Genomic DNA, 142,974 nt, shown 5'->3' on the forward strand with positions numbered 1-142,974 from the left:
TCAACAAAAGTTATTTTACCATTTTATACCATTAACTAATTAAAATATTAATAGAAATCATTCATTCAATCAGTAATCATAAAGGTTATTATGGAAAAAGTAATTATTTACATTTATAAATTTAGAAACCTTGCAAATATTTTGGACATCCAAAAAAGAAATAACATGTAAATAAAATGAAATGGAAAAAATATGTGTTAATTATAATTTATATATTTTAATTGTACAAATTGTAAAATATACTAACATTGAGTAACTAGTTGCGTTCTTTATCTAGTTAAATTAGTAATTTGAAAGCAAGTAGTTTTATTTAAACTTTAAAACTTTATGGAACTTTTTGATACATTATAAAATTATGAAAAAGCCAAACAATGACATCATTGTATCTAAGACAACAAGCCTTGGGAGTCGCTCACCCAAACACAAGCATATTGGGCAAACCAGATGTCACAACCCGTTTTCATGGGTCAGATCGGCACTAGAATCTAGATAAACTTAAGACCCTCAAGGCCCATAATAAATCTAAACTATAAAATTCAACTATATCAATGTCAATTTTAAACATTCAGACCATATTGTCATGCACCATAAATCTCATAATTATTTTATACTTGGCCCAAATTTAACATCTTAAACATTTTATAGTTCGGACCCATCTTGTAATTCACTACATTCATAATATGGGCTATCGGTTACATGCACTTAGAAAAATAATTAAAACATTTATGGGTTCATAAATCATTATACCTATTTTAATACATGGCTAGAGGTACATAAATCCTACAACTGCAGAATTCACTAACAGATTAATATAAATAAGTTTGAGTACATATAACTACATAATTTAAATAACTACTGATTTTAAAAGTTATTTTTTTCTAGCTCTGCATGGAACGAGATAGACGTTTAATCGGGACAAGAAGTATTTACTTCCTTAAAAAAAAATTAAACAAAAGAAATGTGATTTTAATAATGTATAATAATTATTGCATAACACAAGCATTTACAGCAAATGCTTCCTAAAATACTAAAATAAGCATTCATCCGATCAAACACATGATATATCATCAGCACTCACAAATAATTACACTTTCAAGTAATCAAACACGTGAAAATTGGTCTGTGGCGTCACCAAAACCCTCGATGAGCCGTCCTCACACGTGGCTCGTCCTCTCATAACGTGTGCACTAAAGAGCTGATCCCCCATACATGGCCGACCGATCTAATCCTCACTTGACCAGCCCTCTCATTTTTCTTATACTCTATTTTCATTTCCACACCAATAAGCGGTCATCTTGTGGTTTTCCATATAATCCATATCATCAGATGCACACAGGGACACCAATCTTCTATACATGGCTGACGGTGTCAAAGACCATCCTCACAAATCAAGGTGACCCACTTCATCCCAATTCCACACAAATAAGGCATAGCAATATCACAATACAAATATTCAAACATCGCATTTAAATGCAACACATTAACAACAAAAAAATTATGCAAATGTACAAATAGATGTTCATATATAAATACAAATAAACATAAGAGTATTAAACACTAATAATATAATAATTGATATTTAAAAAATAAATAAACAAGTAAATAAATAAACAAATAAAGAAGAAGCATATTATATAATAATGAGTTTATGTATGATGCATATGGTATATATTCTACCTATTATTGCTTACATTGCTAAATGGAAAAAACACCCTAATTTCAGGTCTTAACTTATTGAAGCAGTGAACAACTAGAGCGATCTAAACGAATTATTCCAAATAAATATATTAACTTAACCATTAAATATAACTAGCGTAGATCCTAGCGAAATTTCGACAGAACCTCCCCTAAAATTAGATTAAAACCACTTGCTTAAGACTACAATTCAACAATAAATTCTTAAAGCTCATCCATCGAGCAATTCATCTAAACATTTACTCAATTCACACAGCCCATCCAACCTAGACAATATTTATTAACCGTTAAGCACACATATATGCATTTAATAATTCTAAGATTCTAAACCAATTAATTAATCACAATCAGCTACTATAAATACTGTAAACCAATCAAAATTAATTTATTTATAACATACTAAAATATTCTATTTATATATAAAACTATTCAAATAATCTAATTTCTTGTTATTTAATTATATCTACTTCAATAATCAACTAATCTAACATAAAGACTAAAATATCTACTTCCTAGCAAAAATTAAATCTACTACTTCAAGTATTCCAATTTATCTTTCATGTTTCCATTTATAACATTTATTCTAAATGACTAGTATTCTTAATTTATCAGAATTAAGTGAGTTTATCTATCGAGGTTTTCCGCGGGAATCACATTCAATTAACTATTTATTCGGAATCCACTAAATCAACAAATAATCTTAAATTTGAAATTTATATAAAAAATTAGGAATTGATCTAAGAGCGTACCAACCGAAAATGGGATACAATTTCGCGAGGAAAAGTTGATTCTGCCTCTTAGGGCCCACCGGGGACTCGCCAGTCGGTCGCCGAACCGAAGGCGGCGGCCCATAAATCCCAAACAACCCAGAATTTTGTAACACTTACACCAAAATGCTCGAAACCACTCGTAGAAGCTAAATAATTTGGTGTCGTTTTGAGGAGATAGTGGCTCGTTTGGCCGGATCGACCGCCGTAGCCATCTCCACGCCGCCGTTCATGGTGGTTTCAGTTCCCTCCACAAAATCCGTCGATTCTTGGATGGAAAATGTTCACACAAGAGGGAGGAACTGATCAGAACTCACCTTGAGGCCTTCAGCCGCTTGAATCGAGCTAATCGTCGAAAATCAAAAATTAGAAGTTGTCGGAGGTGACAGTCTCATTTCGCGCCATTAGGGACTCTTTCTGCGTGAAAGGAAGCTGAAAACGTGATCAGCGGTTCTTTGGGAACCGGTCGCCACTCGCTCTCGTCGTGCGATGGTCGGAAAACGGGAAAGGAGGGAGAGGGAGGAACGGCGCCGCTCGAGACCCAGTAAGAAGAAGAAGAAACAAGTGAAAAAAAGGAAGAAAAGAAAAGGCTGGTTTCTAGACTATTCCGGTCCGATCCGAACCGGTTTGCTTCAATTCAGTGATTTGGCTCAGTCTTTGCTTGTTTAAGGGTTTTTCACCTGATTTTCGAAAAATTTAAACTGATTTACAGGTATGATTTAGTAATAAAAAAACATTTTTGCTAAATCTCATCGTTTAAAATTTAAAATTAAAATTTTAAATGCAAAATCCGGATCGTTTCACCATACCTATTTGAAAGAGACAGAGAGAGACTACTTTTTATTTAAAACTAAAATAAATAAATAAATGAATAGTTCTTAAGCATTGCAATTTCTAACTAATTATTTAATGACCATGGCACCCTTTTTTATTTCTTACTTTTTATCACTATTTTTGGGAAAAAATATAGTTTTTATTTATGTTGTTTTCCTTTGAAAATTTGCTTTCATTTCCTTATTCTGTTCTTCTCACTTACTACTATGTTATTAATTATATTATCTTTCCATGTCCTTGCTTTTGCTTCTGCTGCTATTCAAACTCAAGCAAATGCCTTTCTAAAGTGGAAAGCTAGTCTTGAAACAAAAAGCTAGTGATGTAAACGAGGTAATCCGCTTATGAACTGTTTGAGATTCGGCTAGGTAAAAGCTCGCTTGAACTCGTTCAATAAAATTATCGAGCTAAGTTCGAGCTTGGGTCATTAGCTCACGAGTCAGCTTTATCGAGCCGAGCTCTCGAGTTAACTTGTGAGCCAAAATCAATTAAAACCTACATTAAAACGACGTCATTTTGATTAATATATTTCGAGCTCTAGCTCTGCTCATTTATGGTTATCAAGCTAAGCCCGAATCAAGCTCGAGCTTGGCTATTTTTAAACGAGCCCAGCTCGAGCTTAGATTTTCGAGTTTGAAACGAATCAAGCTCGAGCTTGACTCGGCTCGTTTACAGCCCTATTTAGAGTCAATTTATCTTATCTTCTTTGTCTCCAACCGATGCTACTCCTTGTAATTGGAAACTTGACAAAAAGTATCAAGTTTACAAATATATTACAATAGATTGGGAGGTCACCTACCATATGGCATATGCCTTAGTGGATCACTTAAATATTTCGCTGCATATCGAAATGATTTTAGGGGTGGCATCCCAAAAGGCCTTCAAAATTGCAACTCCTTGTTAAGACTCCATCTTGAGAGAATCCAAAGCATAGGAAATATATCTCAAGATTTTGGGATACATATATATATATGAACTATTTAATTTATGCCGTAACAAGTTCTACAGTGAGTTTTCATGAAAATGGGAAGGTTTTCATAATTTGTCAACTTTAACAATAATATATTTAGCTTAAATCCTGAACGCTGTTTTTGACCGATCAAAACGCTAAACGCTGTTTTTTATAGTATTTGATAACATAACATTTGAACTAACTTTTAGAGATTGAAGTAGCGTTTTATAAAAAGTTAACTTATGTGACGTTTAATGTTTTAACGTTTCATGAAAAGCTACTCAAAAAATTAACAACTACAAAAACAACTAATTTGCTGTACACGCACTAAAGCATTTCTTGTGGCTCCATTTGAAGCAGTAAAAAGCAACAAAGGTTTACGCGGTAACAATACCAACTTAAAAACTTGTGGTTCCTTCGTAATAAAAAAACAAAAAAATCAATCTTATTGTTCTCCAATCTTGTCTACCAGTCAATCAAATAATATTTTTCAAAATAAATTACTTTTCAAGCACAAATGGAATCTCCATTAAGCAAATTTAAGTGATAATATTCCAGTTAGTTGTGTTACTTTCTTTTGCAGGTATACTGCATCTAGCTTAGTAAATAAGGGATCCATTCACCCATCTTTGAAAGGAAAAAAAAGTTATTTGCTAATCCTAAGAAAAAAATTTTATGGACTCAACATTGTTTGCAAGGACATGATGAAAGTAAAGAATGAGCATTCAGTTCAATTGAATCGCCCCAATTGAAAAAAATCAAAATTTAAATATAGAATTCGAATCAAATTGAGTAAATATGAAAAAACTAATTAAATTGAATTGAAAAGATTTAATTTTATTCATAAAAATAGAACTAAAGTGAAATAATCAAGTCAATTTTTATTTTTTAAAAGAAAATAATTTAGTTAAAAAAATCAAATCAAATTGATTGAAATCATGTTGGTTTAGTTCGATTTTCTAATTTGAATTGATTAACCTCTTATTTTGTGGTTATTTTGGTCTATTCAATTTATAGAATACTGAGTCAAAATTGAAAATTAAAATTTACATTTGTAATTAATCAAATCGAATTAATCTTGTTGATAAATCAAATTCAATCAAACTAAATAGCATCGGCTTGGTTTGATTATTCAATTAAAATCGAAACTTACTTACTCATAGGTCAAAGTGATAACTCGAACCATATCAATCAGCTTGAGAGGCAAAATATGGTTAAATTTAGAGATAACATCTGCAAATTAAAAGGTTTGATTCGTGAAAAAAACACTTCTAAACCGGTAGGGTAGTCATGAACTCCAAACTCATGTTTGAACGACACGTGAGAAAAAAAGTGATATAATTCGAGGGAGAATTATTATAAGCAGAGATAATGAACGACGAACCGTTCGTGAAACGCCTAATAGTTTTAGGAACAGAACATCGATAACACCCAGTAATGATTAGGAAATTACTACCCAGAAACAGCTATAATACCCTATTTTTAAATCCTCTTCGTTCCAAAATCTCCTCTGTCTCTCCCTCTCTATCAAAACCCCGCTGTTTGAGTTAGCTATGCCAACCTTTCCGGCGATGATCATCACTGCCCACCCGTAATTTCCGGTAATTTACTCTTATCATTCCCAATAATCTTCCTCTTAATGTGTTGGGTTATAGATGCTATTTGATCAAATTGTATGGTTTATCAGTTGAGTTTCATTCTCTACTTTTTGTTGGAAGACTGTATTTTTTTATATATTCCTACTGCCCTCTTTTATGTTAAGTTTTGTTATGTGATTGCCTTTTGTGTTCTTTTATGTTATACAATATAATGGACGCATAAAGGGGGAAATGTTATTTTCAAGGAAAAAAGAAAGAAGAGTTTTGAGTCAGCTCGTATGGATTGATGATTTTGATTTTCATGTATGTATGTATGCATGCATGTGGTACTGATGAGGCCAGCTGCATAAAGTGACTGAAGAGAATGCAAATTAGACCAACTATTTTATGACTCTATTTTGATTGTTATGTTGTGGTTTTAAATTTTTAACTAGAAGACAGATTCTGAGAATTTATATGTTTTAAATATTTCAATTTTCAAAAAAACAAATTCTTGTGCACAGAGAAATTCTTCCACTTTCAAAATTATTAAAAAGTTTATTTCTTTCATTTAGCCTAAAGCTGTTCTTGTGCAGGTTAAAATTGTTGACCTGAACTTGGAATTTGTATCTTGTTCTCTAAGCGGGTTCTACTCAATTTTCTTGAGTGTAATACATATTTATAATGGATTTAATATCTAAAGGTATAGCCTGGGTTGGGAACATTTATCAGAGGTTTGAAACAATGACCCAGGAAGTGGATAGCATTGTGAACCAGGTATCGATTCTTCTCTTTTATTTATTTTTTTTTTTTTCTTTTTTTCATTCTTTTATCTCCTGGATACAAGCATTTTCCACGTGTTTTAGCTGTTCTTCTTGAGAAGTATCTGCTCATGTTTACTTGAACGAGTGTAACACACACACACACACACACACAAACACACACACACACACACACATACATCAATATCCTTGCATCACAGTTGTAGATTATGTTCTTGGTAACTGCATTCCTGCATATATCAGATCCTCAAACTTGATTTTGCAATTCCCCTGTGCTTGAACTGCTTCTTTTACAGAATACTGTTAGATATGTTGAAAACCAGGTGCATACTGTGGGTGAGAGCATGAAAAAGTTTTGCGATGTTGTTCAAGATATTATTCCTCCTATAGTTGATCCTGTAAGATGTGAGGCTCAAGCAGTGGCTATAAAAGGAAATGCTGTTGTTGGTACCTATATTAAATCTATGATTGGTATTGAGGAAGATCATGGACGTATGGATCCCATAAAGCAGTCATTTGCAGAGCCCAGTGATTTTTGATGTGGGGAATCAGCCCAGTAATACGTTCAGTGGACACCACTTTGTAAATCAATCAACTACTGCAACTCCCATGGATTCCCTTGAGGTGACAGCATTTGACTCTGATCCAGGAAACATAAACGATGTTTTGACAAATGATTTGGGCACACCAGGTCCAGGAGAAATTGATGATATTTCAACAAATAAAATCTCTGATTTGAGCACAGAAGAAAATACAGTATTGGAGAAGTCCAATATACCTGAGGCTTTGGAGTTAATTGCTCCTGAAGAGAAAGAACCACTCCATGCATCAATACCTAGTGAATTCATTGATTCCACTCACGAAAGTGCTCGTGTTTCTCCTGAGGAGAAAAGGTCATTACATGTATCGCTATCCAATGAATTCGTTCATTCTAATGGTGAAAATGCTTTTGTTTCTATGGGTGAGGTGTCACCTGCAACTTCAGTTCATGGAGAGGAGCATCGGTCCGCCCAAAAGATGGAAACAGCTTGTTACAGCCTTGCAGATGATTCTTATTCTGTGTCTGATTCTTTAAGTGTTGCTTCTGTGTCTGAAATGGCTTTTTCAGCTGCCTCCTCCTGTGGTTCAAAATATACAGAACCTCGTACTCTGCATGAGAATTCATTTAATGACATCCTCACAGTAGTGTCTTGTAGTAACCCTATTAGTGTGGCTGGCCATGATTCTCATGGTTCGAATGCCCTCTCCTCATCTATTTCTGCTCCAGTTGCATCTAGAGACAGGAAGTAGCAGAGACTGGGTCCACTTGCTCCAACAATGTCCTGTCATTGGAATCTGCCGGTTGGTTTTCCCAATTTTATATTCTAGCATTCCTTCTGTATTTGGTAGAAGAAGAACCTGTAGAATGTGCTTATGAAGTTAATTATCTCATCATGTGTCTTGTACTATCTCACTAGGTAACAAACAGAGTAAGCGTTTGGGGATATAGAGACTTGACCAGCATTTGCACATTTAGACATCTTGGGAGACAATATAAATCTTATTAGGAAGATAGTCTTAGCATTGTAAATGACCTTATCAATTGACAAACTGACAAGTATGTAAGATTTATGTATTCATAACTAGGAAGAATCAGTTTTATGTAGTTGTTTGCTTATGTAGGGTGTGCATGTGAGCCTAGTAATTTCTGTGCATCTTTTAGAAAATGGGCACAACAATTTCTTTTGAAAAATATATCAGATGATATAGTCTAATTGAAGAAAAGGAAAATAGATGCAATGTACACATATTATACCTGGAGCTTCCATGCATGTGTATTTAATGCACATGACGAGCATAATTTACTTGCTTTTCCGTCTGGTCACTTATCAAGGTCATTCTTTTTGAGGTGAAGTGTGTTGATACTATTTTACTGTACACCGTAGTGCTTAGATGGCAGCATAATATAATTGGTTTTTATCTTTTATAAAAATTGACATGCATTTGTCTTATTGGAGGTAAAGATAGTTTTGACCTTCACTTCCTGTGATATATTTTCTTATTTTTGGCTGGTAAGCGAAATCTTCACTTGTTGAAATGTTATCGTCTTATTTTCTTATTTAAAATTCATCTATGATCATTTTTCTGTTTGTACTTTTTCCTAATTTTTCGTTTTATTTAGATTTCGTTTTTCATTTTTCATTTTATTACTTTATTACTTCATTTTTGGTTTTGTTACTTCATCTTCTATTGGTTTTTTTTTTTTTTTTTTTTTTAACCAAAATTAGGTTATCTTCATTCCTAACATATGATGTTTTGTTTAGTTTGAAACTTCATTTTTGACATTTATTAAGGACTTTTTATTAATGTACAGATTGCAACATTTCTAAATTGATATAGTGTTTTACAATTGATACTTATCTAGTAATTTAGGAGCTCTATTAAAATAAGATAAAATTTGAATCTAAGGTGAAATTGTAATTGACTGTGACCCCTTATTAGAACCATATATTTGCTATAATTTGAATTCAAGGTGCAGTTGTGATAAAAAGTTAAAAGTGAGTGTTTGAGTAATTAAGGTTATTTAGGGGTGAAATTGTTATAATCGCCAAAGTCTGGGGTATTTTATAGTATAATTTAGCCGATTCATTCTTTGGGTTAAGTTAATTCAAGTATAAGTTATAGGACCCATATTTAATATATATTATTCATTAATTTTGACCAATTTCGAATTGGGGTGTAATTGTGACAAAAAAATTTAGTTGGAGTGCTTGAGGGGTTAAATTGAATTTATGGTGAAATTATTACACGACGCAAAGTTTAAAGGTATTTAATAGTTTACCCAAATTTTCAATAGACAATTGAAATCATCTTTATTCATTATTTAATAAAAAGTCTCTTACGAATTTTCAAACAAATTAATGTACGAATTTTCAAACAAATTAATGTATTTTGTCATTTTAAAATCATAAAAATGGGATTGACTTGTTTAGACCCGGTTTATGGACTCACTATAAATCAAACCAATGTAAAATTATTTTTATTTATTGAATTCAAGGTATTTCTAATTATACACTAAAAAAAAGAATAAAATGGAAACAATTTTTAAAATGTTCATAGTCGTAGACCTCGTCTAGGCAAGTCTAATCTTAAAAATGCACTATCAAGTTAGCAAATTTGAAAAGTGAACAATTATATTTGAAATTTTTTGATATATTATAAAATTATGAAAAAACCAAACCATGACAACATTATTTCATTTAAAACTAAATAGTTCCTAAGCTTTGGAATGTCTAATTAGTTATTTAATCATCGTGGCACCATTATTTTGGAAAAAAAAATATTGGCCGGTGTCGAATCCGCCAAAATTAATAATCTCACTACCAATTTAAAGAACTTGAAGAAAATGGTGAGTAAGGTCGAAATCCACAGAGACTAGAGATTAAAAATATTATTTTTAAAACCAGAAAATAAAAATGAATTATGAATGGGAGGATTGGAAAAATTATTGAACCTAGCAAAAATAGTAATTTAAAAATGGGAAATTCAATTGGAGAAATATTTCCAGCCAAGGTCAATCTTGTTCTAGTTTTTCGTGTTGATCACTGAATTCAAATTGACTCATTAACATAATCAATAAATTGGTTATGGTTACCAAAAATGCTTTAAACAACCTAGTCTTTCCGTAGTAACAGAATAAGCAAGACAACGCGCTTTGATTAATCTCTTACCAATAACTAATTTTGACACGCGCCTAAAATTAAAATATATTGGTAGCATTAAGAATAAGAAAGACCCAATTCAATCTAATAAACAACATGTGTAGTCTATTCAAGAAGATTGTTTATCCCTTTAATATAACTTGAAAATCTGGCTCTAAACAAGCAATATTAATTGTTACAAATTGTTAACTTAATCAAACAATTACGGATTTGATTATATTAACTAGCACATGTCACTCTAAATTAATCAAATAACTGGCCATTTAGTTAATTAAATAGAACAACAATATCCATCTAAACCATTAATTGCAAGAGATAAACAAATATTGAAGAGTTAAATGAGTAAAAAGAAGAATAATTCTCACAACACTTCGGTAGAACTAGCACTTGATTAAACCTTAAGCTGGAATTGAAAGAATTCAGCCACGTATGGCCATTTCCAAGCTTACAAACTAAAGAAAAGAATTATTAACTCAAAACTCCGATATCCCAACTAATAGCCCATCTCTCCCTTTTATAGAAGAGAAGAGAAGACTATTTCAAAGGAAACTGAGAAAAATATATTTACAATCAAATCAAATCCAACAAAATAAAATCCCATGATCCTCTCTATTCTTCAAAACCTTTCAATAAATCTTCCAAAAAGAATCCAGCAGCTCCTCATCCTCTGACTTAGTGATTTTATCCCAAAAAGGCAAATAAATAGAGTCAAACTAATACCTGCATCTATTTAATCACATAGACCAACAAACCCATCAAAAATACCAAATTATATGACTAAAATAGTCACATTTTCATAGGTTATTCGGCACAAATAATAAACCCATCAAATTCCCCCACACTTAATATTTGCTTGTCCTCAAGGAAAAACTCAATCTACACAAAAGGAAATTCACCCAACTCTTCACAACTCTTATAAGAATATCTTTAGAAAAGCAACCTTAATTACAAAAGTAAAGCTGAGTTGAATATTCAAATCTGAAATCTATGGAGAATAAAGAATTGAATTTACATTCTTTCAAACATAATAGACTAGGCTTGAACTTTGTAATTTTAAACATGCAATTTAAATTCCATATCAATTAAACCATTGCTTAAAGAATTATTTGTTAAACAGCTTGGTCACAGAAAATCATTGCAATCGCACACAAAACAAATAATGCTGAACTTTTATTTCTTTATTTATTTTTATTTATTTTTATTATTTTTTTTGTGTGCTTGAACATTTATCAATTGCCTGAGTGTGTCATCATTAGTAACCCGCTTGCGGGTACTTGGAGTCACAAACTCAAGTGGCTACTAACACTACTCTTTGCCCAAACTCGGACAGCGGAGTACCTCGACTGCTCAAGTCTTAATTTAATTACTTGCTGTTTTTTTTTTTTTTTTTTTCAATTTAGTAACCTTAAATTCAAAAGTAAACACACACATACTCATCTCCATACCCAAGCTGTTTATACAATAATTGGAAAAGCAATGGATGTGAATTATGATCAAGCAATTCAGAAATTTAACCATGATTCATTCAAGCCTCATATATTATGTCAAAAAGAATAACTACATTCAATAATTTATTCTAAATTCACAAGAGATAATAGCTACCAAATTAACTTTACTTAAGTAATTAAGAGGGTTTTTCTATTGAATTCCAAGGGCTGTTCTAAGTTAAGATAAAATTCCCTAATCATCAGAATTTCAGCTACCCAAAATCAATATCAAATTCAAGCAAATATTAGAACAAATTACTCACATTTTAACAAGACCCAACAAAATTGCTGCTGATTATTACAATACCCAGCAAAATTTAACCAAAACAATTAGCAATTGAACCCAAATTTCATATTAATGATTTTTCTAGCTCAAAATTCCCTCCCCCACACTTAAATTACATTGTCCCAATGTAATACCCAACACAAATCCAAGCAAAAAAAAAAAAAAAACAGAAATTGAAATTTATGTCCAAGAAAACTTACCTGAACTGCTGGACTTGTGATCTAAAACCAAAACAGGGGACGCATCTATTGGGTACAAAACCTTCGAACACTGCTACTAGAAGAAGAGGGAATGGCTCCGAAGCTACTGATTGGGCTCTATTTTTGCTGGCGTTGGGCGATCTGAACAGAGACTGAACGATCTCTGCTTCGCGTGGGGGAGAGAGTCTGGGAATGTCGGCTGAATGAAATTCACTTCTCCTTTTCATTTCTTTTGTTCTCACCTTACTCACGTGCTGTATATATGAGTCAAAAACAAAATAGGAGAACATAATATAATAAGAAAAAGCCCACACTTGACGCTTATAAGGCCTATTAAAATTTCATATTCCATTAAACTCTCCCAAGGAAAGATCACGGCTTCTGCATCCAAAAACAATCAAATTGGATCATTTTATTAAAGAAGATGACTAAAAATAAATAAATAAATAAATAAAATTAAAATAAAACAAAAAGAAACTTTATTACATTTTTTATTCATCTACTCTTTTATTTTCAAACTTCCTACTTTCAAACCTGAACTTTAGGAATTTCCAATGATATTTCCTCTGTTGCTGCTCGAAATCCCTCATAGAATGGTTTCAATCGGTGCCCATTAACCTTAAAAATTTTATTAGTCTCTAAACTCTGAATTTCCACTGCACCATGAGGAAAAATATTGATAACCACAAAAGGTCCAATCCATCTAGACCTTAACTTTCCTGGAAACAATTTCAGTCTTGAATGATAGAGTAAAACTTTCTGGCCAATTAAAAATTGCTTTCTTGAAATTGAATTATCATGAAAGGCCTTAGTTTTCTCCTTGTAAATCCGAGAACTCTAATAAGCATCATTTCTAATCTCTTCCAGCTCCTGTAATTGCAACTTCCTATGTTCTCCAACAGCATCCACGTCCATATTGCACTTCTTTACAGCCCAATAAGCTCGATGTTCTAATTCCACCGGTAAATGGCATGGTTTCCCAAAAACCATTCGGTAAGGAGACATTCCTATAGGTGTTTTATAGGCTGTGCGATACGCCCACAGAGCATCATCTAAACGCAAACTCCAATCCTTTCGATTTGGACTCACTGTTTTCTCCAGAATTGACTTAATTTCCCTATTCGATACTTCCGCTTGCCCGCTTGTCTGAGGATGGTAGGCAGTAGAAGTTCGATGAGTAACCCCATATTTCTTGAAGAGAGTTTCCATTGTCTTATTACAAAAATGTGTCCCTCGATCGCTAATGATAGCTCTTGGAGTTCCAAACCTGGCAAAAATATTAGACTTCACAAAATCCACAACAGTTTTAGCATTATCATTTCGACAAGCCTTAGCTTCTACCCACTTAGAAACATAATCAACAGCAAGCAATATGTAAGTGTAACCAAAAGAAGCAGGAAAAGGACCCATGAAGTCTATACCCCACACATAAAAAATTTCACAAATCAAAATAGGATTAGGGGGCATTTGATCTCTATGTCCTAAATTTCCAGTTCTTTGACAATTAGCACAAGCTTTACAAAAAATATATGAATCATGGAATAATGTTGGCCAATAAAATCCACATTCAAGAACCTTACGAGCTATTCTCTTAGGTCCAAAATGACCACCACAAGCATAAGAATGACAAAATGTAAGAATGGACTCAACCTCATCATTAGTGACACACCTTCTAATTATTTGATCTGAACAATATTTCCACAAATAAGGGTCATCCCAAGCATAGTATTTGGCATCAATTTTAATTTTATCTTTTTCATGCTTAGTTAAATCATCAGGCAATGATCTAGTAACTAAGTAATTGACAATGTCAGCAAAACCAAGGAGTACTATTACTTAAAGAGAAAAGATACTCATCTGGAAATGCATCATTTAAAGGTAGAGTTTCCTCTGTCAAAGGTACCCGGCTAAGATGGTCTGCCACCAAATTTTCAGACCCCCTCTTATCTCTAATTTCTACATCAAATTCTTGCAGTAACAAGATCCATCTTATTAGCCTAGGTTTAGCTTCTTTCTTCTTCAACAAATACCGCAGAGCTGCATGATCAGAAAACACAATAACCTTAGTGCAAAGCAAATAAGAACGGAATTTTTCTAAAGCAAATACAATAGCTAACAGTTCTTTTTCCATTATGGAGTAGTTGCTTTGAGCACTATCAAGTGTTCTTGAGGCATAATAAATAACATGAGGTTCCTTGCCAATTCTCTGCCCAAGAACAGCCCCTACAGCATGATTGCTAGCGTCACACATTATCTCGAATGGAAAATTCCAGTTTGGAGCTTGAACAATAGGGGCTGTGATCAACTTCTCTTTCAATATGTCAAATGCTTGCTTACAGGCTTCATCAAACTGAAAATCAACATCCTTTTGCAAGAGTTTACATAAAGGTTGAGCAATATTTGAGAAGTCCTTGATAAATCGTCGATAAAAGCCTGTATGTCCAAGAAAAGAGCGAACTTCCCGTACACTTACGGGGTAAGGTAAAGATTTTATAACATCGACTTTTGCCTTATCTACCTCTATACCCCTAGAAGAAACAATATGACCCAAAATAAGCCCTTGATCAACCATAAAATGACATTTTTCATAATTAAGAACAAGGTTAGATTCTAAGCATCTTCCCAAAACTTTTTCAAGATTTATTAAACATTCATCAAAAGAATTTCCATAAACAGTAAAATCGTCCATAAAAACTTCTATAATGTTCTCTACAAAATCAGAAAAGATACTTACCATTCACCGTTGAAACGTTGCTGGGGCATTGCAAAGCCCAAACGGCATTCGTCGGTAAGCAAAAGTTTCAAATGTACATATGAATGTTGTATTTTCTTGATCTTCGGGTGCAACTGGAATTTGATAAAATCCTGAATATCCATCTACACAACAATAATGAGTTCTACTCGCTAACCTTTCAAGCATATGGTCAATAAATGGCAGCGAAAAGTGGTCTTTCCTCGTTGCTGCATTTAGTTTCCTGTAATCTATACAAACACGCCATCCATTTTGAACTCGAGTAGGAACTAACTCACCATCGGGATTTTCTACCACATTAATGCCCGTTTTCTTAGGTACTACATGAACGGGGCTTACCCACTTGCTATTTGAAATTGGATAAATCACACCAGAATCCAAAAGCTTTACGATTTCTTTCTTGACAAGCTCCATCATAGGTGGGTTAAGACGCCTCTGTGCTTCTCTCCTTGGCCTGCTATCTTCTTCAAGCAAAATTTTATGCATGCATATGGATGGACTTATGCCTTTGATGTCAGCAATAGTCCACCCTATAGCATTCTTATACTTCATAAGAACCTGAATGAACTTCTTCTCCTCCTCCTTCTTGAGTTTATTTGAAATAATCACTGGAATGGTTTCTTCTTCACCCAGAAACACATACTTCAATTGTTGAGGCAGTGGCTTAAGCTCCAATTTTGGTGGCTGCAAAACAGAAGGCAAAAGAGCGAGGTGACATTTAGGTAAATTAATTATAGGTCCATCACTTACCTTAGGGTCTTGTGCTTTTAATGCAAGCACCACTTCATGTAATTCTTCTTCAATCACAAACTTTTCTTCAAGCTTTCCAAGGCTTTCTGAATTTAAGTCATTGCAAAGCACAACCTTAAGCTTATCTTCTTCATTCAAATGAAGCACTTTTTCAGTCAATGGTTCAATAACATCTATGCCACAAACAGAAGAAACATCATTGGGAAATTTCATGGCATCATAAACATTAAATTTAATCACCTCACCATCAAATTCCATAGTTAATGTCCCCTCATACACATTTATCTTAGTTCTAGCGGTACTAAGAAAGGGTCTTCCAAGCAGTAAATTACAGGAATTAGAAGATTTATCATCCTCCATATCAATAACATAAAAATCTGTTGGAAATATTAAGTTATTCACCTGAACTAACACATCTTCCAACACTCCCTTGGGGTAAACTATAGATCTATCGGCAAGAACAATAAGTATCCCAGTTTCTTTTAAAGGGCCAGCATTTAGTTGCAAATAAATAGAATAAGACATTACATTTATTGATGCTCCTAAATCACACATAGCCCTATCAATCCCGAAATTACCAATTTGACAAGGTATGGCAAACATACCTTTGTCTTTGCATTTTTGGGGTAATTTTCTTTGAAGCACAGCAGAAACATTTTCTCCCACATCAATATACCCAGATAATTTCTTTTTATTAGTGCACAACTCTTTAAGAAACTTTGCGTACCTGGGTATTTTCTTGATAGCATCGAGTATTGGAATATTGATTTCCACTTTCCGGAATATGTCAAGAATTTCTTTCTCTTCTTCTTCCCTCTTAGACTTGGCAAATCTTTGAGGAAAAGGGGGCTGAATCTTCAGAATTTTAGATTTCTCCAACTCCGCACCATCGGTTGGCTTGACCATCTCTACTTCTTCCTCCGGTACCAAGTCACGTACACAATTTTTTGCTGCTGGAATTTCCAGCTCCTTGCCACTCCTCAAAGTAATTGCATTTGCATTCTGTTTCGGATTCAAAATAGTTTGAGAAGGTAACTTACCTTGAGACTCTAACTTACCCAATGAAGTGGCTAATTGGCTAACTTGGTTCTCCAAATTTTGGATGCTAGTTCGTGTCTCTTGCTGAAATTGCATAGTGTTAGTAGCAAGTGATTTAACAATGTCTTCAAGAGACATACCTGAACTAGAAGATCCATGATCAGGTGCTGGCTGCCTATTCTGAAATTTTAGAAAATTTGACGGCTTTGTTCCGTAGCTCAAATTTGGATGGTCTCGCCAGCCCGGATTATAGGTATTTGAATACGGATCATATTTCCGTTGAGGACGCAAAAAATTTCCCATTGCATTGGCTTGTTCTTGACTTTCATCTTGCAAAGTTGGACACATGTCTGTAGGATGTCCAGTATAGGCGCAAATTCCACAAGCTTTAACTTGCTGCCCTTTCCCTACAGCTAAATTCTGAACCAAAGATGTTAAATCATTAATTTTATTTTCAAGAGAAGAAATACTTACCTCATTAATATTTCTCGAAGGTTCATGGCGAGACCCTAATTGTTGAGAATTTACAGCCATCGTGGAAATCAATTCCCTTGCGGCTTGGGGAGTTTTATTATCGATTGCTCCACCACTTGCTGCATCTATCATTTGCCTCTCCATAGGTAATAAACCTTCATAAAAATATTGTATTAAGGCTTGATCAGAAAACCCATGTTGCGGACAGCTTGCGCACATTTTCTTAAATCTCTCCCAATACTCATGTAGAGTTTCATTATTCTTTTGTCGACTCCCACAAATATCTCTTCTAATGCTGGCAGCCCTTGAAGCAGGAAAGAATTTATCTAAGAAAGTTCTTACCATTTCTGTCCATGACGTAATAGATCCGGATGGCAAATAAAATAACCACTCTTTGGCAGAATCGGCTAAAGAGAAAGGAAAAGCTCTTAATTTTATTTGTTCCTCAGAAATTCCATGGGGTTTCATGGTAGAGCATACAACATGAAATTCCTTTAAATGTTTGTGAGGATCTTCATCCAACAAACCTCTAAAAGTGGGCAATAATTGGATCAAACCTAATTTAAGCTCAAATGCAGCCTCCGAGGCTGGGTATGTGATGCAAAGAGGAGTTTGATTAATTGGAGGTGTTGCCAACTGCCTTAATGTTCTCTGATCAGCCATCTCCTCTTCCGGTTCAAACTCACCTGAACTTTCAGAAAGTTCAAGAACAACAGTTTCTTCTGGGTGTGAAGTAGTTGTAGGAACTTCAGGATCAATTGTTTGCTCTAGAGTCACTGTAGCAGCTGTAGACAATTGTTTCTTCTGCTTTGCCTCTTTTCTCAATCGTCTAGCAGTTTTCTCGATTTCAGAATCGTATTGGAGATCACCTGTACTATCTAATCTGGTCATAAAAAAAAATATAATTAATTAACTCTAGTCCCCGGCAACGGCGCCAAAATTTGGTCGGTGTCGAATCCGCCAAAATTAATAATCTCACTACCAATTTAAAGAACTTGAAGAAAATGGTGAGTAAGGTCGAAATCTACAGAGACTAGAGATTAAAAATATTATTTTTAAAACCAGAAAATAAAAATGAATTATGAATGGGAGGATTGGAAAAATTATTGAATCTAGCAAAAATAGTAATTTAAAAATGGGAAATTCAATTGGAGAAATATTTCCAGCCAAGGTCAATCTTGTACTAGTTCTTCGTGTTGATCACTGAATTCAAATTGACTCATTAACATAATCAATAAATTGGTTATGGTTACCAAAAATGCTTTAAACAACCTAGTCTTTCCGTAGTAACAAAATAAGCAAGACAACGCGCTTTGATTAATCCCTTACCAATAACTAATTTTGACACGCGCCTAAAATTAAAATATATTGGTAGCATTAAGAATAAGAAAGACCCAATTCAATCTAATAAACAACATGTGTAGGCTATTCAAGAAGATTGTTTATCCCTTTAATATAACTTGAAAATCTGGCTCTAAACAAGCTATATTAATTGCTACAAATTGTTAACTCAATCAAACAATTACGGATTTGATTATATTAACTAGCACCTGTCACTCTAAATTAATCAAATAACTGGCCATTTACTTAATTAAATAGAACAACAATATCCATCTAAACCATTAATTGCAAGAGATAAACAAATATTGAAGAGTTAAATGAGTAAAAAGAAGAACAATTCTCACAACACTTCGGTAGAACTAGCACTTGATTAAACCTTAAGCTGGAATTGAAAGAATTCAGCCACGTATGGCCATTTCCAAGCTTACAAACTAAAGAAAAGAATTATTAACTCAAAACTCCGATATCCCAACTAATAGCCCATCTCTCCCTTTTATAGAAGAGAAGAGAAGACTATTTCAAAGGAACCTGAGAAAAATATATTTACAATCAAATCAAATCCAACAAAATAAAATCTCATGATCCTCTCTATTCTTCAAAACCTTTGAATAAATCTTCCAAAAAGAATCCAGCAGCTCCTCATCCTCTGACTTAGTGATTTTATCCCAAAAAGGCAAATAAATAGAGTCAAACTAATACCTACATCTATTTAATCACATAGACCAACAAACCCATCAAAAATACCAAATTATATGACTAAAATAGTCACATTTTCATAGCTTATTCGGCACAAATAATAAACCCATCAAATATTTTTTAATTATGTTGTTTTCTTTTGAAATTTCCTTTTGTATTCATCTCCCTATCCTGGCATATTAAAATATTGCGAGGTGTTAATTTATTGATAAAAAAATAGAAAAAAAAGAGAATGTTGTCTTGTCTAGGGCATATGTTTGGGTCAACAACAAAGTAAACTGAAAAGTGGAATTAATTTGCTACATTTGATTACATGTGTTTGTCTTTAAATGCAATTGTTGGTTGTTATCTATGTGTTTTGTAATAAATTTCTGAAAACACATACATGTCACTTGATTACATTTTTTTGTCTTTAAACTCACCGATTTGTTGTCATCTCAATTGTCCCTAAATTTCCACAAAAACACATAAGAGTTAGTTGGGTATTTTTGACCATGCACTTATAAAAAAGAAAAGATAAAGTTAGAACTGTTAGAGTTTTGGGCAAAGAAGTGAATGAGAAATAACATTATCTGCAGAACTTTTAGAAACAAATTTTGCAGTAAAGAAAGGAACAAATTCTGCAGATTTTAGGCTTCAAAGGAGAAGGATTATGAAAAACATTATGAAATAGGAGTTTTCACAGTGGGCATAATTCATTGATCAAGTTTCATACTTAAATACAGAAAGATTAAAGTATCACAAGTACGGTTTACTATCAATCTCACACTTGCCCATACTTTTATCTTTACTTCGTAACTTATCTCATAGTTAACTATCTAAGCCATACTTCTAAAACTAAAAAGGCTGCAACATAATACAATAGTAATAAACAAAATGTTTTCATAATGTGACAACAAGAATGCCATAACCTTCAACATGAACACTGTTTAAAAATCTTTAGTTTCATTGATTCGGTTCATAAATGGAGTAGTAAAATTTAATGGGAATTTCATAAAGAAATTAGAGTAGTAATAATTGAATTATTGTTGTCCTTTAAGAGACCAAAAGGGTCCTATATATATTAGTACAACTTTTAGAATAATTATTTTCTTATTTTTTTTAATTATGATTGATAGTGATTTTCGCAAGTGTACGAAATCGCTACAAGTAATATAGAATGAGTAGAGTATCGTATCCACAGGGATTGTATACCACGTACCAAAATTATGTTAACCTATTATTATTTAAACGATAAATGAGCAAATTGTTTATATAAATTAAATTCAACAAGTAAAAATAAGAAGTTAAGCAAGCAATTATTGATTAAAGAAATCAAGGATTTAAAACTACTAGGGAGTTTGATTTCACTTAATTCTATCCAATTTATTTCATTAGTTTATTAATCAATTTTAATTGTTCAAGTAGGGGAAACAACTCTAAATTCGCTAACAAGCTCTCCCGATTTATTGTTAGCTGTTTTAATTCGATTTAACTACCTATCTTCCAATAGTATATTCAAACTATATAGCTTCCGCATCAAGTTCTTATTCTCATGTAATTCATTAACTTTTTCATATTAAAAATCCTTCTTCCAACAGTGATTAGTAAAATAAATCAATCCAGGGGATAACCTCTGCCTGGAAGCATTAAGTTTATCAATGAATCATAACTTAAACAATGAAAAATAAATCTAATATTATAAATTGGAAAAGAAGTTAAACTACATAAAATCCCTAGTATAAGAGTTTAGTTAGACATAGTACTTAAATAAAACTCAACAATACTTGATAAATATTTCATAATCAATAAGAATAATGAAAGAAATAAACAAGATTAAGAGTTTAGAAATAAGAACTAGTTAACAATTGGCTTTGGATGGCTTCCTTGAACCTTTGCACAACTCTTGAATACTTAACTTCTATAGAAATAAAACCATGTACAAGACTAAGAGAATGAGAGATATATGAGATGGGATATGAGATGGTTGAATTGGGATCCTTCCTCTCTTTATATAGACTTCTTGGGAGAGAACTTCTACATTGTTTAGGGAATAAATTCCACCTTGTTTAGGAAATAAAGTTCTCATTAGGCCTTAAATTTCTCTCGATCATGTCTCTTCCATGTACATAGATTAGAACTTGATTTGCATGTCAAGAAAGTATCCAAGGTGAGCTCATGAAAATGATAAGGAATGGTTGGAAATTTTGACTTAAATCAGCACTTGGTATTTAGCACGGGCGTGCTAGGAAGCACAGTCTGGACGTGCCAGGTTTTGGCTTTGTGGAGGACTCAGCACGGGCCATGCTGTCTAGCACGCTTGAATAGGGTCTTGTAGCACGGGCGGGGCGTGCTAGGCTCTGGAAGTCTAGCGCATGTGCAGCATGGGCGTGCTGTTTAGCACGGCTAGGGCGTGCCAGGGTCTGACTCTTTGCTTGATTTTCCTTGGTTTTAGCACGGTCGTGCTGATTGGCACGGGCTGTGTGTGCTAAAATATTTTTGCTTCATTTTGTCCTTTTCTGTGCAAAAACCCTACAAATTCCTTAAGATCAAGTTAATTATGATTCAAGGAAGCTTTTATATGAAAACACAAATAAAATTAAGATAAAAACTAAATAAAGTAATTAAAAATACTAAAAAAACTTTAATAAAAATTACATTAAAAAAACTATAAAAATAACACTATCAATGATTTAATTTCACAAGTTGGAGCATTTTAATGTGTACAATTTTATAAATTATGGTATTCACTCAGTCAAAGTTAAATTAAAGGTATCACAAGATTTACAAAAAAAATAAAATAGTAAATTTATACATTAAACTTTTTTTTTAAATGGTTCCTACACTTGGGGAAGGTAGTACCTTTTTTACTTATTTCTAATAAGGATATTGTAGTATATGTCAAATTTTGAAACTTTAGTTTTAAAATCTCATTTTGACCTAAATTATTAAAACGATATCAGTTTCGATAGTGATTTACTTATTTACCTTTTCACGTAATGAGGTTTTTATTTTCTATTTGGATACTATTGTTTGTCACTTTGAAACTAATGTTTCTTCTTTTACTACTTATTTTAATGGCAGACGTGAACTGCCTTTGGCAGCAAGACCCACATGAGAGTCATCGTCACAGTCACGACTGATGTGAGAGTCCTCATCAAAAAATCAATTTTTATTCTACGATTTCATTTTCGTTTTCATTTCTATTCTTCAGGAAAATTAATATCTATTCTACAATTTCATTTTTATTTTTATTTTTGTTCTTATCAGAAAATCGATTTTTATTCTACGATTTCGCTTTCATTTTGTTTTTTTCATCTTCTTCTTTCTGCATTTTATTCCTCATAAATTTCATTCTTCTTGAGATATTTTACAGTCGATTTGATTCCATATTTTGTATTCTGCTCTATCGGTGTTGGTTGCGATTCCATATTTTTTTTTTCTAGGTGTCAGGTGAGTTATTTTATTGATTACTATATATATATATATATATATATATATATATATATATATATATATATATATATATATATATATATATACACCTTATTTACCGTTGAATCGGAAACCTAGTTTTCGACTGTTTATTTTTCCATTTATGGAACCGAAACCACAATTTATTTCGTATATATACCTAGTTTTTCTGTTTGTACTTTTTCCTAATTTTTCGCTTTATTTAGATTTTGTTTTTCATTTTTCATTTTATTATTTTATTCCTTCTTTTTATCGGTTTATTTTTCTTTGTTGTAGAATACATCTTTTGTTTGATACTATTTGTATGTATGAGGGTGTGATGTGGATTCATTAAGGTTAGGTTGTGAATTAATTTATTTTTTTACCAAAAATTAGGTTATCTTCATTTCTAATAATTGGGTATAATTTAAAAAGTGAATAATTATATTTGAAACTTTTTTGATAAATTATAAATTATGAAAAAACCGAACCATGACAACATTATTTCATTTAAAACTAAATAGTTCTTAAGCATTGAAATGTCTAATTAGTTATTTAATCATCACGGCACGATGCATTATTTTGGGAAAAAAAAATTTTTTTAGTTATGTCGTTTTCTTTTGAAATTTCCTTAGATTTCCTTTTGTATTCATCTCCTTATCCTGGCATATCAAAGAATTGCGAGGTGTTAATTTATTATAAAAAAAAAGAAAAAAAAAAGAAAATATTATCTTGTCTAGGGCATATGCTTGGGTCAACAACAAAGTAAACTCAAAAGTGGAATTAATTTGCTACATTTGGTTACATGTGTTTGTCTTTATAAACTCACTTGTTTGTTGACCTATGTGTTTTGTAATAAATTTCTGAAAACACATATATGTCAATTGATTACATCTTTTTGTCTTTAAACTCACCTATTTGTTGTCACCTCAATGTTATGTTTTATTTCTAAATTTTCACAAAACACGTAATAGTTAGTTGGATATTTTGGACCATATATTTACAAAAAAGAAAGGATAAAATCGAAACTGTCAGAGTTTTGGGCAAAAAAGTGATTTAGAAATAACATTATTTGCAGAACTTTTACAAAACAAATTCTGCAGTAAAGAAAGGAACAAATTTTGTAGATTTTAGGCTTTAAAGGAGAAGGATTGTGAAAAACATTATAAAATAGGAGGTTTCATAGTGGGCATAATTCATTGATCAAGTTTCACACTTAAATACAAAAAGATTAAAGCACCACAAGTACGGTTTGCTGTCAATTTCATACTTGCCCATACTTTTACCCTTACTTCATAACTTATCTCATAGTTAACCTATCTAAGCCATACTTCTAAAACTAAAAAGGCTGCAACATAATACAATAGTAATAAACAAAATGTTTTCATAATGTGACGGTAATAATGCCATAACTTTCAATAGAAATACTATTTAAAAATCCTTAGTTTCATTGATTCGGTTCATAAGTGGAGTGAAAAATTTTATGGGAATTTCATACAGAAATTAGAGTAGTAATAATTGAATTATTGTTGTCCTTTAAGAGACCAAAAGGGTCCTATATATATTTAGTACAACTTTTAGAATAACTATTTTCTTATTTTTTAATTATGATTTAATTTCATAAGTTGGAGCATTTTAATGGGTACAATTTTATAAATTATGGTATTCACTCAGTCAAAGTGAAATTAGAGGTATCATAAGATTTTTTATAAAAAAATAAAATGGTAAATTTATACATTAAACTTTTTTTTAAATGGTTCTCACATTTCGGGGGGAAGGTAGTACCTTTTTTACTTATTTCTAATAAGCATATTATAGTATATGTCAGATTTTGAAACTTTAGTTTAAAAATCTCATTTTGACCTAAATTATTAAAACAATATCATTTTTGTTAGTGATTTACTTATTTACCTTTTCACGTAACGAGGTTTTTATTTTCTGTTTGGATGCTATAGTTTGTCACTTTGAAACTAATGTTTCTTCTTTTACTACTTCTTGTTTTAATGGCAGGCGTGAATTGCCTTTGGCAGCAAGAACAGAATGAGAGTCATCGTCACAGGCACGATTGACGCGAGAGTCCTCATCGAAAAATCAATTTTTGTTCTATGATTTCATTTTCGTTTTCATTTCTATTCTTCACCGGAAAATTAATATCTATTCTACAATTTCATTTTTACTTTTATTTTTGTTCTTATAAGAAAATTGATTTTTATTCTATGATTTCGCTTTCATTTAGTTTTTTTCATCTTCTTCTTTCTGTATTTTATTCCTCATAGATTTCATTCTTCTTGAGATATTCTGCTCCATCGGTGTTTGTTGCGATTCTATATATATTTTTTATTTCTAGGTGTCAGGTGAGTTATTTTATTGATTACTATATATATATATATATATATCGTTGAATCGGAAACCTAATTTTCGACTGTTTAGTTTTCCAATTATGGAATTGAAACCATAATTTATTTCGTATATATTCCTAGTTTTTCTGTTTGTACTTTTTCCTAATTTTTCGCTTTATTTACATTTTGTTTTTCATTTTTTGTTTTATTATTTTATTCCTTCATTTTTGGTTTTGTTACTTCGTTTTCTATTGGTTTATTTTTCTTTGTTGTAGAGTACATCTTTTTTTTTTATACTATTTGTATGTATGAGGGTGTGACGTGGATTCATTAAGGTTAGGTTGTGAATTATTAATTTATTTTTTTACCAAAAATTAGGTTATCTTCATTTCTAATATCGACGTTTTCATTTCTAATATCGTTTTAAAATTGACACTTGTCTAGTAATTTAGGGGCTCTATTAAAATAAGATAAAATTTGAATCTAAGGTGAAATTATAATTGAATATGACCCCCTTATTCGAACAATATATTTGCTACAATTTGAATTCAACTTGCAGTTGTGATAAAAAGTTAAAAGTAAGTGTCTGAGTGATTAAGGTCATTTTGGAGTGAAATCATTACAATCGTCAAAGTTTGGGGTATTTTATAGTATAATTTAGCCAACTCATTCTTTGGGGTAAAGTTAATTCAAGTAGAAGTTATAGGACCCATATTTAATATATATAATTCATTAATTTTGATCAATTTCAAATTGGGGTATAATTGTGACAAAACATTTTAGTTGGAGTGCTTGAGGGGTTAAGTTGGATTTAGGGTGAAATTGTTACAAGACGCAAAGTTTGAAGGTATTTAATGGTTTACCCAAATTTTGAATAGACAATTGAAATCATCTTTATTCATTATTTAATAAAAAGTCTCTTACAGATTTTCAAATAAATTAATTTATTTTTTGTCATTTTAAAGTCATAAAAATGGGAGTGACTTGTTTTACCCAGTTTATGGGCTCACTATGAACCAAACCAATGAAAATTTTTTTTTATTTATTAATTTGAAGGTATTTTTAATCATACAATGAAAAAAGAAAATGAAAATAATTTTTAAAATGTTCATAGCTATAGACCTCGTGCTGACAAGTCTAATCTTAAAAATATACTATCAAGTTAGTAATTCAAAAAGCTTAATTATTTGAAACTTAAAAACTTTATAAAACTTTTTGATAAATTATAAAATTATGAAAACAACAAATTTTTAGAGTCTTCGGTATTAGTTTTTATCTTATTAGTTAGGAAGAGTTTGTATATCTGAACTATATTATTGAGTTGAATGATTAAGAAGTGTTATATCAAGAACTGATTGTCAAATGATTAAGTGGTATATAAAGTCATTTTTATAATCGTAGGAGCAATTTTATCTTTCCATACAATAAATAAATTATATTGCTTTCTTAATGAGTTCTAATAAGAAGTTTTTGTTCTTTGCACACCAAAGCATAGTCTAGTGACAAGTGTATATACAAACTGACAATATATTCAGGTTCGAATCCCTTCCCCAAATACTCTAAAATACAAAATTTGATTTGCAAATATGTAAATATAAATAAGCAACTTATTCTTAATTCAGTTCCGACAAACAAACTTATCCTGAATTAAAATTTAGGATTCGAGCCTGTAATCCACCAAACAAAACCAAAGGGTCTTGTTCATAGAATTTCTTCTTTCCTTGAGTACACATAGAAAACTTATTTAGTACAATACACAAAAACTAATGTTAATGTAGAACTTAATGCAGTACAAGGAAAAAATGGTCACCAAATAAAAGAGTAATCAGAAAAGAAAAACTCCTTGGGAAATGTACTGACTTTTAGGTGGGCTTTCCTCGATGAAGGTTGCAATTTCACATTCTACAAGTTACTTCCTCCTTCCTCTATTCTTTTTTTCTTTCTAATCAAATAAATAAATTGATTTTGCAACTAATTAGATTGACTCTTCCGATCATTCTTCTTATCCTCAAACCGTTTTTAAGTTTTTCTACTGCATTTTCCAGGATTCATCTAGTTTTGAGAATTTATTTGCTCTTGACATGAGTTCTGCAAAAGAGTACTAAGGATCAATATGAAGCGATTCAAACAACCTGTTATAATTATAATTTTTCTCCATTGCACCTACGGCTACTTGGTTAAAATTATCAACTTGCATTGCCAACTTTTGAAAATTTTCAATGTATTGCTTTAACATTTCTCTTTCTTCCCCCTTTAAGTCAAGCAAATCAAAGGAGATCTTCTTAGTGGGGATACTAATAATGAATCTAGCTTGGAACATAGAGGCAAGTTGAGAGAGAATCACCCAACAGATCCTATCTTTAATGCTCGATACCATTCTTCCATTCCTTATAGTGTCAAAGGGAAAAACTCGATACCTAAGCTCTTGAATTGTTTTGCAAGTGCATTATGGTGTGAACATTTTCTAGATTTCTTCGATCAGTCATCCCATCATACTTATCAAACACCGGCATCCTAAATTTTGGTCATGGAAAGCTCATTTCTATTGTTGGGGCTTCATACGAATCATCCTGTCAGTTTCTTCTTTTACTACTTCTTGTTTTAATGGCAGGAGTGAACTGCCTCCGGTAGTAAGACCCGCGTGAGAGTCATCGTCACAGGCACGACCGACGTGAGAGTCTTCATCGAAAAATCAATTTTTGTTCTACGATTTCATTTTCGTTTTCATTTCTTTTCTTCACTGGAAAATTGATATCTATTCTATAATTTCATTTTTTTTCTTATGTTTGTTCTTCATCAGAAAATCGATTTTTGTTTTAAAGTCATAAAAATGGGATTGACTTGTTTAGACCTAGTTTATAGACTCACTATGAACCAAACCAATGAAAAATTATTTTTTTTATTGAGTTGAAGGTATTTCTAATCATACACTGAAAAAAGAATAAAATGAAAATAATTTTTAAAATATTCATAGTCATAGATCTCTTCTAGGCAAGTCTAATATTAAAAATGCACTATCAAGTTACTAATTTAGAAAGTGAATAATTATATTTGAAACTTTTTGATAAATTATAAAATTATGAAAAAACCAAACCATGACAACATTATTTCATTTAAAATTAAATAGTTCTTAAGCATTGGAATGTCTAATTAGTTATTTAATCATCATGGCACCATGCATTATTTTGGGGAAAAAAAAAAATTTTAGTTATGTCGTTTTCTTTTGAAATTTCCTTGAGATTTCCTTTTGTATTCATCTCCTTACATATATTTTCCAATAAATTTCAATAAATTTATTGAAATAAATTTCTGAAAACAGATACATATCAATTGATTACATCTTTTTGTCTTTAAACTCATCTATTTGTTGTCACTCAATGTTCTGTTTTGTCTCTAAATTTCCATAAAAAACACGCAATAGTTAGTTGGATATTTTTTACCATACACTTGCAAAAAAAAGGATAAAATCAGAACTATTGAAGTTTTGGGCAAAGAAGTGATTGAGAAATAACATTATTTGCAGAACCTTTATAAAACAAATTCTGCAGTAAAGAAATGAACAAATTCTGCAGATTTTAAGCTTCAAAGGAGAATTGTGAAAAACATTATGAAATAGAAATTTTCACAGTGGCATAATTCATTGATCAAGTTTCACACTTAAATACAAAAAGATTAAAATGCTACAAGTATGATTTGCTGTCAATCTCATACTTGCCTATACTTTTACCCTTACTTCATTACTTATCTCATAGTTAACCTATCTAAGCCATGTTGCGGGGTCCTCCGACATGTGGGACCCACAAAAGTTTGAAGAAAAGAAAAAAAATGTTTTGTTTTGACAGTCAAAGAAGGCAAGGAGAAAAAAAAAGGAAAAGTGAACGCGTGATTAACGCGTCAATGAGAAAAAAAAAAAAGAAAAGTGGACGAGTGATTAATGCGTCCATTCGGTTGACGCGTTAATGACGCGTCCACTAAAAAAAACACACAAAAATAAAAGAATATGAATACACAATTAGTGTAGAGAATTTTAGGAAAGGGTTCTTAAAATTGGAAAAAAGAGAAAATAGTAAGGATTATAATTTTTGGGGTGTTTTTGGGAAACACTTAGAGTACCACTATTTTTATAATCTATTTTGTACCTACTATTTTTAGTGAAAGAATTATTAGGAGTTTTTGTCCCGTAGACGTAGCCCATAACAGTTGAAGGGTGAACCACGTAAATCTCGGTGTCCTTATTTTTCATCTGGCATTTATGGTAATTATTTAATTTTTTACCGTGGTTATTATTTCTGGTAGATTCGATCGTCAATATCAAATACGTAATTATTGGAGGTATATGTGGTAATAGTAATTTAATCATCATAGCACCGTGCATTATTTTGGGAAAAAAAAAATCCTTATCCTAGCATATCAAAGGATTGCGAGGTGTTAATTTATTTATAAAAAAATAGAAAAAAAAAAAGAGAACATTGCTTGTTTAGGGCCTATGTTTGGGTCAACAACAAAGTAAACTCAACTCTTTCAAAAAAAAACAAAAACTCAAAAGTGAAATTAATTGCGTTTGTCTTTAAACTCACTTATTAGTTGTTACCTTTATTATCTGTAATAAATTTCTAAAAACACATACACGTCAATTGATTACATCTTTTCGTCTTTAAACTTACTTATTTGTTGACACCTCAATGTTCTGTTTTGTCCCTAAATTTCCACAAACATGTAATAGTTAGATATTTCTGACCATATATATATATATTTTTTTTAAAAAAAAGATAAAGTCGAACTGTGTTTAAAAATTTTTAATTTAATTGATTTGATCTATAAATGGTGCCATGACTTCAGTCTAGAAAAAATTTTTCCCTATAAATATCTCTTCATCTACGTCTTAAATTCCTCAACAACATTTCTCTAATCCCTCATTATTTATAATCAACTACCTACTGATTATGCCATCCTCCTTACACAAATCTCTCTCCTTCTTCTCCCTTAATACTATGCTAGTAATTATATTATTCTTTCATGTCCTTACTTTTACTTCTACTACTACTATTCAAACTCAAGCAAATGCTCTTCTAAAATGGAAAGCTAGTCTTGATAATTAGAGCCAATCTGTCTTATCTTCTTGGTCTGCAACCAGTGCTACTCCTTGCCATTGGTTTGGTATTCACTGTCATAAGGATAAAAGTATCTCTGCAATAAGACTGGTGGATTCTCATTTAGAAGGTGCACTTCAAAATCTTGATATTTTCTTATTTCCCAAACTTATTTGCTTTAACGTTCGCAACAACTCATTTCATGGGAACCTTCCTTCCTATATTGGTAATCTTTCCAAACTCAATGTGTTTGACTTGTCTATCAATTTAATCTCCGGTATCATTCCTCAAGGTGTTGGAGTATTAAGCTTTGTCACATACTTTGACTTGTCAAGCAACCTTCTGTCTGGTTCAATCCCAACTTCAATAGGAAACTTAACAAAGCTATCAGTTCTTTCACTTTATGAGAACCAATTTTCAGGTCCTACACCTCAACAACTTGGAACTTTGACATTTCTTACGATCCTTTCATTGTCATACAATAATTTCTCTAGTTCAATCCCAGCTTCCATAGGGAACTTGACGAAGGTATCAATTCTTTATCTTCATGCCAACCGACTTTCTGGTTCCGTACCATGGGAAGTTGGAATGTTGAGGTCCGTTACTGATTTGGAATTGTCAGACAATCAACTCACCGGTGCAATCCCAGCTTCCATAGGGAACTTGACGAAGGCATCAAAACTTTATCTTTATACCAACCGACTTTCTGGTTCTATACCTTGGGAAGTTGGAATGTTGAGGTCCGTTACTGATTTGGAATTGTCAAACAATCAACTCACCGGTGCAATCCCAGCTTCCATAGGGAACTTGACGAAGGCATCAAAACATTATCTTCATACCAACCGACTTTCTGGTTCTATACCTTGGGAAATTGGAATGTTGAGGTCCGTTACTGATTTGGAATCGTCAGACAATCAACTCACCGGTGCAATCCCAGCTTCCATAGGGAACTTGACGAAGGCATCAAAACTTTATCTTTATACCAACCGACTTTCTAGTTCTATACCTTAGGAAGTTGGAATGTTGAGGTCCGTTACTGATTTGGAATTGTCAGACAATCAACTCACCGGTGCAATCCCAGCTTCCATAGGGAACTTGACGAAGGCATCAAAACTTTATCTTCATACCAACCGACTTTCTGGTTCTATACCTTGGGAAGTTGGAATGTTGAGGTCCGTTACTGATTTGGAATTGTCAGACAATCAACTCACCGGTGCAATCCCAGCTTCCATAGGGAACTTGACGAAGGTATCAAAACTTTATCTTTTTAACAACCGACTTTCTGGTTCTATACCTTGGGAAGTTGGAATGTTGAGGTGCGTTACTGAGTTGGCATTGTCAGACAATCAACTCACCGGTGCAATCCCAGCTTCCATAGGGAACTTGACGAAGGCATCAAAACTTTATCTTTATACCAACCGACTTTCTGGTTCTATACCCTGGGAAGTTGGAATGTTGAGGTCCGTTACTGATTTGGAATTGGTAGACAATCAACTCACCAGTGCAATCCCAGCTTCCATAGGGAACTTGACGAAGGCATCAAAACTTTATCTTTATACCAACCGACTTTCTGGTTCTATACCTTGGGAAGTTGGAATGTTGAGGTCCGTTACTGATTTGGAATTGTCAGACAATCAACTCACCGGTGCAATCCCAGCTTCCATAGGGAACTTGACGAAGGCATCAAAACTTTATCTTCATACCAACCGACTTTCTGGTTCTATACCTTGGGAAGTTGGAATGTTGAGGTCCGTTACTGATTTGGAATTGGCAGACAATCAACTCACCGGTGCAATCCCATCTTCCATCAACAACCTTACTCTCTTAGAAAAATTAGAAATATATGAAAATAGATTGGCAGGTCACCTACCAAATGACATATGCCTTGGTGGGCAACTTCAACATTTCAGTGCAACGGGAAACAATTTTACGGGTCCCATACCACGAAGCCTTAAAAATTGTAGCAGCTTGATAAGACTCCGTCTTGAGAGAAACCAACTCACAGGAAATATATCTCAAGATTTTGGGATATATCCACACTTAAACTATTTGGATTTAAGTGATAACAAATTCTATGGTGAGCTTTCATGGAAATGGGAAGATTTTCACAATTTGTCAACTTTGAAAATTTCCAAGAATAATATATCAGGCACAATTCCATCTGAACTCAGCAAGGCAACTCAATTGCATTTGCTTGACCTCTCATCTAATCATCTTGTGGGGAATATACCGAAAAAATTGGGAAAGTTACAATTACTTTACCTTTATCTTGGCAACAATAAGATTTCAGGTGGCATTCCTAAAGAAATTGGTATGTTACGTGATCTTTCTGATCTTAATTTGGCTGCAAATAATCTTAGTGGATCTATTCCCAAACAGCTCGGTGAATGCTCAAACTTACTCTTCTTGAACCTCAGTAAAAATGAATTCTCTAGTAATATCCCCTTAGAGATTGGCAATTTACGCTTTCTACAAAGCCTTGATCTAAGTTACAATTTGTTTAAAAAAGAGATACCAGAGCAGCTTGGACAGTTGCAAAGGCTAGAGATGTTGAATCTCTCCCACAATTTATTGTCAAGTTCTATTCCAACTACTCTTGATTACTTGATAAGCTTAACATCGGTGGATATATCCTATAACAAGTTAAAGGGCCAGATTCCTAATGTTAAAGCTTTCCGTGAGGCTCCATTTGAAGCACTGAGAAACAACAAAGACTTGTGCGGTAACAACACCAACTTAAAGACTTGTGATTCCTTCACAATCAAAAAAACCATAGGAAGAAAAGACAAAAAAGTAATCAAGCATATTGTTCTTCCAATCTTGTCCGCAAGTTTGTTTCTATTCTTTCTCTTCATAGGATGTTTTTTCATTTTCCGTCGAAGAAGTATAAGGAGAAAAGCCAAGTTAAGTAGTGAGGAAGGTGTTCATGCAATATGGAGCCCAGATAAAGATCTACAATATGAAAACATTATCGAGGCTACAGAAGGTTTTGATTCTAAGTATTGTATTGGAGTGGGAGGGTATGGAGTTGTCTATAAAGCTGTGTTGCCAACAGGTAGAGTGGTTGCTGTGAAGAAACTTCATAACCAGTCACAAAATGATGAGATGTTAAATGTGAAAGCATTTGCAAATGAGATTGTTGCACTGACAAACATTCGCCATCGGAACATTGTGAAGTTATATGGATTTTGTTCTCATGCTAAACACTCATTTTGATTTATAACTTCATAGAAAGAGGAAGTTTGAGAAAGATATTATGTGATAAAGAACAAGCAAAGGAGTTAAATTGGAGTAAAAGGCTAAATGTTGTTATAGGAATAGCTAATGCATTGTCTTATATGCACCATGATTGCTTCCCTCCAATTATTCATCGAGACCTTTCCAGGAACAATGTCCTACTAGATTCAGAATTGGAAGCTCATGTCTTTGATTTCGGTACAGCAAGGCTCTTGATGCCCGATACATCAAATTGGACTGCATTTGCCGGAACATTTGGATACACAGCTCCAGGTAAACACCTTGACATCTTAATTAGTCTAAAATATATGTATTTGACATATTTTGCACCATTATCATTATTGTAAACTGATGGGTGTATTGGAAATTTTTCTAGAGCTAGCTTACACAATGGTAGTCAATGAAAAATGTGATGTCTATAGCTTTGGTGTGGTAACACTGGAGATAATAATGGGCACACATCCAGGAGATTTCATTTCATCTCTTTCGTCATTTTCAGCAGCAACGAACCAGCAAACCCCATGGAAAGATGTGATTGACCAATGCCTACAAATTCCTCAAAAAAGAGATGCTGAAGGCTTGATTTATGTTTCCAAACTTGCATTTGCATGTTTGAGTGTGAATCCTCAATCTCGGCCAACCATGGAACAAGTTTCTTCAAAACTAGTTGCTAAATGGCATCCATTAACAAAGCCATTTTCTGAAATCAAATTAGGAGAGCTTTTGCTTCAAGATGGCCAAGCTGGCTAATCCTTTATTATTGTTCATGTGTACATAAATTTCATCTATGATCTCTTCTTTTTTTTTTTTTTTTTTTTGGTCAAACTACTCAATAAAATAAAAAGGTGCATGGTGAATGGGGTCTCTTAATTTCTTTCTTTTTTTGTTTTTTTAAGAATGGAAGTCTCTTAATTTACATATGAACAAAGTATTTTATAGTTCATGTTTTATATTTTTTAAAAGAAGTTTAGGTTTGTATATTCATTTATGATGTAAGTTTTATCGAGCTTATTACACTTAAATTGTTTGAATAAATGCTTGTGTAGTTGTGTGTAACATTACAATAATCGAATGAACCTTTAAATTGGAAAATTCTTTTTTGTCATTTTTATTCTATGTCATATTTTTTAAAAAATGATTTAATTGCGTTAATATGTGGAGATTTATGATAATATATACGATATTGGTAAAAAAAAAAATTGATAATTATGGAAAATTTATGCTGATTGGTATTTGTATTATTAGTGGAAGCAAAAAATTAGAGATTTATGATAATTTATAAGAAATTAGTTCAAATTCAAAATTGCAACAAAATTTATGATAATTACGGGAGGTTATTATAATTAATATTTGTGTTATTTGTTATGATAATTATGGAAGATTAATGATAATTAATATTTGTGTTATTTGTTTAATGGCATGATCTATATTACAACGAAACATTTATAATAATAGGATTATAAAATCAACAACCATAAAAGAATTCAAACTATATGAAAAAAAAAATACTCAATCCGTCTCATTTTATTTGCAGGATTTGACAAAACACGCATATTAATAATTTAGTCAATAAAAGTTATTTTACCATTTTCTATCCTTAACTAATTAAGATATTAATAAAAATCATTCATTCAATCAATAATCATGAAGATTATTATGAAAAAAGTAATTATTTACATTTCTAAATTTAAAAACCTTACAAACATTTTAGACATCCAAAACAGAAATAACAAGCAAATAAAATAAGTCGAAGGGAGCATGTATTAATTATAATTTATATATTTTAATTGTACAAACTGTAAAATGTACTAATATTGAGTAACTAGTTGTGCAGGTCTTTTATCTATTTAGATTAGAAATTTGAAAGCTAGTTTTATTTAAACTTTAAAACTTTATAGAACTTTTTATACATTATAAAATTATGAAAAAGCCAAACAATGATATCATTTTATCTATGACAACAAGCCTTGGGGAGTCGCTCACCGAAACACTAGCATATTGGGCAGACCAGATGTCACGATCCGTTTCCATGAGCCAGACCGGCACTAGGCCTAGATAAGCTTAAGGTCCCAAGGCCTGTAATAAGCTTAAACTACAAAATTCAACTATATCAATATCAATTTCAAACATTCAGCCATATTGCCATACACCATAAATCTCATAATTATTTTATACTTTGGCCCAAATTTAACATCTTAAACATTTTATAGTTCGGGCCCATCTTGTAATTCACTACATTCATTATATGGGCTATCGGTTACATGCACTTAGAAAAATAATTAAAACATTTATGGGTTCATAAATCGTTATACCTATTTTAATACATGATTAGAGGTACATAAATCCTACGACTGCGGAGTTCACTAACAGATTAATATAAATAAGTTTGAGTACATATAACTACATAATTTAAATAACTACTAATTTTAAAAGTTATTTTTTTCTATCTTTGCGGGGAACGAGACAGAGCTTTAATCGGGACAAGAAGTATTTACTTCCTAAAAAAAATATTAAACAAAAGAAATGTTAGTTTAATAATAATTATTGCATAACACAAGCATTTACACCAAATGCTTCCTAAAATACTAAAATAAGCATTCATCCAATCAAACACATGACACATCATCAGCACTCACAAATAATTACACCTTCAAGTAATCAAACACGTGGAAATTGGTATGTGGCGTTACCAAAACCCCCGATGAGCCGTCCTCACACGTGGCACATCCTCTCATAATGTGTACACTAAGGAGCTAATCCCCCATACATGGCCGACCGGTCTAATCCTCACTTGACCAACTCTCTCATTTTTCTTATACTCTATTTTCATTTCCATACCAATAGACGGTCATCCTGTGGTTTTCCATATAATCCATATCATTAGATGCACACGGGGACACCGTTCTTCCATACATGACTGAAGGTATCAAAGACCATCCTCACAAATTCATGGTGACCCACTTCATCCCAATTCCACACAAACAAGGCATAGCAATATCACAATACAAATAATCAAACATCGTATTTAAATGCAACACATTAACAACAAAAATTATGCAAATGTACAAATAGACTTTCATATATAAATACAAATAAACAAAAGAGTATTAAACACTAATAATATAATAATTGATATTAAAAAAAATAAACAAGTAAATAAATAAACAAATAAAGACGAAGCATTGTATAATAATGAGTTTATGTATGATGCATATGGTATATATACTACCTATTACTACTTACATTGCTAAATTGGAAAAACACCCTAATTTCGGGTCCTAACTTATTGAAGCAGTGAACAACTAGAACGATCTAAATGAATGGCATTCGAAGGAGAGAAGAGAATTGAATTGAATTAAGTACTCTATTTTAAATATATCAAGTTAAAGAATTATTCCAAATAAACATATTAACTTAACCATTAAATATAACTAGCGTAGATCCCAGCAAAATTTCGATAGATCCTCCCCTAAAATTAGATTAAAACCAAATGCTTAAGACTACAATTCAACAATAAATTCTCAAAGCCCATCCATCGAGCAATTCACAACAATTAATCCCGTCTGCCATAACCATCATTCATTCATCTAAACATTTACTCAATTCACACAGCCCATCCGACTTAGACAACATTTATTAACCATTAAGCACACATATATGCATTTAATAATTCTAAGATTCTAAACCAATTAATTAATCACAATCGGCTACCATAAATACTGTAAACCAATCAAAATTAATTTATTTATAACAGACTAAAATATTCTATTTATATATAAAACTATTCAAATAATCTAATTTCTTGTTATTTAATTATATCTACTTCAATAATCAACTAATCTAACATAAAAACTAAAATATCCACTTCCTAGCAAAAATTAAATCTACTACTTCAAGTATTCCAATTTATCTTTCATGTTTCCATTTATAATATTTATTCTAAATGACTAGTATTCTTAAATTTTCAGAATTAAGTAAGTTTATCTATAGAGGTTTTCCAGGGGAATCACATTCAATTAACTATTTATAAGGAATAGACTAAATCAACAAATAATCTTAAATTTGAAATTTATATAAAAAATTAGAAATTGGTCTAAGAGGGTACCAATAAAAAATCGGACTACAATTTCTCGAAGAAAAGTTGATTCTGCCGCTTGGGGCCCACCGGGGATTCGCCGGCCGGCCGCCGGACCGCCGCCGCCGTCGCCGTGTGCCCCGGCCGGTAAATCCCAAATAACCCAGAATTTTGTAACACTTACACCAAAATGCTCGAAACCACTCGTAGAAGCTGAATAATTTGGTGTCGTTTTGAGGAGATAGTGGCTCGTTTGGCCGGATCGACCGCCACAGCCATCTCCACGCTGCCGTTCATGGTGGTTTCAGTTCCCTCCACCAAATCCGTCGATTCTTGGATGGAAAATGTTCACACAAGAGGGAGAAACTGATCAGAACTCACCTTGAGGCCTTCAGCCGCTTGAATCTAGCTAATCGTCGAAAATCAAAAATTAGAAGTTGTCAGAGGTGACAGTCTCATTTCGCGCCATTGGGGACTCTTGCTGCGTGAAAGGAAGCCAGAAACGTGATCGGCGGTTCTTTGGGAACCGATCGCCACTCGCTCTCGTCGTGCGATGGTCGGAAAACGGGAAGGGAAGGAGAGGGAGGAATGGCGCCGCTCGAGACCCAGGAAGAAGAAGAGAAAGGAAAAAAAAAAAAAAAGAAAAGAAAAGGCTGGTTTCTAGAGTATTCCGGTTCGATCCGAACCGGTTTGCTTCAATTCAGTGATTTGGCTCAGTCTTTGCTTGTTTAAGGATTTTTCACCTGATTTTCGAAAAATTCAAACTGATTTACAGGTCTGGTTTAGTAATAAAAAAATATTTTTGCTAAATCTCATCGTTTAAAATTTAAAATTAAATTTTTAAATGCAAAATTTTTTTAAAAAAATTTTCCGGATCGTTTCACCAGAACTATTTGAAAGAGACTGAGAGAGGCTACTTTTTATTTAAAACTAAAATAAATAAATAAATGAATAGTTCTTAAGCATTGCAATTTCTAACTAATTATTTAATCACCATGGCACCCTTTTTTATTTCTTACTTTTTATCACTATTTTTGGGAAAAAATATATTTTTTATTTATGTTGTTTTCCTTTGAAAATTTGCTTTCATTTCCTTATTCTGTTCTTCTCACTTACTACTATGTTATTAATTATATTATCTTTCTTTCCATGTCCTTGCTTTTGCTTCTGCTGCTATTCAAACTCAAGCAAATGGCTTTCTAAAGTGGAAAGCTAGTCTTGAAACAAAAAGCTAGTGATGTAAACGAGGTAAGCTGCTTATGAAATGTTTGAGATTCGACTCGGTAAAAGTTCGCTTGAACTCGTTTAATAAGATTATCGAGCTAAGTTCGAGCTTGGGTCATTAGCTCACGAGCCAGCTTTATCGAGCCGAGCTCTTGAGTTAACTCGTAAGCCAAGATCAATTAAAACTTACATTAAAACGACGTCATTTTGATTAATATATTTCGAGGTCTAGCTCTACTCATTTATAGTTATCAAGCTAAGCCCGAATTAAGCTCGAGCTTGGCTATTTTTAAACGAGTCCAGCTCGAGCTTAGATTTCCGAGTTTGAAACGAACTCGAGCCAAGCTCGAGTTCGAGTATATCCTTGTTGAGTTGAGCTCGAGCTCACTAAAGCTCGACTCGGCTCGTTTACAGCCCTATTTAGAGTCAATTTATCTTGTCTTCTTGGTCTCCAACCGATGCTGCTCCTTGTAACTGGAAACTTGACAAAAAGTATCAAGTTTACAAATATATTATAATAGATTGGGAGGTCACCTACCATATGGCATATGCCTTAGTGGATGACTTAAATATTTCGCTGCATATGGAAATGATTTTAGGGGTGGCATCCCAAAAGGCCTTCAAAATTGCAACTCCTTGTTAAGACTCCATCTTGAGAGAATCCAACGCATAGGAAATATATCTCAAGATTTTGGGATATATCCATATATATATGAACTATTTAATTTATGCCGTAACAAGTTCTATAGTGAGTTTTCATGAAAATGGGAAGGTTTTCATAATTTGTCAACTTTAACAATAATATATTTAGGTTAAATCCTGAACGCTGTTTTTGACAGATCAAAATGCTAAACGCTGTTTTTTTATAGTATTCGACAACATAACATTTGAATTAGCTTTTAGAGATTGAAGTAGCGTTTTATAAAAGTTAACTCATGTGACGTTTAATGTTTTAGCATTTCATAAAAAGCTACTCAAACAACTAACAACTACACAAACAACTAATTTACTATAGACGCACTGAAGCATTTCTTGTGGCTCCATTTGAAGCAGTAAGAAGCAACAAAGGTTTACGCGGTAACAATACCAACTTAAAAACCTGTGGTTCCCTTCGTAATAAAAAAAAAAAAAAAATCAATCTTATTGTTCTCCAATCTTGTCTACCAGTCAATCAAATAATATTTTTCAAAATAAATTAATTTTCAAGCACAAATGGAATCTTCATTAAGCAAATTTAACTGATAATATTCCAGTTAGTTGTGTTACTTTCTTTTGCAGGTATACAGCATCTAGCTTAGTAAATAAGGGATCCATTCACCCATCTTTGAAAGAAAAAAAAATTATTTGCCAATCCTAAGAAAAAAATTTTATGGACTCAACATTGTTTGCAAGGACATGATGAAAGTAAAGGATGAGCATTCAATTCAATTGAATCGCCCCAATTGAAAAAATCAAATTTTAAATATAGAATTCGAATCAAATTGAGTAAATATGAAAAAACAAATTAAATTGAATTGAAAAGATTTAATTTTACTCATAAAAATAAAACTAAAGTGAAATAATCAAGTCAATTTTTTTTTTTTAAAAGAAAATAATTTAGTTAAAAAAATCAAATCAAATTGATTGAAATCATGTTGGTTTAGATTAACCTCTAATTTTGTGGTTATTTTGGTCTATTCAATTTATAGAATACTGAGTCAAAATTAAAAATTAAAATTTACATTTGTAATTAATCAAATCGAATTAATCTTTTTGATAAATCAAATTCAATCAAACTAAATAGCATCGGCTTGGTTTGATTATTCAGTTAAAATCGAAACTTACTTACCCATAGGTCAAAGTGATAATTCGAACCATATCGATCAGCTTGAGAGGCAAAATATGGTTAAATTTAGAGATAACATCTGCAAATTAAAAGGTTTGATTCGTGAAAAAAACACTTCTAAACCGGTAGGGTAGTCATGAACTCCAAACTCATGTTTGAACGACACGTGAGAAAAAAAGTGATATAATTCGAGGGAGAATTATTATAAGCTGAGATAATGAACGACGAACCGTTCGTGAAACGCCTAATAGTTTTAGGAACAGAACATCGATAACACCCAGTAATGATTAGGAAATTACAAGCCAGAAACAGCTATAATACCCTATTTTTAAATCCTCTGCGTTCCAAAACCTCCTCTGTCCCTTCCTCTCTATCAAAACCCCGCTGTTTGAGTTAGCTATGCCAAGCTTTCCGGCGATGGTCATCACTGCCCACCCGTAATTTCTGGTAATTTACTCTTATCTTTCCCTGTAATCTTCCTCTTAATGTGTTGGGTTATAGATGCTAATTGTATGGTTTATCAGTTGAGTTTCATTCTCTACCTTTTGTTGGAAGACTGTATTTTTTTATATATTCCTACTGCCCTCTTTTATGTTAAGCTTTGTTATGTGATTGCCTTTTGTGTTCTTTTATGTTGTACAATATAATGGATGCATAAAGGGGAAAATTTTATTTTCAAGGAAAAACAAAGAAGAGTTTTGAGTCAGCTCGTATGGATTGATGATTTTGATTTTCATGTATGTATGTATGCATGCATGTGGTACTGTTGAGGCCAACTGCATAAAGTGACTGAAGAGAACGCAAATTAGACCGACTATTTTATGACTCTATATTGATTGTTATTTTGTGGTTTTAAATTTTTAACTAGAAGACAGATTCTGAGAATTTATATGTTTTAAATATTTCAATTTTCAAGAAAACAAATTCTTTTGCACAGGGAAATTCTTCCACTTTCACAATTATTAAAAAAGTTTATTTCTTTCATTTAGCCTGAAGTTGTTCTTGTGCAGGTTAAATTGTTGTCCTGAACTTGGAATTTGTATCTTGTTCTCTAAGCGGGTTCTGCTCAATTTTCTTGAGTGTAATACATATTTATAATGGATTTAAAATCTAAAGGTATAGCCTGGGTTGGGAACATTTATCAGAGGTTTGAAACAATGTGCCCGGAAGTCGATAGCATTGTGAACCAGGTATCGATTCTTCTCTTTTCTTTTTTTCTTTTCTTTTTTTTTTTCTTTTTTTCATTCTTTTATCTCCTGGATACAAGCATTTTCCACTTGTTTTAGCTGTTCTTCTTGAGAAGTATCTGCTCATGTTTACTTGAATGAGTGTAATACACACACACACACACACACACACACACACACACACACACACACACATACACATACACATACATATACATCAATATCCTTGCATCACAATTGTAGATTATGTTCTTGGTAACTGCATTCCTGCATATATCAGATCCTCAAACTTGATTTTGCAATTCCCCTGTGCTTGAACTGCTTCTTTTACAGAATACTGTTAGATATGTTGAAAACCAGGTGCACACTGTGGGTGAGAGCATGAAAAAGTTTTGCGATGTTGTTCAAGATATTATTCCTCCTATAGTTGATCCTGTAAGATGTGAGGCTCAAGCAGTGGCTATAAAAGGAAATGCTGTTGTTGGTACCTATATTAAATCTATGATTGGTATTGAGGAAGATCATGGACGTATGGATCCCATAAAGCAGTCATTTGCAGAGCCCAGTGATTTTGATGTGAGGAATCAGCCCAGTAATACGTTCAGTGGACACCACTTTGTAAACCAATCAACTACTGCAACCCCCATGGATTCCCTTGAGGTGACAGCATTTGACTCTGATCCAGGAAACATCAACGATATTTTGACAAATGATTTGGGCACACCAGGTCCAGGAAAAATTGATGATATTTCAACAAATAAAATCTCTGATTTGAGCACAGAAGAAAATAAAGTATTGGAGAAGTCCAATATACCTGAGGCTTTGGAGTTAATTGCTCCAGAAGAGAAAGAACTACTCCATGCATCAATACCTGGTGAATTCATTGATTCCACTCACGAAAGTGCTCGTGTTTCTCCTGAGGAGAAAAAGTCATTACATGTATCGCTATCCAGTGAATTCATTCATTCTAATGATGAAAATGCATTTGTTTCTATGGGTGAGGTGTCACCTGCAACTTCAGTTCATGAAGAGGACCATAGGTCTGCCCAAAAGATGGAAACAGCTTGTTACAGCCTTGCAGATGATTCTTATTCTGTGTCTGATTCTTTAAGTGTTGTTTCTGTGTCTGAAATGGCTTTTTCAGCTGCCTCCTCCTGTGGTTCAATATTTACAGAACCTTGTACGCTGCATGAGAATTCATTTAATGACGTCCTCGCAGTAGTGTCTTGTAGCAACCGTGTTAGTGTGGCTGGCCATGATTCTCATAGTTCGAATGTACTCTCGTCATCTATTTCTGCTCCAGTTGCATCTAGAGACAGGGAAGTAGCAGAGACTGGGTCCACTTGCTCCAATGATGTCCTGTCATTGGAATCTGCAGGTTGGTTTTCCCAAGTTTATATTCTAGCTTTCCTTCTGTATTTGGTAGAAGAAGAACCTGTAGAATGTTCTTATGAAGTTAATTATCTCATCACGTGTCTTGTACTATCTCACTAGGTAACAAACAGAGTAAGCATTTGGGGATATGGAGACTTGACCAGCATTTGCACATTTAGACATCTTGGTGGATGATATAAATCTTATTAGGAAGATAGTCTTAGCATTGTAAATGACCTTATCAATGGACAAACTGACAAGTATGTAAGATTTATTTATTCATAACTAGGAAGAATCAGTCTTATGTAGTTGTTTGCTTATGTAGGGTGTGCAAGTGAGCCTAGTAATTTCTGTGCATCTTTTAGAAAATGGGCACAACAATTTCCTTTGAAAAATATATCAGATGATATAGTCTAATTGAAGAAAAGGAAAATAGATGCAATGTACACATATTATACCTGGAGCTTCCATGCATGTGTATTTAATGCACTTGACGAGCATAATTTACCTGCTTTTCCATCTGGTCACTTATCTAGGTCATTCTTTTCGAGGTGAAGTGTGTTGATGCTATTTTACTGTACACCTTAGTGCATAGATGGCAGCATAATATAATTGGTTTTATCTTTTATAAAAATTGACATGCATTTGTCTTATTGGAGGTGAAGATAGTTTTGACCTTCACTTCTTGTGATATGTTATGCTGCAATATTTTCTTATTTTTGGCTGGTAAGCGAAATCTTTAAAAAAGAGATAAATAACCCCATCTTCACTTGTTGAAATCATCGTCTTACTAGTGCTAGAACTATTTGCAGGATGCTCCAATTACTCCAGTTATATTTGTGATGATATATTAGACCCTGTAATGGAAACCATTGATTTGTTTGACAAGGCAAAGCTTGAGGAAAGCAGGATCACTGTGACCAACAGTATGCTTTATGAAGTCTCTCGTAGAACACATAAACTCAGATCATACAAGGTCTCTCTCTCTCTGTCTCTCTCTCTCTCTCTTGCTGTGTGTATATGTGTGCTTGTTTTTGTGATGTGTGAGCAGGGGTCTGTTTTCTGTGCAGTTCTATGCTTTTGTTGTAGTGTCAAACATGAAAACATGTGAGCAAAATAAAAGGATAGAAGCCGTGCCATGATCTTGAATTTAAAAGATTTTAGACTTCAAACAAGCATATTTTCTGCTTCATTGCTAGTTGAATATGAGGCAGTTATTTTATAAGTTTGACTTTTGCAAGTCAGACATTGTTTTCACACTTGTTTTAAATCTAGGGCTGGATATGAATATATGAACCTTCTCATGGTTTTTTTGGATGAACGGCTCTGTTACACTATGTTTGGATAGCAACTTAGGGAGGAAAGAAAATATTGAAGGAAAATGAAGAGGGAAAATACGTAAGAAAATCATTTCGTTTTCCATATTGATGTTTGGATATGCATGAGGAAAATAAGGAGCGAAATGATTTTTGAATAGTAAAATTATGAGTTTAACCTTTTTTTTTTTCAAAAAAGTACAAGTAGGGGTAAAATTGCAAGTTAATTATTTTCCTCCAACTTTCCTCTCAAATTGGAGAGAAAATAGTATGTGGGCCCCATAATTTATTTTCCCTTCATATTTTCTTCATTCCCAAACAAGTGAAGAAAAGAAAATTTGTTTATTTTCCTTTTCAATCTTTATTCCTTCCATATTTTCCACCAACCCTAACATAGTGTTATAGTTCTTTGTAAGCTTATTTATTTAATAACAATTGAATCCAAGCTTGCGCATCAAATCAAATAGTTGGCATGTTAGCCTCATCTTATTTAGACTTGCTTGCTTATGGTTTGATTAAAAGATACTAGCATCTGAAGCATTCATGGTTAGAAATCTGAGCTCAAAATGAAATAATTTGTTTATAAATAGCTCAGAAGCTTGGCATGATCAACTTGCACAATGATTAATAAGTCATTTAGAATAATTAATAAGCTTATTTTAGTAGATAAGCCAATCTGGAAATGCACAATGATCGACTTGTTTAATCTTGCTTGGTAAACAAGACAAGCTTAAGCCTGATAATACAAGGTTGTGCAGTACACAACCTGACTTGATCATGTAAAAACATCAGCACTGCTTGCAAACTTGAGGTTTGCTCTCAATCCCAAAATTTGGGAGGCAGATTTAAAAAAGCCTAGCTAGTTTGAAATTTATTAAAAATCATGTCGTGCACTGCTTTAAAATTTTTCTTGAGATTAATTTACTTATCTTTCTTGAAAATAAATTTACTTATCTTTCTTGAATGCAATAATCTTTTTGTTCTTCTTCATAGTCACCAAACTTTGGCAATTCCTGAAAAATCAGGCCAGCGTTGAAATCTTATGCTGCTTTTAAGAGTTTTTGGATTAATTATCTTGATGGTCAAGCCTAGTAATCCCATTTTGGTTTTCTTCTTTTTAGAAAAGAATTCAGGATGCATTTACTTCAAAAAAGAGGTTAAGCAAGGAGTATGAACAGCTAGCAATTTGGTTCGGGGACATTGATTTAGACTCCAGCCAAGATACAGTGCCAGGTCAATTGGAAGCTAGCAAAACTATTACTTTAGATCCTGCTATGCAAATAGATCATACATGCGACTCAGAATGGGAGCTCTTGTAAGTGACTCAAAACATCTAATGTTGATAACAGCCACTGGGCTGGTTGGGTAGCCTATCGTTCCGGTAAGCAACTTCAAGATGATGTCACTTCTGTGAATAATTATTTAGTTGACGGCTTTCACTTCTAAGATAATAATAATAATAATAATGATTTTGAAAATGACAGTTTATCAAAATTCTGATATGATAAGTCACTATAAATCCAATTCCTTTGGGTGCTTGTTCTAGCACTTGGATTTTTTGTACAGCAGTGAATCTGACTATTTTTTGTTTTTCTTCATTTAAGACTGAAAAAGACTTTAGCCAGAAAGGTAAAAAAGAAATTACTGAGTCAAGAAGTAAATTGTTGACTTTCGTCTTTTGTCAGTGTAAATGAATTTGACATATAAAATTTTATGATAGAATTTAGTTTTGTTATCTTGAATTCCACGAAATTTAATTTTCAGGGGTGAAAATGAACTACCAATGTGAAATTTCAAATGAATTCCCTAAAAGTTGTGTGGAATTCATTTTCATACCAGATAGCGAGTTACCTATTTGCTTTTATATGTTGCTCTTAAAGTTACAAAAAGTTTTGATGATTCTGTAACAAATTTGCATATAGTATCTCATTCCAAGTATCAGGAACTCCTGGTAGACACCAATGAATACAATCTGCAAAATTTTTTGGATCAGATCTTTGTTCTTTTGTCAATAGCTTGCCTTTTCGCTCTCCATAAATTGTTGTATGAGCATCTTTTCTATACTCTGATAATTGAGTGATGTTCAGAAATGCCACATTGATTTTCAATTTTTGTAAGGTATCAGTAACTATTTTCATGATCTGGAGATTGGAACCTGTGCCCCAATATGGTCCTCTAATTGGGTATGATTCATTGAAGCAGTTCTCATCACTTCCTGGTCTCCATTCCCAGCTCCTACAATTGAATGTTTGTTATTTACAGCTTTTTCAAATATAATTATAGCGTACTCCAATATATTTTAAAAATATAATAACCTTAATACTCTTAATTATCTTATTTCTTGGAAAAAAACTATTTCTATTTAAATATGATAATTCAACATTCTTAGAATTACTTTTCTGAAAATTTATTTTCCTGAAGAGAATTTCATCCAGAAAAAAAAAGGCCCAAAAGGAAGAAAAGGAAAGGAAAGATCCAAAACAAACAGGAAATTATAAAATCATATAAAAATATATAAAAAGAAAAGAAGAGAGAAAACTAGGAATTGGGTTTTGTAGAAAAATTTTGATTGGAGAAGCAATGATGAACTTACCACAAATGTGTTGGAGACATACTCATGAAGAAGACCCTCTGCTTGAGAGGGTTAACATTAGATTGTAGCCAATTTGCCCAAGTTTCTAATGCCAGTTTATATGCAGTTGTTACATTATATTCTTGAATATCATCAACCGATCCATACCTGAACAAAGAAATAAATAAATAAATAATGACTTCTTTAAAACTATTTATCAAAATAATTAAATTTTCAAATTAATTTCAAAGAGAATGCAAATTTGGGAGGTTCGGCTCAGTTGGTTGGTTTTTGCGGTTTTTATTCAAATCTGATTTAGTTTTAATAAATTTCAATTTTAGTTATAACAGCACTCTAATTTCAAATTATACTAAATTTAATGAATAAAATATTATTTTTATTGATCCAGTTTGACATTTTTTTTCCAAATTAGACTCCTTTCCCACCATCACTATTTATAAATAAATTTATATTTATATGTATTTATATAAAAATTAAAATAAAAAATAATCTATTCATCTTAAAAATATATAGTTTTATTTATTTATATAATATTGATAACAAGTGATGATTCCCTAAAAAATAAAATGACGCTGTAATGAATAAAATATATTTTTATAAGAGATTTAACCTAAGTATTAAAAAATGGCAAAGCAAAAATCTAAATTAATATTTTATGCTTATAACTAATTATAATATTATTTTACTTGGTTTTTATGAATTTAAAATCTTAACCAGTATCAGTTAGGACATTATTAAACGATGAATTTTTATTTAATCTGACTACAAGAGAGAGTATAAATCCAACGAAAATAATATTTTATATATTAAATTGAATATAATTTGAAATTATGGTGCTATTATAACTAAAATTGAAATTCAGGGGTACTAGGAGAATAAAGTTGAATTTATGGTACAATTAAAACTACCCGCAAAGTTTAGATTATTTTTAATGATTTAACCCTTTTTTTAGGGAAAATTTTTAATATTTTTAAAATAAAATCTTTTCTGAAAAAATATTTTCAACTTCAATTTCTAATAGTAAAAATTCCATTTATATAATTAAAAAGAGTGAAATTTTTTTTTTATAAAAAAAAAATAAAAAACTTACGTAGCATTGATAGTAGGGCTGTGCATCCACCAGACATAGCTCTCAAACACCAAAAAATCAACTCCTTCCCAACTCTTGCCGAGTCTAGCTATAGAGTCAAGATTAACCAAACGTTTATGCACCGTATGATTTGTTGCATGATCTGAAATTGACTCCACCATGAACGGAGCCCAATAATACTCTATTGATGCATTGAACTCCTGCAATGTTCAAATTCAAAAAACAAACAAAAAAAAGTTTATTTCTTTGTAATTGACTGCAAGTTTAAAAAAATTGATTGTCAGGTTACCAACCGTGTAGATTTATTATAGGGCAAAGCTGCTATAGACGCTCGATTTTATATAAGAACGAGTTTATCCGCTATTAGATTTTAAAATAACTGCAATTATCTAATGGGAGATAAGTTCATTCTTTATATAAAATTGAACTTATAATTTATTATAATAATTTCAAAAATATGAACCTCTGCTTTGAAAATCTTCATTGGTGGAATTCTGTGAAAGGATTTTTTTCCATCAGGAATTGCAGATTGCACCATACAGACCATAGATTCAAATTGTCCTCTTTGCACTGAATCTCCTATGAACATCAGTCTTTTCCCTCTCAAAATGTCCAACAGCTTCAGTGGATCAAACCTATGAGATCATACAAGCATTGTCTTGTCATTTGGCACTTGAATTTTTACTGTAAGAAAACAGAAACAAAAGCAGAAATGACACCGAACAAAGCATAAAAAATTTCAATACCTTGGCAAATTGCATTTCTCAGGCTTCCATCTCCAATTCTGATAAAAAGAATCAGGTCTGCCATTTCTTAGACAAGTAGTCTGTTTAACCAAGTAAGGACAACTCTCTTCTCTATATAAAGGATGGGATACATTATCCCACACCCATTGCCCTTCAAACACATTGCAGCTCTCCTTAAACCGATCTTTAGGCAAAACGAACACTGCCCTTTTGTTATGTTCTTGCCTTCCATTGTACAGTCGGAAAATATAGCTATGGTTGCTCTTTAGATTATCTAAGACTAATCTTGAAATTCCGAGAACGAGAATAGAAGCTAATGCCAAAGGGAAGAGGTACTGAACCCGGCGATCCAATGTTGGTTGGATCATGTTTTAGCTTAGGATGTTAAGTAGAGAATGTGTTTTAGAACTCATTCTTAGAGATGGTTTGTTGATGTAGCTTCAGCTTCAAGTCTATTGAGAAATACTCCATTTATGCAACCACCAGTTGGTAGGTTCTTTTTTTAGTTAACTTGTTCATTTAAATGGAATTAAACAAAAAAAAAAAAAAAAAAAAGGTGGGGAGGGGGCTCACATAATCATTGTTATTAAGTCTGAGAAATGTTTTGAAAGTGGGATGGAAACTGTATTCCGCGCTAACTTTTTAAGCAGCAAAATTAATTAAACGTTATTTTTATAGTCTTCAGGAATATAGCATTTGAACTAAATTTTAAAGTTAAAATGACGATTTATAAAACGTTAACCTTTATAACATTTAGCTTTTAACGTTTTATAAAAAGCTATACCAACTACTTAAACAGTTAAAATGCTACTAACTTTAGCTTTTAGTATTTTATGAAAAATTATACTAACTATTTAAACAGCTAAACGCTACTATTAAAACAGTTAACAACTATTAAAATAGCTAATTTTGCCAAATAATTTATTTTAGTTGGATTTTATTTTAAAATTTATGGATCATTTAGCTTAAAAATCCCTGGAAATTAATATAGAAAAAAAAATTGTGTTAATTAATTTCTCTATTATGATTAAAAAATTATTTATTTTCCATCAACTAGGTTGTTGTGGAAGAGGATCAACCTAGATGCTAATAGTCCAAAGACATTAACTTGTGTGACTAGGCCAAGCATCATTTGCATTATAATTATAAAAGGAGAAAAACTTACCTATACTCAGTATATGAATTTACGCATATACTATATCAATTACAAATAATGTTTTGATTTAAACAAAAGTAATTATAGCTATATACTAAGAAAAAAAAAAAAAGATAAAACAGTAATATTCTTTAAACAAAAAAATTTAATTCACTTGGTATATGAGACCATCGATGTAGTGGGGGTAGACAAGAAATTTGCACTAAAAAGTTAGTGGTTGTGAGGTTAGTTTCATTAATTCCAGTTTAAGTTTGTACATGACTTACGCTTCCTTATACGATCGTTTTGATTCGCGTGTCACAACTCACAAGATTAGGGTGGGAATAGCACATCAAATACCCTAAATTGAGAGATTAAGTTGTTGGTGATTTAAGCGAGTTCACCATATTCTACTCTTTGATTGGATTGTGACATTTACCATTTTCATTGAAAGATGTTGGACTTACTCATTGGTAAAGGACTCCTTGCCTTTGGTCCTACAAATATGCCCCTTAGTAAAATTGCCTATGGGAAGTAAAATTTAGGGTTAATTTTTTTAAACTAATTTTGATGGGTTTCATTTTTCGTGTGAGAGTAATTATTTTTTGATTTTTTTTATTTAATATTAAGTGGAATCACGTGTTAGTTTTTATATATGTATTATTCTTTTTTTTTTTTTTTTTGAGAAAAACAAATTATTTATATAGAAATTCAAAGATTTTTAAATGAAGAAAAATCTTTGTTTATAACCATGGGTCCAACCAGAACCCTCTCCTAGGGTTTTCTTGCTTTATGCGTGACTAAATGTCTTGCTGAGTGCATGAATTTCTTAGTGACTAACTAGTTAATCTGGTATATGTTATTATGGGCCTAATACATATATAAATTTTTTACTCATAAGTTTAGTTGATTCTCCTTACAACCCTTGAATTTTTTGGAATTCGATTATGATTTTACACTTTTATATTTCACTAATAAATATGTCTTTCCCTAAAATGAAAATTCAATTAGTTGACTCTGCATTTTTATGGGCATAGTTATTAATGAAATGTAAAAGTGCAAGGTTATTCATTGAATCTCGCAAAGTTCAGAGGCCACAAACAGAATCGGCTAAAAATTTAGGTTCAAATTTATACACTGAGCTGTTGTTTTGTGTAATGGATGTAGTAAGTACACCATCAATGGCCTAATCACCTTTGAACTTTGTTATTTTAATTTTTTGGCATTCTTAACTTTTTTTTTCTGACTCATTAAACAATTGAATTTATAAAATTACACCTATAAAATAGTTAAATTTATAAATCAATTAAATACCTATTAAATAGCTGAAAAATATTTATTATTCTAAACATTATGCTAATTACACATTAAATCAATATTTTGCATAAAGAACTAACAAAACCATAAATATTAGTGTTATTAGTATGGAAATGTTCAGCATGTTATCAAATTTACAAATTCAAATTCATAATAGATTATTCACAAAGTTTAGGATGCCATAGGATGAAAATTGCAATGTTTAAGGGTGAATTTATGTATTCGGGTCAACAATATGAGTAATTAATTAAGTGTATAATGCATAATTTTGATCATGTACTTTCGGTAATTATCCTTGTGGCTTATTGTACTTTTTGAGGAATCCAACATGATAATGCACTTTTATATTTCAATAATAACACAATTTAATATTTCACTAACAACTATATATATCCTTCGGTAAAGTAAAATGTGAAAGTGTATGGTCATAATTGCACCACCGTAAAGTTATTTCATTTTGATAAATGATATATTTATTACTAAAACGTGATAATGCAATGTCATGATTGAATCTCTGTAAAGTTGAGAAAATTAAAAGAAGAATTAGTCAAAATATAATATCAAATTTATAAGCCATTATTAATTAAGAGAAGATTTCCTTTTTCCATCCAAAAATCACAATGATTACTAATAAACATGTAATCATTTTATTTCCCTTCAAAACTAATAACTGTATTTGCCACCTAATTATCCCTCTAAAATTATACTCTAACTGTTCTTTTTATTTAGAGAAATTTTCAATTTAGAATGTTCTTTTAATACAGAGAATTTTCCTTGAAATAAAAACTTTGAAAATGGTGCAATTCAAGAAAGTCTAAAATACCCTCACTTTATCTGATTATGCATTAATTATGCACAATTAGCAAGGAAGGTGGCAGACAAAAAAAAAAAAAAGAAGTTGAGCATTTCTCTTATTATTTTTCATTATAATTGTATATAAATATTGATTTGGAGTTGAAAGTATGAGTTAAAGATAATTTGATTTTCTTTTTAAGCACCTATTAGAATTTTAAGAATCTATTTTTATAAATTAGAGATCGAAGGATTAAGTCTAGAAATTATATTGAATTTTATTTTAAGACTACCTCATTATATAAAAATAGAATTAAGTATATAAAAAGTAATATCACAAGTAGCTTGTCCGGATAAATGCAATACAATTTAACCACTTGTATTTATTTTAATCTAAATAAAAACTTATGCTTCAATATTATATAAATTAAAAAAATTAAAAAAATACAAATATATAACGAACATAGTCAATGTGCAAAAGCACATTATAAAAAAGACCGTCGAATATTAAAGTTACAATCGCATCTAATAGAAAGACATGAAATATAAAATTTTTTAGGCTTTATTATGAAATTATGGTCAAAGTCCAAATGCAGATAAAATTTAGGTGAGGAAGCTTCATGTTGGACGGACAAGTCCCTCATTGGTAGTTCTTTTCTATTTCTACCTCTGCCTTCAAATTTCAAATTTGTCTTCTGCTTTGTACTCGTAACCAAACTCTTCTGAGTCCAGGCCTTGCCCCAGCCTAACACCATGCATGGTTCACCATCTCAAGCTGCTACGGGCACGAGCCTAAGCAAAAAGTTTGGAATGAGGACTGTAATTTTTCTGAAATCCCAAATTAAATTGAAGGTAAAGCCTATAAGCTTATAGAACAACAATAGTTGGGAAAAAATAATCCTGTCACACTTACAGCACAACTTGATTTTCCCTTTGTCATGTTTCAAGATTAATTTGAAACTTGAAGGATATGAATGTTCAATCTCAATTGGATCTCAGAGCAAATGGTTCTCTCACTGTTGAATTCAGTAGAACCTGTAAGCAACCAGAAAAAAAAAATGCCAGACAAATAAGATAGGCTATTGAATGAACTTGCAAATAGTTATGAGAAGCCAAAACTGGAACAAGGAAGTTGATGGATGACATTGTCTTTCATATATAGTGCAGATGAATCTATTAAGCTACTTAACTGAATAATTCCTGGCCCCATAGAAAAGCTTATGAAGTTGTATAGCAACACGCCTAGAAGAATGAGAAAGGAACAAAAAAACTTAGGGAAAAAGGAACAGAATTTAACACCAGAGATGCCAATGAATTGAATACTGTCATTCTCAAATGAGACACTATTCGCATCCCTTCTAGGATATTAAGAGAGAGCACTGAAAGATACATTTTGATCCACCTGCAACATCAAATATTACATACGAACAAGTATTGACATATAAACATCCAAGATTAATAACTTGATGAAATCTAAGACGTAGATTGAAGGGATTGGACATACTGGAACAAAAATCAGATGAATGTTTCCAATAATGGCCATCCAATTGAATCCATCTTCTGTCGATGTTAATGTATGGGATGTGAGGAATCTTGGGCCAGTCAGTACCCATACTGTTGCTGCATCTTTCTGACAGATAAGAACAAATTATTTTCCTGGGAAAAAAAGCAAAAGAAATGTGGAAAATTGTATTAGAATTTGGAGATTTAATTTATTAATGTATGAATAAATAGAAGGGAGAGTTGATAGAAGAAAATACAACTTAGCATAGGATAAATAAATGGTATTTAAAAATCATGAATCTATCTAGGCAGATGAGAAAAGTCAAATTAGTCAGATATTAGAAAATACAACAATAAAGCTCTCTTTACATCTTCCGAGACAGAGAATCCAAAACATTGCCAAATTGTGTTGAAAATTTTCAATTCCAAGGACGTACTTAAAATGTCACGTGAGCATATCTCTATGCAAATCAACGAATCCATCAATGAAGAATGAACTCAGTATGGAAGCACTTGTCTAGAAGACCAAAGTTCTCTACTCTGTTTATATATGGTTTTCTCTAATTATAAGATTGCAATTTGATTCATACTCCAAACAACTGATGAGAAATTAAACAGGAAAAAGAATAAGAAAACAAGAGAATGAGATAGACACCACTTAGTTGTTGCATCAACTTTAAACTGCACAATTCTGAAATACTTCTGCAGAAATTTATTTGATCATCAGTACATAAGAAGAGCTAAAAAGAAAGTAGAAAAAGCAAAACAAAAGCTGCCCCTTAGATGCACCTGTTATTATTCGTTGCAAGATGAACTCATGTAGAGGCCAAAACCAGGAATTAATGGATTCTTCACAAGTTATTGATGGATTTTCCTGTTTTTCTCTTTACTTAGTAATTCAAAGAACCCTAAGGAGGAGATTGAGCAAGAGAAAGTGAATGACAACTTGCTTCATGATAAATCTCAATCCAGAAGTTCAAAAGTGAAGTGTAAACTTTCCTAGGAGACAGAATATAAAAGTCAATAAAATATTGCAACTGAAATTTATGCTATGTTTGGCAAGAGGGAGGAAGTAAAATAAGGGTGTAAGATGACACTATTAACTTTCCTCCCAAAATGGAGTGAGAATTAGGCTAGAAAGGAGTAAAATAAATCTATTTTGCACCTCCTTAACATTTTTTGCCCAAACCAAACAAAGGATTTTGAAAATTTCAAGACATTTTCACCCTCTATTTTACATCCACCTATATTTTACCTCCATCCAAACCCATTAGTGCCAGCTTCACTTTTTGTCCTAAACAAGAATACTAGAAATAGGCTGTTGATAAAATTTACATAGGAATAAGGCAGAGAGAATAAAAGGGAAGAACAACTTGATTAATGACAGTTAGTTGGAAGTGTTGCCATTGCCAGGAGAATAACTATATAAAACTATAAATGCTAATAAGAAACATATGATGTGTGGTATGAACCCTTTCCAGAAAGGCAGAGTAGCAGAAATTGTAAAGTCCAAAGCTTTTTTGGAGTGGTGGGAAGTTGGAGAAAATAATTTAATATAGGGAAAAAGTTAAACTCTCCGAGTTCATAGAACAATAGTTGGGAAAAGTTAACCTTTTCATCCTTACAGCACAACTTGACTTTCCCTTGTCGTGTTTTTGGATTAACTTGAACTTGAAGGATGTCAAACGTTGAATCTCACTTGGATTTCAGAGCAAACGATTCTCTCCCTTTTGAATTCAACAGAAACTGTAAGCAACCAAAAAAATGCCAAACAATTAAGATATGCTATTGAATTAACATGCAAATGATTACGAGAATCCAAGACTTGAAAAAAGGAAGTTGATGGACGACAGTGCCTTTCATCTATTGCTAAATAGAGACTACTGAACTGAATGAATTCTGAACCCACACAAAGTTTACGACGTTGTAAAGCTACGTACCTAGAATAATGAGAAAGGAACAAAAAATTAGGAAAAGCGAGAACAAAAATTAATGCCTGCGCCTGACATAACAATGAAATGAATAGTGTAATTGTCACCTTTGAGACCACTGAATACCCTTTCTGTTTGGGATATTAGGAGAGAGCACTGAAAGATGCATTGGATCAGCCTGAAACATTACATATTGAATATAAACACATATGAATCAAATATTATTAACTTGTTGAAAATCTAACTTGGCTTCTTAAATACATAATATTAAAAGATAGAGAACATACCCATAAAAATCAATTGGGAAAACATTTCATGATAAGAAAAACAACTCAAAGTGATTGATCATTCAGTGCCAAATTCAATTTCTACCCCAAACTTAAACAGTTGGCTATTGATATTTAAACTTACGAAGAATAACGCCTCGAACGAGAAAAAGTGGATCAATAACAAGAATCAGAGGATCTTTGCATGGAACATTCAAAGTTGGACACATCTAGAGCCTCTAGCAGGGAGTACACAGTGCATCAAAAGCCCCGAGATAAGGCTTTAATTTGGGGGCAAAAGCTTGGATGCCATTTTTGCTGCAAGACCAAATCAAATTGAAGTTAAACACCAATTAAGTTTGGATGTTTATTCTGGATGTGTGAGAAGAGTTCACAGAAAGGCTATTGATTTAACTTACAAATGATTTAAGGGAAGTCAAAACTTGAAAGAAGTTGATAGAGGACACAGCCTTCCATTTCAGCTCAGTAGTTTAAGAAGCTGATAGCAACAATCCTAGAAGAAAGCAAATGAAACAACAAAAAAAAAAAAAAAAAGAAATTAGAAAAGGCATAAACAGTAACTAACTCTTGCATCAAATTAAACATGACTAAATTCTCACCTTAATTTGACATTATTGAACAATCCATTTAGGATATAAGAGACAGTATTGCAAGAGGTTTAGTGAACCTGAAACATTAAAGATTAAATAAAACACATATTAAAGCCCATGATTACTAACTTGATGAAACTCTGATTGGGGCTTCTTAAATGATAAATGTTAAAAGATGCAGATTGAAGGGACTGGACATACCCGAATAAAAATGTGATAAATTTTTTGAATCAATTTCCCTTATTCGGTGTCAAATTGGTATCTTGGCACCCTTTGAGGAGGCAAAGCTACATACCATAAGCCAAACGGCTTTCAGTTCTACCCTGATTATAGGGTTTGCGACGGCCATCCGAGTGAATCCATCTTCCATCGATCCTAATACCTGGGATGTGAGCAATCTTGGGCCAGTCAGAACCCAAAATTGTACTGCATCTTTCCGACAGATCAGAACATTTGTCCAACACTAGATATTGTAATCTGGTGAGATTTCTCATCCACTTTGGTAAAGACATCAAATTAGGACAACCTTCGATAACGAGTTTGCTTAGAGTAGTAACATGTTGGAGGCCCTTTGGAAGGCATACCAATTTTCCCATATTTTTAAATTGAACCTCTTGGAGGTTTCCTAGGAACTGCCACTGCATACCACTTCCATTCTCATCATCCAAAAAATCTAGCTCTTCACAATCCCATATGAGAAGTTTCTTAAGGGATGTCAAATGCTTTATGGCAGGAGATAGAGTTCTTATGGCTGGGCAATCAGAAATTTCTAACTGTTGAAGGGAACTCAGGTTCTGAAACAACTCCTCTGGCAGAAATTCTGCTTCCTCTATTCTCGTAATGCTCAAAATTTTCAATTGAGAGACAACAGGAGAAGCTGGAAAAGAAGGAGAAGAGGATATACCTTGTACCACTGAAATCTTCATCTTTAGTATCTCCTCTAATGAGCTCATGCTGATATTTCTCAGCAACAATGTCTCAACCGATGGAATCAATGGCATTGAAGTCAGGTTAGGACAGGACCTGATATCCAAATAAGTAAGACAGTGGAAGTGAAGCAACTGAGGCATCCACCATCCCTTGAGACTAGGGCAATTTTCAAGCCAAAGTTTCTCCAAAGAAGGAAAGGATCCTGTGGCACTCTCTATGTACTCCAAATCTGTCAAATTTAAAATTGACAAATATTTAAGAGAAGCAAACTGATCTAACGGTGGGAAGCGCTGGCAGTGGTTGCAGTTATTAATTCGAAGTTCCACCAAATTAGAGAGAGTAGAAACCCAGCTTGGAAACTTCAGCTTTCCACATCCAGACACCATCAACCGTTTTAGATTTTGGTGAGGCTGCAGGTCTTCTAATGATATTTCCTTACCATCATCATTTGGATTGTTATCCGTATCATCATACGGAGCACCCAATTTCCATGCTAAATGCAAGGTTTGAAGATGTTCCTTCTCTCCCAATTTGGCTGACCCAAATTCAGATGTTGTATTTTTCACATATTGCAAATTACAGATTTGTAGATCTTCTCTCAAGTTTAGAGTACGGAGTTCATCAAGCCCACCATTATGCTTTGAGATGCCATTATCCTTTGCCAGTACAAACATTGGCAAATTCTGAAGTGAAGTCAGTTGACCAAGCCCACATGGCATACTAGTCAAACTCACACATTCTGTAATGTAAAGTTGCCTGAGGTTTACCAACTTTTTCATATGGTTCGGCAACTGCTTAAGCTTTTTACACTTCGTTAGATTTAGAGTTAATAGTTTTTGTAGTTTTGTTATGCTATCAGGAAGGACCTCAATGCCATTATTTTGAGAAAGATCAAGATACCTTATGTGTTTCAGTTTGTTAATGGAAGGAGGCACTCTCTCAATTGCCAAATTGCACAAATACAACACTCTTATTCGTCTTAAACTAGAAAACATTACGTCCAACTGTTCTTCTTTGATCTCATTTATCATTGACCTATTGAATAATAGCAAGGTTCGCACCTTGCTTGCATGAGATAAGACACTTTCCAATTGTTCCCATAAGAGAACTTCAGAATCAATGGATAAATGCCGGGTTCTTTCTTTCACATTATGACAATCTGCATATGATTTTAATTGAGTAATCTCCTCTCCAGCCACCACCATAGCCAGATCAGTCATCAAATCATGCATTTTACATTTTATTATATTACCCAATGAATCTTCTTCTACATCTTGAAAGAAAGACCTCAATAAAAGATTTTCAAAGTATTGTAAACCTATATCTTCAAGACTTTGCTTTGGATCTGATGCTTTAATATACCCTTGTGCCACCAAGCGATGCACCAAGAGCCTCACATCAATCCCAATGTCTTTTGGATATAAACTACAATAAGCAAAGCAACATTTTAAATGTGAGGGCAGGTTTTTATAACTCAACGTAAGAGTTGGTAAAATACTAGCATCTTCTTCATCTATATTTGCTAGTTCTTTATCTTTGAAGGATCGCCAATCAGATATGGTATTTTTAATATACAATAGCCGTCCTATTGCTCTTATAGCTAAAGGAACCCCAGCACATTTGGCTACAATCTCCCTTCCAACTAACTCATGTTCTTGGCTTTCCACTTTCCCTTGTTTGAAGGCCATTTGTTTGAACAAAGACCAAGATTCCTCCTCACTTAGACCTCGTAATTCATAAGTTAAATTTGATCTAATTCTGTACGCAACAGTTCGAAGACGTGTGGTCACTATTATTCTACTTCCACTTGCACCTCCAAGTAACAAATCCCTCAAGCGAAACCATTTTTCATAGTTCTCATTCCATACGTCATCCAACACTAGCAAATATTTTTTGCCATTTAATTTTTTATGGAGAAGATTTTTCAAGGTATTCATTTCACAATTTTTTTTTACAGGTTTTTGACCAGGAATAGATTCTAAAATCTTTTCAACTATTGCTTTGACATCAAAATTATCAGAAATGCATACCCATAATTTTAGTTCAAAATACACTTCCTCATCGTTAAAGACGAGTTGAGCTAGTGTTGTCTTCCCTAAACCTCCAATGCCCACTATAGAAACAATCAGCACATTTTCCGAGACCAGTGGATCCAGTTTTGTCTCCCCTTCTAACGTATTTCCATCAGAATTGGAAGACAAAAGAAACTGCATAATTTTTTTTTTGTCATCTCCTCTGCCAATGACTATTTCAGGTAAAGAGGAGTGAATCTGGTCTCTTCCATCATGAATGTTCATAAAATCTATACTTTCATGACGATTAGAATCTAAGTGAAACTTCCTATTTTCAGCAATCGCATTTAACTTCCTTCTAATTTTCTTAATCTTAGAAACCATTTCAACACTATAAGGAAATTTGCGTACCTCCTCTGTGGAGAAGTCATCCAATAAATCATCCGCATCGTAAAATGCTTGTTTGAGTGAATCAACCCAAACTCTAACTTGATTACTCTGAGAGTACTGCTGCTCTGCATCAATAAGCACACCTTGGATTGTTAAAACTGTCTCCTCGAGTTTGTTGAACTCTTCTTTAGCACGCCACCACAGCTTAGCCTCTTTAATGGCTGGCAAAACCAGCTTTGAAGCTACCCTTGTTACAAGGTTGGACAGGAATGCTTCTGCCATTGCTTCTAACAGTAGAGTGGAAAGTAATTGAAAAGGTAGAAGGCACAATTTTGAGAGTGTGAAGGTTGGATATGTAATGGCATTATTTATAACAAAAAAAAAAAAAGAATAATTAATGAAAAGTCACAATTTATTCTTTTTGCATTTGCTGAATGGAGAACCGCGTGGGGTCATATGGAAATTATACTAGCCTTGACTATGAAAGCAAAATATACAGTATTCTTATGATCGCAGTACTGATTTTAAAAAATAACTTAGCCCGAATACCGACTACAACCAATTTAATTATAATGACAATATTACTTATAGCATTAGAAAAATGAACATATTCATATATATGGATCCTTGAAATGCTATAAAGTGATCCAAATTAAAAATATATAGTTTTAATTTTTTTTTCAATTTTTCAGATACTATTTTTCTTCGAGTAAAACAAATTTAAGATATAATAAAAAAATGTCAATAAATAAAAGTTTAATCATCAAAAAATTTCTATTTATTGTAAGGAAAATGCAAATCTCTTTTTAGATAAAAGTAACGGTAGTTACAAATTGATTCAGTAATGAAAAATAAATAAAAATATAAAAAATTATTTTCATATAATAACAATAAATTGCTTTTTTTTAAAAAAAAATAAATTACTTTTTAAAAAAATACCAATTTGAATAGTAAAAATCAGCCCCTTGTTCTTCTAGAAAGACCATGATTGAATGAAATTTGATTTTAAAGGACAAAAAAAAGATTAAAGTCATGTAAAAAAATATAATCAAATTATTCAAAATATTTTAAATTACAATCAAATACTATATATTTTTTAATATTCTTCCTTATCCTTATCTCTCTCGTAATCAAAATATTTAAAAATACAATTAAATATTATAAATATTTTTTTAAGATAAAATTTTTGAAAGTCACTCTATGACCAAAATTATTTTAGAATATTTTAAATTTTAAGAACACTATCGAAAATCTCATTATTTCTCATATTCCTATATATTTTTATATTTATATACAGTTTTAAATCTATAAATAGATAAATTGAACTCGAAAAAATGACGTTGGAATAATTCCTACGGTTGAGAGCACTCAGTGAAATTAAATCCTAAAAATAATACTCTCAAAACTTACTATTATAATTAATAGAATTGTACTTACCTTTTAATAAACAAAAAGAATTATTTAAATTCTCAAAATATTTAATATTTTAAATTTATTAAAGTATATACCACATAAAATTATACAAAAAGTCACGTAAAAGTCGTGTATATTTTTCCTATATATTGAAAAAGGCTTTCTGTTGGTTGGCTAAAGTGAAGTGGCATGTTAGGTGGGCTTTGTGAGGCTTTTGAGCGCGTTTGTTGTGGCCGAATGGTCAAATTCGGGGTGCCTCCTTTCTCACTTTTGTCCTCCGTCCTCGCGTTCTGTTTTGGTTTCTTTTGCTTGACATTAGTGCCTTTTTCTTTTTTCTTTTGCCCTTTTTCCAACAACCCATGTTTGATTTTATCATAAAAAGAATAAAAATCAAAAGATAAACAAAAGAATCCATCAAAATATATAATAGCTTTTCAAAAAGATATTTGTATGAATCTAAATATAATTATAAAATGTGAGTAAAAAAACATCAAATAGTAAACGTAGTAAAAAAAAAAGACATAATAGTTTATAAAGAATAAGACTCATCAACCGCGGCCAAATCTCTCTCCGATTGCCATTAGAATTTTCTTCCCTACTCTTCTTTGAAATACAAAATCAATCATGTAGATATGAAGAGGGGCTGATTCTTGTCTCTTGTGACAGCCACTCCTCATATTTTTAGTTTTATTGCAAATTTTTATAATTTTTTTTATTAAATAAATTATAGATCTATGTCTATTCTGATATAGATTCATATTATTTATATTTCTGCTACTGTTTGTATTTTATTTGCAGCTCGTGTGGAGTTTATAATCTCTCTATTTTATATGTTGTTTTATTTTATTGTTTGCATTTGTTTGGTTTATTTGGATAGGTTGCAATTTGTGGAGAATTTTTCAATTATATGATGATATTTGTCTTTTGGTGCCTGGTAGTACAGCATGTTCTTCCCTTAAATTTAATAGTTTAAATTATTTGTGTTCGTCATAAGCAATTAATTCATGGATAATTATGCTATGTATAGAAGATTTTGGAGAGTTCATCTAATCAACCAATTTTTAACATCTATCCGTTTTCTTTGAGTTTACATTCTATTTTTTATTAGAATTTTTTATTAGATCAGCGAATAATAAATTTTATAGTTTTTATTAGAGTGATCATGTCCTCTCTATAATATTTGTATTAATTTGAAATTTTTTAATAAAATCTTAATATTATCTTAAAAAAAAAAAAGAATAAGACTGTCGGTGTATGAATACACCAAGCCAATAAAAAAAATTTCTTAAAAAAATATTACCACTGTTTTTTTATCTTGTTTTGGGTAGGACAGATATATTTATGACTTACTTATGAACTATGACCAAAATTGAGGCCTAATCTGAATATGAATATCAGTATATAACTATATATCCTATCAAGGCCTTTAGGCAATTAATTAATGGCCCGTACGACTCTTCTCTTCTCATAAAGCTCTACAATCTAGATCCTCAAGAAATGTTGACTCTTTCACTTACGCCCAAAGATGAAAGCAAGTGGGATATCCGCGAAATTTATGTTATCTATATTTATATCTATTTAAAATTTTATTATTTATATTTGTTTTAAATTCATTTAAATATACATTTGAATATTTGAATTTAAACCGTTTAAATTGGTACTATTCATATGTCCAAAATTTCTTTAAATTACTCTCGAAGGTCACAAATAACTATTTGAACTCGAACTTATTTAATATACAATTTTTACTAATAATGAATACAATACCCGTGAGTATCCATTGCCAAACCCATTTTAATATAGCGAGTAATATGTAATAAGTGTCTAAAGATTATACTCATATTTTATCTGTATTCACTACAGACGGATAGTATTTTCATAACATGTATCTGTCCCAAATTCGTTTATAACTATTTATATACTTTTTACACGGATTAGAGTGCAGTGGATACCCTAAAATATCCGCACTACTTCTATTCCTACTTACATAAATCAATAATAAAAGATTAATACTAATTAATTAGCTAGTTGACTTTTTATTTTTATATGGATCTAATATTTTAATAATATGGGATATTGAATTAATTAATTGAACAAAATATGAACAAAATAGACCAATCGGATAAAATTAGGTCAAACATCACAAAAAAAAAACCTCTCGAAAATGAATTAGAAAAAAAAAACAATTGAACAAATTGAGAGAAATCAAAGTGAAAAACTTTTTCGAGGGTTTGATATTGAATCAATAAGAAGAATGATTGATAAAAACCGATCAAAGAATAAATCAATTGAAGAAACAATTATTTATCCGCTATTAGATTTTAAAATAACTGCAATTATCTAATGGGAGATAAGTTCATTCTTTATATAAAATTGAACTTATAATTTATTATAATAATTTCGAAAATATGAACCTCTGCTTTGAAAATCTTCATTGGTGGAATTCTGTGGAAGGATCTTTTTCCATCAGGAATTGCAGATTGCACCATACAGACCATAGATTCAAATTGTCCTCTTTGTACTGAATCTCCTATGAACATCAGTCTTTTCCCTCTCAAAATGTCCAACAGCTTTAGTGGATCAAACCTATGAGATCATACAAGCATTGTCTTGTCATTTGGCACTTGAATTTTTTACTGTAAGAAAACAGAAACAAAAGCAGAAATGACACCGAACAAAGCATAAAAAATTTCAATACCTTGGCAAATTGCATTTCTCAGGCTTCCATCTCCAATTCTGATAAAAAGAATCAGGTCTGCCATTTCTTAGACAAGTAGTCTGTTTAACCAAGTAAGGACAACTCTCTTCTCTATATAAAGGATGGGATACATTATCCCACACCCATTGCCCGTCAAACACATTGCAGCTCTCCTTAAACCGATCTTTAGGCAAAACGAACACTGCCCTTTTGTTATGTTCTTGCCTTCCATTGTACAGTCGGAAAATATAGCTATGGTTGTTCTTTAGATTATCTAAGACTAATCTTGAAATTCCGAGAACGAGAATAGAAGTTAATGCCAAAGGGAAAAGGTACTGAACCCGGCGATCCAATGTTGGTTGGATCATGTTTTAGCTTAGGATGTTAAGTAGAGAATGTGTTTTAGAACTCATTCTTAGAGATGGTTTGTTGATGTAGCTTCAGCTTCAAGTCTATTGAGAAATACTCCATTTATGCAACCACCAGTTGGTAGGTTCTTTTTTTAGTTAACTTGTACATTTAAATGGAATTTAAAAAAAAAAAAAAAAAGAAGTGGGGGAGGGGGGCACATATAATCATTGTTATTAAGTCTGAGAAATGTTTTGAAAGTGGGAAGAAAAATGTATTCCGCATTAACTTTTTAAGCAGCAAAACTAATTAAACGTTATTTTTATAGTCTTCAGGAACACAGCATTTGAACTAAATTTTAAAGTTAAGATGACGCTTTATAAAACATTAACTTCTATAACATTTAACTTTTAGCTTTTTATAAAAAGTTATACCAACTACTTAAACAGTTAAAATGCTACTAACATTTAGCTTTTAGTATTTTATGAAAAATTATATTAACTACTTAAACAGCTAAATGCTACTATTAAAACAGTTAACAGCTATTAAAATAGCTAATTTTACTAAATAATTTATTTTAGTTGGATTTTATTTTAAAATTTATGGATCATTTAGCTTAAAAATCCCTGGAAATTAATAAAGAAAAAAATTGTGTTAATTAATTTCTCTATTATGATTAAAAAATTATTTATTTTCCATCAAATAGGTTGTTGTGGAAGAGGATCAACCTAGATGTTAATAGTCCAAAGACATTAACTTGTGTGACTAGGCCAAGCATCATTTGCATTATAATTATGAAAAAGAAAAACTTACCTATACTCAGTATATGAATTCACGTATATATTATATCAATCACAATTAATGTTTTGATTTAAATAAAAGTAATTGTGGCTATACACTAAAAAAAAAAGATAAAACAGTAATATTCTTTAAAAAAAATTTTAATTGACTTGGTATATGAGACCATCGATATAGTGGGGGTAGACAAGAAATTTGCATTAAAAAGCTAGTGGTTGTGAGGTTAGTTTCATTAATTCCAGTTTAAGTTTGTACATGACTTACGCTTCCTTATACGATCGTTTTGATTCGCGTGTCACAACTCACAAGATTAGGGTGGGAATAGCACATCAAATACACTAAATTGAGAGATAAGCTGTTGGTGATTTAAGCGAGTTCACCATATTCTGCTCTTTGATTGGATTGTGACATTTACCATTTTCATTGAAACATGTTGGACTTACTCATTGGTAAAGGACTCCTTGCCTTTGGTCCTACAAACGTGCCCCTTATTAATTGCTTATGGGAAGTAAACTTTAGGGTTAATTTTTTTTTTAAACAAATTTTGATGGGTTTCATTTTTCGTGTGAGAGTAATTATTTTTTGATTTTTTTTATTTAATATTAAGTGGAATCACGTGTTAGTTTTTATATATGTATTATTCTTTTTTTTTTTTTGAGAAAAACAAATTATTTATATAGAAATTCAAAGATTTTTAAATGAAGAAAAATTTTTGTTTATAACCATTGGTCCAACCAGAACCCTCTCCTAGGGTTTTCTTGCTTTATGCGTGACTAAATGTCTTGCTGAGTGCGTGAATTTCTTAGTGACTAACTAGTTAATGTGGTATATGTTATTATGGGCCTAATACATATATAAATTTTTTACTCAGAAGTTTAGCTGATTCTCCTTACAACCCTTGAATTTTTTGGAATTCGATTATGGTTTTATACTTTTATATTTCAGTAATAAATGTCTCTCTCTAAAATGAAAATTCAATTAGTTAATTCTGCACTTTTATATTTCATTTTAGCAAGGAACGTAGTTACTAATGAAATGTAAAAGTACAAGGTTATTGATTGAATCTCGCAAAGTTCAGAAGCCACGAACAGGATCAGCTAAAAATTTAGGATCAAATTTATACATTGATCCGTTGTTTTGTGTAATGCATGCACTACATACACCATCAGTGGCCTAATCACTCTTGTTTGAACTTTGTTATTTTAATCTTGTGACACCCTTAATTTTTTTTGATTCATTAAACAATTCAATATATAAAATTACACCTATTAAATAGTTAAATTTATAAAATCATTTTATTGAGTACTTCAATTTGTATAATTAGATCAATTAAATACATATTAAATAGTTGAAAAATATTTATTGTTCTAAAAGTTATGCTAATTACACATCAAATCAATATTTTGCATAAAGAACTAAAAAACCATAAATATTAGTGTTATTAGTATGGAATGTTATCAAAATTTACAAATTCAAGTTCATGATAGAGTATTCACAAAGTTTAGGATGTCGTAAGATGAAAATTGCGAAGTTTAAGGGTAAAGTTATGTATGCAGGTCAACAATATGAGTAATTAATTAAGAGTCTAATGCATAATTTTGATCATGTACTTTCGGTAATTATACTGCACTGTCATATTTCAATAATAACACACTTTTATATTTCATTAATAACTATATATGCCCTTCGATAAAATAAAATGCGAAAGTGCATGGTCATGATTGCACCATCGCAAAGTTATTTCATTTTGATAAATGATATATTTATTACTAAAACGTGAAAAAGCAGTGTCATGATTGAACCTCTGCAAAATTTAGAGAATTAAAAGAAGAATCGGTCAAAATATAAGATCAAATTTATAAGCGATTATTAATTAAGAGACAATTTCCTTTTTCCATCCAAAAATCATAATGATCAATAATAAACATTTAATGATTTTATTTCCCTTCAAAACTAATAATTATATTTGCCACCTAATTATCCCTCTAAAATTATATTCCCATTGTTCTCTTTATTTGGAGAAAATTTCAATTTAGAGTGTTCTTTTAATAAAAGAAATTTTACTTGAAATAAAAACTTTGAAAATGATGCAATTGAAGAAAGTATAAAATAACCTCACTTGATCTGAGTCTGCATTAATTTTGCACAACTAATTGTGCACAAGTATAAAATACCATCATCATTTGGATTGTTATCGTATTATCATACGGAGCACCCAATTTCCATGCTAAATGCAAGGTTTGAAGATATTCCTTCTCTCCCAATTTGGCTGACTCAAATTCAGATGTTGTATTTTTCACATATTGCAAATTACAGATTTGTAGATCTTCTCTCAAGTTTAGAGTACGGAGTTCATCAAGCCCACCGCTATGCTTTGAGATGCCATTATCCTTTGCCAGTACAAACATTGGCAAATTCTGAAGTGAAGTCGGTTGACCAAGCCCACATGTCATACTAGTCAAACTCACACATTCTGTAATGGAGAGTTTCCTGAGGTTTACCAACTTTTTCATATGGTTTGGCAACTGCTTAAGCCTTTTACACTTCGTTAGATTTAGAGTTAATAGTTTTTGTAGTTTTGTTATGCTATCAGGAAGGACCTCAATGCCATTATTTTGAGAAAGATCAAGATACCTTATGTGTTTCAGTTTGTTAATGGAAGGAGGCACTCTCTCAATTGCCAAATTGCACAAATACAACACTCTTATTCGTCTTAAACTAGAAAACATTACGTCCAACTGTTCTTCTTTGATCTCATTTATCATTGACCTATTGAATAATAGCAAGGTTCGCACCTTGCTTGCATGAGGTAAGACACTTTTCAGTCGTTCCCATAAGAGAACTTCAGAATCAATGGATAAATGCCGGGTTCTTTCTTTCACATTATGACAATCTGCATATGATTTTAATTGAGTAATCTCCTCTCCAGCTACCACCATAGCCAGATCAGTCATCAAATCTTGCATTTTACATTTTATTATATTACCCAAAGAATCTTCTTCTACATCTTGAAAGAAAGACCTCAATAAAAGATTTTCAAAGTATTGTAAACCTATATCTTCAAGACTTTGCTTTGGATCTGATGCTTTAATATACCCTTGTGCCACCAAGCGATGCACCAAGAGCCTCGCATCAATCCCAATGTCTTTTGGATATAAACTACAATAAACAAAGCAACATTTTAAATGCGAGGGCAGGTTTTTATAACTCAACGTAAGAGTTGGTAAAATACTAGCATCTTCTTCATCTATATTTGCTAGTTCTTTATCTTTGAAGGATCGCCAATCAGATATTGTATTTTTAATATACTGTTGGGAAAATCGCTATTTTTCCGCCCTTCGGACCGGCTTCAAGCAGGAATAAATGAGAAAATAAAATAATAACTGAGAAATTAAAGAGAACACGATAATTTAACGTGAAAAACCACGACCGTTGTCAAACGACAATCAAGAAAAATATTCACTATGCGGCAAATTGTTACAACCACAATTACAAAATATTTTTCTACCCGACACCCTCAAAACACCCCAAATATTTTATACTCCAAGGGATTCCAAAAGACTCCCTGATATAAAACACGTTCAAGTGTTTTTGGTGTGTTTGGAAAGCTAAACATTAGCTTCCTTTTATAACCAAACCACCTACACTCAAATCTCAATCTTCCCGATGTGGAATTGAGTAAAAGTTAATTTTATATTATTTTTTTTTCTTTTATTTTCAACGTTCAACAAAGGAGGCTAACAATCTCCACCTTGAAAATAAAATAAAAAAAAAACACAACATTGTCTGCTACCGACAATCATAATTCTTATCGTCAAGAATTATCATACTCCACCATAAAAGAGTATCGCCACTTGGAACCATTTTACCGACTCCAAGAATTTTCCATCGGCCATGTCGAATCCCGCTAATAGTTTATGGTGCAACCCTCCTGTTGACTTTTCCGAGAGTTCATTAGCCATCGACATATTTTTTCCACCACACACTTTGCATCAACTGTCAACCAATGCCGTGCGCATTTCCGTGGACCAGCTACCAATAATCCGTCCTCTTTCATGGCATCTCAACGGGTAGCAATCATGCCATGAGGACATACATCTCTCAATTACAGAGAGATCACATCATCTCCTTCACCACAGGAGATCACATTGGCAGCAACGACGTTAGAGCTTCTAGCCGAATCATCTCCACCATTTGGGCAATCCTTCCTCACGTGTCCAGTTTGACCACAAACCCAGCAGACAACCTTCCTCTTTCCGGAGCTTTTATTCTTTTTCTTGGTACCGACAAATAAAGCTGAATCCTCATATGATTTATTTTTCATTTCATTCAGTCTTCTCTCCTCAGTAAGGAGCTTACTAACCACATCCGCATACACCACTTCCTTACTACCATATTTCAAAACAGGTTTCATGTGCTCATATGTCGAAGGAAGTGACAGGATGAGTCGGAGAGCTTTATCTTCATCTTCGGTTTGCACTCCAAGAGTTTCTAATTCAGAGACGATGCCATTAAGAACACTCAGATGATCTGACAGCTTTGTACCTTCCGCCATTTTCAACGTATGAAATTGCTCCTTCAAATATAACCTGTTGGATATATTTTTGCCCTGGTACAATTCTTCCAGTTTCTCCCACAACTCCTTTGTCGTGGACAATCCAAGCACATTAGCAAGAACATTTTTTGCTAGACACATGCGAATTTGACTTGCCGCTTTGATATCCAGCTCCTCCCATTCTTCATCGCTAATCTTGGATTTTTCTGAGTCTCCACTACTACTGTCTTTTCCTGAATTCTTTCCGCTGACTGGTTTACCCTTCAAAACCTTATACAGTCCAGACTGAATCAACATGTCTTTGACTTGCACTTGCCACAGTGCAAAATTCATTCTCCCGTCAAATTTCTCAATCTCACATCTCATAGCCGACATGCTTACTTGTGCTTATAACAGTGAACCCAATAATTATTGAAGTAAACCGATTCGGCAATACCCAGGAAAGATCACAATGATCTCCTAGACAATATTACCATTCCACGTAAAATCTCAGTTGGACGGAGGGGTCACAAGTGGTCCCACTTAAAATCCGGCCTTCTAGACAGAAGTTACGTGCACGGTATATTATCAGAATAGAATAACTTCAATAATTATCGTCAGGACATTCACCACCGATACTCAAGCACACCAAAGCAAAGCTCCACCCGCTTCAAGACTTCCAAAACTCCACCTGCTTTTAAAATAAAATAATTTCTAATAACAGTATTTCTGATGTGGAAGATCAGACTAATGTAACACCCCTTCCCGGTCCACCCGTTAACCCGAATGAACCGAGCCGAGACGCTACAATCTGGTTGCACTTATATCTTGTCATGCTGATAGCATACTGTATGCAAAATATGAATATAAACACTCCCAATTACACTCTAAACTTCCAACATCTCCAAGAATCATCATAACACAATAACCCTTTATATAAATATCTTTATATAATTATATAAATCCTCAAAAGCATTTAATATCTAGCAATTAATTTCATTCAGAATCTATATCAAGTTATCATGACCTAATCATATCAACTATAGTAAACTATTTCATCTTCAATCATTTCATAAATATTATTCTTATCATCAACTACTTACACCAAAATAATTACATGTTTCACTTATTTTACAATCACATAAGCTCTAACAATAAAAGAATTATACATGCCATAACTCTTAATACATGCCATAAATCTTAATTCTACATCTCTCAATCTACTATGGCCAAATTAAGCACTTCTGCTTTGATAGTACTCCTCAAGTCTTCAAGTAACAACCACGATCTTCAACCTGCGCGTGATAAAAATCGACGCGCTGAGTATAAAACTCAGTGGTTCTTATACTTTACATACTAAACAAAGTGCGATGGTAACTAACTTCAAATACCAATATCATAAAGCATTGATACTCATAAAATCAGTAAATTTTAACATGAATGTCTCTTTGTAGCAACGAATAAACTTCTAACTCATAAACATAATTAATCTACTTCTCTCATAACTCCTTTACATGAACCTTATATTACACATTATGGTACCATCATGGTCTTACCTGCTGTTCATTGTGTTGTCTGCATGAAATCAATAAATACGTAAGAATACATAACAGTATATGTTCATTGTCTTACTTGCTATTCATTCTGCTGTATGACTTATGCCCTTTTAGTCACATCATATAAGTTATGATTAATAACAACTCATGACTGTATGGCTTCTTAAGAATTACATAACTAAACTTGTGAGCATATATAACATTATACTTTCATAATCTTACCTGATGTTCTTTATGCTGTATGAACTCTGCAACTTTGATTAAACTCAGTGAATATCACAATGAATGAAGAAACGTATAAGCACATACATATGTGGAAATAAATATACATTTACTCGCATATGGAATGTAAGCACACATATCATGATACTGTCATGTTTCACTTGATGATCTTTCTTGCTGTATAGTATACTGTATGATTCATGCAATGTTATGTCAAGATATCTGTATGGCTCCATAAGGTTATAGTGAAACCGAAGTGATAAGATAAACTGTATGAATACTGTAGGCTATAGGCCCCGAACCGGATTCGCCTATGCCACTGTATGATCTAGTGAGATACTGTCCGCTTTGGTGCCCCTAACCGGATTTGCACCGCACGGTTTAATCATATCCACTCAACGGCCTGTAGCCGGAGTTCCAAACTGTATGAGGCGCAGATCTGCTATCCTATGTCGCGACATAGCCTTATCTACATGGTTTCTACCTAACCTCAATGGAGCTTAAGATTAGCATGTCAACAATGTAACACAATAGCACATAAATGGTTTCATAACGTCATCGTTCATCATTTTGATTTGATTTCACATCATATGAATGCTTGTATGTTGTTTTAATCCATGTTCTTATGTTGTATTTTTGTTGTAAAATGATTGGATGCATGCATGTTGAGCAAAGGAATGTGATTACATAGCAATTGAAAGGCAAAAGAGTGTCACAGCACAAGTCGCGACCGCGTATGTGAAAGTCGCGAGCGCGACTTGTGCATCCTGAGAGTCAGTGTGTTTCTGGCTGAAGTCGCGACCGCGCAGCACAAGTCGCGAGCGCGAGATGAAGTCGCGAGCGCGCTTGTGTGATTCGCGAGCGCGAGATGCGCACACTGAGAGTCAGAGAGTTTCTGGCCAAAGTCGCGACCACGCATGTGATCCTCGCGAGCGCGAGTTGTGCAATTGAGAGTCAGAGAGCTACCTGACTCAAGTCGCGACCGCGCAATGGGAAGTCGCGAGCGCGACGTGCTTTCCAGCATGCGCGAGCGCGCGACGTGATTCTGTGCAGTCTGTATTCTTTTGGCCATAACTCTCAATATCCAACTTCAAATTGAATGATTCAAAAACCCACGTAAAGCTAACACATAGAGAAACAAATAACTCTTCTATGACACTTCCTAATTCCATCATTGAATAAGGTCAAAATCAAGATGAAGTTGCTGGTAAAATTTCCCGCAAACTCTGTTTCCACTTCATATATTCATCCCCTGTTTTCACTTCCTTCCCACTTCTTTCATTCAACAATAATCAACACATGATCTCATGAACAACACTCCCTACAATTTTTCATGCAAAGAACATGGGAAATAACAAGAGATATCAAACCTTGGTTTCAAAAAGCTGGGACTCTGTTTTAGCTTCTCTTTTCTGCAACTTTTGAACTTTCTTCTCCTATACACAAGAATTCTCATAACTCATCTCCAATATAACTCAATGAAATAGGAAATAACATCACACTTCAAGGAATTTTACTTACTTGCAGTTGACTTAATGCTTAACTATGTTTGAAGAGTGAAAGGAAAAGAGCGGGACAAGTAAGAGGAGAATGATAAACATGAAAATAGAAACTTGAACTGATAAGAACAGGTAGTCTCTAGAAGACGTGAGTTGGCTGTGTAACATAGCTAATTGGTACCTCAAGTATACAAAGGCTACAACTTCATACCCAAGCTGTATGTTTTGATGCAAACAAGTCCAAACTTTACATTCACATAAGTCCACTTATACTCTCATTCTACCCCAACAAGATTTGATTCAACCCAACTCAACTTACTTCTATGAAATGACTCAACTCAACTCACTAGGATGTTACAACTAAGCCGCAACCACAGAGCATACTTATAATTACAAGAAATTATTTTAACACTAAAAGCTCCGCCTAACAACTAGGCTCTGATACCACTTGTTGGGAAAATCGCTATTTTTCCGCCCTTCGGACCGGCTTCAAGCAGGAATAAATGAGAAAATAAAATAATAACTAAGAAATTAAAGAGAACACGATAATTTAACGTGAAAAACCACGACCGTTGTCAAACGACAATCAAGAAAAATATTCACTATGCGGCAAATTGTTACAACCACAATTACAAAATATTTTTCTACCCGACACCCTCAAAACACCCCAAATATTTTATACTCCAAGGGATTCCAAAAGACTCCCTGATATAAAACACGTTCAAGTGTTTTTGGTGTGTTTGGAAAGCTAAACATTAGCTTCCTTTTATAACCAAACCACCTACACTCAAATCTCAATCTCCCCGATGTGGAATTGAGTAAAAGTTAATTTTATATTATTTTTTTTTCTTTTATTTTCAACGTTCAACAAAGGAGGCTAACAATCTCCACCTTGAAAATAAAATAAAAAAAAAACACAACATTGTCTGCTACCGACAATCATAATTCTTATCGTCAAGAATTATCATACTCCACCATAAAAGAGTATCGCCACTTGGAACCACTTTACCGACTCCAAGAATTTTCCATCGGCCATGTCGAATCCCGCTAATAGTTTATGGTGCAACCCTCCTGTTGACTTTTCCGAGAGTTCATTAGCCATCGACATATTTTTTCCACCACACACTTTGCATCAACTGTCAACCAATGCCGTGCGCATTTCCGTGGACCAGCTACCAATAATCCGTCCTCTTTCATGGCATCTCAACGGGTAGCAATCATGCCATGAGGACATACATCTCTCAATTACAGAGAGATCACATCATCTCCTTCACCACAGGAGATCACATTGGCAGCAACGACGTTAGAGCTTCTAGCCGAATCATCTCCACCATTCGGGCAATCCTTCCTCACGTGTCCAGTTTGACCACAAACCCAGCAGACAACCTTCCTCTTTCCGGAGCTTTTATTCTTTTTCTTGGTACTGACAAATAAAGCTGAATCCTCATATGATTTATTTTTCATTTCATTCAGTCTTCTCTCCTCAGTAAGGAGCTTACTAACCACATCCGCATACACCACTTCCTTACTACCATATTTCAAAACAGGTTTCATGTGCTCATATGTCGAAGGAAGTGACAGGATGAGTCGGAGAGCTTTATCTTCATCTTCGGTTTGCACTCCAAGAGTTTCTAATTCAGAGACGATGCCATTAAGAACACTCAGATGATCTGACAGCTTTGTACCTTCCGCCATTTTCAACGTATGAAATTGCTCCTTCAAATATAACCTGTTGGATATATTTTTGCCCTGGTACAATTCTTCCAGTTTCTCCCACAACTCCTTTGTCGTGGACAATCCAAGCACATTAGCAAGAACATTTTTTGCTAGACACATGCGAATTTGACTTGCCGCTTTGATATCCAGCTCCTCCCATTCTTCATCGCTAATCTTGGATTTTTCTGAGTCTCCACTACTACTGTCTTTTCCTGAATTCTTTCCGCTGACTGGTTTACCCTTCAAAACCTTATACAGTCCAGACTGAATCAACACGTCTTTGACTTGCACTTGCCACAGTGCAAAATTCATTCTCCCGTCAAATTTCTCAATCTCACATCTCATAGCCGACATGCTTACTTGTGCTTATAACAGTGAACCCAATAATTAGTGAAGTAAACCGATTCGGCAATACCCAGGAAAGATCACAATGATCTCCTAGACAATATTACCATTCCACGTAAAATCTCAGTTGGACGGAGGGGTCACAAGTGGTCCCACTTAAAATCCGGCCTTCTAGACAGAAGTTACGTGCACGGTATATTATCAGAATAGAATAACTTCAATAATTATCGTCAGGACATTCACCACCGATACTCAAGCACACCAAAGCAAAGCTCCACCCGCTTCAAGACTTCCAAAACTCCACCTGCTTTTAAAATAAAATAATTTCTAACAACAGTATTTCTGATGTGGAAGATCAGACTAAGCCGCAACCACAGAGCATACTTATAATTACAAGAAATTATTTTAACACTAAAAGCTCCGCCTAACAACTAGGCTCTGATACCACTTGTTGGGAAAATCGCTATTTTTCCGCCCCTCGGACCGGCTTCAAGCAGGAATAAATGAGAAAATAAAATAATAACTGAGAAATTAAAGAGAACACGATAATTTAACGTGGAAAACTCCCCAAGTAGAGAAAAACCACGGCCGTTGTCAAACGACAATCAAGAAAAATATTCGCTATGCGGCAAATTATTACAACCACAATTACAAAATATTTTTATACCCGACACCCTCAAAACACCCCAAATATTTTATACTCCAAGGGATTCCAAAAGACTCCCTAATATAAAACACGTTCAAGTGTTTTTGGTGTGTTTGGAAAGCTAAACATTAGCTTCATTTTATAACCAAACCACCTACCCTCAAATCTCAATCTCCCCGATGTGGGATTGAGCAAAAGTTAATTTTATATTATTTTTTTTTTCTTTTATTTTCAACATTCAACAAAGGAGGCTAACATATACAATAGCCGTCCTATTGCTCTTATAGCTAAAGGAACCCCAGCACATTTGGCTACAATCTCCCTTCCAACTAACTCATGTTCTTGGGTTTCCACTTTCCCTTGTTTGAAGGCCATTTGTTTGAACAAAGACCAAGATTCCTCCTCACTTAGACTTCGTAATTCATAAGTTAAATTTGATCTAATTCTGTATGCAACAGTTCGAAGACGTGTGGTCACTATTGTTCTACTTCCACTTGCACCTCCAATTAACAAATCCCTCAAGCGAAACCATTTTTCATAGTTCTCATTCCATACGTCATCCAACACTAGCAAATATTTTTTGCCGTTTAATTTTTCATGGTGAAGATTTTTCAAGGTATCCATTTCACAAATTTTTACAGGTTTTTCACCAAGAATAGATTCTATAATCTTTTAAACTATTGCTTTGACATCAAAATTATCAGAAATGCATACCCATAATTTTAGTTCAAAATACACTTTCTCATCGTTAAAGACGAGTTGAGCTAGTGTTGTCTTCCATAGACCTCTAATGCCCACTATAGAAACAATCAGCACATTTTCCGAGACCAGTGGATCTAGTTTTGTCTCCCCTTCTGACGTATTTCCATCAAAATTGGAAGACAAAAGAAACTGTATCATTTCATCTTTGTCATCTCCTCTGCCAATGACTATTTCAGGTAAAGAGGAGTGAATCTGGTCTGTTCCATCATGAATGTTCATAAAATCTATATTTTCATGACGATTAGAATCTAAGTGAAACTTCCTATTTTCAGCAATCGCATTTAATTTCCTTCTAATTTTCTTAATCTTATAAGCCATTTTAACACTATAAGGAAATTTGCGTACCTCCTCTGTGGAGAAGTCATCCAATAAATCATCCGCATCGTAAAATGCTTGTTTGAGTGAATCAACCCAAACTCTAACTTGATGACTCTGAGAGTACTGCTCCTCTGCATCAATAAGCACACCTTGGACTGTTAAAACTGTCTCCTCGAGTTTGTTGAACTCTTCTTTAGTACGCCACCACAGCTTAGCCTCTTTAATGGCTGGCAAAACCAGCTTTGAAGCTACCTTTGTTACAAGGTTGGACAGGAATGCTTCTGCCATTGCTTCTAACAGTAGAGTGGAAAGCAATTGGAAAGTTAGAAGGCACAATTTTGAGAGTGTGAAGGTTGGATATGTAATGGCATTATTTATAACAAAAAAAATGAATAATTAATGAAAAGTCACAATTTATTCTTTTTGCATTTGCTGAATGGAGAATATAGCAAAAGGGAAAAACGTAGACGAAGAAGAGAAGAGCATATGATATTTTATTCCTTTTTTTGCTTTGAGAATCAAATTCCAACAGTGGCTAATGATCATAGATAGCAAAGTGAGGTATTCATGACCTTTAAACTGGGTAATATATAGTAAGCTTATGCAAGAAGATAATCAATTCAGTGGCGGTGGATGGATCAATATCAATTATGAGAAATCCACCGATCTACATGTGTAGTCTACGATGCACGAAGATTTAAGTAAAAAAAAAGGTTCTGGTACCGTGTTAGATTCGATTATTTTTTTTATTTGATTAATTTCGGATATTTCGATGACATTTTAAGAATTCTTCAATCACTTCTTGCACACTTGTAAAAGTTTATAAAATTTTTAAATAAATTTATTAGCAAAAATTTTAAATTGTAGTCAAAAATATAATTAGATAAATATTATATACTTAAAATAAAAAATTATAACATATATAAGAACAAAAAAAAAAAAATCTTAAATCATTATGTAGGGTTTATAACATATATAAGAACACTTAAAGAATCAGACACAGAATAAGAATCATCTGCAAGGCTGTAACAAGCAGTTTCCATCTTTTGGGCAGACCTATGCTCCTCTTCATGAACTGAAGTTGCAGGTGACACCTCACCCATAGAAACATAAGCATTTTCACCATTAGAATGAACGAATTCATTGGATAGCGATACATGTAATGACTTTTTCTCCTCAGGAGAAACACGAGCACTTTCGTGAGTGGAATCAATGAATTCACCAGGTTTTGATGCATGGAGTGGTTCTTTCTCTTCAGGAGCAATTAACTCCAAACCCTCGGGTATATTGGACTTCTCCAATACTGTATTTTCTTCTGTGCTCAAATCAGAGATTTTATTTGTTGAAATATCATCAATTTTTCCTGGACCTGGTGTGCCCAAATCATATGTCAAACATCGTTGATGTTTCCTGGATCAGAGTCAAATGCTGTCCCCTCAAGGGAACCCATGGGAGTTGCAGTAGTTGATTGATTTACAAAGTGGTGTCCACTCAACGTATTACTGGGCTGATTCCTCACATCAAAATCACTGGGCTCTGCAAATGACTGCTTTATGGGATCCAACGTCCATGATCTGCCTCAATACCAATCATAGATTTAATATAGGTACCAACAACAGCATTTCCTATTATAGCCACTGCTTGAGCCTCACATATTACGGGATCAACTATAGGAGGAATAATATCTTGAACAACATCGCAAAACTTTTTCATGCTCGCGCCCACAGTGTGCCCCTGGTTTTCAACATATCTAACAGTATTCTGTAAAAGAAGCAGCTCTCGCACAGGGGAATTGCAAAATCAAGTTTGAGGATCTGATATATGCAGGAATGCACTTACCAAGAACATAATCTACAATTGTGATGCAAGGATGTTGATGTATATTTATGTGTATGAGTGAGTGTATTCACTCATTCATGTAAACGTGAGCAGATACTTCTCAAGAAGAACAGCTAAAACAAGTGGAAAACGCTTATATCCAGGAGATAAAAGAATGATAAAATAAAAAAATAAAAAAAAAAAGAAAAGAGAAGAATGATATCTGGCTCACAATGCTATCCACTTCCTGGCACATTGTTTCAAACCTCTGATAAATGTTCCCAACCCAGGCAATACCTTTAGATTTTAACTCCATTATAAATATGTATTACGCTCAAGAAAATTGAGCAGAACCCGCTTAGAGAACAAGATACAAATTCCAAGTTCAGGACAACAATTTTAACCTGCACAAGAACAACTTTAGGCTAAATGAAAGAAAGAAATTTTTTAATAATTTTGAAAGTGGAAGAATTTCTCTGTGCACAAGAATTTTTTTTCTTGAAAATTGAAATATTTAAAACATATAAATTCTCAGAATCTGTCTTCTAGTTAAAAATTTAAAACCACAACATAACAATCAAAATAGAGTGTGTTGGATATCAGTGCACTGATAAACTCCAAGATTGATTAATAATTTATAACACCAAATAATAATAACGGGAAAGGCAAACAAAATAATACTATCACAAAACATCAAATAAAATTATATTAATAAGAAGCAAACTTTCACAAAACTTAAGAAAAGAATTACTTACTTGCTTGTTGGGCACATATAACACAAATGAACTAGTCTATTTATACTAGTGAAAAGGTGGTGGAGATCTAAAAAATCTTAGACTAATAATTATTTTTTATTTTAGTATCTAGATCTTTCTCTAATAATATCTAAATTTTTTCTTTCTAATTAATTTTACCACAAATGATATAGATTTTTATTTTGGAAGATTCTAGGCACCAATTATTAAATCCTAGCAAACTAGTTATCTAGAAAATTCTAGCTTATGACAAAGAAGTAGGTGATGAATTTTCTAAATTAATCGGTGATATCAATAGATAGTTGGTTTAATTTGCATTCTCTTCAGTCACTTTATGCAGTTGGCCTCATCAGTACCACATGCATGCATACATACATACATGAAAATCAAAATCATCAATCCATACGAGATGACTCAAAACTCTTCTTTTTTTTTTTCTTGAAAATAAAATTTCCCTCTTTATGCATCCATTATACTGTATAACATAAAAGAACACAAAAGGCAATCACATAATAAAGCTTAACATAAAAGAGGGCAGTAGGAATATATAAAAAAAATACAGTCTTCCAACAAAAGGTAGAGAATGAAACTCAACTGATAAACCATACAATTAGCATCTATAACCCAACACATTAAGAGGAAGATTACTGGGAAAGATAAGAGTAAATTACCGGAAATTACGGGTGGGCAGTGATGATCATCGCTGGAAAGCTTGGCATAGCTAACTCAAACAGCGGGGTTTTGATAGAGAGGAAGAGACGGAGGAGGTTTTGGAACGAAGAGGATTTAAAAATAGGGTATTATGGCTGTTTCTGGCTTGTAATTTCCTAATCATTACTGGGTGTTATCGATGTTTTGTTCCTAAAACTATTAGGCGTTTCACGAACGGTTCGTCGTTCATTATCTCAGTTCATAATAATTCTCCCTCGAATTATGTCACCTTTTTTCTCACGTGTCGTTCAGACCTGAGTTTGGAGTTCATGACTACCCTACCCTACCGGTTTAGAAGTGTTTTTTTTTTTTTTTTTTTTTTTTTTTTTTGACGAATCAAACCCTTTAATTTGCAGAAGTTATCTCTAAATTTAACCATGTTTTGCCTGTCAAGCTGATCGATATGGTTCGAATTATCACTTTGACCTATGGATAAGTAAGTTTCGATTTTAACTGAATATTCAAACTGAACCGATGCTATTTAGTTTGATTGAGTTTGACTTATCAATAAAATTAATTCGATTTGATTAATTACAAATGTAAGTTTTAATTTTTAATTTTGACTCGGTATTCTATAAATTGAATAGACCAAATAACCATAAAATTAGAGGTTAATCAATTCAAATTAGAAAATCGAACTTCTCAATCAATTTGATTTGATTTTTCTAACTAAATTATTTTCTTTTAAAAAATAAAAATTGACTTGATTGTTTCGCTTTGGTTCTATTTTTATGAAGAAAATTAAATTTATTTTATTTTTATTTATTTACTCAATTTGATTAATTCGAATTCTATATTTAAATAAATTGGGGCGATTCAATTGAATTGAATGCTCGTCCATTACCTTCATCATGTCCTTGCAAACAATGTTGAGTCCATAAAATTTTTTTCTTAGGGTTAGCAAATGAATGGATCCCTTATTCACTAAGCTAGATGCTGTATACCTGCAAAAGAAAGTAACACCAGGAATATTATCACTTAAATTTGCTTAATTAAGATTCCATTTGTGTTTGAAAAATAATTTATTTTGAAACATATTATTTGATTGACTGGTAGACAAGATTTGGAGAACAATAAGATTGATTTATTATTATTATTATTATTATGAAGGAACCACAAGTCTTTAAGTTGGTGCTGTTACCGCATAAGTTTTTGTTGTTTCTTACTGCTTCAAATGGAGCCACAAGAAAGGCTTTAGTGTGTTTCCAACAAAATTAGTTAGTCCTGTAATTGTTAGTTATTTGAGTAGCTTTTCATAAAACGCTAAAACATTAAATGTCACATGAGTTAACTTTTTATAGAACACTAGTTTAATATCTAAAAGCTAATTCAAATGCTGTGTTATCGAACACTAAAAAATAACGTTTAGCGTTTTTACCGGTTAAAAACAGAGTTGAGCGTTTAAACTAAATATATTATTGTTAAAGTTGACAAATATATAGGGATATATTCCAAAATCTTAGATATATTTCCTATGAGTTGGTTTCTCTCAAGATAGAGTCTTAACTGTACAAACAATAAAGGAGAAAAGAAATGATTGTATATTTTTTCATATCAAAATGATACAAGCAGTAAGGTATTTAAAGCAAATACAACAGATAAGAATTCTTATAACTAAGGGAAACACAATTTGAATAAATCATAATAATACAAAAATCACGGTAACAAATCACTTTGAAGAGGTCCTCCATTATCATAATCTTTGACCAAGACTTATAGCTTAACAGCCCCCCTCAAGCTGAAGACGGCGAAGGCATAAGTCGAAGCTTGTCTCGATGTCGTAAAAACAGATGCGACCCCAAAGACTTGGTCATAATATCGACAATTCGATCTTGGCCAGAAATAAATTTGATTTGAATCCAGTTACGCTAGACTTGATCTCTTACAAAATGGAAGTCAAGCTCAATATGTTTTGTAAGAACATGGAAGACAGGATTAGATGACAAGTAAATAGCTCCAATGTTGTCACACCATAGTGTTGCAGGTGAAACATTAAAACCGAGTTCAGACAGTAATGATAATAGCCACATAATCTCAGAGGTAGCATGAGCAATAGATCGATACTCACTTTCTGTTGAGGAGCGAGAAACAGTTGATTATTTCTTAGAAGACTAGGAAATTAAATTGGTGCCGAGATAAATAGCATAACCAGAGGTTGATTTTCGGTCATCAGGGCAACCAGCCCAGTCACTATCTGAAAAGCATTGTAGGGAAATTGGAGAAGTATTGGAGAAAAACAAACCCATAGAGGCAGTCCCATGTAAGTAACGCAATAAGTGTTTGGCAGCAGTCCAATGAACCTGCGTGGGTTGATGCATAAACTCTGCAAGTTTATTAACTATAAAAGATACACCAGGCCGTGTGAGAGTAATATACTGCAGAGAACCAATTAACTGCCGATATTGTTCCCCATCAATCAAGAGTTCACCATCATGTTTAGATAAGGAGACATTAGTAGCCATAGGAGTAATGGTAGGCTCATTATCAGACATGCAAAATTGATGCAGTAGATCACGGATATATTTATGTTGAGATAAAATAATACCCATTGGTGTTGAAAACACCTCAATACCCAAGAAATAGTGAAGCCGACCAAGGTCTTTGACAGGAAATACCGACTTTAAAGCTTGAAGAAAATAGCTGAGCTTGGTAGAATCAGAGCAAGTCAGCAATATATCATCAACATAAATTAAAATAAAACATTGAATATTGCCTTCTTTGTAAATAAATAAAGAAGTGTCAGGTTTAGAAGCATGAAAACCATGCTTCAATAAAAAAGTACTCAACCGTTGAAACCAAGCTCGAGGGGCCTGCCATAATCCATACAATGATTTTTGTAATTTGCAAACATAATCCGGATGATCCGAATTAATAAACCATGACGGTTGAGCCATGTATATATCTTCATCAAGATATCCATGCAAGAACACATTAGATATGTCCAATTGCCGTATCTGCCATTTAAAAGCAATAGCAAGAGACAAAACAGTGCGAATTGTGGTGGCTTTGACTACCGGACTGAAAGTCTCATTGTAATCAATCCCAGGTTGCTGAGAGAACCCTTTGGCAACCAAACGTGCCTTGTAGCGCTCAATATCCCCATTAGCCTTTCGTTTGATACAAAAAAGCCATTTGTTGCCCATAATATTTATATGAGGAGGACGTGGAACCAATTTCCATGTATGATTTTATAGAAGAGCATTTATTTCACTTTCCATGGCTTGTCGCCATTGGAGATACTGTTGAGCTTGATTATAAGTCCTAGGTTCATGAGATAAATAATCAAGTGTAGCTGTAGAGATGAAAGCTTGGCGTTTTTATCGGATGGATGGGCGAAGTCGCATTGGGTGAGTGCGAGGTGGATTTTGTTGTGGAAAGTGAGACGAGATGTCAACAACAAGATCAATGGCAGGTTGGTTTTGCGCATTATAAGGGATGATTTGATTTTGTGGAGAAACAGGTTACGTGGAATGGGAAGTCTGGTTATCATGATTGGCTAATATAGGCGAAAGAGTGTGAGATGGTAATGTATTTGTTGAAGAATGGGACTCTGCAGAAGAGACCGCATTAGATAAGGTCATACCTGAATTATCTTGAGGTTCCAAGTGAGATGGTATTTGATTGCTTAACGTAAGCCAAGGCATGATAGGTGGTGGAGAACTTTTAGGAACAGATAATTGAGACCTAATAAATCTAGACGGATCAAACTTTACATGACGAGCTAGGTAGACCCGATTGGTTGTAGGATCAAGACAGCGGTGAGCACAATGCGAAGGACTGGTTCCTAAATAAATGCAAGGAATTGATCAAAAGGAAAATTTATGACGTGAATATGGCCTAAGAAACGGAAAAATTGTGCAACCAAAAGGATTTTGTACAAGATAATTAGGAGAAGACTTATACAAGCATGAAAATAGACTTTTATTTTGTAGAATGGGTGATGGCAGAATATTTATAGAATTGACACTATGTTCAGTTGCATAATTCCAGTATCGTAAGGGTAGGTTAGCATGAGAAAGTAATGTAAGTGTGGTGTCAATGACATGGCGAATTTTTCTTTCGGCAGTACCATTTTGTTCATGGGTGTATGGACATACTATCCTATGAATTATACCATGTTGCTGAAAATATTTATGTAACCGTTGATACTCACCACCCTAATCCGAATGGAATGCTAATATTTTTTACTGAAATTGTCGTTCAACAAGAGATTGAAATTGAAGAAACACATTATAGACTTCACTTTTATTTTTCAATAAATAAAGCCATGTAAACCTTGTGAAGTCATCAATAAATAACACAATATATTTATTACCGAAACTAGACATAATAGGGGCAGGGCCCCAAACATCAAAATGAATAATTTGAAAAGGATTCGTACTTTTGTGTTCAACAAAAGCTAACGAAAGCCTAGACAATTTTCCTAAATTGCAAGCAGAACAAGGATTAAACTGAAAACTAGAGCAAGGTAACTTAAAGTCTTTTATTATTTTTCGACACTGTTCGATGATGAGGATGACCCAAGGCAGAATGCCAATCAGAAAATGAGGGAATGGTGGCTGTCATGGCAGTTTTGAGAGGTGACTTTAGAGTGTAGATACCATCTTCACTTGGTCCCTGCAGAAGAGTCTTCCTGGTGACCTGATCTTTTACAATAAAACAATGAGGCCAAAACTCAAAATAACAATTATTGTCAGTAGAAAATTTTTGCACAGATAAAAGATTCTTGACAATTTTGGGAACACAAAGAGTATTTTTTAAAAGAAGTGGACCATTAGCAGATGGAATTGTAACCGTACCAGTGTAAGAAATTGGTAAACCCACACCGTTTCCAACATGAAGCGGATCATTTCCATGATATTCAGTGGCAGGGCTTAAAGACTGAATATCAAGTGTGACATGAAAATTAGCTGCTGTGTCAGGATGCCAATGATTCATGGATGATGAAGTAGTGGAGTAATTTGCCAATGGGGTTGAAGGAGGGTAGCAATTCATTGGTGAAGGTGGTGGATCATAAGGTGAAGGTGCTGGATAATAATGGGAATAATTTGCCATGGGTGGTGGGTAGCTGGGCTGATTTTGAGTTGGTCGAGAAGTTTGATTCGATCGTTGGTAACGATGACGGCATTTGTCGACAGTATGATTTCGATACCCACATATTTGACAAGGACCCTTGGGTTTCTTTTGCCCATTTGAATTGACAGTTGGTGTTGGAAGCAAGGGAGGAGAAGAATTATTTGGGATTTGGCGAGAAGCCATATTAGCTTGAGGTGGTTCATGGCAACTCTTTAGAAGAATTTCATGAGCAATAAGTTGTCCATGAAGCTCATGAAACGACACAGGTTCAGGTCGCAGATTTAAGGCAGTAATTATTTTGTGATATTCGGCGCCAATATTTCAATGGCGTTAAATTCAGCTGTAGAAAGGGGTCTACCAACAGCATGTAATTCATCTTTGAGTGCGTTGGCACGTTGAAGATAATTGGTGATGGAGAGATCATTTTTCTTAAACTCTTGGAGTTCAATGTGAATTTGCAGCTGACGATTTTGAGAAATAGAGCCGAAAGCCTGTGCTAAGGCTTGCCACACGGCTTGGGAAGAATTTAACCCAATAATATAAGAGAAAACATCTTCAGTAAGGGAGGAATGAAGCCATGACTGTAAAATTTGGTCTTGTTTGAACCAAGTTACATATTCAGGATTAGGAATATCAAGATCTGTATTAGTCGGGGATTTAATTGTTTGAGGGGGGTGGAGAAGAACCATCAATAAGATGATTCATATTATGATAGTTGGGAAGTGGCTGAAATTGAGTTTTCTAGGCCAGATAGTTGTTGTGTTTGAGTTTACCAGAAAAGGAATGTTGGGCAATGGTTGGGTGGGAAGAAATTAAACTTGGATTTTGATTTGCGGTGTCAGCCATTGTGGCTCTGATACCATGTACAAACAATAAAGGAGAAAAAGAAATGATTGTATATTTTTTCATATCAAAATGATACATGCAGTAAGGTATTTAAAGCAAATATAACAGATAAGAATTCTTATAACTAAGGGAAACACAATCTGAATAAAACATAATAATACAAAAATCACGGTAACAAATCACTTTGAAGAGGTCCTCCATTATCATAATCTTTGACCAAGGCTTATAGCTTAAAATTAACAAGCTGTTGCAATTTTGAAGGCCATTTGGGATGCGACCTCTAAAATCATTTCCATATGCCATATGGTAGGTGACGTCCCAATCTATTGTAATATATTTGTAAACTTGATAGTTTTGTCAAGTTTCCAGTTACAAGGAGTAGCATTGATTAGAGACCAAGAAGACAAGATAAATTGACTCTAAATAAGCTGTAAAAGAGCCGAGTCGAACTTTAATGAGTTGGAGCTCGACTCAATAGGAATATACTCAAGCTCGAGTTTGGCTTGAGTTCGTTTCAAGCTCGAAAATCTAAGCTCAAGCTCGGCTCGTTTAAAAATAGCCAAGCTCGAACTCGATTCGGGCTCGGCTCGATAAGCATAAATGAGTAAAGCTCGAGCTTGAAATATATTAATCAAAATGACGTCGTTTTAATGTAAGTTTTAATTGATTTTGGCTCACGAGTTAACTTGAGAGCTCGGCTCGATAAAGTTAGCTCGTGAGCTAATGATCCAAGTTTGAACTTAGCTCGATAATCTTATCGAACGAGCTCAAGTGAGCTTTTACTGAGCCGAATCTCAAATAGTTCATAAGCGGTTTGTTTCGTTTACAGGCCTAGCTTTTTGTTTCAAGACTAGCTTTCCACTTTTAGAAGGGCATTTGCTTGAGTTTGAATAGCAGCAGCAGAAGCAAAAGCAAGGACATGGAAAGATAATATAATTAATAACATAGTAGTAAGTGAGAAGAACAAAATAAGGAAATGAAAGCAAATTTTCAAAAGAAAACAATATAAATAAAAATATATATTTTTCTCAAAAATAGCTATAAAAAGTAAGAAATAAAAAAGGTTGCCATGGTGATGAAATAATTAGTTAGAAATTGCAATGCTTAAGAACTATTCATTTATTTATTTTAGTTTTAAATAAAACAATGATGTCATTGTTTGGCTTTTCCATAATTTTATAATGTATCAAAAAGTTCTATAAAGTTTTAAAGTTAAAATAAAACTACTTGCTTTCAAATTATTAATTTAACTAGATAAAGACCTGTGCAACTAGTTACTCATTATTAGTATATTTTACAGTTTGTATAATTAAAATGTATAAATTATAATTAATACATACTCCCTTCGTCCATTTTATTTGCTTGCATTTCTTTTTTGAATATTCAAAATGTTTGCAAGATTTCTAAATTTAGAAATGTAAATAATTACTCGTTCCGTAATACCCTTTATGACTGTTGATTAAATGAATGACTTTTATTAATATATTAATTAGTTAAGATATTAATAAGCTTACATCAAGCATTTATTCAAACAATTTAAGTGTAATAAGCTTACATCATAAATGAATATACAACCTTGAGCTTCTTTTAAAAAATATAAAACATGAGCTACAAAATTCTTTATTCATATATAAATTAAGATCATAGATGAATTTTAAATAAGATGTACACATGAACAATAATAAAGGATTAGCCAGTTTGGCCATCTTGAAGCAAAAGCTCTCCTAATTTGATTTCAGAAAATGGCTTTGTTAATGGATGCCATTTAGCAACTAGTTTTGAAGAAACTTGTTCCATGGTTGGCCGAGATTGAGGATTCATACTCAAACATGCAATTGCAAGTTTGGAAACATAAATCAAGCCTTCAGCATCTCTTTTTTGAGAAATTTGTAGGCATTGGTCAATCACATCTTTCCATAGGGTTTGCTGGTTCGTTGCTGCTGAAGATGACAAAAGAGATGAAATGAAATCTCCTGGATGTGTTCCCATTATTATCTCCAGTGCTACCACACCAAAGCTATAAACATCACATTTTTCATTGACTACCATTGTGTAAGCTAGCTCTGGAAAAATTTCCAATACACCCATTAGTTTACAATAATGATAATGGTGCAAAATATGTCAAATACATATATTTTAGACTGATTAAAATGTCAAGGTGTTTACCTGGAGCTGTGTATCCAAATGTTCCGGCAAATGCAGTCCAATTTGATGTATCGGGCATCAAGAGCCTTGCTGTACCGAAATCAGAGACATGAGCTTCTAATTCTGAATCTAGTAGGACATTGTTGCTGGAAAGGTCTCGATGAATAATTGGAGGGAAGCAATCATGGTGCATATAAGACAATGCACTGGCTATTCCTCTAACAACATTTAGCCTTTTACTCCAATTTAACTCCTTTGCTTGTTCTTTATCACATAATATCTTTCTCAAACTTCCTCTTTCTATGAAGTTATAAATCAAAAATGAGTGTTTAGCATGAGAACAAAATCCATATAACTTCACAATGTTCCGATGGCGAATGTTTGTCAGTGCAACAATCTCATTTTCAAATGCTTTCACATTCAACATCTCATCATTCTGTGACAGGTTATGAAGTTTCTTCACAGCAACCACTCTACTCGTTGGCAACACCGCTTTATAGACAACTCCATACCCTCCCACTCCAATACAATACTTAGAATCAAAACCTTCTGTAGCCTCGATAATGTTTTCATGTTGTAGATCTTTATTTGGGCTCCATATTGCATGAACACCTTCCTCACTACTTAATTTGGCTTTTCTCCTTATACTTCTTCGACGGAAAATGAAAAAACATCCTATGAAGAGAAAGAACAGAAACAAACTGGCGGACAAGATTGGAAGAACAATATGTTTGATTACTTTTATGTCTTTTTTTCCTATGGTTTTTTTTATTATGAAGGAATCACAAGTCTTTAAGTTGGTGTTATTACCGCACAAGTCTTTGTTGTTTCTCAGTGCTTCAAATGGAGCCTCATGGAAAGCTTTAATATTAGGAATCTGGCCCTTTAACTTGTTATAGGATATATCCACCAATGTTAAGCTTATCAAGTAACCAAGAGTAGTTGGAATAGAACTTGACAATAAATTGTGGGAGAGATTCAACATCTCTAGTTTTTGCAACTGTCCAAGCTGCTCTGGTATCTCTTTTTTGAACAAATTATAACTTAGATCAAGGCTTTCTAGAGAGCGTAAATTCCCAATCTCTGAGGGGATATTACTTGAAAATTCATTTTTACTGAGGTTCAAGACGAGTAATTTTGAGCATTCACCGAGCTGTTTGGGAATAGATCCACCAAGATTATTTGCAGCCAAATTAAGATTAGAAAGATCACGTAACATACCAATTTCTTTAGGAATGCCACCTGAAATCTTATTGTTGCCAAGATAAAGGTAAAGTAATTGTAACTTTCCCAATTTTTTCGGTATATTCCCCACAAGATGATTAGATGAGAGGTCAAGCGATTGCAATTGAGGTGCCTTGCTGAGTTCAGATGGAATTGTACCTGATATATTATTCTTGGAGATTTTCAAAGTTGACAAACTGTGAAAATCTTCCCATTTCCATGAAAGCTCACCATAGAATTTGTTATCACTTAAATCCAAATAGTTTAAGTGTGGATATATCCCAAAATCTTGAGATATATTTCCTGTGAGTTGGTTTCTCTCAAGACGGAGTCTTATCAAGCTGCTACAATTTTTAAGGCTTCGTGGTATGGGACCCGTAAAATTGTTTCCCCTTGCACAGAAATATTGAAGTTGTCCACCAAGGCATATGTCATTTGGTAGGTGACCACCCAATCTATTTTCATGTATTTCTAATGTTTCTAAGAGAGTAAGGTTGTTAATCTCTAAAGGGACAGTACCAGAAAATTGATTCACTCCAAGAACTAAATTTAATAGCATTGTCAAGTTTCCTATGGAAGCTAGGATTGCACCGGTGAGTTGATTGTCTGACAAATCTAAATTAGTAATGGAGCTCAACATTCTAACTTCCCAAGGTATGGAACCAGAAAGTCGATTGGCAAAAACATAAAAAGTTGATACCTTCGTCAAGTTTCCTATGGAAGCTGGGATTGCACCGGTGAGTTGATTGTCTGACAATTCCAAATCAGTAACGGACCTTAACTTTCCAACTTCCCAAGGTATAGAACTAGAAAGTCGATTGGTATAAAGATAAAGGTTTGATACCTTCGTCAAGTTCCCTATAGAAGCTGGGATTGCACCGGTGAGTTGATTGTCTGACAATGCCAAATCAGTAACGCACCTCAACTTTCCAACTTCCCAAGGTATGGAACCAGAAAGTCGATTGGCAAAAACATAAAAAGTTGATATCTTCGTCAAGTTTCCTACGGAAGCTGGGATTGCACCGGTGAGTTGATTGTCTGACATATCCAAATCAGTAACGGACCTCAACTTTCCAACTTCCCAAGGTATAGAACCAGAAAGTCGATTGGTATAAAGATAAAGTTTTGATACCTTCGTCAAGTTCCCTATAGAAGCTGGGATTGCACCGGTGAGTTGATTGTCTGACAATGCCAAATCAGTAAGGCACCTCAACATTCCAATTTCCCAAGGTATGGAACCAGAAAGTCGATTGGCATGAAGATAAAGAGTTGATACCTTCGTCAAATTTCCTATGGAAGTTGGGATTAAACTAGAGAAATTATTGTATGACAATGAAAGGATACTGAGAAATGTCAAAGTTCCAAGTTGATGAGGTATGGGACCAGAAAATTGATTCTCATGAAGTTCAAGAATTGATAACTTTGTTAAGTTTCCTATTGAAGTTGGGATTGAACCAGATAGAAGGTTGCTTGACAAGTCAAAGTATGTGACAGAGCTTAATACTCCAACACCTTGAGGAATGGTACCGGAGATTAAATTAATAGACAAGTCAAACACAATGAGTTTGGAAAGATTACCAATATGGGAAGGAAGGTTCCCATGAAATGAGTTGTTGCGAACATTAAAGCAAATAAGTTTGGGAAACAAGAAAATATCAAGATTTTGAAGTGTGCCTTCTAAATGAGAATCCACAAGTCTTATTGCAGAGATACTTTTATCCTTATGACAGTGAATACCAAACCAATGGCAAGGAGTAGCACTGGTTGCAGACCAAGAAGATAAGACAGATTGGCTCTGATTATCAAGGCTAGCTTTCCATTTTAGAAGAGCATTTGCTTGAGTTTGAATAGCAGTAGTAGAAGTAAAAGTAAGGACATGAAAGAATAATATAATTACAAACATAGTATTAAGGGAGAAGAAGGAGAGAGATTTGTGTAAGGAGGATGGCATAATCAATAGGTAGTTGCTTATAAATAATGAGGGATTAGAGAAATGTTGCTGAAGAATTTAAGATGCAGATGAAGAGATATTTATAGGGAAAAATTTACCTAGACCGAGGCCATGGCACCACGCACAGACCAAATCAATCAAACAAAGGATTTTTAAACACAGTTCGACTTTATCTTTTTTTTTTTTTCTTAAATGTATGGTCAGAAATACTCTACTATTACATGTTTGTGGAAATTTAGGGACAAAAAAGAACATGGAGGTGGCAATAAATAGGTAAGTTTAAAGACAAAAAGATGTAGCCAATTGACATGTATGTGTTTTCAGAAATTTATTCCAAAACACATAGGTAACAACAAACAAATGAGTTTAAAGACAAACAAATGTAACCAAATGTAGCAAATTAATTCCACTTTTGAGTTTACTTTGTTGTTGACCCAAAACAAATGCCCTAGACAAGACAATATTCTCTTTTTTTTTCTATTTTCTTTATCAATAAATTAACACCTCGCAATCCCTTAATATGCCAGGATAAGGAGAGGATAAGGAGATGAATACGAAAGGAAATCTCAAGGAAATTTCAAAAGAAAACGACATAACTAAATAATAAATTAATTTATTTGAAAATCCGTAAGAGACTTTTTATTAAATAATGAATAAAGATGATTTCAATTGTCTATTCAAAATTCGGGTAAACCATTAAATACCTTCAAACCTTGCGTCTTGTAATAATGTCACCCTAAATCCAACTTAAACCCCTCAAGCACTCCAACTAAAATTTTTTATCACATGAAAAAAACAAAATGAAAGCGAAATCGTAGAACAAAAATCAATTTTCTGATGAAGAACAAAAATGAGAATAAAACTAAAATTGTAGAATAGATATTAATTTCCCGGTGATGAATAGAAATGAAAATGAAAATAAAGCCGTAGAACAAAAATTAATGTTTCAGGACTCTCATGCCAGTCGTGCCTGTGATGATGACTCTCACGCGGGTCTTGCTGCCAGAGGCAGTTCATGCCTGCCATTAAAACAAGTAGTAAAAGAAGAAACATTAGTTTCAAAGTGACAAACAATAGCATCCAAACAGAAAATAAAAACCTCGTTCCGTGAAAAGGTAAATAAGTAAATCACTAACAAAACAGATATTGCTTTAATAATTTTAGGTCACAATGAGATTTTTAAACTGAATTTTAAAAATCTGATACATACTACAATATCCTTATAAGAAATAACTAAAAAAGGTATTACCTTCCCCGAAATGTAGGAACCATTTTAAAAAAAAGTTTAATATATAAATTTACTATTTTATTTTTTTATAAAAAATCTTGTGATACCTCTAATTTCACTGTGACTGAGTGAATACCATAATTTATAAAATTGTACCCATTAAAATAGTCCAACTTGTGAAATTAAATCATAATTAAAAAATAAGAAAATAAGTAATCTAAAAGTTGTACTAAATATATGTAGGACCCTTTTGGTCTCTTAAAGGACAACAATAATTCGATTATTACTACTCTAATTTCTCTATAAAATTTCCATAAAATTTTACGACTCTACTTATAAACCGAATCAATGAAACTAAGGATTTTTAAACAATGTTCCTGTTGAAGGTTATGACATTCTTATGGTCACATTATGAAAACATTTTGTTTATTACTATTGTATTATGTTGCAGCCTTTTTAGTTTTAAAAGTATGGCTTAGATAGGTTAACTATGAGATAAGTTATGAAATAAGGGTAAAAGTATGGGCAAGTGTGAGATGGACAGTAAACTATATTTGTGGGACTTTAGTCTTTCTGTATTTCAAGTGTGAAACTTGATCAATGAATCATGCCCACTGTGAAAACTATTTCATAATGTTTTTCACAATCATTATCCTTTGAAGCCTAAAATCTGCAGAATTTGTTTTGTAAAAGTTCTACAGATAATGTTATTTCTCAATCACTTCTTTGCCCAAAACTCCATCAGTTTTGATTTTAGCCTTTCTTTTTTTGCAATTGTATGGTCCCAAATACACAACTAACTATTACGTGTTTTGTGGAAATTTAGGGACAAAACATAACATTGAGGTGACAACAAATCAATTTACATTTAATTATGTGTTTTCAGAAATTTATTACAAAAGATATAGGTAACATCAAACACGTGAGTTTAAATACAAACACATGTAACCAAATGTAGCAAATTAATTCCACTTTTGAGTTTACTTTGTTGTTGACCCAAACAAATGCTCTAGACAAGACAGTATTCTCTTCTTTTTTCTTTTTTCTTTTTTTTATCAATAAATTAACACCTCGCAATCCCTTAATATGCCAGGATAAGGAGATGAATACGAAAGGAAATCTCTAGGAAATTTCAAAAGAAAATGACATGACTAAAAAATATATTATTTTTTTCCAAAATAATGCGTGGTGCCATGATGATTAAATAACTAATTAGACATTCCAATGCTTAAGAACTACTTAGTTTTAAATGAAATAATGTTGTCATGTTTTGGTTTTTTCATAATTTTATAATTTATCAAGAAGTTTTATAAAGTTTTTAAGTTTCAAATATAATTATTTGCTTTTTAAATTACTAACTTGATAGTGTATTTTTAAGATTAGACTTGCCAAGACGAGATCTATAATTATGAACATTTTAAAAATTGTTTCCATTTTATTCTTTTTTCAATGTATGACTAGAAATACCTTCAATTCAATAAAAAAAATAATTTTTCATTGGTTCGGTTCATAGTGAGTCTATAAACCAAGTAAAACAAGTCAACCCATTTTTATGACCTTAAAATGACAAAAAATAAATTAATTTATTTGAAAATCCGTGAGAGACTTTTTATTAAATAATGAATAAAGATGATTTCAATTGTCTATTCAAAATTTGGGTAAACCATTAAATACCTTCAAATCTTGTGTCTTGTAATAATGTCACCCTCAATCCAACTTAAACCCCTCAAGCACTCCAACTAAAATTTTTTATCACAATTATACCCCAATTCGAAATTGGTCAAAATTAATGAATATTATACATTAAATATGGGTCCTACAACTTACACTTGAATTAACTTAACCCAAAGAATGAGTTGGCTAAATTACACTATAAAATACCCCAAACTTTGGCGATTGTAACAATTTCACCCCAAAATGACATTAATCACTCAGACACTTACTTTTAACTTTTTATCACAACTGCACGTTAAATTCAAATTATAGCAAATATATTGTTCTAATGAGGGGGTCACATTCAATTACAATTTCACCTTAGATTCAAATTTTATCTTATTTTAATAGAGCCCCTAAATTACTAGACAATTATCAATTGTAAAACGATGTATATCAATATAGAAATGTTGCAATTCGTGCACTAATAAAAAGTCCTTAATAAATGTCAAAAATGAAGTTTCCAACTAAACAAAACGTCAGATGTTATAAATGAAGATAACCTAATTTTTGGTAGAAAAATAAATCAATAGTTCATAACCTAACTTTAACGAATCCATGCATGTATCAAACAGAAAACGTATTGTTTAAAAATCAATGAAACTAAGGATTTTAAACAATGTTCCTGTTGAAGGTTATGACATTCTTACGGTCACATTATGAAAACATTTTGTTTATTACTATTGTATTATGTTGCAGCCTTTTTAGTTTTAAAAGTATGGCTTAGATAGGTTAACTATGAGATAAGTTATGAAGTAAGGGTAAAAGTATGGGCAAGTATGAGATGGACAGTAAACCATATTTGTGGGACTTTAATCTTTTTGTATTTTAAGTGTGAAACTTGATCAATGAATCATGCCCACTGTGAAAACTCCTATTTCATAATGATTTTCACAATCCTTATCCTTTGAAGCCCAAAATCTGCAGAATTTGTTACTTTCTTTAAAGCAAAATTTGTTTTGTAAAAGTTATGTAAATAATGTTATTTCTCAATCACTTCTTTGCCCAAAACTCCATCAGTTTTGATTTTAGCCTTTCTTTTTTGCAATTGTATGGTCCCAAATACACAACTAACTATTACGTGTTTTGTGGAAATTTAGGGACAAAACATAACATTGAGGTGACAACAAATAGGTGAGTTTAAAGACAAAAAGATGTAATCAATTTACATGTATGTGCTTTTAGAAATTTATTACAAAACACATAGGTAACAACAAACAAGTGAGTTTAAAGACAAACACATGTAACCAAATGTAACAAATTAATTCCACATTTGAGTTTACTTTGTTGTTGACCCAAACATATGCCCTAGACAAGACAATATTCTCTTCTTTTTTTTTTCTATGTTTTTATCAATAAACTAACACCTCACAATCCTATGATATGCCAGGATAAGGAGATTAATACAAAAGAAAATCGCAAGGAAATTTCAAGAAAACGACATAACCAAAAAATATTTTTTTTTTCCCAAAATAATGCATGGTGTAATGATGTTAAATAACTAATTAGACATTCCAATGCTTAAGAACTATTTAATTTTAAATGAAATAATGTTGTCATGGTTTGGTTTTTTCATAATTTTATAATTTATCAAAAAGTTTCAAATATAATTATTCACTTTCTAAATTACTAACTTGATAGTGCATTTTTAATATTAAACTTCCCTAGACGAGGTCTATGACTATGAACATTTTAAAAATTATTTCTATTTTATTCTTTTTTCAATATATGGTTAGAAATATCTTTAACTCAATAAAAAATAATTTTTCATTGGTTTGATTCATAGTGAGTCCACAAACCGGGTCTAGAAAAGACAATATTCTGAAAAGGAAATTTCAAAACGTAATTAAAAAATACCTTTTTTCCCTAAATAATGGTGCCCTGATGATTAAATAACTAATTAAAAATAATACTCTCAAAACTTACTATAATACTATTATAATCAATAGGATTGTACTTATCTTTTAATAAACAAAAATAATTATTTAAATTTTCAAAATATTTAATATTTTAAATTTATTAAAGTATATACCATATAAAATTATACAAAAAGTCAACGTAAAAGTCGTGTATATTTTTCCTATAATATTGAAAAAGGCTTTCGGTTGGTTGGCTAAAGTGAAGTGGCATGTTAGGTGGGCTTTGTAAGGCTTTTGAGTGCGTTTGTTGCGGCCGAATGGTGAAATTCGGGCTGCCTTCTTTCTCACTTTTCTCCTCCTTCCTCGCGTTCTGTTTTGGTTTCTTTTGCTTGACATTAGTACCTTTTGCTTTTTTCTTTTTCCCTTTTTCCAAAAAGTAAACCCATGTTTGATTTTATCATAAAAAGAATAAAAATCAAAAGATAAACAAAAGAATCCATCAAAATATATAATTTATTAAATAATAGCTTTTCAAAAAGATATTTGTATGAATCTAAATATAATTATAAAATGTGAGTAAAAAAACATCAAATAGTAAACATAGGAAAAAAAAAAAAAAACTTATAATCGTTTATAAAGAATAAGACTCGTCAGCCGCCGCCTTTTCTCTCTCCTATTGCCGTTAGAATTTTCTTCCGTTCTCTCCTTAGAAACACAAAATCAAGCATGTAGATATGGAGAGGGGCTGATTCTTGTCTCTTGTAAATGTCTCTCCTCATATTTTTAGTTTTGTTATAAATTTTTATGTTTTTTTTTTTTTGTTAGATAAATTATAGATCTATGTCTATTCTGACTTAGATTTATATTATTTATATTTCTGCTACTGTTTGTGTTTTATTTGCATCTTGTGTGGAGTTTATAATCTATTTATTTTATGTGTTGTTTTATTTTATTGTTTGCATTTATTTGGTTTATTTGGATAGGTTGCAATTTGTGAAGAATTTTTCAACCATACGATGATATTTGTCTTTCGGAACCTGGTAGTACAACATGTTCCTCCCTTAAATTTAATAGTTTAAATTATCTGTGTTCGTCATAAGCAATTAATTCATGGATAATTATGCCATGTATAAAAGATTTTGGAGAGTTCATCTAATCAACCACTTTTTAACATCTATCCGTTTTCTTCGAATTCACATTCTATTTTTTATCAGGATTTCTTACTAGATCAGCGAATAATAATTATTTTATAGTTTTTGTTCTATAGAGTGGTCATGTCCTCTCTGTAATATTTTTATTAATTTAAAATTTTTTAATAAAATCTTAATATTATCTTAAAAAAAAAAAGAATAAGACTATCGGTGTATGAATACACCAAGCCAATAAGAAAATTTTCTTAAAAAAATATTACCACTGTTTTTTTATCTTGTTCTGGGTAGGACAGATATATTTATGACTTACTTATGAACTATGACCAAAATTGAGGCCTAATCTGAATATGAATATCAGTATATAACTATATATCCTATCAAGGCCTTTAGGCAATTAATTAGTGGCCCGTATGACTCTTCTCTTCTCATAAAGCTCTACAATCTAGATCCTCAAGAAATGTTGACTCTTTCACTTACGCCCAAAGATGAAAGCAAGTGGGATATCCGCGAAATTTATGTTATCTATATTTATATCTGGGCATGGCCACGGTTCCAGAACCGAACCGAAAAGGTCCGGTTCCGGTTCATGTTTGGAACCGTCCGGTTCCGGTTCTGGTTCCGGTTCCGGTCCGGTTACAAAACCGACGGTTCCGATCGGTTTTCCGGCGAATCACATAATTTTAAATTTTAAATTTTGAAGACCGGTTTTATAAAAAATATATATATTTGAACATAAAAAAATTAAAAGATACACCTAAAAAATTAAAAAAATACTTCAATTAAATTTATTTTTTTTAAAGACTTGAACATAATTATTTTTTTAAAAAAAAATTTTCAACTGAATTTATTTTTTGTTTAAAAAAGTTTGAACATAATTTTAAATTTTAAAGACCGGTTTAAAAAATATATATATTTGAACATAAAAAATTAAAAGATACACCTAAAAAATTAAAAAATACTTCAATTAAATTTATTTTTTTAAAGACTTGAACATAATTAAGAGATTTCACAACAAAAATTTAAAAAAAAAAAAAGAAGAAAAACCTGACAGTTTGGCTAGAACCGCCGGTTCGAACCGGTTCAAACCGGCGGTTCTAACCGGCCGGAGAACCGGCGGTTCCAGTCCGGTTCCGACCGGTTCTCTGGAACCGCCGGTTCCGGTTCCAGAAAATTTGGAACCGGAACCGAACCGGAATTCTCCGGTTCAGGTTCCGGTTCCGGACCGGTTCGAACCGACGGTTCCGGTTCCCGGAACCGTAATATGGCCATCTCTATTTATATCTATTTAAAATTTTATTATTTATATTTGTTTTAAATTCATTTAAATATACATTTGAATATTTGAATTTAAACCGTTTAAATTGGTACTATTCATATGTCCAAAATTTCTTTAAATTACTCTCGAAGGTCACAAATAACTATTTGAACTCGAATTTATTTAATATACAATTTTTACTAATAATGAATACAATACCCGTGAGTATCCATTGCCAAACCCATTTTAATATAGCGGGTAATATGTAATAAGTGTCTAAAGATTATTCTCATATTTTATCTGTATTCACTACAGACGGATAGTATTTTCATAACATGTATCTGTCCCAAATTCGTTTATAACTATTTATATACTTTTTACACTGATTAGCGTGCAGTGGATATCCTAAAATATCCGCACTACTTCTATTCCTACTTACATAAATTAATATTAAAAGATTAATACTAATCAATTAGCTAGTTGACTTTTTATTTTTATATGGATCTAATATTTTAATAATATGGGATATTGAATTAATTAATTGAACAAAATATGAACAAAATAGACCAATCGGATAAAATTAGGTCAAACATCACAAAAAAAAAAAAACCTCTCGAAAATGAATTAGAAAAAAAAACAAATTGAGAGAAATCAAAGTGAAAAACTTTTTCGAGGGTTTGATATTGAATCAATAAGAAGAATGATTGATATAAACCGATCAGAGAATAAATCAATTGAAGAAACAATTATTCAATCAAACCCCAAAAATGATGAAAAAATATCAAAGATCCAAAAAAAAAAAAAAAACAAAGAAATTGAATCAAAGACAATATTTTTGAATAGAAAAGAAAAAATTTGACATGATTTCAAGAAGGAAAATGCCAGCATAATGAGCAAGAAATGGAGAGAAAACAAAAGAAAATGAGAGAAAATGAAGGGGAAAATAAGAATATGGTCTTTGATTTTTGTTTCTTTTTGTGTGGAGATAGTTTATTTCAAATTTGTTAACTTTGAATAGAAGGATATATATATATATATATATATATATATATATATATATATATATTTGTTTACATTCAGTGGCATTTTTGTAGATCTACGTAATATGGAGTACATATTTAGCTTCATCGTAAATCAAATACATTATTATCTCACTCTCAATAGCGTGCAATGGCGGGTGCACAAAATAAAATAGGGGTAAATTGACACTTTTTTTGTTTTTTACAATTGTTTTAAATATTTAGGATTTTTTTTAAATCGGTTCTACTTAAAATTAATATTAACCTTTTTTTTCATAATATTTTATTATATATTGGCTTTGAATTTTTTTTTTTTTTCTAAATTCAAACTATAATTATTAGACTTGCCTTTCTCTTTGACAGGGAGTATAGAATTACATTAGTAAAAATATGCCCTAATGTGGCTTAAGGTGAGCGCTAAATCAAATCTTAAAAATGAAATGAAATTAAGGAGGGTGTATTAAATTAAAATTCTGTTGGATTTTAGAAGATTTTAAAACATTTTAAAATTTTAATGATATGATCTTTTTAGAGTCTATTAAAATTTTATGGTATTCAATTCGCACTCTTATAAAATCCATAAAAATATGGTGATATTTAATTATGACTTTTTAAATGTCTATACAAATTTTATGGTATTCAAAAAATTACTAATTTGGAAGAATTCTATAAAATTATTGATTGCATTGGATTTTAGAGTATTATGTATAAATAAAAGAGTAATTCACAAATTCATCCTCCAATTCAAAGATTTCAAACATATTTTAAAATTTAACAAACTCTTGATCTAATACACCCCTTTAATAGAACGAAAGCAGAGCTGGTACCTGCGAATGTTAAACTACCTATATAGGTATTCATTTAAAACTTTACTGTCTGTATCCGTCTAAAAACCTGTTGAAAATAGTTCTTAAATGGATAAGATATTCGCGAATTTTTAACTATCCAAACTTCAAACTTATTTAAAATAAATTCTCTACTAATAATGGATAGAGTACCTACTACCAAACTCGTTTAATATAGTGGTTAATGGAAGCAGATGGCCACTGATAATGCTGGCCATTAAAGGCTTTTACGATTAGTGTCGATAAGAAGTTTTTAAAGAAGTAAATAATGATTTTGAAGAACCTGATGCATTTTACTTTTTAGTCCCTCATTATTTTTTAATTTTTCATTTGACTCTAATACCTTTTAATTTATTCAATTAAGTTCTGAAATTAATTTTGATTGGATATATAAAAATCATTGTGATTCGTCAATCAAAATCTATAAAAAAACTCCTATCAATTCTATAAAACTCTATCTAGAATTCTATTAGAATATATAGAAACCTTAGAAAATCTTTCAATTTTGTTAAACTCAATAATTTTTTTTTAAATTTAATATAATTTTAATCTACTACACCCCTCAATTCTATTCTCTGCCATCCAAACACACGTGTGCAGAATTATCCTTGTGTAGCAACTGCCGGTTGAAAGCCAATCTAAAACCTCACCTTAAACCCTGGCCTCAACTCAATTCTCCACTGGTTTGGTTTGTCTCTGCCATGCCATTGCTAGCGGTAGCAGCCATTTCTGATAGCTAAAAGAAACCGAATTCCTATTTATTATCAATCTCCCTCTATATGAATTGTAATACTCCATAGATAGACAAGAAAAAACAGGGTAAAAAAACAATGATAATGAGCGAAGTATGTGGGCTCCGTTCACGCTGCCTCCGCTTCTTCCTCCCTTCTCCAATACCACCTCCTCGCCACCGTAGCTGCCGCCTATTTGCCACCACTACTACATGCTCCTTTCCCGTCGCCAGCAAGAAAGAGAAGGTTATTGTGATTTCTGGTCCCACCGGAGCTGGGAAGAGCCGCCTGGCACTGGAGCTCGCCAAGCGGCTCAACGGTGAAATAATCAGTGCCGATTCGGTTCAGGTCACCCATTTCATTTCTGCTTTATGATTTAAAAGATTGTTAGTGGATTTTGTTTCTTAGTTTGGGATTATGTGAAAATTTGACGATTTTATTTGTTGATCTTGTGGAAGTTATTGTTACTGTTTTGTTCTATGGCTGTAAGCTGGGCTAAGGTGTATGTTTGTTTTTAATGGAGGGATGATTTCAAATTCATTGATGATTTCAAATTGATTGATTTGCTTGGTTTCTGAGAAAATGGAAAGAAAAGAGAAGACTCTTAAAACTATAACGGTTAAATTTGTTGGTCTTTGGGAATTTAATGTTTTTGGAAAAATTTCTCAAAAAACGAGAACAGAGGTTTAAATGTTCGACTGTTTGATTGCTGAAAAAAATGTTACGTAATTAGAAGAAATTGATTGAGGTCTGAATCTTTTACTTGAAAAGAAATTTCATTCTTTCTGGTACCTTGGGTTAGGAATCTATGCTCTAGTGCCTAGTCAATATGACCTTTACTTTTTTAAAAGTCATGAAGGCTGGTAAAGTTCTCTCTTGAATGAATTGATTCGTATGGCCTGAATTTCAGGTATACCGTGGTCTTGATGTTGGGTCTGCAAAGCCTTTGCCAAGTGAAAGAAAGGTATCTATAATATGATGTCTCTCTCTCTCCCTCTCTCTCTCTCTCTGTGTTTTTTTTTTTTTTTTTCTTCAACTGTTGAATTTTTTGCTTCCACTGTTGAATTTCACCCCTCGATGTGTTTAAAGGAAAGCATGATAACTCATCATGCAGTTCATGTTCTTTCAAATGTTACTTTCCTTTTGTGCATACCAAATATTTAAAATTGATTGCATAAGAATACATGTGCCCGTAAGCTTATTTTCTATTTTATATGAACGAATAGAGATTAATCTGTAAGCACTATGTATTGATTAGTGCTTCAATTTCTGATCCACCTGTTATTTAATGCATGTGATGGGGTTTTACATGCATATAGTTGCAAGAGCAAAGAAGAAGGTTGGACAAGATCTAGTGCAACATTATTGGTCATTTTTCCTTGAAAGCTCATGTATTTATCAGGTGCAGCTAGATTGGTAATGCTGTTTTTATCTTTAAAAAAATACACTAAGCAATTGACTAACAGGGATTTTCATGGATAGGATGATTGAAATGTATTAATTTCTTCAACTCAATCTTGAAGGAATTCATTCCCAGAGTAGAAGAAAAAAAATTTTGAAGTACTATTCCATTTTTTTCTTTTTTTGCACTCTTTTCACATTCCTCTCCTCTGTCAGAATAGTTTTGAAGCGACAAGGCATACATTGTATCAGCGAAAGATGCCAATTATCTCAGCATGGATTTAAACATTGAAAAATCCATGTTTTTGTTGGCTTATCAGTCAATAACCAGAACTTGACAATAAGATAACTTTTATGTCTAGTTGTAATAATTGAACTTCTTTTTGCAGGAAGTGCCTCATCACCTGATCGACATATTAGACCCATCTGAAGGTATGGTGTCTGCAGAATGTGCTGATGTCAGTAAAGCATTTTGACACAATTATTGATGCCAATTTGTTGGAAATGGAATATACTTTTTTTTTTATGCAATTAAATGCTTATCATGTAACGCTCTTTCAGATTATTCAGTTGGACAATTTTTTGAGGATGCAAGGCAAACCACACGAGATATTCTGAACAGTGGCCGCATTCCTATAGTTGCTGGTGGGACTGGATTGTATTTGCGATGGTAATCTTCTTCATATCTCCAGGCGAGATTTTGTAGCATTTCTTTTCTTTTCTTTTGGAACATCTGCACAGCTGCTTTTAGTGTACCAAGCTTGCAATTGCAAAAGTGACTTTTCCTTTTTGTTTATCATACAGCAATTTTGATTACTGTAAAAAACAAAAATCTGTATTTTTAGGTGTTAGATGTAATAATAAATATGCTACCATAAATTTGCATGAATATGCTGTCTTATGCTTTTCAAGTAAACAACTATGGAATTGGAAGTTTCTAACAAGATGAAAATGGCATTAGTTCAAGTTTTATAAGCTATGAAAATTTCTCCGGCACGTAATCTTCTTTGCCCTAATGTGGACGGCTGATGGAGTGGGTATATATTTAATCTCGTAGAGTGGGTGTGGATTTTAGAAAATGTGCTCTTTATATTGTCATTCCTGATTAATACAAAAGGAAAATAAATAGTATTTATAGTCAATAAAGAATTACTTCCATAATATGAAAAGTAATACTCGTTTGACAAAAAATTACTTCTATTATAGTCAATGAATATATTTTGACTTCTTTATCTAACAAAAAAGGAAAAATAGAGAGAACTTGCATGGCAAAATGCTCACTGCTATCTCTTGAATGACCTTATTAGGTTTGTATATGGAAAGCCAGATGTTCCTAAGGCCTCACCAGACATTGCATGTGAAGCATATGCTGAGCTTGCAGAATTGCAGAAGAATAATGACTGGGATGGAGCTGTGCAGTTAGCAGTGAAAGCAGGTGATCCGAAGGCTCAATTCTTGGCTGCCAATGATTGGTACAGATTACGACGCAGCCTTGAAATAATCAAGGTTAATTTGTGATGTTCTCCAGCTATATTTCTGAATACTGGAATTTCTCTCTCTCTCCATAGAGATAGGACACCATAAATATATCAAAATAAGCTAATTTATTTGACATCTAGGTGAAGTAATATACTTTGTTTAGAATTCTCATGCTGTATTAGTGTCTCAATTCAATTATACCTTCGGTTCCTAAAGTTAATGCCACTTTCTTTCTCTGATTTTTCCCGTACTTTTAAATGTTTTGACTTTTACGTTACGAGGCTGCTTACGTCTGAATTTGATTTAAATATATGTATTTTACCATTTAATTTACATTTTCTTTTGGCCTGGCAGGCCAGTGGATCCCCTCCATCAGCTTTTCAAGTTCCATATGATTCTTTCAAGGAACAATTAGGTGCAAATTTAACAGAGAGCTCTCACAATGTTAGTTCATCTGTTGATACGTCTGAGCAAGTTAAACCAAAAGATTTGGACTATGAGTTCGTGTGTTTTTTCCTTTCAAGCCCTAGACTTGATCTCTATAGATCCATTGATTACCGATGCGAGGATATGCTTTTAGGTAATGCCTATCATAACTTATCATGTTATATCATTTTTCTTCCTTTTGGGCATCTTAAACTTTCCAGTTCAAATTTGTTCTGATTATGGAGTCGTGTATGCTTTAAGAATACTTTTTGTATATGCATGATACTGACTATCATATTCTCATAAAATAGATTTACATTGTATACCATCTTAATCGGTTGGCAAAAAGAAGTGGATGTGTAATTTCAGTCCGGAAAAGCTGCACAGAGGCAGTGCTTATTTTTCATATCATGAAGTTAGCTGGGAACTATCTTTTCTTTGCTTTAATCACTGAGTACCTAGTATCTAGAGACACCAATACAAGCTACATTAGTGGCCTTGCATTTACAAGAGTAACTTGCAAATTAAGTGGGATTGAGCCTGGTAAATATGTGTACTTTCATTCATGTGTATGGTAAATTAAGTTTGTGGGAAACTGACTTTTATATATTTTCCAGTTTGGGGATGGATACTGCTTCCTTTATCTCCTATATGGTTGATTTTTTTATTTTTTATTTTTGTAATTTTTCCGCTAGATTTTTAGGGATGTACCACACAAGTTAAAATAGCATGGAGAGAGACAATGATCATTATTTGACAACATATGAAGTGTTTCATGTTTGATTACAAGATCCAAGCATATATCCACCATTTTGTTAAATGCATTTGTTATGACATTTTACCTTTAATTTTTCAGTTACATAGTTCAGCTCCTGATTGATGTTTCTTTGATTTTTATTTGTTTATCTTTAGGAACTGATGGTATTTTGTCTGAGGCCAAATGGCTCCTTGACATGGGTCTTCTTCCAAATTCAAATTCTGCAACTCGTGCAATTGGTTATAGACAAGTATGTCACTGACCTATTCATATTTATTTATTTATTTATTGTTCAATTCTCATGTTGTATAAATTTCTCTTATGATATTGACCTCATCAATACATAGTCTCAAGGTTTTACTTGTAGGTCCGTATTCATACTATTCCATGGTATCCCTATTTGGCTCACATTGATACCTAATTAGTCAACTGCACTGAATTTTTTTAGGAATTATGATTTTGGCTGATCAAAATTGGATCAGTTTGTTTGTGTTTGAGACATTTTTTTTTTGTTTCTTTTACCCTTTGTTTGGATGAGAATATTTTTTTTTGAAGGAAAATAACTATGGAAAGGTACTTTTCCTTGTTTGGGAAAGAGGAGGAAAATATCGAAGGAAGCAATATTTCATTTATTTTCCACCCGGCCCACATGTTTTAAATCTCTCCAATTTGGAGAGGAAATAATGGAGGAATGTGAGATTTTCACTCACTTTTATTAAATTACCCCAAATACTCCAAATTACTTAACAAACTTTAACCTTTCTTAATACTCCAGTATTTAAGTGAGGATATAATTGTCAATTTTCAAGAACAACATTTTCTTTCCTCTAAAATTTTAACCTTTCCAAACAAAGGAAAATAAATTTATTTCCTTTCCATCATTATAAATAACTATAGAAAGAAAGTTGACAATTCACCATTATCTTCCTCTATTATTTTCCTTCCTCTCCTTTCCAACAAATGGATAAGTACTCAAGCCAGTATTGACATTGTTCTTATTTTTCATTCTCTCTCTCTTTTTTGGCATATCGTCCTTGTCATTATCTTTGATATGATGAATATTTTTGGCTCTCTGCCCCTTAAGGTGAATTTATGTGTGACAGCAAGTTTTGTATGATTTTTAGGCTATGGAGTACCTTTTAAACTGTAGGGAACAAGGGGGTAGGAGTTCTGCAGGAGATTTTTATGGTTTTCTATCTGAATTTCAGAAAGCATCTAGGTAATTTTGATCTACTTACTGCTGATATAATTTAATTCTCGTCATGGAGCTCAATTTTCTTTGGATACCACTATTCTGTATTACGTTTTCCTATAATCAGAGGACATTAAAAATTTGTGGTGATGGTAATCCTTGTATGATATTCTTTGTTATCATGCTGACTTTTCTCCTTTTTATATCACATTAAGTTATCATCAAAATTCATTCAATATTGGACATACAATATGGAAGTCTTAATCACCTGATAGTTTCAGGAATAGGAAGTCTGCTGAAAAATAACTTTGTAGTAGTAGCCTATCAGGTTGAAATTCATCAGTTTATGGTTGTTTTATATATATATATATATATATATATTCACCATCCTATTTCCCTCCATCCCACTCTGCCACCTCTCCAAGAAGGGAAGAAAGTGAAAAACTCCACTAGCTAATGTGTAATCCCCTTGGATTTACAGCATCATCATCCGATGAATTTATCTTTTATTTCTTACTCTGCTTCTTTTGGTGCAGAAACTTTGCTAAAAGACAGATGACATGGTTTCGCAATGAACATATTTATCACTGGCTTAACGCTTCCAAGCCCTTGGTATGTTTAATTCACTGTTGTTTCTTTCAGTGGGTATCTATAACTAGAACTTTGCACGGGAGTTAGGGAGTGTGCCCAAGCTAAAATGTAAGCCAAGTTAAAATGTAAGGATATGATATAGGTGAAAGTTGATTGACAGGTAGGGTATGAAACTGAAGTATAAAAATTTTGGAGGTATCATTATTGATTTTTTTGCGCGTTATTTTAAATTTCAGTGTGATGCTTTATTTAAAACATAGTATGTTTGAGAACACACATTTATTTTTCTTAAATCAATAAGACTCGTACTTCTCTGAAGTTTTTGGAATAAAGCGGCTTTATTTTTGTCTTTGCTTTTCTATCCAAGAAACTGTTTTAGGAACTAGAATCTCATGGATCTAACTCGATAAATTTCTAAACTGGTAATGAAGCATATGTTAATAAATATATTTAGCTCTTCCCTTGTAAAGATGCGAAACTCTTTAGTTCTTTTGGTCACTGCTTTTTTTCCTTATGCTAATCTCTAGAGATAATTTCTTTGCAGGAAAAGGTGCTTAACTTTATTTATGATGCATACCATGATCAAACTGGAAATTTAATTGTTCCTGAATCACTTCAAATGAAGAAAGACATATCTGATCATCGGGAAATTCTTCAACTAAAGACTTATCGCACTAAAAATAGGTAACAGTTAAAATTTTATGATGAATGTATGGAGCTATCCTCTGTTACAAAGAGATAAAGAGCTTGTTTGATTTTGAAGGCATTTTGTCAGCCGCAATGATTGTTCTGATATTCTGGACTGGGTAAGTACTCAGGGTGAAGTAGCAAGTGGAGTTGTTTGATTTTGAATTGGCTCTCAAAATTTATTCGGTGGAACTCCTGAGTTTGTTGCAAAAGTAAGAACTTTTGCTTTCTGATAGTATGCCTGAATTCTCCATCCAAGTTTAGTTTGTTTTACGGATGTTTGCTTTGCAGAGATAATTGCAGATTCAACTGGTCGAATCCTGTCCATTTTGCCTCTAGACTTGCAGGGCATACTGACATTATACTGAGAAAGGTTTGAGTAGAATGTATTATCCATATCGGTTATTTTTGGTGAGTCATAAAAAATATAATCCAATGTAATCAAATTTATTTTTACTATAATATATATACTAGAAATGCATTTGATTATGTTATATTGCATTTAACTACGGCTCACCAAACGGAGCCGAAATGTTTTCTTTTCTATTTTGTATATTTTGTTTTTGGTTAATATTAGTAATAATAACTTGGTAGAAATGTTATTTTCTGATGGAATTTTGACCAAACTGTAATTTTTTTGTTACATATTAACCATATTTCTAAGCGTTGGTGTGAAATATAAAAAATTTGACGACATTTAGGCCCTGTTTAGCGATTTTAGCGGTTCTAGTAGCTAACTGTTGTAATAGTTATTAGTGGTTAAATATTAAAATGTTCAGTAGAAATAGTGTTTGAACGACAAAGGTAAGAATATAGCGAACAAGGCAAAGATAAGTAATGGGCATAGGCGTCACACAAAATAAAACGTTAATGAGGATAGCATTCATGAAACACTGTCCTGTCTTAAACTTTAATAATGTTATGTTAGGATAGATGTGATGTTACTGAATACGATAATTAATTAAACAATGTTTCAATCTAATTAAAATACTAAACACTACCTCGAAACGCTCTTGCCGAATAGTCTCAGTGGTAAGTTAATAAAAATGAGAGGAATCTAATTTTTTATTATTATTATTATTATTATTATCATTATTATTTTCTTTCATCTGAAAAATGATATAAGAAGTTGTGTTATAGTTTGAGCTGTATTTTAAAAAATAAATTTGAATTGATGGGTTAATCAGTTCAGAACCGGCCAGAATTGATCTGGGAGTACTGGTTGTGGTTTGGTTTGATCTCTATTACTGAAAAAGGTTCTGGTTGAGAAACTCCAAGGTGGTACTTGATCAATTATTGGTTAGCATGTCCATTAGGCATGGCCACCGGTTCGGTTCTAACTGGAACCGAACCGAAACGGAATCGTACTATAGAGGAATCGGAATCGGCGGTTCATAATTTTGAACCAGAACCGGCGGTTCAAGGGCCGGTTAAGGTTCATGTAAATCTTAAAATATGAACCGGAACCCGCCCGGAACCGGCGGTTCCGGTTCGGTTCGAACTGGATGCACAAAAAAATTGTAGCTTAAAATTTTTATAAAAAAAAAATTATATTACTTGATTTGATTTATGGTGAAGAGAAGTACAATGGTACATAAGTTATAAAAAGTGGTGAAAAAAAAATACACATTTTTTTACTTAATTTATACAAAAAAATGGTATATGAATAGTTGATTTATATAAAAAAAAAAAATACTTTCAAGTGTATAAAAAAAGAGTGTAACGAATAGTTTTTTGATATAATAGGTGTTTTTTTATTTATTTTTTGGTAAATAAATTTTATTCATTTTTTAATTCTTTATTTATTTATTTACTGTAATTTACTAAATTATCCAAAAATATAGTTGTTATTTTTCTATTATAAGGGGCAATTTGGGAAACTAATAAATGAGAAACATGTATAAATATGATGATGAGTTGATGATTTTTTATTTCACAACCAATTATATCATAACTCTTTTCTTATTCTCAATCAAAATTCTCTCAAATTTCCATATTTCATTATTTTTTCTATTGCTTTATTTTTCTTAATATTGGAATTATCTATTGTTTATTTTTTATTTTCTTACATCTAATTCCAAATTCTTTCTCTAATCTCAATTTTTTCCATTCATAAATTTACTTCATTTGATTTTTTTAATAATTTTCTTAGTATTTGAAAATGATAATTTCCAACTCATTTCATTAATTTTATATTCCATTTATAGTTTTCTATATTAGTGAATTAGCAAAATTGTAAATTTAATATAATAATAGTTCTAAGTTAGTTAATAGAAGTTTTTCTTTTAAAATTTTATAATAATTTATTTAGTTAATAAAATTTAAACATTTTAAAATTATTATTTATTTATGAATTCGGAATTAAAATTTTATTATTTTTTTAAAATTTGCGTAATGCCGAAACCGAATCGGAACTGTAATTCGAACCGTCGGTTCGCCGGAACTGTGCCAAACCATGCCGGAACCGGAACCCGACCGAAACCGGAGGTTCAAGGGTCGGTTCCGGTTCAAAATTTTAAACATCTCAAACCGGCAGTTCAGTGAACCGGAACCGGCGGTTCATTGAACCGGCCATGCCTAAATTGTCCATACCCATACATAATATCACAATCCTACAGCGAAGTTCAAATGACAATAAGCAACATAATTGCAATAACTATTGAATTTTAGGAATTACTTTTTCTAGCTCTGAGATTAAGAAATAGAGCTTATGCAGCAGCGGTGGATAATCTGCCTTTTAGAAAAAATTAAATTCAAGAAGTAAATCTTATAATTCAGTGAATAATATTAAATAATTTAAGCATTCACACAGGATGATTTCTAAAATGATAAAATAAACAATGAGTTAGTTAAGCACATTACATAATAACAGCACCGATGTACGAGAGCACTTTACATAATCAAACAAATGGAGATTGATATGTGGATTTACCGAAACCCGTAGCGAGCTGTCTTCGCATATGACCCGTTTTCTCATGATATTTGCACTAGGGAGCCAATTCCCTATATATAATCGATCAGTCTTAACCTTACTTGATCAATTCTCTTATCGTTTTTTTATACTCTATTTTCTTTCTCAATTATCAACAGGAGACCACCTTATAATTTTCCATATCATCTATAGTATTAGATGTACAAGAGGAGTTGATCTCTTTATACATGGTCAACGAATCATAGACTACCGTCACAAACCTAACCTGATGATGATTTATTGCATCCTAATTCTGATTCTGCATAAACAAGACAAACAAGGCAGTTAAGCACAAATAATCAAGAAATTTATTTCAAATATGTTTATGACAGTAGAGTTAAAAATGTGTTTGAAAGCATGTTTTGGCCGGTACAAACTTTCTCCAACCAATTTATATTCACTTCGACTCAACACGTATTGAACTAGCAATTTGAAAATATATGCTGCCAATACCATATATTATGTCCAAGGAAGACTGCAATTTGTATCTATTGATAGGTTGTTTATATAATTATCATAAGGACCAACATGCCTTAGTTGTCCACTTTCAAATATTTAATTTCAGAGAAGAATTAACTACACTTGATGTATGAACCCAGATATCCAATAAATCAATCACAAATAGGAGTTTAGTTTAAACGAGGGTATTTCTAACCATACGCTGAAAATAAAAAAAACAGATAAAATAGTAATATTTTTAGTCATTTTTTTTAAAGTAGTAACATTAACCTCTTTTATCTACCTAGGTAGACTTAAGGTAAGATTTAATACCAGAATTACTGGTTTTTGACAAGAGTAATCCTGTGTCAATGAGTATAAAAGAAAAAAGATAGTGATAGTTACAATAAATGTTCACCTAAAGAAGCTGAAGAAGTCTCACCTATGGCCTTTTGGACATTCTCAAACTTATAGAACTTAGCACAGCAAAGATAATAACAGAAGTTAAGTATCCCTACTACCGTTAGCACCCAATACACATTATCTAGTCTTCCATGATCAATATTATCAGGTAACCAGTCTGTAACCCTTCTAATCAGATCAATTAAAGCTGTGCCCGCATAAAAAGAAATCCCAGTTATCAAAGAAAGCATAGCAGTTGCTGTACTACGCAGCGAATCAGGAAATTCCTGGTAATAAAATGAGACTTGTCCGGGAAAGTGAAATGCTTCTCCAACACCAACTAGAATTAGTTGGGGAAATAGCCATAAGACGAGCATAGGCACTATCCTAGAGTTTTCTTTGTCACTATCTGAGTATTGAGCATGAGCTACTCTAAGTCTCCTTGACTCCACCAAAGCTGATACAGCCATGCCTAGCACATTAAGCACATGCCCTATTCCTATTCTTTGGAATAGAGTTAGCGGTTTTCGAGTTAGCTTTTGCCACATTCGAAAGAGAAACCGATCATTTATGGTGAGAAAAATGGAGCAACTAATTAGTCCTACGACGATTGAAATAGAGCCAGCTGGGATTTTGAAGTGGTGTCCAAGTCGACGATCCATTGTTAGAGCTTGAAGCACAGTTAAGCTGCTTTGCATTGCTATTGGAGTGCATACAAATAGTGCTGTTGACCATATTGGGAAAATCCTTATCAGAGTCTTCAAATCTTCTACTTGTTGTACTGTGCACAGTTTCCAGGATTTTGCAATTGACCCATCAGGATTTGTTTCTCCTTCAACTTTTAAAGCAGCTCGGTTGAAAAACCTGCTTTTGTTAGACCACATTTTTAATTAATTCAGTTTTTCCAAAAGAAATCATATTCAGAAAGTTTAAAGCAGTATATCCTAAAATTACAATCACAACTAAAATGGTTATCATCGAACCAACCAATCTAATGTGTTGTCTTTAAGATCATACCTGAAACTCTCTGTTATTGAAGCAGAAACCTGAGTTCCTTTCAAATCTTGCTCAAAATAATAGTCATCACTTGTAGAAGACAATAAGGCCTTCCTCTTTCGTATAGCTGCAATAACTACACGAGCTAAGCTAGTAAATGGGCTTCCATGAGGTTTATCAAGTCTATAAAGACGATTTCCCAGAAGAAAACTGACTATACCAATGAAATTAGCAGCAGCACAAAGCCAGAACCCCAAAGACCAACTAACATTATCTTCTATATAGACAATGGCAGTGGCACTTATTAGAGAAGAAAAATATAAGGTGAAAAAATACCAATTGAAAAAACTGGTCTGATCTTCTTGTTTGTCAAATTGGTTTGCTCCCATTGTTGCTATTGTAAATCTTGTCCCTCCTAACCCTAAAGATCCCAGAGCAAAAGCTCCATATAGTACTGTGTATTGGAGCTTTGATGGAGTTTGGCACAAACTTGAGTCTTCTGCCCTGCAAGGTTTAGGCCTCAAGGAGTCAAGTGTTGCAGTTAAGGCCAAAAGCACTATGCCCTGCAACAAATTATTATTTAGAGGACAAGATAAGCTAAGATTGAAATCCCTCACCTTCTGTATTACAAAACAAAGTATTAGGCTACAGGTTTAAATATGTTTTCGTTATGTATACTTAACTATTGAATTATTAGTTCAATAACCATTTTTGGCAGGCAATTTATTATTGGATACTCGTTCAATAGTTTTTTTTTTTTTTAATATCTTATTTTATATATATCCAAAGAAAAAGATTACTAGCATATGTTTGAATCTCGATTTTCTTTTAGTATAAGATGTATATTTGACTACTAAGCCATTAACGGTGTGTTCGGCAAGATTAGCTGTTTTGCTAGCTGCTAATTGTTTTAGTAGCGTTTAGCTGCTAGCTATTCTAGTAATTTTTCATGAAAACGTTACATGAGTTAAATTTTCATAAAACGTTACCTTAACCTCTAAATGCCAGTTCAAAGGTTATGTTACTAAATACTATAAAAACTATCGCTTACACTTTTGTCCAATTTGTGATCTCTTATATTAGGGACATGCACTGAACCACTAAATTAGAGTCTTCATAAACTACTTAAACCACCCAAACCGATTCAAAACTGCGGTCTTAGAAGTTGATGATTTAGTTTGGTATATAATTTTAGGTTAATTAGGTAAATTATATAATTATTTATGAAAATTCCAAATGTGGAAGGCTGTTGAGGGAAAATATAGTTAATGTACAAATTATATTTGGAGTAAGCTATTTTAAAAATTTTTTTTAGTAATAAATGTACAAAGAATCAACATTTGAATCCATAAATTGCCTAATTAATGAAGAATTAAAATTTAAAAACTAATGTAAGATTAAAAATCAAATAAAATATACTTTTTAATTTTATCGTTGAGGCCAAAAAGTAGTGCAAATCATTTTTTTCTCATACATATATAACACGTTTATAGATCATATATTCTCCTAAAAAAATGTCCAAAATCAAACCAAACTGCATTAATAGTTTTGGTTCGATTTGAGTATATTTCATGGTTTGATTTGGTTAAAGCTTCAAGCTAAACCAACCGAACGTACACCTCTACACCAGATTGCTAATCCAATGGCTAAATGAAGCATGTTTATCAGACAATGTATATAGAGATTAATTGAAAATGAAATTAAAGAGCAAGAAAGAGTAATAATAACTAAATTACCAGAAAAGAAACACAAGAAGATATGGCGACAACGGAGAATGAACCCAAGAAAGAGTCGGCAACTATAGCTCCAACTATAGGAAATAAACTGAAAGCACCATAAACAACATTGGAAATCAGAGCTGCATCTATGGTTTCCACATTAAATTCCTGAATCAAATACACTGTCAAGTTGGACACCCATCCTGTACCAGCTAATGTCAAGCATGTCAAAGTCCCTGCTCAAACACAAATAATATATACTTCATCGACCCATGATTTAGTACAATTAACTAGAATAACTGGAATTTAAATTTGAAATGATCAAAATAGAGCAGAAGACACTATATATGCACATAAATACCTATAATGAAAGGGATCCAGTTGCCTCTACGTTGGGCAGCAGAGCTTGAGACTTCTCCAGTTTCTGGGTCGGCCATTAGAGCCTTATTATTAGTTGCTTGTAAATGAAATGTGTGAAAGATGAAGATAGAGTAGGTCTTAAATGATAAAAAGGTGGTCCTACAATTTTGCAATGCGACAATATTATTATCACTAACACCAACCATTTATTATTATCTCTGCATAGAAGCCAACATGTCTATAATAAAAGACAAAGCGCTCACTCTTTAAAGAGATTCCATACCGAGCTCTCGCAAGTGAGAATGGATTCTTCCATCCCATCACTCAGATGTGCAAGCCAACTTTAATACAAATTGATTGGGTAATTGGGCTTCTTGTCTCATGGTGGGTGCCTATGTGTTCTCTCCCCTTTAGGCCTTTCTTTTAATTTGTTGAATTATGATGTCAGTGGTGTTACTTCCAATTGCTCTTGCATTAATTAGTTTTCTCCTTTAAGCCTATGCTCCCCCTATGTACCAAAGAAAAACAAAGAGCCCAACTGCTGCAAACCGCTGCATTTTGGAAAATACTTATCTACTATAGGGCTATGGATCGTTGCTGAGCCTCCGAACTGAATCGCAAAACTGTATCGAATTGGAATTGAGATAGTAAGAGCTGAATTGCACTCAACTGAATGCAATTAATTATTTTAGTTCTGGTTCTGGTTCTTATAAAGAACTATACTAGAACCACACTAGAACTGAATCGAATTGAAAAACTAATTTATACATATATTTTTATTTAATTTCTTAGTATATTATATTATTTGTAGTAGGTATCAAATCTTTTAGTATATTTTTTCTTTGAGATGATGGGAGCTTCTTTTTTTACAAAGAATAAAAATAAAACCTTATTTTTATATTGTAATTTTATTTTGATAGATATATTTTTATGTAAAGGAACATTGTAATGTATTCTAAAAATATAATAATTTCTAGTGGATACTCGAACTAGAACTTGAACCAAAATCAAAGAATTGAAATCGAAAAACCGAAACCATATCGAAACTTTGGTATAGTTCTCGTTCTTCAATCTTTCAGTTCTGATTCTAATTCCTAAAAATGAAAAAACTGAATTTTTAGTTCAATTCTTTTTTTTTTTTTTTAAGAACCATACCAAAACTGAACTTTTACGACCTTATCATCTACAACTGGTGTATGGGATCACAATATACCAAATCAATAGTTGGTTATCATTTGAAAAAACTATCACAATCTTTTAATAGATTGTTCTTTTTTCAAATGAAATGAGAGTGATACCTTTGTTTGCATTAAATAAATTTATGAAAATTACCGGTTGTAGTTTCAAATATATAATTTTACTAATTTGTGTACAAATATAATAGCTTAATAGCTCATATTTAAAATTCATTTATAAATACTCTTAATTTTGCTAATTAATATAACAAAATTAAATTTTCCAAAAAAAAATTAGATAAAAAAAGTCATGAAACAATGACTGTTGTTATTTCTTTGTTTGTTAACCTTAATCTCAAATAATCTGTTGAGAATTGCCAGTGCTCATGGGCACCTATATATTTCTGTTTTCTTTTTTTTTTTTTTTTCTGAGTTAAACTACTTTTTATGTTTGTATTTTTTTTGCGATTTAATGGGAAGTGAACAAAAAATGAAGAAGTAGAAACAGAAAAAGATAAAAGCCATTGGTTTTCAATGAGAGGGAAACTGTTAAAAAATGTAAAAAAAATCCACGTGTTATTAACTGCCAAACCAACTGCACGATTTCACAACTGACGAGAGAGCGCAAAAAGGAGCCATCATCGTTCAAAGAATTCACTCGTGAATATGGCTTCTTCGTCTTCTGCTCTTCCTATTCCTCTCTCCACACCTTCGTATCACTTAGACTCCTTCTCCGGCAGCAACAACCATAAAGCCTCTCTCTTTGCGATCTCACCACTGCCAAATATGACTCTCAAACCCCTACGATCCGCTCTCAGCTTAGCAGGCTCTACCAAGAGGGCCAACCACATCTTGCTCGACAACTGTTCGACACAATTCCTCACCTAACTATAGTTCTTTGGAATACAATTATTATTGGTTTCATTTGCAACAATATTGATGCGGAACCCCAAGAATAGCATCTTGACACCCAAATAAGATTTTATATATAAACCATAAATCCCAAATCAGGAACCCTAATTCCCAAATTATGAATTTCTTGTTGGATGGAATTGCGGATATTGACCCAAAACTCAACTAGAAGTATGAACAAAGATATCAAGGTGAAAGGATGAACACTGCAAATATAATTATCTTTTTATAAGTTCGAAAATAAGTTCAATGAAGAACCAAAAAGAATTCATCGCTCTTGAAATAAAATGCATAAATTGAATAATCTGTCACTAGTATCTGAATGATACAAATACACAAACCCTAACTGCACAAGAGGATATTCTATTCTCAAATGGACCTATTAGAAGGGCAAGGACTAAGAAAGTCAAGGAAGCATTTGATGGATTGGTCAAGAAGATATTTGGGCCTAAGATAAAGCGCCAAATAAAGAGATGAGCTTGCAAGAAGATCCGGGGTTGGTTCACATGATCCAAATATGTGGACCTTAAGCCTTATATTTAGCTTATGTTTAAATTAGTATAATTGGACCTATTTCAATTGGGCTTTATATTTTAATTAGTTTTAGGGTTTTCTACGTATAAATACTTAGCTATCAAGCATTGTAGGAGGATTATTCAATCAAGAGAGGTGAATTCTCTTTAGTTCTTCATTGAACTTATTTTCGAACTTATCAAAAATAATTAATGTTTGTGGCGTTCATCCTATCACCTTGATATCTTTGGTTCATACTTCTAGTTGAGTTTTGGGTCAAGATCTGCAATTCCATCCAATAAGAAATTCCTAATTTAAAAATTAGGGTTTCTAATTTGGGATTTAGGGTTTATATATCAATTTGATTTGGGGTGTCAAGACGCTATTCTTGGGTTCTGCATTAAATATGTCCTTAGAAGCCCTTTTATTCTACTCCCAACTTAAGATGCATGTCCAAGCCCTAAATGTGATTCCTATACTTACTCTTCTATCCTCAAAGCTTGTGCAGAAATTGGTAATTTAGTGTTAGGTAAAGCCATTCATTGCCATTGTATTCGGTGTTTATCATCCCCAAGTAGAATTGTATATAATTCTCTTTTAAATATGTACTCTACATGTTTGAGTAGCTGGGGCTCTTGTAATGTTTTCCATTTTTTTGAGTATGATTTAGTTAATACAGTTTTAAGACAATGCGTAGAGAAATGTGGTTGCTTGGAATACTATGGTTTCATGGTATGTGAAGACAGAGATATGTATAAAAGCAATTAGGCAATTTAGGATAATGATGAAAATGGGATTGCAATGTGTCCGGTTAGTTTTGTCAATGTTTTCATCAAGAAATCTAGCATCAAACTGATGAAATTACCTTTTTTGTAATCTTGTCGGCTTGCAATTATGCTGGTTTTGTTGATGAAGGTCTTTAAATATTTGAGTCAATGAAGAGAGACTTTAAGATTCTGCCCACAACTCAGCACTACTGTTGTGTTGCAGACATGTTAGGGAGAGTTGGGAGAGTGATCGAAGCCCATGAGTTAGTTAAACAATTGGGTGAAGAAGGGAATGTGATGGAAATTTGGGGATCACTTCTTGGTGCTTGCAGGCTTCATGGACACATTGAACTAGGTGAGGTTGTTGCCAATAAGTTACATACAATGGACTCAGTACACAGCTTGGCAGGCTATCACTCCTTACTTTCCATTATGTATGTTGAAGAAGCAAAATGGGAAAGTGTTGATAAGTTGAGGAAAGAGATGAGGGAAAAAGGTTTAAAAAAGGAAGTTGGTCGTAGTTGGTTGATATTAGAGGTCATGTCATGCATTTTGTGTCTAAAGACTTGATCACCCTCAATGTGATGAGATATATGAAATGCTGGAAAGGTTGGCCATGGAGATGAAAGATACTGGTTATAGTCCTCTTCTAGGTCATATGTTTAATGTGTTTTGATGTTAAATGAGGTTTTTTATGGACAAATTACATTTGGTAAACGAAAGACTCTTACTGGTGGCAAATGGTGTTTTGGTTCTTTGCAAATGGTAAAATTGAAAACCATGATTATTTGAATGCTTATCCAAGGTGACAATTTACAGACATGCTTGACTGCTGGCTTGGACTTTTGAAGTATGTGAATAATTTGTTTGAAGGGGATGATTATTGGATGCTTTTCATGTCTCTTACTTTCGTGGTCTATGCAATTCAGTTCAGCAATGGTATTTGAAATAACCCTATTCAGGTCGGTCCAGAAAGACTTCTCATACATTATTGCCTTGTGTTCAATAAATTAACTTACATGTGTATTAGGTCTTATAAGATAAAAACATAGTTGGGGCTTCTCATTACATGTCATGTGAATATGCGAATTTGCTGCTTGGTTTTTCGTTTTTATGGTGGGATAAATTTTATTGTGCTTATTGGACCTGCATTACTAAATCTGTAAATTTGAATTCATTGAAGATCTATCATTTGTGAAATATGCAAATGTATTTGTAAATCCATAGCAAGAGAAGAATATCTTAATTAATTTTTATCAGTTGTACTGCTGAACTTATCACTTCGGTTCATAGCAATCGTATTTTCTAGTCTGTGAAAGGATTAAATTTTAATTGATATTTAATTACCTCTCGTGAACGTCTGAATAAGAATATCTTTTATCCTTGTAAGTTGGATTTTTCCAGTCTTTACATCTATTCATTTTCTTCAATAATTTTTTTCTTCATCCAAAAAAATTTGGTTTTAACTGGGGCAATAACAGGGTACAAAGGCATACAATCCCTGATCCTGTACTTATCCAGAAGAAAAAGCTCGGAAATATTCTTTCTGCTCCAACATTTACAACAAATTTTGAAGTCTCTTATCAGGACATTATCTGTGGGAACTTTATAACATGCACCGCCCGCTTGGCCCAATGTATATCAATGCCATATTTTACTAAATTAGGGAGTGTGACAGCTTTAAGAAGAGGATGTCTGGGCATAAGTTTTCCAGACCTAAAGGTACTGGTGTTCTTATTATTCGTTTCTCTCTCCTATAAGCAATCTTTATTTTCAATAAATGATAAATTGTGCTTTTGTTTTTCCTCTCTTCATTATAATTAATAGTTCCTTTCATCTATTTTCTTCCTCTGAAAGGCCCAAAGGGAGCAAGGACAGAGCCAAAGAGAGAGCGAAGCGAAAGACCGATCGAGGGAGCGGAGCAAAGAGACCGAGCAGAGCGAACGACAGAACAAAGCGGTATACCTGTGAAATGGGACAACGTGTAACCATGATGTGCAATGAAATTTCTAACTTAGTGCTTCTTTATAGAATGTTTGTGTATTGGGCCATTCTCCACACTCCAAATTCTAACAATCAAGCAGCACAATAGAAATAAGCAATGCATACAAATCATGCTTCACTTTGTTCTACTACTATAAACATTCCATAACTAAAAAGTGAATAACTTTCTATGGCCTCGCTTTGTGACTCTCCCTTCCATTGTTAGCTGTGTATGCACTCTGTTCTGCTTCTACTTAACTAGAAACCTTTAAACTCTTGGCTACTCCTCCATACTTCTAAGTTCTTCTTAGTCACAAATCTGGTTAAAAATCATAGCTAAGAAATATCTTTTGCATGCGCTTTGTCAACTTATTCGTGAAAGGATACTGACCCATGACCAACCCTTGGGGCATTCCAATTGTAATAGGAAATCATTCTTGTAATCTTCAACCATCTGAGCATGAACATGTTGAAATTATATGAACCTTAATAAAAAAAGTTTCAACTGTTTTAGAGGCTTTGACTTAGCAAGCCAGCCAGCAATTGAAAAATGAGCCTCCATCAAACTTTTATGTTTTGGCTAAGATAAATATTTTCCCAATCTAGTAATATTAACTTTCAAGTTTCAAAGACACAGTGAAAGCAAATTTTCAATTTCTCAATTAAACTTGATACTTGAGGCTTATGATTTGACCATAAGTTTCTTTATGAAGAACTCCTATTCATACACGCATGTGCAAGAAGACATAAGGGATGTTGTTTTTGTGGAGGCGAAGGGAATAACAACAATAACAACTACTAAGACTTAATCCCATATTAGTTTGGGTCAGGTATATAAATCCTTCATTTTCATTCCATTCTGTTCATAATTAAGTATGTACTGAAGTCAAGAGTAGGTCTTTTTAGACAACTTTCATCTATAGCGTTCGGCCTACCTCTTCCTTGTTAACATCCGTAGCATCAATACATAGCACTTACGAACCGGGGCACATGGGAGTCTATGTAGGACATGACCAAACCATCTGAAACAATCTTTTCTCTTTTATCCCCAATCTATGCTACTTGCACTTTTTGTCAAATGTGATCATTTTTAATCTTGTCCAATATTGTGACCATAATGCATCATAAAATCTGCATTTTTGCAACATTCATCTTGTGGTTGAGTCTTCTTTTCTCAACCGAAAGAAAAAAGAAAAGAATTTGTTGAGTCTTCAAGACCTAACTAGAATAATTGTATCCCATATGAAGCATTCGTATGTAAATTGTTGAGCTATTCTTGAGAAGAAAGAGTATGCAAAATATTTGTTAGGCTGCCGGATGTTGAAAGAACATAGCATCAATTTAGTAAAATGGATGCTTATGCACATACTTTGTTTCTTGCTTGAATTTCATGATTCCATTAAGGGAGATTGTTATCAAATAATTGGATAATTTTATGCCCAGAATATGACTGGAATAAAAATAACATATGTTATTTCTCTTTTTTTTCTTCATTCCCCTCCCTTTGACTGTGAAATTATAATTTATGTGGTGTGATGTTTTTTTTTTTTTTTTTTTAATTTTTTAAAAATAAAATAATATGCTACCTAGCACAGGTCTTAGAAGCATTGGATGGTCTGAAGAAAGAAACTTGATGTAGAAGCAGAGGAAGTCTTTTCACCAGACAAAAAAAGGCTGTGAAGATTCACCATGGCTGATATACCCCTTCTCCTGCTGTAGTAACTCCCATTTAGGCTTAGAAGGGTGGGTTAGACAAATAGGGGAAAAAAAAAAAAAAAAGACAACTTGTGTAAGATTTTCTTTCTATTGTCTATTCTGATGTTCTGCTAAATTATGTTTAAGGTAAATTTAACATATTTCTATCAGAAAAATTTTAAATTAACACTTAGAGAATTATTTTTGGTCCAACATCTAAAAATGATTTTCAAGTTGGCATCCAAGTTCCAACCAATTTGTTTTTAGGGCAAACACCCTCAAAAACAGTACCAGCAGCCCCCAAAAAAAAAAAAAAAAATCAAAAATTTCTTTTCTACCATCAACTTTTTATTTTTCCTTTTCTCGTTTTAGCTCCATTATAAACTCAATAAATAGATCTAATAAATAAAACCCAGCTTTTTTTGGCATTAATAATATTAAGGAAATATAAGAAAATCAATCTTATCAAATAAATATTAAAAAAATATTAAAAACATGGAAATTTGAACTAAATCTAAAAAAAAAAAGATTATCTTAAATTCAGAGCGAAGATAAATCAACACAATTTAAAATGTTAAAGAAAAAAGAAAAAAAAAATCGAAAATACAACCAGAATAAAGATAAATTATCACACGTTTGATTGAAATTATGACTCCATCCTTATTGTTTGGAGAATCATTATGTTCCCTGAAAGGTTTAGTTTGTTAAATTATTTAGTTATTTTATTTAAAAAAATGCTATTTTTTTTCTATTTTATTTATTTGATTATTCACATTTAATATATTTTCACTATTTAATCTCTTACATTTAGTAATAATTTACTATTTAGTTTTCATACAACGACAACAAAAATATTTTTAAATGAAATTCACGGTAATTTCCTAAATATTAGGAAAGAAATAGTAATTTTGATTAAATTTGAGAAACATTATAGTAATAATTTTTCTTTTGAAATAAATAAATTTTAATATATTTATGATTTAAAAATTAAATAATAATAACATTGAAAAGAAAAGGGGAAGATAAATTACAGTGAAATGCGACGGGAATATGCTTCGGATTTTGGACCATCCATGATTTACTCAGGAGCACTCAATAAGTACCAACGCACACACCTTCCTCGAGACTATCAAACTCACTTTCAAAACCCTCTTTCCTCATTTCTCTGTCTTTCTCTCCCTGCGGAGTTACCCAAACGTGGAAATGAGGAGCTCACTATTCAGATCCGTCAAAACCCTAACAAACTCTACCTCTTCTTCTCACCTCCTCCGTCGTGGCTATGGCTCTGAGGCCGTCCCCGATCGGAAGGTCGCTGTCCTTGGTGCCGCCGGTGGAATTGGTCAGCCATTGGCTTTGCTCATGAAGCTTAATCCTCTCGTATCTAACCTTGCTCTCTACGATATTGCTAACACCCCTGGAGTCGCCGCCGATGTTAGCCACATCAATACCAGATCTGAGGTATTTTTCGATTTTTATAACACTGCTGTCAATTTTGCTTACCTCTTATCTTAGGTTTTGTGTATATTTACTTGTTAAGCTGTTTTGGTTAATTTAGTTCTAATTCTGGTCCGGTTGGCGCTAAATTTCCTCATTTTTATAGCTTTTGACATTATTAATGTGTATTTGGAGCTGAATCTGGTGTTTATTTGTTTTGGTTTCCTTGCCTTGCGGTTCTTATTATTTTGCTTGCGTTTTTGCGTCTATGTGAATTCCTGTTACATTTCCCTTTGCCTGCTTGCTTTTAGGTTAAAGGGTATGTAGGAGAAGATCAATTGGGGCAAGCCTTGGAAGGATCTGATGTTGTGATCATTCCAGCTGGTGTGCCAAGGAAGCCTGGAATGACCCGTGATGATCTGTTCAACATCAATGCTGGAATTGTTAAGGGACTCTGTCAAGCAATTTCCAAGTACTGTCCTAATGTGAGTTTCTACTTTTGTGCTAAAGCGTCCTATTCAGACGGCTATTTCAGCTATTTGATTGTTTTATCTTTTATGGGATTTCATGGCTGATGAATTTTGGGTTGAATTTCTTGGGATCAGGCACTTGTTAATATGATTAGCAACCCTGTGAATTCGACTGTGCCCATTGCAGCTGAAGTTTTCAAAAAGGCAGGAACCTATGATGAGAAAAGATTGTTTGGTGTAACAACCCTTGACGTTGTTAGGGCCAAGACTTTCTATGCTGGAAAGGCCAAGGTTCCAGTTGCAGGTTTGTGTAATCACATTCTTATTAGAACCTATTTTTCATAATTGTATCCTCACATATATAAAACCCAAGAAAGCTAAACGCTTTGGTTTAGGATAGTAAGAGCTTAGCTTAAGTAATTGGATTCGTCGTTAATATATGTAGCTCTCTCAATTTGTTATACTTATATGATGTAAAACTTATGACCCATTAGCTTCAACTTCTCTACTTTTGTACATAGGGCAAAGTATGAAAATTTGATTTATGATGCATGGATTTCCTGTTTTGTTTTTGGCTTTATGTTTCTTTTGCAGAGGTTAATGTACCAGTTGTTGGTGGCCATGCCGGCATCACCATTCTTCCACTATTTTCACAGGTACTTGCTTGCTCTCTCCCCTTGTGCACTGCTCTTGCATTTTTTGGATATAAGTTTGTTCTGTATAACTTTTTCAATGAAAAATCCCTTCTGGTTTTTGACATGCTTTTTGCTAATTTTATATGATTTCCTTGTTGAAGGCCACACCAAAAGCCAATTTGTCAAGTGAAGATATTGAAGCTCTTACAAAGAGAACTCAAGATGGAGGGACGGAAGTTGTGGAAGCAAAGGCTGGAAAGGGCTCTGCAACTCTGTCAATGGCGTAAGTTTGCATTCTGACTAGTTTTGATGCTTTTGAATTTTGGCTTCTTTAGAAACAATATTTGAATTGCTTGATGTAAAATCTTTCTACCTGCTAAGTTTTGGGGCAAAGCTGAATCAGAAGAAAACAACAGGCAAACTCTTGAGTTTCTGAAGGCCTAAAATTGTAACCATGCTGGAATTCTGGTTTCTGGATTGATTGCATTTGGTATTACATTTGTTTGACACCATGACCAAGACCTGAAATTTGGGAAGTCTGAAAATGATTAATCTTGTATGTTTGATTTTACTATTAGTGTGTATGAAATTTGGTTGGCAATTTCAGTTTTTTCAAATACGAAAACCTAGAGCTGGAGAACTGCTTCAGCATTGCATTTTTTATTCTGCAACTGTTTTACTTGTGTTGATGATCTAACTTATAGTTGATATTACTTTGATATAAATGCAGCCAAATGGAAATCTAAATCATTGGCTTTTATTTTTTTATTTTTTTTGTATCTGTTCAACTCTTCTGAACATGTTATGGATGCATTTACCCTGTGTTGGCCTTATGTTACAGAATTCCAGTGAGAAGTATGTCCTTTTTTTTGTTTTTACTTAAGAATCCAATGCTTTCATAGCCAGGTTTTGTGCAATTGCACTCTTCTTGTCTCAATGAAAGATCAATGTGCTTGATATTTTCCCGAGAAACGAACTTCCAGTGTTTATATTCGATGGATTTTTTGTTCTGTTTCTATTCTCATTTATTTCCATTCACGTCCACCGTTGCAAAAGGAAAACAAACTTTTTGTTGTTTACCAGTCTGATGGGTCTTTTGCAGCTATGCTGGAGCCATCTTCGCTGATGCTTGCTTGAAAGGACTGAATGGAGTTCCAGATGTTGTGGAATGTACATTTGTGCAATCAAGTGTTACTGAACTTCCATTCTTTGCTTCGAAGGTGATTTGACTTAACCATGATTGTATATGACAGATAAGTTTTGATCGATTTCTGTCTGGGGGAAAATTTCTCTGTTTTATGTGGGCAGCCCTAATGGTTTGAGTATTGTCCTATTTTTAGTGAATAATAGCTATCTTACCGGCATGACTTACAGTTCACAACTGCAGTTCGAAATGCTACTTTTTATCATTGTACTTGGAGTCTCTGATTGGGACATTGGTGTCTTGTTTCTAACATTTTGAAACAAATCTAAAACACAAGTTAAGATGAAAAGTTGTTGACAACATTAGTCCTCCCCTTTCTCTCTCTTTCTTTGTCACGAATGAAGCTGGATTATCAATGAAGGTACCAGAGAGTGTCCTATTAGAACTGTATTCTTTGAGATGGGAAAAAAATGGTTACAACATTTTTTTCCCTTTTTCAGTCGTCTTAGGTATTATGTAGGACACATGATTCATGTGGGAATATTGTACAATCATTCAATTGGTGTAAACGTTTCTGTTCCGTGTTTGCAGGTGAGGCTTGGAAAGAATGGTGTGGAGGAAGTTTTTGGGTTGGGCCCTCTTTCTGAGTATGAGAGTGCTGGCTTAGAAAAGTTGAAGCCTGAGCTTCTGGCATCTATTGAGAAGGGAATCAAGTTCGCCAACCAGTAATGCAGTTTACTTAGCTGGTAGTCATGTGTTCCCTCCATCATAATCACATACAAAATTTTTGCTTTCTTTTTCATGTGTTGTATTCATTGCTGCTAACTTCGGCAGCCAGCACCGGCTTTACTATTTGAGGTAGAGTAGGCTTTTTTTTTCATTAACTGAAGTTTTCATCAATAATACCCAGTGGAATGTAATGGGAGGGTTTCAATAGCAACTTGAATCCAATTTAAAAAATTTAGAGACAAAAAGTTAATTGTTCATGTGTCTGTCACAAGTATATGATGCTATGCGATCCACTTAAGTAGGGAATGCGTGGAAAACTATGAAAGTGGACTTGGCAAAAGTACTTGATGGATATATTTTGCCCTGCAATCGTTTCTCTCTAATGTATACGTTGGGAATGGAATTGGTGGACTAAGTTAATTGTGCTTAGGAAGCACATTAAGAAAGGATAGTCATCTTTCCTTTCTGACGCCACACTCCTAGCTACATCTATTAGTTCAACATGGGTTGTTCCCCATATCAGCTGTGGAAATGTTAAAGTATCGTTTTGCTTCTTATCCAAAGCAAGTGATGGATTTGTCTGTTTGGTATTGAATTCGATTTTTTTATTATCTTTTTGTTTTATACTGCTTATGAAAAATTGAGGCTCTAGAAAGTTCAAAAATATAGTTTTTTTTCGAATTGGAGGACTATTATTTAGTCCTGTTTGATTAAAATACTAATTCATTCCTACTGTTTGATGAGATTAATGACTGGTTATATTGATCTGTTGCTACTGATTGATAAAATTAATGAATGATTCATTTTTGAGGTTTTGTGGTGTTAAACTATTCTTCCAAGAAATGTTAAAGTTTTGTTGAAGTGTTTCTGTTGAAAATGCATGCTTTAGTTAATAAAGTGCTGGTGAAAATATGTACTTGCGTAATTTCTTTTTGCATAAGGACTACAGTAGTCTTTTTCACAAACTGAAAGTGCAAAATGGATTTTATACTTCAAGCAACCTCGGGGACTTAACTGTTGAAAAAAAAAAAAAATCTTTCTGCGCATTTATAAATATATATCTTTCCAAAATTTAAATAAATTTATGGTATATATTTAAACATTTAGAAATATCATTTAACTTTAAAAAAAATTCTTAAAATTAAAAAATCATACAGTAGATTAGAAATATTATTCAGTGTTTCGAAAAGCATTTGACTGATTAGAAAGCACCGATTATAATTAGTGACGATTTAATCCACCCCTTTTGAGTTTGAAGACTCTCCCTCCAGATTGTAGGCTTCTGCTGTTTAGAAACAGTTTATTATCAACAGCAAAAACGGTTGAAAATTACCCCATAATGCAATATAATGGTGATAAAATCACATGAATTCCTTTGTAGCATAACACTTCAGAACCTAATTTAACACGTGGGATTCAGGAGTTATATAACACTCGAGGGGCCAAAAGGAACAAGAACTTGGACTCCATTAAATATCTATTTCTTCTTGTCCACTATACCTTACAAGTCATGGGCAAAAGAAACTCTAATGCTAGTATTTGTATAAAATTATTCACCCTACCACCCAAGAACAAGGAATCAGCTTTTAAGCATAACCCAAGTTGACAAAACTTAAAATAAAAAGCTACAAGATTTCAAGTACCTTGAGAACACTACTACATTTCGTAACTGGAAGAACCAGCATCTCAAGCTTTGTCAGGTGCAGATAAGGATCCATCAATTGACATCTAAGTGCAGGCTGCAACAAAAACCATCCTCAAATCTCAGCTTTTAGTACTGAAATGTAAAAACTATATTGCCAGGAGAATTAAAAGAGAAAAGAAAAACACATGATATTCATTTTTCTTCAAAAAAGTTCCGGCCTTGCCTGACTGCACGTATGCACCAATTGGAGTTCTTACAACAATAGTGAACGAATTACTGTTCCTACAATAATTTTCATTTTGGATTTACTCTTTATTTGCATCTTTTTCTTTTTTTTTTGTAATGTTATGTAGTATAGTCAACATTAGCTGTCGATGAAAACACAGAACAACTGAAATCATATAAATAAATCTTGCCCTAACAAGAACAAAGTATTTTGTGAATGCATCATAAGTATCTTAAAGTCCACAGGTAATATCACAAACAAGAAATGTGGAACATAAAACTTTGCCACAGTTAGCTGTCAATGATTTGAGATCAGACACCAAAATTCCACTTGATGGGAACTTAGAAAAATTGAAAAAGAACATTTGAAGAAGTGCGGATAAAAAAAACATGTACAGCCAGCAAAAATCTAGTGAAAAGTACATTTCTACATGGCAAAATATTGCAGATACAAAAAAAAAATAACAATGTAGAAAAAAGGCTGTCTCATAGGTAAGATTTCCACTGTGCAAGTATTGAAAACTGTATAACTCTCAAGTTATCAAAAAGCTTGGAGCGGCATCTGTTCTTATACAATGAACAAATTCCAGATATTTCAGTCCGAAGCAAAAACTTGTGGATGGTTATGACTCAATATTTCAAATTGATTTCTAAATTTTAAGTACTGGACTAGGCATTTCCAAAGATTTTTTTATGAAAAGCACATGGATAAATTTATGTACTGAGCCCACATAGAATGTTGGCATAGCTTAAAACCACCTGCAAGTTTTTAAGCAATCCACAATGAGGAGCAAAGCCATTAACTTTAAGGGAAAAATACAATATTATATATTTACTTGAATAACTATTTTTCAGGGTCATGTGGAAACAAGAGATATGAAAGAATGCTTCCTACCTCAACTAAGTCTACCAGCTCCTATGTCATTGGCCTGCATCTGATCCATATCCTGAGCCACTATCACCTTCAGAATCTGCATGTGAAGTATCAAAGAAAAAGGAAGAAATCCATTTGCATTAACAACTGGAATTCTAATTGCCTAAAAATCTTGTACATGTAACCTCACTATAGCAGATAATGCAAAATGTCATCATTACCACTTGAAGATGATCCAGAGTCACTGCTAGAACAGCCTGAACTACTTGATTTACTCGCATTATCACCTTGTTTCTCTGCTCGATTGGGAGAACATACAGCAAAATCTTCTTAAGTGCTTAAAAGGAAATTAGCGTTTAAATTTGGCGCATAAACTTAGAATATCACCAAAACGCAATAAGTAGAGCCTGAAAAATGGCAAGGGAAATCCAATTGATTTTAAGAGCTTACCTGCTTTAGATTCTTCTGGTGCCCCTGCAGCAGTAGATATCTGATTCTGCATGCATATGAGATGAAAAATGTGTCAACCATTACGAGTATCATGCAGGACATTCATCTAAAGATTGAGCTAAATAACAATTCATGATCTTACAGCCTCCTGGTAGTTGTGGCCAGCTTCTTCTCTTTCATGACAAGTGGTTTCAGATTCTCTCTTGTTCTGGCTCAAATTCTTCTTGTAATTGGTTACAAGCCTATCAAGTTCCCATAGTGTGTCAATATCAAAACTATCAATGTCCACCTCAATCTCGTCTTCTTGTTGGCAGAGCCCAGGGTTCCTCTTTTTAATAATCTGGACAACACTGTCCAATTTCTCTGAAGGCAAATTCAGTAGGTCCATACTCAGTCTCTGCTTCTCTTCAAAAGTCATCTCTCTCTTTTCAGGATCCTTTGGCTCAGTCTTCTTTGACATTGGTGTCTTACCCTCATGTGTGACAATATTTGTTCCTTCTAAGTTGGAAACCAAAGGCTTTGCCATAGACTCTGATCTATCCAAATTCCTTCTCTCCAAGGGCATTTTCAATGGAGGAGGACTGCGATTAGGGGAAGGAGGAGCTGGAGCTGGAGCTGGAGCCAGAGCCGGAGCTCTCTTTGAAGCTTGTTTTGGAAAACTTGTATCATGCCCTATATCGTGCCTTTCATCACAGTTAAACTTGCCCTTCATAACTGTCCACTTCTCCTCAAACAATCTGAACAATGTTCCTGCCATAATATGCACATCCTGCCCTTTCTCATTGTAAGTCATAGCATTATTAAATGTCAATCTCACATCCTCTGCGAACTCTTTAGGTGACTTGTACCAATTCTTCTGCAACCTACTCTTTACTGTCCCCAAATCCATGGGATGCTTAATAATCTTATAATAATCGTGCAACTTCAATTTCTTCACATTCACAGGTTCATTAAACACCCATCCATATTGATGATTCATCAACTTTCCTAACAAATCTTCACACTTTTTAAATATCTCCCTATTATACCTATCCATATTTGAATCCAACTCCGTTACTTTCCCTCTGCCGACTTTCTTCTCTCCACTGCATTGTTTCAACTTCTTAGTCTCTAAATTACTAGTCTTTTCCTTCCTTATCACAGAAACTGGAGGATTCTTATGATGCTGATTCACTTTTGAGGTTTTACTCTCTTTCTTAACATTCTCGCCATCACCACCGTAATCATTAGCTAATCCTTGCAACGGCTGTGGATCACTGGGCCCCACATAACTTACTTCAGAATTAACCCTAGCAAGAGTACTGTTTTTATTACTATAACCTCCCCCTGTACCATCATCACCACCTATCATCCCATTATAATTATACCCACCATATTGAATTTGATTAGCTTCAAGTTTCCTTTTCAAGCTCCTAACTTGATCAAGTTCACTAACTAGTTTTCTCTTTAGCTCTCTAATAACTGATTTTGATCTATCATTCAAGCTAATTCTAACCTTATTATCAAATTTCACATACCCGGATAGTGAATTACCAGTCCTATCATTCTGTGGACCCGGTTGAAGGCGATTGTGACTCGACGAATGGTCAGACGCCACGGTGTTGAAGCGCTTCTGCTGTTTCGGCTGCTGCGAGGAGTAGTAGCTGTTCTTGTTGTACTCTTCGCCGCCCGGAGAGAACTGTTCCGGATGAGGGATATGGGTGGGATTTTTTGATTTGTTATGGAGTTTTTGGGCATACATTTTTTTGCTGCTATTGTTAGTATCTATCCATTTCTGTTTCTTTCCTCGAGAATCTCCACCGCCAGCAAAAATTGGCCCTGTAGCCATTTATCGAATGAACAAAAATACAAAATACAAAACCCTAATCTTGATGAAGAAACAAAACCTAATTTTGAAAGAAAACAGCTAATTTTTCTAATTCATAGGTGTAAATGATCTTAATTCGATGATTGGGCCAGAAATTATATAAATACAATGCCCAGGGATCTTTTTGGAAAAGGGTTTATGAAAGAGGGGAAAAGGTAGGGTTTTTGGTACGTCTAAGGTACAAAGATTGGAACTAGGGTTTCTGATTATTATTTTTTTTTTCCAAGGGAGAAATTGAGGAAGCTGAAGTGGAGTTTCAGTCAAGGAATTCAACAGGGAGAAAGTGAGCACACGCGCTTTGAGAGTAAAGTGAAGAATGAGAATGGAGGTGGAATGATGACAAGTGACAAGTCAGATGGGACCTAAGAACGTCCTCAATTTTATCCTTTTTGTTTAGTTTTTCTAATATAAGTTTCTATTTAATTCTCAAATTTTACCAAATTTATATATTTTTTTTTTTGAAAATGAAAATTATATTAATAAAAATGATACCAGGAAAAACTTAGTAAAAAAAAAAAAAAAGACATCTCAGCCCGAATCAACAGGTTCCTAATGCACCCAATCTAAGCTTTAGAATGCTACGTGAAAAAATCGAGGATCTCCAATCCTATTGCCAACATTGGAAATAATAACCTTAGCTAACAAGTGAACTATGGTATTAGCATGATGTCTAACCCAGGAAAGAGAAAAATCATTTCCTTCCAAAAGCAATCACCTATAATCTAAAACCAGAAGATCCAGCTCTGTTATACCAGAATATGAAAAATTAACCTTTTGACAAATCATCTGTGAATCAGATTCCACAACAACAGTCTTCTAGCCTTTCTGACGCAGTCACGAATGGTCATAACTTCCGTACAATATTCGAAGGTAGACACTGCCAATGGCGAGAATTAGGAACAGAGGAAACCACAACAGCGGGGACAGAGGAAAAACCATCACGAGTTGACTACCAGTCATACAAACCATGCCAAGCATAACCAACAACCTGATATGGAGTGAATCTTCGTTGATTAAACACCACCTGATTCCTACTTGACCAAAGTCTGTATAACAATTGAAAAATATGTTGAAGAGAAGTATCCTCCATCGTAGCCAGCACATGAAAAATAAATGATCCAAAATTAAGAAAAAAGCGATGCATAATGGGACATAGAACAATCCAACAAGCCTACGCATGTGGACATAAAAATAAAAGTCATTCTTAGTAAAGTTCCATGTTTGCACATCATTAAGGTTGCTGGGACTTAATGGGATAAGAAGAGTAGAAGAGATCAGCAGCGATAAATAGTTTATGTAATTTATCAAAATCCCATTGTTTATCATTTGTAAATAACTTAAAAACAATGGTGTTATGTGCAAAAAAACCCTGAAAATTTTGTTTTTTTTTTTTTTTAGAATTGTTATATTATTTTAATATTAGCCATATGGTGTACTGGCATCTTGTTTTCAAACGGGCACTCTTTGATTTCTAGTTTTACAGTGAATTCATTTGTAGAGCGATAAAATTGCTACTTAGATAAATAAAAAAAAAAAAATTTATTATATGGGCAATAAATAAAGGGCAAAATAGGGATACGATGGAAACCATCATATGTAAGTCACGTGTTTGTATCAAGTGGGTTTAATTACAACCAGGTAAGCTGCCAGCTATCAAAATTGGGTCCCACCGGCTAACGGGGGTATTCCTGCGTATGAGAACATAGTAATGTAAAAGGTAATAGCCGAAATAGTGTTCGTTTCTAAATCAGCATTCCAACCAAAAAAGTCAACCATAACACCTGATTACAAATTTTTATAGTGTAGGCACTCCATTGATGAAGTATGAAATAAAAAATTTAAAAAAAAGTAAAAAACACTAAATTTATAATTAACTCTATTTATTATTTATTTAAATAAATATCCATCATCACGCATGTATATTATAAAACCAATATATCTCTAAATTTTACCATATTTAAAAATTTTTAGATCAGATATAGTAATTAATAACTAAATTTCCTCTTCAACCGTATCTTAGATTATACTCCTCAAAATCAAATTATGCATTTATGAATTATTGTTATATGCTTCTCAAAAACTCGAATTCTAATCAAAATTATAATAATATCAATATATCTTTAAATACATTTTTTACGATCAAATTATATATTCATAATTTACGTCAAAAATTGTATTGCATAAAGATATCTCTTACAAATTTCATTGAAGAGATCTAAATTTTATTGCTTCACACCTTATAAGGCTTAAACTCAAACTTGTAACTTAAAAATGCCTATGACCGACTTAAATTTTCGTTTACCGGAAAACAATTTATATGAAACATGGGCATTTTTTTATTACCTTTTTACTGAAAATCCCTCTCTCTCTCTCTCTCTGTCCCTCTCATATTTTCATTTTATCTCTCTTCCCTTTTGTTTTCTCTCTCACATTTTCGCCTCTCTCTCTTTTTAGCAAATAACATGCATTGTATAAGAAATAAGCATCCAAAATCGAGGAACAACCTCCTTCTTCTTTTTCCCTACTTCGACTTGCTTCTCTCTTTTATTGCTATTATTCCTTTTCAATATAAAAAAAAAATTAAATAAACCCTTCAAAATTCAAAAACCTACTAATAATATTCCAAAAATAGGAAATAGAGAAATATTTGAAAACCTTTTTTCTTATTCTCACCTTGTACATGGAGGTTGAATTTGGACACAAATGGAGAATAGAAAGTTTTTTTAATGGTATTAATTTGATTAAAATTAAAAAGTAAATTTTGATGTCACGTAAAATTTGGGCAAAAGGAAATGAATTTAAATCGGTGGTAGGTATTTTAGTGTTACAAAATTGAGGTTTGAACATTTTTAAATAACAAATTCAAGTTTAAACTCATAAAATTTAGATTCCTCCAGTGAAATTTACTCTATCTATAATAATATATAATGCATTTGTATTGGATGAGTGACAATTATCAACTATCAAACTTACTCTCTCAATGTTTCATATAATCGGTTTATATTATTTTGATGTGAAAAACTTTAGCTTTCTAAAATCTCATTGCAAATTTGACGGTTATGATTGAGTTATGACACTATGGGAAAACTTATCTATCTAAACCTAATGTAAAAATAATTTTTTATTTAAATAAGAGTACTTTTTACTATTCATTGAAAAAAAAGTAAGAATTTCTTTTGAGAAATATAATTCGTTAATAATAATAAGTATACTCAATTAAAACAGATATAAAACCTATTATCATAATTAATAGAGAGTTTGCTGTCTTTTTAACAAATAAAAAAAATTATCTATATATTTTTGAATAATAAAAATAAAATTAAAAGGGACAATATTAAATTTTTTTATTTGAAAATGACCTTGACAATAAATATAAATTTCATAATAACAATTGGCCGATGATAAAATAATTTATCTCAATCTTCCATACATAGATTGATTTTTCAAAAAGTTGTTGCATATATATATACACACACATGAGTTTCCGCTGCTATGCATAAATAGTATCAATGGAAGAACATATTGTACTACCAAACTTCATCGTTCGAGGATACATTTATGTAAATCAAGATTTAAATTCTCTAACAAAATAAAATCAAATATCATGCCTTTATTTAGTACCAAATTCTCGTAAAGAAGGGATCTAATCCTCATGGAAAAAGAAATAAAAAAAAATTCAAATATAGAGACAAAACAATAATAAAAAAATAAATAAATAATGAATTAGTTGTATAGTTTAAAATTAAGATTACCTCTATATAAGATTAATAAAATAAATATTACAAATCGAAAGGGCAGAGGCAAATTGGGTGAATGGCTATATAAGAACCTATAAGGTGAAATATAGGATGTCGGCTTAATTGGGTCGATCAATGTTAAAAAGTTAGTACTAATTAACTGTCTAGTTAGCTTGTCACTCTTATATATTCTTCATAAATTTTATATTTAACTCAATATGGGATTCTTAACTATAAACAAGAATAAACTAATTTTGAAACATTTTCCTAGGCAAATTTGAAAGGAATTGTGCAATTGAATTAAAGCAGTGGAGGATTAAAAAATAAAAAATATATGAAATATTAAAATATAGAAAAGTCAATTGACCCTTCAGCATATATTGAAAGTTGCAAAAGAGTGTAACAAAATTTCAAGGTCATGTGCAGCCACACAGAAATTTGCCTAAGCACGAGGAGATCCGCCATCCATGGGCATTTAATGCTCCTGTATATAAATACTAAACTTCATACATACACAATAGTAATAATTAGAAATTTACAATCAAGAAGTTTATAGATCTCTATTGTAAAAAGAAGATGGTGCTAATCCTCTGAGACTTGCACCTAACAATGGGATTCAAACACCATACTCATAGAACTACTCTTCCTATTAGATATTCAACCATTCTAGCTTTAGCCCTTTTCTTTACCTCATTATTTCTCTTCATTTCTCCACTTAGATATGTACAAGAACCATTATTTCCTTCTGCATCAAAACCCCCACTCTTTAATGGTGACCTCAGAAATGCAAAATTTCCATGGAACAAGCTATGTTTTGGACAGACTTTTCATGAGAAGCTAAAACTTGCAGTTTTCTCTAAAACATGGCCAATTGGTGCAGCTCCAGGTGGTATGGAACGCCATGCTTCAACTCTATACAATAATCTTGCATCTAGAGGTCATGAAATCCATATTTTTACAGTTCCATCAGACAGAAGACCTCATGAAGATATCCATGAAGGGAATCTTCATGTGTATTTTGCTTCTAATGATCATGGTTCTGTTAATTGTTCTTTAGCATTTGAAATTTTCAACAAAATAAATACTAATGGAGTAGCATTTGATTATGTGCATACAGAAAGTGTTTCTTTGCCTTATTGGAGAGCAAAAACAGTGCCTAATGCAGCAGTAACTTGGCATGGAATTTGGTATGAAATAATGCACTCAAGATTGTTTGAAGAACTATTTTCAAATCCAAAAGGTAATTTTCCAACCCCTATGATAGATCTTCAAGAAGCAATGCCAAGACTTGTCGACGAAATTAGATTCTTTTCTAGTTACAAACAACATATAGTTATAAGCAAGAGCGCAAGCGAGGTATTAGTTAACATCTATCAGCTACCAGTTACCAACGTTCACATTATACTTAATGGAGTTGAGAATGCGAAATTTATGTATGACCCAGAAGCCGGATTGATGTTTAGAAGAAAATATGGTATCCCTAAAAATGCAAGTCTTGTAATGGGAGTTGCAGGTAGACTTGTTAAGGATAAAGGGCATCCATTACTCTACGAAGCATTTTCAGTTATCACTAGAAGTTACCCCAATGTGTGTCTTGTGGTCGTAGGGTTAGGTCCTTGGGGGAAAAGGTATGCTCAATTAGGTCCAAATGTGAAGGTGTTAGGTGCATTAGAGTCTTCAGAGCTTTCTCAATTTTATAATGCAATTGATGTTTTTGTGAATCCAACATTTAGACCCCAAGGGCTGGATCTCACATTAATTGAAGCAATGCATTGTGGTAAACCAGTTTTGGCCCCAAATTATCCAAGCATAGTTGGGACTGTGGTTGTGAGTGAAGAAATTGGGTATACATTTTCACCTAATGTGAAGTCATTGATTGAGGCTTTGGAATTGGTAATAAGAGATGGGCCAAAAGTTTTGCAAAAGAAAGGCTTGGCCTGTAAGGAGTATGCACTTTCTATGTTTACTGCTACTAAAATGGCATCTGCATATGAAAGGTTCTTTCTTTGCATGAAGAATACTAAATATTGTCAATATCCTCTCTCTACAGATTGTTAAAGTAGATCTCTTTTCCCTTGAAAAGTGATTTAATGTTGTATTTTAGTGTTTCATAGTTAAAATAGAGAGGATTTTTCCCTGATGTGAATCTCCTAATTAATATTTTTTTCATAGTGATTGTAATACCTTAATTAAATTAGAAAAATGACATTTAATATGACATATGAAGGTCAAATATGATAAGTCAATATGTATGGTCTAATTGGTCTTTTCACTTATTTGAGAAGTGAGATGTTAGAGACCTCTCCAGTATAAGAGTTTTTATCAATTTGATAAGTAAATGGCAGAGCTACGCCGGACTGCTGACTTTTGATGAAAATTGAAGTTCATATAAGTTAGAATTTGAAAATTTTGATATTTTCTTTAATTGGTGATAGAGCTAATTAGTTTATTAGCTCCTGAATGATGTACATGGTTTCCTTGTAAAAATTTTCAATCGTATGCAACAGAACTCCTCTTAAGTAAATAAGTGGAACATACTCCTGTCTTACACTTTGTTTAGGAAGTGGGAATAGGTGAGGAAAAGAGTGAAGAAAGAAAAATATAATGATGTGGCATTTTCTCTTATTTGGGAACAGAGTAGAGAAACAAGGGAAGGGAAAGACAGGAGAAAATCTTTCACTTGTGGCCATCGAAGCCATTCTCTCGTTTTGGCGGAAAAAAAAAGGTTAAACATTTGCGAAATTTGAGGTTTTGCAATTACTAATTATAATGAGATTTTCAAAATAAATTTTGCTATTTATATTTTTATTTCAGAAATTTATTCTTTTACAAATTGATAATTTTGTATTACATATTTTATTTTTTCAATTATTTTTGTTAGTCATTATACTGATATTAGATTTTATAATTAGATTTTCTTTTTCCTTACTTTTTCTTTCTTTATTTTTATCCACTCTCAAACAAGATTGGGGTAAGGGATAATCACACTCTAATTTTCGATCTGACTTCAAGTACTCTCGACTATAAGAATTAAAAGAAGAGGTATTCTTTATTGTGTAGGTTATAATACTATTTTGGCCTGTTGACCTTCCTTATCAACCGGAAAAAGAATATATTATTATGTTATCTAGATGTGATTTGGTTGATTTTCTCACCGGTGTAAAGAGAGACATTTTGAATTTAAATTTTATAAGCGTTTTTACCATAGTGAGTTTGAATTACCTCTATTATATAATTCATAATATTATTTCTGTCTATTTAAACTTTCTGCCCATTTGGGCTTCCAATATATATATATATATATATATATATATATATAATATTGTTATGTTGAGCTAAAATCTTTGAGTTTTATTTCTGTCCATTTAGCCTCCCAATATGTAACATCCTCTTGAGTTGAGTCGGGTTGAACCAAACCTGGTTGGGGTAGAATGGATGATAAGTGGACTTATTTGCATGGAAAGTTTAGGACTTGTTTGCCTCAAAACATATAGCTTGGGTAGTAAGTTGTAGCCTTTGTATACTTGAGGTACCAAGTAGAGAGGTTACACAGCCAAATCACTTCTTCTAGAGTCTACCCGTTCCTATCATTTTCACTTTCCTATTTTCACGTTTTTCATTTTCTTCTTACGTTTCCCTTCCATTTCCTTGCACTGTTCATGCAAGTTACGCAGTAAGTCCACTCCAAGTAAGTAGAATTCCTTGAAGTTATATGTTATTCACTCTTTAATTGAGTTATATTGGAGATGAGTTATGAGAATTCTTGTGTATAGGAGAAGAAAGTTCAAAGGTAGCAGAAAAGAGAAGCTAAAACAGAGCCCCAGCTTTGTGGCAAGACAGGTTTAATATCTCTTGTTATTTCCCATGTTCTTTGCATGAAAAATTGTGTGGAGTGTTGCTCATGAGATCATATGTTGCTTATTGTGGAGTGAGAGGATTGAAAATGATGTGAAAACAGGGGATGGAATGAGTTTATGAACCAGAGTTTGCTGGAAATTTTACCAGCAACTTCATCTTGATTTTGACCCCAGTAAATGATGGAACTAGGAATTGTCATAGAAGAGTTATTTGTTCCTCTATGTGTTATCTTTACGTGGGCTTTTGAATTACTCAATTTGAAGTTGTATATTGAGAGTTATGGCCAAAAGAACACAGACTGCACAATCTGGAAACACGTCACGCGCCCGCGCGGTCTGGAAAGCAAGTCGCGCTCGCGACTTTCACATGCGCGGTCGCGACTTTGGCCAAAAAACTCTCTGACTCTCAAATGGCACATTTCGCGCTCGCGAACTCCACAACCGCGCTCGCGACTTCATCTCGCGCTCGCGACTTGTGCTGCGCGGTCGCGACTTGAGCCAGAAACCTCTCTGACTCTCGATTGCACTTCTCGCGCTCGCGAGGTTTGAAGACGCGCTCGCGACTTCTCCCTGGGAAGCATCTCGCGCTCGCGACTTTTCCCTGCGCGCTCGCGACTTGTGTTTTCATGCATTTTGGACTTCATTTTCTATACAATTACATTCCTTTGCTCAACATGCATGCATCCAATCATTGTAAAATAAAAATATAATAGAAGAACATGGATTAAAACAACATGTAAGCATTTATATGGTGTGAACTCAAATCAATATGATGAACTATGAAGTTGTAAAACCATTTATGTGCTATTGTGTTACATTGTTGATATGCTAATATGAAGCTCCATTGAGGTTGGGTAGAAACCATGTAGATAAGGCTATGTCGCGACATAGAATAGTAGATCTGCGCCCCATACAGTTTGGAACTCCGGCTACAGGCCGTTGAGTGGATATGATTAAACCGTGTGGTGCAAATCCGGTTAGGGGCACCAAAACGGACAATATTGGCATAGGCGAATCCGGTTCGGGGCCTATAGCATACAGTTTCATCCCGTTTCATACAGTTTATCTTATCACTTCGGTTTCACTATAACCTTATGGAGCCATACAGATATTTTAACTTGCTATTGCATGAATCAGACAGTAAAATAAACAGTAAGAAAGATCATCAAGGTGAAATGAAAGCCGTATGTTATGTGTGATTATATGTACTTACATCATTCTTTCTGCATATATGTGTGCTCAATTATGTCTTTCTATATTGAGATATCCACTGGGCTCGTATAGCTCAGCGAGTTACATGTTTAACTCGCAGGTTTTTGAGACTGGTCTAGAGAGCGTCAGCTTACAACTGCAGCAGTTCATCTGTAGAAGATACAGTCTTCAGGGTAGCTTCCTATTTTGATATGTATCTTTTATTATTCTTTCATGGCATGTACAGGGCACACAGTTGGGCCCATCTCATTTTGAACACTTGGATAATGTATACAAATATTCAGTACACTAGTAATGTAAACGGCATCTGTATATATATATAAATATTCAGTATTATGATATCAGCATGTCTAATCATACAGTCAACCAGTGTTGTAGCATCTCGACTCGGTTCATTCGGGTTAACGAGTGGACCGGGAAGGGGTGTTACAAATTTTGGTATCAGAGCCCTCGGTTTAATTTCCCCGGGCTTGAATGCATAAGTCATTATATGTACATGCCATGACTACCCTGATGAACTAAGCAGTTGTTATTATTTAGGAGGATGTCTCAGGAAGGTGAAAGTGAGTCACACGCCTCCAGAGCAGTGGAGGGTGAGGCTCCAGCAGCACCAGGTCAAGCTAGAACAGTGGAGGGTGAGGCTTCAAGAGCACTAGGTCAAGAGGTGCTGTTAAAACAACTTGCAGATACTTTTCGACAGATTGCAGGGGTGATGCCTCAAGCACCAGTAGTGGTGGAGAGAGAGAGAAAACCCCCATTGGAGAAGCTTAGAAAATATGGTGCAAAGAAATTCAAAGCGAGCAAAGATGATAGTCCCGAAGTAGCTGAGTATTGGCTAGATGGGACATCGAGAGTCCTAGAACAATTGCAGTGTACAGCCGAAGACAAGTTGATTTGTGCCACTTCATTGCTGATAGAGGAGGCATATACATGGTGGACCACTGGGCAACAGAGAGTAACAGCAGATCAACGTACTTGGCAATTCTTCTTGGATGAATTCAGGAAGAAGTTCATTACCGAGGCTTACCTAGATGCGAGAAGGAAAGAATTCTTATACCTGCGACAGAACAGAATGTCTGTAGCTGAATACGAAAGAGAATTTACTAGACTCAACAGGTATGGTAAGCAGATAGTGGCTACAGAAGCCGAAAGGTGTAAGAAGTTTCAAGAAGGCTTGAATGATGAGATTCAGATGGGAGTGGTAGCTTCCAGATTCAGAGAATTCTCAGCCTTGGTAGAGGCAGCTCAAGAGATAGAGCGAATACAGGCCAATCAGCGTTCTAGACGCCAGCGGTCTCAGCAGAGAAGAGACCAGACTCAGAGTGCACCCAGTACACATCAGCCGGAGAGCAAGAAATTCAGAGGTGCAAGTAGTTCATCTGGTGCTAGGCCTCCTTTTAGTCAAGGCTTAGTCAGGGGCACTAATATGCCAGCAACATCAGTGGTGGCTAGTTCTACCAGTGGGAGTCGAGGTTCAGGCAGAGGTTCTGGTAGAGGCACTGGTAGAGGTGCAGAGTCAGCCGGTTATACTTCGTCACCTTGTGAGCATTGTGGCAGACGACATGGTGGAGATTGTTGGTTGGTGACTGGTAAATGTTGGACATGCAGAGCCTCAGACCATCAGAAGAAGGATTGTCCTAAAAGGGCAAGAGTTCCTACACCGTTCATAGCAGGCTGAGGTCGAGGCGACACCTCCGGAGTGCAGAGACAGCAGTCAGAGACTGTGGACAGGCCTGAGACCAGGGGTCCAGCCAGGGTTTATGCCATGCGAGCCAGAGAAGATGAGGAAGCTCCAGATGTCATAGTTGGTGAGTTTTCTTTATGTGATCATGGAGTTTATGCTTTAATTGATCCTGGCTCATCTCATTCATACATTAGTGTGCCTACACCTTGGGTTAAAGGGTTAGCGGTTGCACATGTGGGACAGGGTATGTTGGTTACCAATCCATTAGGAGATGTAGTAACAACTCATACGGTGATCAAAGACTGTCCAATTGTTATTCATGGAAAGGAATTTCCAGGAGATCTTATGGAGTTGCCATTTAGGGAATTTGATGTTATTTTGGGCATGGATTGGCTATCTCGACATAATGCTCTAGTTGATTGTGCAAAGAAAAGGGTGACATTATCTACACCAGCAGGGGAAGAGATTACAGTAGTCGGGAAGCGGCGAGATTTTCTGGGTAATGTGATATCAGCCATAGCAGCAAGAGATTCATACAGAAGGTTTGTAAAAGGATTTTCCATCATTGCATCACCTTTAACAAGACTATTGACAAAAGAGGTTGTATTTCAATGGGATGCCAGATGTCAGCAGAGTTTTGACATTTTGAAGAGAAAGTTGACTGAAGCACCAGTGTTAACTCAGCCAGTGTCAGGTAAAGACTTTGAGATTTACAGTGATGCCTCTCATACTGGGTTGGGATGTGTACTCATGCAAGATAAGAAAGTGGTCGCCTATGTCTCCAGACAATTGAAACCACATGAGTTGACTTATCCAACCCATGATTTAGAACTGGCAGCCATTGTTCTAGCATTCAAAGTATGGCGGCATTATCTGTATGGTGAAAAGTGTTACATTTACACAGACCATCAGAGTTTAAAGTACTTACCAACACAGAAGGACTTGAATTCAAGACAACGGAAGTGGATGCAGATTCTGGCTAATTATGATTATGTCATTAATTATCATCCGGGCAAGGCTAATGTGGTAGCGGATGCCCTTAGCCGGAAATTCTTGTATGCTTTGAGCTTAATGAGAATTAGTATGGAGTTACAACAGCAAGGAGCTATTCTCGCACAGATGCCAGTACAACCATCTTGGCTTCAGGACGTTGCAGAAGCACAGAAGAAAGATGCACAAATAGCCCTATGGGTTAAACAAGTCCAGGCAGATCATGGTGGAAAATTTAGATTGGATAGCAATGGAGTTTTGTTTTATGCAGATAGAATTGTTGTACCACAGACAGGGGAGGTCAGACAAAAGATTCTGCATGAAGCTCATAACAGTCCATATACAATGCATCCAGGTAGCACCAAGATGTATCAAGATTTGAAGAAAGGCTACTGGTGGCCAGGCATGAAGAGAGACATCAGAGATGTTGTAACAAGATGTTTAACATGTCAACAAGTAAAAGCAGAACATCAACTGCCATCCGGGTTACTTCATCCCATAATAGTGCCAACATGGAAATGGGATCAGATCACGATGGACTTTGTTACTGGCTTACCTCAGACACAGCGGAAGCATGATGCAGTATGGGTAATTGTGGACAGATTAACCAAGTCTGCTCATTTCCTACCAGT

General features: G+C 33.1%; 13 protein-coding genes, 3 long non-coding RNA genes, 1 other non-coding gene and 3 pseudogenes across 41 annotated transcripts; 10 read left to right on the forward strand and 10 right to left on the reverse strand.

Annotated features, from left to right (window-relative positions):
* Positions 1 to 5,650: 5,650 nt before the first annotated feature.
* On the forward strand, positions 5,651 to 8,261 carry LOC149494908 (uncharacterized; annotated as a pseudogene). The gene is made up of 3 exons (XR_016321610.1): positions 5,651 to 5,846; positions 6,419 to 6,599; positions 6,901 to 8,261. The product of XR_016321610.1 is annotated as an uncharacterized LOC149494908 (transcript).
* A 2,414-nt stretch (positions 8,262 to 10,675) lies between these two features.
* LOC149494909 (uncharacterized) lies at positions 10,676 to 18,183 on the reverse strand. The gene is made up of 2 exons (XM_089724453.1): positions 12,279 to 18,183; positions 10,676 to 11,031 (listed from the first exon to the last, which is right to left on the reverse strand). Exon 1 carries the CDS (start codon positions 18,181 to 18,183, stop codon positions 15,016 to 15,018), a length of 3,168 nt encoding a protein of 1,055 aa, XP_089580579.1. The 3' UTR covers positions 10,676 to 11,031; positions 12,279 to 15,015.
* Positions 17,483 to 17,589, forward strand: LOC149494910 (small nucleolar RNA R71). Its single transcript, XR_016321919.1, has one exon. It is a non-coding gene; the product is annotated as a small nucleolar RNA R71 (small nucleolar RNA).
* An 11,850-nt stretch (positions 18,184 to 30,033) lies between the features above and the next one.
* Positions 30,034 to 31,409, forward strand: LOC149494911 (uncharacterized; annotated as a pseudogene).
* Positions 31,211 to 33,435, forward strand: LOC149494912 (uncharacterized). Its single transcript, XM_089724454.1, has one exon. It carries the CDS (start codon positions 31,211 to 31,213, stop codon positions 33,404 to 33,406), a length of 2,196 nt encoding a protein of 731 aa, XP_089580580.1. The 3' UTR covers positions 33,407 to 33,435.
* Positions 33,436 to 33,513: 78 nt separating this feature from the next.
* LOC149494913 (MDIS1-interacting receptor like kinase 2-like) lies at positions 33,514 to 34,409 on the forward strand. The gene is made up of 2 exons (XM_089724081.1): positions 33,514 to 33,700; positions 33,804 to 34,409. Exons 1-2 carry the CDS (start codon positions 33,529 to 33,531, stop codon positions 34,175 to 34,177), a joined length of 546 nt encoding a protein of 181 aa, XP_089580207.1. The 5' UTR covers positions 33,514 to 33,528; the 3' UTR covers positions 34,178 to 34,409.
* A 1,240-nt stretch (positions 34,410 to 35,649) lies between these two features.
* On the reverse strand, positions 35,650 to 38,302 carry LOC149494914 (uncharacterized). Its single transcript, XR_016321598.1, has 2 exons — positions 37,533 to 38,302; positions 35,650 to 35,925 (listed from the first exon to the last, which is right to left on the reverse strand). It is a non-coding gene; the product is annotated as an uncharacterized LOC149494914 (long non-coding RNA).
* Positions 38,303 to 40,789: 2,487 nt separating this feature from the next.
* Positions 40,790 to 45,906, forward strand: LOC105639197 (uncharacterized). 4 transcript variants are annotated; one of them, XM_089724083.1, is made up of 5 exons: positions 40,790 to 40,998; positions 41,562 to 41,741; positions 42,099 to 43,116; positions 43,925 to 44,088; positions 45,550 to 45,906. In XM_089724083.1, the coding sequence occupies exons 2-5, from the start codon at positions 41,649 to 41,651 to the stop codon at positions 45,745 to 45,747; spliced, it is 1,473 nt and encodes a 490-aa protein (XP_089580209.1). In that variant the 5' UTR covers positions 40,790 to 40,998; positions 41,562 to 41,648; the 3' UTR covers positions 45,748 to 45,906. The 4 variants fall into 4 exon arrangements, with proteins under 4 accessions (XP_089580209.1, XP_089580211.1, XP_089580210.1 ...); XM_089724085.1 differs by having other exon boundaries at positions 41,668 to 41,741; XM_089724084.1 differs by having other exon boundaries at positions 40,791 to 40,998; positions 41,668 to 41,741; positions 42,072 to 43,116.
* A 362-nt stretch (positions 45,907 to 46,268) lies between these two features.
* On the reverse strand, positions 46,269 to 49,316 carry TBL31 (trichome birefringence-like protein (DUF828)). The gene is made up of 5 exons (XM_089724086.1): positions 48,858 to 49,316; positions 48,575 to 48,746; positions 48,112 to 48,311; positions 47,022 to 47,168; positions 46,269 to 46,663 (listed from the first exon to the last, which is right to left on the reverse strand). Exons 1-5 carry the CDS (start codon positions 49,223 to 49,225, stop codon positions 46,309 to 46,311), a joined length of 1,242 nt encoding a protein of 413 aa, XP_089580212.1. The 5' UTR covers positions 49,226 to 49,316; the 3' UTR covers positions 46,269 to 46,308.
* Positions 49,317 to 52,506: 3,190 nt separating this feature from the next.
* LOC105639195 (putative disease resistance protein RGA4) lies at positions 52,507 to 60,427 on the reverse strand. 15 transcript variants are annotated; one of them, XM_089723862.1, is made up of 9 exons: positions 56,614 to 60,427; positions 56,422 to 56,489; positions 56,221 to 56,315; positions 55,947 to 56,119; positions 55,643 to 55,713; positions 55,216 to 55,350; positions 54,394 to 54,512; positions 53,015 to 54,306; positions 52,507 to 52,893 (listed from the first exon to the last, which is right to left on the reverse strand). In XM_089723862.1, the coding sequence occupies exon 1, from the start codon at positions 60,024 to 60,026 to the stop codon at positions 56,700 to 56,702; it is 3,327 nt and encodes a 1,108-aa protein (XP_089579988.1). In that variant the 5' UTR covers positions 60,027 to 60,427; the 3' UTR covers positions 52,507 to 52,893; positions 53,015 to 54,306; positions 54,394 to 54,512; positions 55,216 to 55,350; positions 55,643 to 55,713; positions 55,947 to 56,119; positions 56,221 to 56,315; positions 56,422 to 56,489; positions 56,614 to 56,699. The 15 variants fall into 15 exon arrangements, 14 of the variants coding, with proteins under 14 accessions (XP_089579988.1, XP_089579984.1, XP_089579985.1 ...); XM_089723858.1 differs by having other exon boundaries at positions 53,015 to 53,757; positions 54,260 to 54,306; positions 54,394 to 55,350; XM_089723859.1 differs by having other exon boundaries at positions 53,015 to 53,136; positions 53,292 to 53,343; positions 53,606 to 55,350.
* A 681-nt stretch (positions 60,428 to 61,108) lies between these two features.
* Positions 61,109 to 64,362, reverse strand: LOC149494915 (uncharacterized). 2 transcript variants are annotated; one of them, XR_016321640.1, is made up of 3 exons: positions 63,856 to 64,322; positions 63,572 to 63,743; positions 61,109 to 61,500 (listed from the first exon to the last, which is right to left on the reverse strand). It is a non-coding gene; the product is annotated as an uncharacterized LOC149494915 (long non-coding RNA). The 2 variants fall into 2 exon arrangements; XR_016321639.1 differs by lacking the exon at positions 61,109 to 61,500 and having other exon boundaries at positions 63,571 to 63,743; positions 63,856 to 64,362.
* Positions 64,363 to 67,136: 2,774 nt separating this feature from the next.
* LOC105639221 (putative disease resistance protein RGA3) lies at positions 67,137 to 68,963 on the reverse strand. The gene is made up of 2 exons (XM_089724455.1): positions 68,875 to 68,963; positions 67,137 to 68,160 (listed from the first exon to the last, which is right to left on the reverse strand). Exons 1-2 carry the CDS (start codon positions 68,961 to 68,963, stop codon positions 67,137 to 67,139), a joined length of 1,113 nt encoding a protein of 370 aa, XP_089580581.1.
* An 8,561-nt stretch (positions 68,964 to 77,524) lies between these two features.
* LOC110010067 (uncharacterized) lies at positions 77,525 to 80,111 on the reverse strand. The gene is made up of 2 exons (XR_002284978.3): positions 79,844 to 80,111; positions 77,525 to 78,821 (listed from the first exon to the last, which is right to left on the reverse strand). It is a non-coding gene; the product is annotated as an uncharacterized LOC110010067 (long non-coding RNA).
* A 7,276-nt stretch (positions 80,112 to 87,387) lies between these two features.
* Positions 87,388 to 91,336, reverse strand: LOC149494916 (uncharacterized). The gene is made up of 2 exons (XM_089723582.1): positions 87,972 to 91,336; positions 87,388 to 87,868 (listed from the first exon to the last, which is right to left on the reverse strand). Exons 1-2 carry the CDS (start codon positions 91,123 to 91,125, stop codon positions 87,495 to 87,497), a joined length of 3,528 nt encoding a protein of 1,175 aa, XP_089579708.1. The 5' UTR covers positions 91,126 to 91,336; the 3' UTR covers positions 87,388 to 87,494.
* Positions 91,337 to 100,792: 9,456 nt separating this feature from the next.
* IPT9 (isopentenyltransferase 9) lies at positions 100,793 to 108,074 on the forward strand. The gene is made up of 12 exons (XM_012223167.4): positions 100,793 to 101,274; positions 101,837 to 101,890; positions 102,717 to 102,759; positions 102,889 to 102,997; positions 103,635 to 103,833; positions 104,161 to 104,386; positions 105,145 to 105,239; positions 106,114 to 106,208; positions 106,718 to 106,793; positions 107,317 to 107,456; positions 107,536 to 107,671; positions 107,751 to 108,074. The coding sequence occupies exons 1-11, from the start codon at positions 101,026 to 101,028 to the stop codon at positions 107,615 to 107,617; spliced, it is 1,368 nt and encodes a 455-aa protein (XP_012078557.1). The 5' UTR covers positions 100,793 to 101,025; the 3' UTR covers positions 107,618 to 107,671; positions 107,751 to 108,074.
* Positions 108,075 to 110,237: 2,163 nt separating this feature from the next.
* Positions 110,238 to 114,500, reverse strand: LOC105639193 (protein NRT1/ PTR FAMILY 2.7). Of its 3 annotated transcripts, XM_020681361.3 has the most exons (5): positions 114,346 to 114,500; positions 114,003 to 114,220; positions 112,288 to 112,829; positions 111,311 to 112,137; positions 110,238 to 110,689 (listed from the first exon to the last, which is right to left on the reverse strand). In XM_020681361.3, the coding sequence occupies exons 1-5, from the start codon at positions 114,419 to 114,421 to the stop codon at positions 110,652 to 110,654; spliced, it is 1,701 nt and encodes a 566-aa protein (XP_020537020.2). In that variant the 5' UTR covers positions 114,422 to 114,500; the 3' UTR covers positions 110,238 to 110,651. The 3 variants fall into 3 exon arrangements, with proteins under 3 accessions (XP_020537020.2, XP_012078556.2, XP_012078554.2); XM_012223166.3 differs by lacking the exon at positions 110,238 to 110,689 and having other exon boundaries at positions 111,099 to 112,134; XM_012223164.3 differs by lacking the exon at positions 110,238 to 110,689 and having other exon boundaries at positions 111,099 to 112,137.
* A 1,503-nt stretch (positions 114,501 to 116,003) lies between these two features.
* Positions 116,004 to 118,764, forward strand: LOC149494917 (pentatricopeptide repeat-containing protein At3g22150, chloroplastic pseudogene; annotated as a pseudogene).
* Positions 118,765 to 122,430: 3,666 nt separating this feature from the next.
* On the forward strand, positions 122,431 to 126,058 carry LOC105639192 (malate dehydrogenase, mitochondrial). The gene is made up of 7 exons (XM_012223163.4): positions 122,431 to 122,847; positions 123,135 to 123,308; positions 123,429 to 123,597; positions 123,888 to 123,949; positions 124,090 to 124,211; positions 125,031 to 125,148; positions 125,664 to 126,058. The coding sequence occupies exons 1-7, from the start codon at positions 122,593 to 122,595 to the stop codon at positions 125,799 to 125,801; spliced, it is 1,038 nt and encodes a 345-aa protein (XP_012078553.1). The 5' UTR covers positions 122,431 to 122,592; the 3' UTR covers positions 125,802 to 126,058.
* A 1,192-nt stretch (positions 126,059 to 127,250) lies between these two features.
* Positions 127,251 to 131,210, reverse strand: LOC105639190 (transcription factor GTE4). 4 transcript variants are annotated; one of them, XM_012223161.4, is made up of 5 exons: positions 129,138 to 131,210; positions 128,996 to 129,041; positions 128,767 to 128,874; positions 128,567 to 128,642; positions 127,251 to 127,540 (listed from the first exon to the last, which is right to left on the reverse strand). In XM_012223161.4, exons 1-4 carry the CDS (start codon positions 130,821 to 130,823, stop codon positions 128,593 to 128,595), a joined length of 1,890 nt encoding a protein of 629 aa, XP_012078551.1. In that variant the 5' UTR covers positions 130,824 to 131,210; the 3' UTR covers positions 127,251 to 127,540; positions 128,567 to 128,592. The 4 variants fall into 4 exon arrangements, with proteins under 4 accessions (XP_012078551.1, XP_012078550.1, XP_020537015.1 ...); XM_012223160.4 differs by having other exon boundaries at positions 128,767 to 128,882; XM_020681356.3 differs by having other exon boundaries at positions 128,767 to 128,871; positions 129,138 to 131,209.
* A 3,960-nt stretch (positions 131,211 to 135,170) lies between these two features.
* Positions 135,171 to 136,735, forward strand: LOC105639189 (UDP-Glycosyltransferase superfamily protein). Its single transcript, XM_012223159.4, has one exon. The coding sequence runs from the start codon at positions 135,209 to 135,211 to the stop codon at positions 136,655 to 136,657; it is 1,449 nt and encodes a 482-aa protein (XP_012078549.1). The 5' UTR covers positions 135,171 to 135,208; the 3' UTR covers positions 136,658 to 136,735.
* The last annotated feature ends 6,239 nt before the right edge of the window (positions 136,736 to 142,974 follow it).

Source organism: Jatropha curcas, chromosome 7 (genome assembly GCF_041381405.1).
Source record: "Jatropha curcas cultivar XTBG-Jc1 chromosome 7, XTBG_Jcur_1.0, whole genome shotgun sequence".
Classification (NCBI taxonomy): Eukaryota; Viridiplantae; Streptophyta; class Magnoliopsida; order Malpighiales; family Euphorbiaceae; genus Jatropha; species Jatropha curcas.

Coding starts and splice junctions, on each gene's coding strand:
- LOC149494909 (XM_089724453.1), bottom strand. CDS start 18,183: ATGACCAGATTAGATAGTACAGGTGATCTCCAATACGATTCTGAAATC.
- LOC149494912 (XM_089724454.1), top strand. CDS start 31,211: ATGTTGAGGTCCGTTACTGATTTGGAATTGTCAGACAATCAACTCACC.
- LOC149494913 (XM_089724081.1), top strand. CDS start 33,529: ATGCACCATGATTGCTTCCCTCCAATTATTCATCGAGACCTTTCCAGG. Junction 33,701..33,803: donor ATTTGGATACACAGCTCCAG/GTAAACACCTTG, acceptor AAATTTTTCTAG/AGCTAGCTTACACAATGGTA.
- LOC105639197 (XM_089724082.1), top strand. CDS start 41,649: ATGGATTTAAAATCTAAAGGTATAGCCTGGGTTGGGAACATTTATCAG. Junction 43,117..43,924: donor CCTGTCATTGGAATCTGCAG/GTTGGTTTTCCC, acceptor AACTATTTGCAG/GATGCTCCAATTACTCCAGT. Junction 44,089..45,549: donor ATAAACTCAGATCATACAAG/GTCTCTCTCTCT, acceptor TCTTCTTTTTAG/AAAAGAATTCAGGATGCATT.
- TBL31 (XM_089724086.1), bottom strand. CDS start 49,225: ATGATCCAACCAACATTGGATCGCCGGGTTCAGTACCTCTTCCCTTTG. Junction 47,169..48,111: donor AGCCCTACTATCAATGCTAC/GTAAGTTTTTTA, acceptor TTCTTTGTTCAG/GTATGGATCGGTTGATGATA. Junction 46,664..47,021: donor ATGTCTCCAACACATTTGTG/GTAAGTTCATCA, acceptor ATTCAATTGTAG/GAGCTGGGAATGGAGACCAG.
- LOC105639195 (XM_089723864.1), bottom strand. CDS start 60,026: ATGGCAGAAGCATTCCTGTCCAACCTTGTAACAAGGGTAGCTTCAAAG.
- LOC105639221 (XM_089724455.1), bottom strand. CDS start 68,963: ATGGCTAATGAACTCTCGGAAAAGTCAACAGGAGGGTTGCACCATAAA. Junction 68,161..68,874: donor GCCGATGGAAAATTCTTGGA/GTCGGTAAAATG, acceptor TGTTTATTGTAG/TTTATATCCAAAAGACATTG.
- LOC149494916 (XM_089723582.1), bottom strand. CDS start 91,125: ATGCCATCCTCCTTACACAAATCTCTCTCCTTCTTCTCCCTTAATACT. Junction 87,869..87,971: donor ATTTGGATACACAGCTCCAG/GTAAACACCTTG, acceptor AAATTTTTCCAG/AGCTAGCTTACACAATGGTA.
- IPT9 (XM_012223167.4), top strand. CDS start 101,026: ATGATAATGAGCGAAGTATGTGGGCTCCGTTCACGCTGCCTCCGCTTC. Junction 102,998..103,634: donor ACTGGATTGTATTTGCGATG/GTAATCTTCTTC, acceptor TGACCTTATTAG/GTTTGTATATGGAAAGCCAG. Junction 107,457..107,535: donor ACTTATCGCACTAAAAATAG/GTAACAGTTAAA, acceptor TTGATTTTGAAG/GCATTTTGTCAGCCGCAATG.
- LOC105639193 (XM_012223164.3), bottom strand. CDS start 114,421: ATGGCCGACCCAGAAACTGGAGAAGTCTCAAGCTCTGCTGCCCAACGT. Junction 112,830..114,002: donor CTTCTTGTGTTTCTTTTCTG/GTAATTTAGTTA, acceptor AATTTGTTGCAG/GGCATAGTGCTTTTGGCCTT. Junction 112,138..112,287: donor TCAATAACAGAGAGTTTCAG/GTATGATCTTAA, acceptor GTCTAACAAAAG/CAGGTTTTTCAACCGAGCTG.
- LOC105639192 (XM_012223163.4), top strand. CDS start 122,593: ATGAGGAGCTCACTATTCAGATCCGTCAAAACCCTAACAAACTCTACC. Junction 123,309..123,428: donor TTTCCAAGTACTGTCCTAAT/GTGAGTTTCTAC, acceptor TCTTGGGATCAG/GCACTTGTTAATATGATTAG. Junction 123,950..124,089: donor TTCTTCCACTATTTTCACAG/GTACTTGCTTGC, acceptor TCCTTGTTGAAG/GCCACACCAAAAGCCAATTT.
- LOC105639190 (XM_012223160.4), bottom strand. CDS start 130,823: ATGGCTACAGGGCCAATTTTTGCTGGCGGTGGAGATTCTCGAGGAAAG. Junction 128,883..128,995: donor ACCAGAAGAATCTAAAGCAG/GTAAGCTCTTAA, acceptor TTTCCTTTTAAG/CACTTAAGAAGATTTTGCTG. Junction 128,643..128,766: donor CTCTGGATCATCTTCAAGTG/GTAATGATGACA, acceptor CTTCACATGCAG/ATTCTGAAGGTGATAGTGGC.
- LOC105639189 (XM_012223159.4), top strand. CDS start 135,209: ATGGGATTCAAACACCATACTCATAGAACTACTCTTCCTATTAGATAT.